The following is a 140897-nucleotide window of genomic DNA, read 5'->3' as shown; positions in this document are numbered from 1 at the left end:
GAGGCCAGGAGGGAAGGCGTGGGCTGCCACAAGCTGGGAGAGGCAGGAAGGGTCATCCCCGCAGCCTTTGCAGGAAGCCTGGTCTTGCCAACACCTTGATTTCATATTTGTGGCCTCAGAACTTCGAGACAATAGCTTTCTGTGCTTTGAAGTCCCCTGTCCTGTGGTGCTTTGTCGGTGGTGGCCCCAGGAGCCTGCCGTACCTCCTTCCCCCCAGTGTGTCCTGCATACAGGAGGTTCTGTGGCCTTCGGAGGAACCCTCAAGGTGACTGAATTCTTCCCGGAGAGGGGCCGCGTTCTCCCAGGTGGCTGATGGGGCGTGTGCTGGGCCGTCTCCATGGTAACAGGGCACATCCACCAATCAGGGCTGGAGGAGGTTGCCCCCAGACGATGCTGCCCCCTGCTCTAAGGGGAGGAGGACATGGGACCTGCAGGGACCTTCCCACAGGACCCCCCTCGGCCTCCCTGAGCCTCGGGAACCCTGGTCCACACAGTCCAGCCCCGCAGTCTCGTCCCCCTCGCCTCCCTCCCTGTCTCACCTCCGAATACTGAAGTGGGTAGCCTATCCCTTCTCCAGCGGATCTTCCCAACCCAGGAATTAAACCAGGGTCCTCTGCATTGCAGGTGGATTCTTTACCAACTGAACTATCAGAGAAGCCTGTAAATCAACTATACTTCAATAAAGAATAATTTTTTTAAAAAAAAACTAACCATATACTGAAAAATATACGGTAAAATAAAATAGAATATGGTTACAAGCTCAAAAAGACTCACCACCTGGCAAGGAGAAACAGCAAGACGGCCTCCCGCTTAGGCAGCGTGCTGTGTGGGCTTCCGGGCGTGGTCCAGGCAGCACCTCTGATGGCGCCCAAGGTGGACATGCAGCTGGTGGGGCCGTCAGGCTCCCTGGCCTGGGAGGGGTGCAGGGGAAGCTGGTCGTGATGGGACTGGCCAGGGGGTGCAGGGCGGGGCCGCTGACGGACCAGGGCGTGGGCCCCCCGCCAGGAGCACAGCCCGCGTCGGAATGCACCCCCTCCATCTGCCCTCCCTCTCCAGGCCCCCTGCCTCCTCCTCCCTCTGGCCCGTCCCCCTCCTCTCCGGGGCCTGCCGCCCCCACCTCCAGCCTGTCTCTGGGCTTCTGACCACTAGGTTTGGACAGCTGTGGACGGCCCTCGCGGTTGGAGATTCCACGTGGCTCCCAGCACCACAGTCCAAGGCAGCTGACCGCCCCAGGGACTTCACGCCCTGGAGACTGAAGCCCGCCCCCCACGTCACAAGCCCTCCGGGGACAGGCTGTGGCCCCGGGCACAGGCCACCTGGTCCCTGTCCTGTCCTGTGGGGTGAGCTGCCTGTCTCCCCCAGACCTTGAGCTCTCTCCCCGCCTATCTGCCCGGGATTTCTGCTGTGACCTGGAGATACAGAGCTCGGTCTTGCTGTCGAGGGCGCGTCCCTGCTGCGCCCTCTGCCTGGACAGTCCCACAAATACCCCAGGGCCCAGGCCGGGCCGTCAGGGAGGCCTCCTCCCAGCGTCAGCCCCCAGTCCCCACCAGGAGCTGAGTCGTCGCACGACAGGGCTGAGCCGTGGGGCACCCACGGGTGGGGGCCCTGGGTTGGCTCGGGAAGGGTCGCCCTGGCCTCCCCGGGACGGCCTGTGCACACCTGCTGTCCTCTGTGTGTGTGAGTGTGTGTGTGTGTGTGTGTGCTCAGTCGTGTCGTGATCACAAACGTGCTCTGGTCAGTGGGGAAGGGTGAGGGTCCCGAGACCGGGCAGCTGGGATGTGACTTGAAACCTGATGGCCCATGAGGACCTGCTGAGAGGCCGGCGGTAGGCCCGGCCACACCCTCCTGCACACCCTCCCTGCCTCCCCTCGAGCCCAGAGTCAGAAACCCCACCACCCCAAGCCAAGCTCTGATTTCTCCGAGGGGCCCGCCGGCTCCATGCGGGCAGCAGAGGGTCTGGCTGTCCCCCGGCCAAGCTCTGTCCGTAGAGTGTCTGCCAGGGGCCACGTACCTTGTGCTCCAAGAAGCAAGAGATTTTCTGAAGAGGCAGGATGCCCAGCTTTCTTTAGTCTCAAGTGGCAAGTGGTGAAGAATGTGATTACAGGCATGTTTACTGAGATTTATCTTTGTGCTTTATTAAGTCAACATCATCGAGTCAACCGAGAATTTTATTTTCCAGGCTGAGGTAGAAGCTTGTTTATATAATAATAGCGACAAAGGTGAACCCGTTATTCACATATTATCATTCACTTAATTTCGGTTAATAGATTAAAGACTCAACTACGGCCCAGTTGGGCTTCCCTGGTGGGCTTCCCTGGTGGCTCAGACGGTAAAGAAACCACCTGCAATGCCGGAGACCTGGGTCCAATCCCTGGGTTGGGAAGATGCCCTGGAGGAGGCCCTGCTATCCATTCCTGTATTCTTGCCTGGAGAATCCCCATGGACAGAGGAGCCTGGTGGGCTACAGTCCATGGGATCACAGAGTCAGACATGACTGAGCGACTTAGCACATGCACATGATCTGACTATGCTTCGGTTGCTGGCGTGGTTTCTGGTGGTAGCTCCTTTAATTAAATAAAAATAAAGAGCTAGTCGCTCAGTCATGCCAGGTGGGGGAATCCGGACACCATTTCAGAACCAGTAGGGGCCAGTTATTGCTCTTCAAAGTTAGTATGAAGGTAGATTGTCAATGGGATTATTCTAGGGAAGGACCTTTGTTCTATCACAAGTTCAACTAAAGGGATGTTCTCTGTGCACTGAAATCATACACGGTGACCCATCTCTAGGAACCCTTCCCCCAGGCAAGGAGCTTTAAGCTAAAATACCTTTGTTCAGCTCACAGGGAACATCCTGACCAGGCCCACCTGTGAACCTCTGCAGGAAGGAAGAAATCAACACAGGAAATGTTTGGCTTTACTTCCTCTTCTTTTATTAATAGTATAAAAGAAGCCTGGATTCTAACTCTGGCAAAACGGGTCTTTGGGATACAAGTCCTCCACCCTTTCAGTCTGCTGGCTTTCTGAATAAAGTCAGTATTCTTTGCCCCAACAACTCGTCTCCTGACTTATTAGCCTGTCTTGAGGCAAGCAGTGTGAGCTTGGCCTCAGTAACAAAATTGGGCCAGAAAGCTGACTTCCTTGGGTTATGGAATCTCCAAAGAGGGAGCCCCCCACCCACCCGTGGAGTCCGGCTGGCCCAGGTGGCCGAGGATCTCCCACCGCTGTTCTGTCCCGGCCACATTCTTGCAGTGGTCAGGTTAGGCAGAGCCCTCGGCTTCGAAGTACCTCCCCGCTCATCCGAACCTTAGGGTTTTATGTTGTTTAGTTGCTAGGTCGTTTCCAACCCTTTGTGACTCTTTTGGTGACTGTAGCTCACCAGGCTTCTCTGTCCACAGGATTTCCCAGGCAAGAATACTGGAGTGGGCTGCCATTTCCTTCTCCAGGGGATCTTCGCGATTCTGGGATCGAACCCAGGTCTCCTGCGTTAGCAAATGAATTCTTTACCACTGAGCCACGGGGGAAGCCCAAACCATAGGGAAATGAGCTAATTAGACCCTGGCTGCTGAATGTTCTGCTCTTCCCTGCCCCCACCCTGGGACAGGGCTCTGCCGTTTGCCTGAGTGAGGCATCCATCCTGCCGTGGGGTGCTTAGGCTCACAGAGCTTCCCGGAACCACAGTCACACCGTGGTCTTCTGTCTGGGGCTCTCTGCTCCCCTCACCACCCGCCCCGCCCAACAGGCTTCGCTTAAAGGACAACTGCCATCAACCAAACAGGCCTGCCGCAGAGAGATGCCCCTGCGCGAGGCTCCAGCGTTTCCATGCGTTCCTCCGGGCCCCTATGTGGAAAGAGAACAGGCTTTCTTCCTGATCTGGAGCTTATCTTCCACACACATGTTTATCCACGGGCGAGCCAAATGCAAACGAGCCTCTGCCAAGAGGGAAAGAATGCGTGGCAAATGGGAGAGGTAGGGGATCGAGACGATTCCAGTGCTTATTTTTCAAGCATTCTTAAACAACAAGGAGGTTTCAGGAACCAAACCAAGAATCTTCTAGTCTTTTGTTTCTTCTTAAAAGCTGCCTTCTTGGAATATTTAGAAGACCCATTGCAAATGTTTCCTTGCTCTATTTCGTTTGTGTCCCCCCCACCAAAAATGGAAATACTGTTATTATTCAGTGATGATAAATATAATACATGTTTGACTGAAAATGGTTGAATTTTGCAGAAGTGTATAACATAAGAAACTGCAAATCCTCCACAATTCCACCATTATCTAGTCAACTATAATGAACAACTGTTGATACATTCTTTTGAGTAAGTGGGTGGCACCAGTGGTAAAGAATCCCCAGGAGACACAGGAGACCAGGGTTCGATCCTTGGGTCGGAAGATCCTCTGGAGTAGGAAATGGCAACCCACTCCAGTTCTCTTGCCTAGAGGCTCCCCATGGACAGTGGAGCCTAGTGGGCTATGGTCCACTGGGTCACAAAGAGTCGGACACGGCTGAGCACACGTGTGCGCATGCACGGTTCATATTATATAACTGAAATCCTCTCCATATTTGCTCTGCAAAGTGCTTTGCTTACTTGCTGTATCTTGGACATCTTTCTACATGCGGGGACAGCATTTTAAGGTTATATTTGGGCATTAGCCAACTTAGAGTTGAAATAAAAATTAGGGAGGTGGATGTTTACCTGATTTGGGGAATTTTTTCTTTAGATTTTATTACCTCTTGCTAATATTCAGAGAAACAGAGAATACAGTTTGACTCAAAAATGCATCACAAATAAGCCAGAAGAATTTTCCGGTTTGTATAAATTTTTCTGCCTAATAAAAACAAAAACAGGAGCTGGAAATGATAAATAGGCCCACTTTCCACTTTCCCCTCACTTCCCTCATTTCTGATCTGACATTTTCAGGGGAGTGGGAGGGAGGGAGGGCTGATGGGTGGGCTCAGCTCCCTGGCTGAAGAGGCAGCCCCAGAGCTCAGGGTGCGGGCATGCGGTGGGGCTGCTGCAGGTGGAGACAGGTCTGAGCTGCTGGCAGGATGGCTGGAGGCCTCCTGGGGTGGGGGCCTGGGAGACCCACGAGAGAGACCCAGGACGTGCTGTTTAAATAGAGGCTCCTTGAGACGGACCAAGCAGAGCGGAAGGCGGTATGAGTAACTGTGTTCCATCTTTTTAACAGTTGAGTAATGTCCCACTAGGGCTTCCCAGTTGGCACTGGTGGCGAAGAGCCTGCCTGCCAATGCAGGAGGCATAAGAGACATGGGTTCAGTCCCTGGGTTGGGAAGATACCCTGGAGAACCCTGGAGAAGGGCATGGCAACCCACTCCAGTGTTCTTGTCTGGAGAATCCCATGGACAGAGGAGGCTGGCAGGCTACAGCCACAGGGTCACAAAGAGTCAGGCAGACTATAGTGACTTGGCACGCAACGTACCAGTGTGCAAACATTTCTTTAGGGAACCCGACCAAGGAGCATTTAGTTGGTCATTTTGCTCATTGATGCAACATGTGTACTGAGTGTCTCAAAAGTGACCATGTGTGTTCCAACTTTTGAGAACACAGCAGGGAACAAGACGGATAAAAGTGCTTGTCCTTCTGGAAGGCGTATGTAACGGTGTGTGGGAGCGTGACAGGAAGTGAGGAGCGTAGAATATTAGCGGGTGCCATGCATGGGAAAGCAGAGCAGGACTGTGTGTGTGTGTGTGCGTGCGCGCGTGTGCACACAAGGTGGCAGGTGTTGATTTTAAGTAGGATGGCCAAGGAAAGCCTGTGAGTGGTCACATTTGAACCAAGACCTACAGAGCCTGTGGTGGTGAGACTGAGACAGCTTGTTTCAGGAGAAAAGCGTCCAGACATAGGGAAGAGCATGTGCAAAGCCCTGAGGTGAGAGGGTGGCCAAAGAGCAGCAAAGCGTCCTCTGTGGTCAGGGGGACAGAGCAAAAGATGGAGGGGTGGGAGGTAAGGTCAGGGGAAGGTGGGCAGATCACAAAGACAGGCTCTTTGTTTAAATTGACATATTGTTGGTTTACAGTGTTCTGCCAACCCCTGCTGTACAGAAACTGGCTCAGTTACACTCTGTCTTGAAAATTCTTTCCAGTATAGTTATCCCAAGAGACTGGATGCATTAGGTTAGTGAGAAATGATTGTCGCTTTGGACCATGAATTTTAAATCACTATAACTAGGCTCAGACACACCATTATTAATCAAAATAGGAACCATTTCAATCAACACATTTTTGCCAACAAGATAAAAGTTTGTTTATTCCTGTAGCATAAAAACCCACGCTTCAGGATTCTGCGAACTCTTGGAAAACGTTTTCTGCATCCCGCTGCCTGTGGAAGCACGTTCCCTCTGAAAAGTTGTCAAGATGCTGAAAGAAGTGGTAGTGGGTTGGCGAGAGGTCAGGTGAATATGGCGAAGGAGGCGAAACTTCCTAGCCCATTTCATTCAACTTCTGAAGCACTGGTTGTGCGACATGTGGTCAGGTGTTGCCATGGAGAAGAACTGCGCCCTTTCTGTTGACCAATGCTGTCTGCAGACATTGCAGTTTTTGGTGCATCTCGTCGATTTGCTGAGCATACTTCTCAGATGTAATGGTTTCACTGGGATTCACAAAACTGTGGCGGATCAGACCAGCAGCAGACCACCAAACAGCAGCAATGACCTGTTTTTTTGGCACAAGTTTGGCTTTGGGAAGTTGGAGCTTCTTTTCAGTCCAACCACTGAACTCGTCATCGTCAGTTGTCTTATAAAATCCACTTTTCATCACACATCAAAATCCAATTGAGAAATGATTTGTTGTTATTGAGCAGATTAAGAGAAGATGACACTTCAAAACGATGATATTTTTGATTTGTGGTCAGCTCATGAGGCATCCACTTATCGAGCTTTTTCACCTTTCCAATTTGCTTCAAATGCTGAACGACCATAGAATGGTTGACACTGAGATCTTTGGCAAATTCTTGTGTAGCTATAAGAGAATCAGCTTCAGTGAGAACTCTCAGTTGGTCGTCGTCAACTTCCCACGGCCGACTACTGGGCTCCTCATCTTCAAGGCTCTCATCTCTTTTGCAAAACTCCTCGAGCCCTGTACGTGCGTTAGCAGGCCCTGGGCCAAATGTGCTCTTGATGTTGTGAGCTGTCTCTGCTGCTTTACCACCCATTTTGAACTCAAATACAAAAATTGCTTGAATTTGCTTTTAGCCTAACATCATTTCCCAGTCTGAAATAAATATAAAATAAACAGCAAGTGATACATTGTTAGCAAAAAATACATAAAGCTAGAAATGCACGTTAAAATTATATATAACACAGCCATATTTAAGAATGTATTCCAGCATCAAACAGCAAAGCTCAACAGTACAAAACCGCAATCACTTTAGCACCAGAGCGTGCAGAAGCTGGTGCTACAGGCAGTGGTTCCCTGTGCTACGTAGGAGCACCTTGTCCTGTGTTCTGAGCCTAGCAATCCGCCTCTGCTAATCCCAGACCCCCGTCCGCCGCTCTCCTCCGACCCCAGCCTGGCGATCGCAAGTCTGTCCTCTGTGTCTGAGTAGCGTCTGCACTGTGCGTGAGTCCATTTGAGCCGTAGTTTAGATTACACATATAAGTGACCATAGGACGCTTGTCTTTCCGGCGTACTTCACTTGGTACGAAAATTTCTAGTTGCGTCCATGTTGCTGCACATGGCATTATTTCACTCTTTTTATGGCCAAGCAGGATTCTGTTCTACATGTGCACCACGTCTTCTTCATCCGTCCATCTGACGGTGGGTATTTAGGCTGTTCCCAGGTTTCGTTTTGGCTATTGTAAACAGTGCCATATGAGCATAGGGGCACATGTATCTGTTTGAATTGTAGTTTTGTCTGGATATATGCCCTGGGGTGGGATGGCTGGATCATGTGGTAATTCTATTTTTTATTTTCTGAGGAACCTCCACACAGTCTTCCATACATTCTCATCAACAGTGTAGGAGGGTTCCTTTTTCTCCACACCCTCTCCTACCTTTGTTATAGACTTTTTAATAATGTCCATTCTGACCTGTGTGAGGTGACACCTAATTGTGGTTCTGATTTGCATTTCTCTAATAATTAGTGAGGGCTTCCCTTGTGGCCCAGTGGTAAAGAATCTGCCTGCAATGCAAGGGATCCTAGAAACGCGGGTTCAATCCCCAGGTTGGGAAGATCCCCTGGAGGAGGAAATGGCAACCCACTCCAGTGTTCTTGCCTGGGAAATCCCATGGACGGAGGAGCCTGGCAGGTTACAGTCCCTGGGGTGGCAGAGCTGGACACGACTGAGTAGACGGAACGACTGAGTGTGAACACAATAGTGATGATGTGGGGCTCCTCTCCATGTGCCTCCTGGCCACCTGGGCATTGTCTTTGGAGAAATTTCTGTTCACTTCTTCTGCCCATTTTCCCATTGTCACATAGGGTCTTAAGGGCAACTTTTAACATAAAATAAGCTTCTGGCAAATAGATGGGGAAACAATGGAAACAGTGACAGATTTATTTCCTTGGGGCTCCAAAATCACTGCAGGTGGTGACTGCAGCCATGAAATTAAAAGATACTTGCTCCTTGGAAGGAAAGCTACGACCAACTTAGCATATTAAAAACCAGAGACATTGCTGACAAAGCTCCATCTAGTCAAAGCTATGGTTTTTCCAGCAGTCATGTATGGATGTGAGAGTAGGACTATAAAGAAAGCTGAGCGCCGGAGAATTGATGCTTTTGAACTGTGGTGTTGGAGAAGACTCTTGACAGTCCCTTCGACTGCAAGGAGATCCAACCAGTCCATCCTAAAGGAGATCAGTCCTGAGTATTCATTGGAAGGACTGATGCTAAAGCTGAAGCTCTAATACTTTGGCCACCTGATGTGAAGAACTGACTCATTAAAAAAGACCCTGAAGCTGGGAAAGATTGAAGGTGGGAGCAGAAGGGGACAACAGAGGATGAGATGGTTGGATGGCATCACTGACTCAATGGACATGAGTTTGAGGAAGCTCCGGGAGTTGGTGATGGACAGGGAAGCCTGGCGTGCTGTGGTCCATGGGGTCGCAAATTCGGACACAACTGAGTGACTTTCACTTTCAAACACATATTAAAAGAGTATACCTTGACAATTTTTTACATGTATAAATTGTAAAAATCATCACCACAATCAAGACAGGGACATGCCCACCCACCCCCACTAAAAATTTCCTGTGCCCCGAGTGACTCTGCAGCCCTCCCTTCCCCCCTCCCCGCCTGATAGAGATATTTCTTTTCAAATGGGCATCCGATTATTCCAGGATCATTTGTGAAAACTTCCCTTTCACCATTGAATGACCTGCGGAGCTGGGCTGAAAGCCAGTTGCCCACATGTATGTGGGTCTGCTTCCAGAAGCCCTGTCCTGGAGCACTGACCTATCTGTCTTTGTGCCCACATCACCCCGTCTCGGTTACAGCAGCTTTATAAGGCTTGAAACCAGGCGGTGTGAGTCCTCTCCCTTTGTTTTGGCTCTTCTAATTCCTCTGCAATTCCATACAAATCTTAGACTTGGCATTTTTTTCAGAAGATCCTGCCGGGATTCCCGACGGGAATTGCACTGATGATATGGATCAGAAGGAAGAGACGTGGGATCTTGACCTCACTGACTCCCCTGGCCCAGGAACATGAAACCTGACCCCGTTTCTCAGTTCTTTTCTCTCAGCAGTGTTCTGGGTTTTCAGAGAGCAGGTTTTGCACAGTGTCAGATCTGTCCCTAAACACTTCACATTTTGTGATGCTATTATAAATGGTTTTCTTTAAATTTCAGCTTCCAGCTGGCTGTTTCCAGGAGATGGAAAGTCGGCTCACCTGTGTTGACTTGCAGCCTCCTGGGAGGAGGGACGGGGCTGGGCGGGCCCTGAGCCCAGTGGGTTCCAGTCACAGCCTCAGCCAAGTGGCCCTCCTGGGGCAGGCGCTGTCCTCCAGGACACAGACGCTTTGCTTTTCGCAACCAGGGGCATCTCCAGAAGCAGCATGTGGTCTTCACGGGGTGGTGTTTCCAGTGGACTCGCAGTGGGTGTGGACAAGAGCTCAAGCACACACTTGAGGGGTCAGGTCTGGGTGACCCTGGGGGCTGGTCCAAGGTCCCGAGGAGGGGATGCAGGGATGCAGCTGCTCAGGGATCCGGGAACTCTGGGGGACAGAGAGCACCACCTGTGCATCCGTGCCCCCTCCCAGTGGGTCATCCAGTCTGGCCTGTCCTACTCTGACCACATCCCAGGGGAGCCCTGAGCTCTTTAGTCATGAGGACAGCAGCAACTTCAGCTCCTGCCAGCCGGGCAGCAGGGGAAGGAGGCATTCTCAGCAAAGGATGGGCAACAGGATTTCTCTCTCTTCCTCGCTCCTCAGGAGCACAGTTTTGCTGGGGACAACTCAGACGTCTTTTCTGGTGACTCAGGAGTCCCGGTGCTGTGACTGGGATGGGTCTGATGGGCTGTGGGAAACAGCACCAGCTGCACCAGGCCATCACCCCTTCCTGTCCAAGCACCTCTGCCGGGGCTGCCCCTGCATCCCTGCCTGCCCCATCCCCATCCTGACCTCCCCAGCATCCTCCAGCCAGGCCAGCCTTTTCTTTTTATGTTTTAAAAGTTTCTCTTGGGGTTTATTTGATGACAACGCTGTGTTGGTTTCGGGTGAACGGCAAAGTGTGAGTCGTACCATACGCTGTGGTTCAGTCGCTCAGCCGTGTCCGACTCTGCAGCCCCGTGGACTGTGGCCCGCCAGGCTCCTCTGTCCATGGGGTTTCCCCGGAAAGAGTACTGGAGTGGGCCGCCATTCCTTCCTCCAGGAGATCTTCCCACCAGGGATCAAATCCCGGTCTCCTGCATTGCAGGCAGATTCTTCGCCACTGAGCCACCTGGGAAGCCCACATATATTAATACATATATCCAGTCCTTTTTAGATTCTTTTCCTTTGTAGATCATTACAGAGTATTGAGTAGGGTTCCCCGTGCCATGCCACAGGTCCTTATCAGTTATCTATTCTTTATATAGTGGGCTTCCCTTGTGGCTCAGCTGGTAAAGAATCCGCCTGCAGTGCAGGAGACCTGCGTTTGACCCCTAGGTTGGAAAGATCCCCTGAAGAAGGGAAAGGCTACCTACTCCAGTATTCTGGTCTGGAGAATTCCATGGACTGTGTAGTCCATGGGGTCACAAAGAGTCTGACTCAACTGAGTGACTTCCATCTCAATTCATATAGTAGTGTGTGTATATGTCCGTCCTTTTCAACGCGCTCCCTCATCTCTTCCTCTATCAGCCTGGCGCGTCCACCCCTCAACCAGCTCTGCTCCCTGGGCTGCTTCTGCCCTGGGCGAGCCAGAGGGTCACCCACCCTCTGCATCCCGCTGCATCCTAAATCTAAACTCTGCCTCAGCCCAGGAGTGAGACCCCTGGCACAGCGCGCTGGGGCTCCAGAGGAGACCCGAGTGGGCAGACGGCAAACCAAGATGATGTTTCCAGTGGGGCAGCTGCCCAGCCTGGGAGTGGTGGGGTGGGGCTCAAGGGAGGGTCAGCAGATCGGCGAGGGCAGGGGCTGGCTGGGGGGCTGTGAAGAGGAAAGGGGCTGGGTCTGAGGACAGGACCTCCAGGCGAGGCATGCGCAGGCTCAGGATGGCAAGCCAAGGCGCGTCTGCACCCAAGCAACTGGCAGCTGCTGGCCCAGTCCCCGTCGCCGGTGTGGCCCCGCCGTTTTCACAGGTTTAATTAAGTCTCCTCGGGAGCTTGGACTTGTCAAGCGCTCTTCAGGACGACCTGGCAGGTTTCCCCAGTGGACGCCTCCTGATTAAAAGGAAAGTTGAAAATCTTCACACCTTCTGCTTCACTGTAATGAGGACTGAGCCCTGGAACCCGTTCAGCCTCTCATCAAACAGCCTTTCCCTGGTGGCAGATTGGGGGCTCGAGGGTGGGGACGATGAGGTCTCTGTGCCAGCAAGATGGGGGGCCGTGTCTGTCTCCCTTGAGGCAGAGGTGTCACTCGGACCCTGGGGTTCACGGTTGGGGAGCAGCAGCTCCATGAGGCTGCTAGGAAGGCTGTTTTGGTGGCCCCTAATAGCTCCACCCCGTTAGCCTTGGGTCATTTCTGCCCTGAGTGATGCGGGCCCGTGAGTTGCTTCTAAATGAGAAAGGACAGTGCAAGGAATGGGATGGCCCTTCCAAGATGAAGCGAGAAGGACTCTGGCTCCTGTCCTGCCTGCAGAGCGCCGATGCTGATTTTCTAGGAAAGCTGCCCGCCCTGCGGTGAGCTATTCAGCGGGGAAAGGATGGACAGACAGTCGGCCAGGGACTGTGTCTGGGCAGTGACCACCTGAGTGAGCCTGAAGGTGGACCATGTCCAGCGGAGCCTTCGGGGAGACCACGGCCATGCCAACAGGGCTCGACTGCAGCCTCAGGAGCCATCCCGAGCCAGAGGCGCCCTCTGAGTGGTGTCTAGGGTCCTGGCCACAGGACAAGCTGGTGGTGCTTAGTGTTAAGTCGCTAGGTTTGGGGCTGTGAGTACTGCAGCAGATAAGCAGGTCCTGTGGCCTTGGGATGGAGGCACGTGTCAAGGAGCCCCTCCCCAGCTCCTGGGTGCTTCTGCCTCTAACAACTGAAGCTGAGTTGCTGCACAGACACCCCGGGGCTATGAGAACATCTAGGAAGCCCAAGGGTAGAGTCCACACCCGGGGAGGGCCGCCCAGGGCAGGAGCTCAGGAGTGGCCATGGGGAGCATAACCAGGACCCCAGGCAGTGATGGGGGTGTCACAGGGGGCCACGCCCTTGCTTCTCCGTACCCACAGTGGCAACCCTGGATGGGTCAGCGTCTTGCTCAGAAGCCTCGTCTGGACCTGGGGTCTGTTTCTGGGAGGCTGGGGGCTGATGGGGCACGTGGGGAGGCAGAGGAGGCAGGCCTGGGGCACACTGGCAGGAGCACCTGCTCTGTGAGCGGACACAGCACCCCCAGATCTCGGGACCCGGATGAAGGTGCGGGGTGCTGGCCATTCCTGTCCCAGGACATAGGGACACCCTCTGGGGCACCAGGCAGCTGCAGCCAGGGGAGACGGTGGTCACAGTGAGGACTCCACGACCCAGGTCCGGCTGGTAGGGCCGCTGCTCCTGGGATGCACTGCTCGCCTGCCTTAGAGCCAGGGGTATAGACACAGCCAGGCCAGGAGGACCCAGTGCCCTGCTTGCTGCTCAGACATCCTGCCGAACACTGCCAGTTCCACCGTGGTGGGGGCAGCCGGGCACCCGTCCACCCTGCACCCTTCTCCCTGGGAACTTTTGCCCAGCCATCAGCAGCAGGGGGAGTGAACCCAAGCAAAGCCCACTCTGAGCCCAGCCCAGCTAGTCCTTCCTGCCCTCCCTCAAGCCCAGAGGGACCACAGGTTGGAGCCGGGAGCAGGGCACCCGGCCCTGGGAGGGGGGTGGGCAAGTGGGAACATCAGAGCCACCTGGCTGGGGGTGGGGCACGCGCTCACAGGGCCCGAAAGGAAGCTTTCTTCTCTCAGTCTGTGGCACAGCACACCTGGTAGCGGGTCTCCTGTACCTTCTGGTTCACCACACAGGGCTGGGAATGAGCAAGGGGTTCTGCTGTGAGGGGACCACGCAGTGGGATGGGGCCTTAGTCTCAGCTGGCCATCCAATCTGACCTCCAAGCTGCCCCTCCCCCAGAATGATCCAGAATCCCAGTAGGATCACGTCCTTCCCCTGCTAACAGCCTCCCAAGGCTGCCCACTGCCCACAGAAGAGTGGCCATCTGCCACATGCCAGGGCTGGACAAATCCCTGCTATGCGTGATGGAGCAAGTGATTCCTAGGAATAACCTTGTGGAGAAATCCTGGGACAGACATGGAAAAGTTCAGAACAACTTCAGTTCAGTTCAGCCGCTCAGTCATGTTCAACTCTTTGTGACCCCATGGACTGCAGCACGCCAGGCCTCCTTGTCCATCACCAACTCCTGGAGTTTGCTCAAACTCATGTCCATTGAGTGGGTGATGCCACCCAACCATCTCATTCTCTGTCATCCCCTTCTCCCCCAACCTTCAATCTTTCCCAGCATCCGGGTCTTTTCAAATGAGACAGCTCTTCCCATCAGGTGGCCAAAGTATTGGAGTTTCAGCTTCAACGTCAGTCCTTCCAGTGAACAATCAGGACTGATTTGCTTTAGGATGGACTGGTTGGATCTCCTTTCAGTCCAAGGGACTCTCAAGAGTCTTCTCCAACATCACAGTTCAAAGGCATCAATTCTTCAGCGCTCAGCTTTCTTTATACGGAACAACTTAGAGACATTAAAAAGTCTTTGATAGACATAGAGACACACTCTGCTCAAGTCTGGAATGACAAAATGAATAGAATCAATTCTATTCTATGAGCACCAATTCTTCCCTAAACTAATTTATAGCTTTTTAATGAAATTCTGTCTGCCCTCTGATGGATGATGATACGAGGCTTGTGCAAGTGTCCTGATGGGAGAGACTGGCTGTGGGGGAAAACTGGGTCTTGCTCCGGTAGGCAGGGCCATGCTCAGTAAATCTTTAATCCAATTTTCTGCTGATGGATGGGGCTGTGTTGCCTCCCTGAGTTTGGCCTGAGGCAGACCAGTCCCGGAGTCTGCAATCTCTATGGCAGGGCTACAGGCTTTCAATTCAGTTCAGTTCAGTTCAGTCACTCAGTCGTGTCTGACTCTTTGCGACCTCATGGACCACAGCACGCCAGGCCTCCCTGTCCATCACCAACTCTTGGAGTTTACCCAAACTCATGTCCATTGAGTCAGTGATGCCATCCAACCATCTCATCCTCTGTTGTCCCTTTCTTCTCCAGCCTTCAATCTTCCCCAGCATCAGGGTCTTTTCTAATGAGTCAGCTCTTCATATCAGGTGGCCAAAGAATTGGAGTTTCAGTTTCAACATCAGTCCTTCCAATGAATATTCAAGACTGATTTCCTTTAGGATGGACTGGTTGGATCTCCTTGCAATCCAAGGGACTCTCAAGCGTCTTCTCCAATACCACAATTTGAAAGCATCAATTCTTTGGCACTCAGCTTTCTTTATAGTCCAACTCTCACATCCATACATGACTACTGGAAAAACCATAGTCTTGACTAGATGGACCTTTGTCGGAAAAATAATGTCTCTGCTTTTTAATATGCTGTCTAGGTTGGTCATAACTTTCCTTCCAAGGAGTAAGCATCTTTTAATTTCATGGCTGCAATCACCATCTGTAGTGATTTTGGAGCCCAAAAAAATAAAGTCTGCCACTGTTTCCACTGTTGCCCCATCTATTTGCCATGAAGTGATGGGACCAGATGCCCTGAAGTTAGTTTTATGAATGTTGAGTTTTAAGCCAACTTTTTCACTCTCCTCTTTCACTTTCATCAAGAGGCTCTTTAGTTCTTCTTCACTTTCTGCCATGAGGATGGTGTCATCTGCCTATGTGAGGTTCTTGATATTTCTCCTGGCAATCTTGATTCCAGCTTGTGCTTCTTCCAGCCCAGCGTTTCTCATGATGTACTCTGCATAGAAGTTAAATAAGCAGAGTGACAATATACAGCCTTGACGTACTCCTTTTCCTATTTGGAACCAGTCTATTTTTCCATGTCAAGTTCTAACTGTTGCTTCCTGACCTGCATACAGGTTTCTCAAGAGGCAAGTCAGGTGGTCTGGTATTCCCATCTCTTTCAGAATTTTCCACAGTTTATTGTGATCCACACAGTCAAAGGCTTTGGCATAGTCAATAAAGCAGAAGAAGATGTTTTTTGGAACTCTCTTGCTTTTTCAATGACCCAGTGGATGTTGGCAATTTGATCTCTGGTTCCTCTGCCTTTTCTAAAACCAGCTTGAACATCTGGAAGTTCACGGTTCATGTATTGCTGAAGCATGGCTTGGAGAATTTTGAGCATTAGTTTACTAGTGTGTGAGATGCATGCAGTTGTACAATAGTTTGAGCATTCTTAGCTTCCCTGGTAGCTCAGACGGTAAAGCATCTGCCCACAATGAAGGAGACCCGGGTTCAATCCCTGGGTCGGGAAGATCCCCTGGAGAAGGAAATGGCAACCCACTCCAGTACTCTTGTCTGGAAAATCCCATGGACTGAGGGACCCCAGTCCATGGGGTCGCAAAGAGTCGGACACGACTGAGCGACTTCTTAGGGACTGGAATGAAAACTGACCTTTCCAGTCCTGTGGCCACTGCTGAGTTTTCCAAATTTGCTGGCATGCTGAGTGTGGCGCTTTCACAGCATCATCTTTTAGGATTTGAAATAGCTCAACCGAAATTCCTTCACCTCCACTAGCTTTGTTCATAGTGATGCTTCCTAAGGCCCATACAGGCTCTATGGCAGGGCTCATAGCAAGTTCCTCCAAGAGGACTTATGCCAACATGCCATGCCTCCCAGCCAGTGCCCCTGACCCCGCAGCAGCCAATGTTTTGGCCACCTGATGGTTAGAGCCGACTCATCAGAAAAGATCCTGATGCTGGGAAAGATTGAGGTCAGGAGAAGGGGACGACAGAGGATGAGATGGTTGGATGGCATCATCTACTCAATGGACATGAGCTTGATCAAGCTCTGGGAGACAGTGAAGGACAGGGAAGCCTAGCGTGCTGCAATCCATGGGTCACAAAGAGTAAGATATGACTGAGCGACTGAACAACAACAGCAAAATTCTACAATTATCTCAGTGAACTTTCACATGGTCTTCAAAGCAAAGCTGTAAATTATAAATAAGCTTATTTATAATTACTATTTTAAAACAATAATTACTTTTTCAGGAAGAGGCATGAGGAGCGACCAGCTCCAGCAGATGTTCAGTTCAGTTCAGTTGCTCAGTCATGTCTGACTCTCTGTGACCCCAGGGACTGCAGCACGCCAGGCCTCCCTGTCCATCGCCAGCTCCCAGAGCTTGCTCAAACTCAGGTCCATCAAGGCAAATGTGAGAGCATTATAATAGTTCAGTAAGGAACCTTGTGTGAAATTGGCATGAAAGTCAAATTCTAGGGCAATGGGACAGAACAGATGATCCAGAAACCAAAACTGGTAGCCAGGAAACTCGATCTCTGATGCAGAAGATCAACAAGGAGGAGAGATTTAGTCAATAAATGATGATATAATAAAGGGTACTGAAATAAACAGTTAGTTACTTGGAACAAAAGTGGAAATTTTATTTTTCACCTCATAGGGTTTCACAGGGAAAAAAGCAGAAGAATGAAATGCAGTAAATCTAGCCACTGAGGGAGCTGAAAGGGAGATCTTGTCGGGGATGCTGCCTCTGAATCGGCCCAGCCTGGGAGGGTGGGGGGTAGGAGGGGGAACTGTGGGACAAGGAGAAAGACAGACCTTTCATACAGCTCCACAGGTCTGTGATAGTCGATCAACTCTAACACAAATGCATTTCCAACTTGCTGGTGTTAAGTGAAGGCCTGAGGGCCATCCCTGGAGAAAATATGACATTGAAAAGAAACACTCCTTTTTAATCTGATTTGGTTTAGTTGCTAAGTGGTGTCTGACTCTTGCAATCCCATGGACTGCAGCCTTCCAGGCTTCTCTGTCCATGGGATTCTCCAGGCAAGAATACTGGAGCGGGTTGTCATTTCTTACTCTAGAGGATCTTCCCAACCCAGGGATTGAATCCGGGTCTCCTGCTTTGCAGGCATTCTTTACCGACTGAGCCATCAGGGAAACCCCCTGCACACATCCATGGAAGTGCTAGTTGCTCAGTCCTGTCTCTTTGTGACACCATAGACTGTAGCCTCTGTCCATGGGATTCTCCAGGCAAGAACACTGCAGTGGGTTGCCATTCCCTTCTCCAGGGGATCTTCCCAACCTAGGGATTGAACCCACATCTCCTGCATTGTCAGCGGATTCTTTACCGCCAAGCCACCTGGGAAGCCCTTTCTAAAGACAAACGCCTGCAGAAACCCGTGGAAACCCGTTTCCCCACCTTCACAGGTGGCCCTGAGCGTGCTCCACCTCTCACTCCTGGGCAGCAGGACCAGCCTCAAGCCGGCCTACCAGGGTGATGGATACAGAGCTGCGCCTTCCTTGTTCTAAAAGCAATGTGTCACACTCCCACTGGTCCTGTTACATTTCCACTGTCCCACTACTTCTCAGAGGTCTTTCTGGAGAGTTAACGTTTTCTGGTGGATCTGAAAGAGCTCTCTTTCCACGATGGCTCCAGAGGAGGCCCCTCGTGTCTGACACCCCGATGTGACCTGTGATGACTGCCGAGGGCGATGCTTTGCGGGAGATGAGGACTCAGGAGCTGGGGCTCTGACTCCCCCCTGGACGCTGCTGCCCAGCCACCTGCGTATGGCTCCATGTCGCGCAGGGGCAGCTGCTAACCTTTAAGACTTGTGTTTTGGTTATTCTATGTGATAGTAGTGAAAACAACAAGATCTATGAAGGTTTTCTGAGAAATGTTAACCAGAGATACTGGGTGAGTCTTTGAAATGGGGCCTAAGAACTTCTGATCCATGGATATAATATAATGTCTAATCAGTCACCCCACCCTCTGCCCTCCTATGAGCCCTCACCCAGCCCCCAAAGTCAGGGTGTTTGGTGGTGGGATGGACGGGGGGCCTGGGACCTCCGCTCTCCTATTTGGGGTCACCAAGTGTTTCTATGATGATGGTGTCCTGGGTGGACACTCACTCATCCAGCTGACAACTGCACACCACTGACTGTCAGGACAGAGTCAGGGGCAAGGCCAGGGATGGTTGTCAGTGGACAGAGGGGACAGAGTGGGGGAGGCCTGGGTGGTTGTTAGTGGACAGAGGGAAGAAAGCAGGGGCAAGGCCAGGGACGGTCGGTAGTAGTTCCCCAGCAGCTGCAGGGGAAAGATGGACATCAGAGCACCGATCAAGTGACCAAGGAGCACTCTTCAAGGAAGCGACCTCCGAGCTGAGAGCTGGAGTCAGGCGAAGGCACAGGATGGCGGGGCTGAGGAAGGGACTTCTGGAGGAGGAGGAGGCCCCTCGCCTGCCTGCCTGTCCGCACTCACGGGGCCACGTCCTCACGGGGGCGGGGTTCTCACGGGGGCGCGTCCACGGGGGTGCGTCCTCACGGGAGGGGCGTGTCCTCACAGGGGGTGGGGTCCTCACGGGGCGGGGGCGGGGGGGGGCGCGTCCTCACAGGGGGTGGGGTCCTCACGGGAGGGGCGCGTCCTCCCGGCGGCGGAGTCCTCACTGGGGGCGTCCTCAGCGGGGCGCGTCCTCACCGTGTCTCCGCAGCCCAGGGAGGGGGGACTCTGACCCCCAGGGACTACAGCCTCTCCCTGCCTCTTTGCCCACCTGCTTCCTGTTTCCTTCTTCTCTGTCTTTTCTCGCAAGGTGAGCATCCGTCTGTGGGCAGCCCCCTGTCAGGGTCACCCAGGGTACTGAGGTCCCCTCTGCCCCACAGCCTTATGTCGGCCGTGTAAATCCCAATCATTCAGTAAGCTGATTGTGGCTGAAGGGGTTTTATTAATATCTAATATTGTTAACTATGGTAAAATACACTCTTGGCCTGCCCTGGCTTCTGTAACAGAACAGCACAGCCTGCAGGCGTATAAACAACATTTGTCACAGCTCTGAGGCTGGGCGTCTAAGATGAAGACAGAAGGCTTCTTGGTCCCTGGATGGGTGGCCGACCCTCCCTCTGGGGTCCTCACATGGGGGGGATGAGGGAGCTGCCTGGGGGTCTGTTATTAGGGCACTAATCCATTCCTGAAGACCCCACGTCCTAACACCATCACACGGAGGACTGACTGAACACAGGAGTTGAGGAGGAGATGAGCGTTTAGCGTATGGTGCGCGTATAACATAAGGTTTACCGCTGTAACCGCCTGTAAGTGCACAGGTCGGTCGTATTAGGCGCCTTCACGCTTGGTGCGGTCATCACCACCACCATCTCCAGATTTCCATCCACCTCCCTAGAACGAAACTCTGTCCCGTTAAACACCAACTCTCCCCACCCCATCTCCATTCTACTCTGTTGCTAAGACTTTGACGATCCTGTGCTGTGCTTAGTCCTCAGCCGTGTCCGACTCTGCGACCCCATGAACTGAAGACCGCCAAGTTCCTCTGTCCATGGAATTCTCCAGGCAAGCACACTGGAGTGGGCTGCCATTTCCTCCTCCAGGATTTGACGACCCCAGGGACCTCATACAAGTGGACTCATGCGTGCTTGTCCCTTCGTGACTGGCTTATGTCACTTAGCACAATGTCTGCAAGGTCCATCCGTGTCATAGCTGGTGTCAGGATTCCCTTCCTTTTAAAGACGGGGTGATACCCCCTCGTGTGGATGGGCCTTGTCTTGTTTACCCGTTTTTCTGTCCACGGACACTTGGGATGCTTCCACGTTTTCGCTGCTGTGGACAAGCAGGTGCAAGTGTCTGCCCCTGTTCTCCCCTCCTCTGGGCACGTGCCCGGCAGTGGGATTGCTGGTCCCATGGTGGATCCGTGTTTAGTTCTGAGGAGCCTCCAGACTGTTTTCCACAGCAGCTGCACCATTTTCCATTCCCACCTGCACTGCACTAGGGCACCCATCTCTCCACGTCCTCGTTCCTGCTTTTGGATCAGAGCCCTCCTAACAGGTATGCTGAAGGTGCACCGTGTGTCTTGGGGCAGGTGTCCCTGAAGCGCAGCCTGGGATGGGTGCTCTTGCGATACTGCAGGAATGGGAAGGGCGGGAAGCAGGAGGGGCAGAAGATGAGCGGTGGTCTCGGCTGCGGGCGGCCCCTCCGAGGACCCGCAGGCACTCCAGGGTGCAGCCTGCACGCAAAGCTGCCCCTCCTGGAGATGGGGCCCGGCCTGTCAGCCGCTCCTCCCTGCTCCAGCCATCCACCCCAGCAGGCCCCAGGGTGAGGTCTTCCGCTTGGCTTCAGGAGTCCTCCAGGCACCTGTGAGTATGGGCCAGGGTGGGCCGCAGCCAGGGGGGCAGCAAGGGGGCCCTGACCTGGGGACCGCAGGCGCAGTTACCAGCCCTCCACGGCAGCAGGGTGGGGCACCTGCCACACCCTCTGCTGGTCACGGGTGGGCCGCAGCCAGGGGGACAGCAAGGGGGCCCTGACCTGGGGACCGCAGGTGCAGTTACCAGCCCTCCATGCCAGCAGGGTGGGGCACCTGCCACACCCTCTGCTGGTCACGGGTGGGCCGCAGCCAGGGGGGCAGCAAGGGGGCCCTGACCTGGGGACCGCAGGCGCAGTTACCAGCCCTCCATGCCAGCAGGGTGGGGCAGTTACCAGCCCTCAATGCCAGCAGGGTGGGGCACCTGCCACACCCTCTGCTGGTCAGGTATTCGGCCCTCTTCCCTTTGGGCCATCTGTATTCACTGTTGGTTTGCTCTTCTGTATTCTTTGCTGTTCCATGCGTTGCAAATACCTTCCACCTGCTTCGGCTTATTATGGGTTTTCAACCCATAGCATGGATCAGCCTTATTATTAAAGACGCCCTCCCTGCTCTTCACTGGAGTCAAGGAAGGCATTGGAAGCGCCCATCTCCTGTCTCCACGTCTGAGCAAACAGAGCCTTTACCCCAGCGCATCCACCCGAACATTATGAAATGTGATCAAAATATGAAGGGCGTAAACAATAGTCACAATGCTTTCAGCTGGAAAATAATATTTAAAGTAACTCAGTGTGGTGCAGATTTAATGAAGATGGTTGCTCAGACTGGAAATGGTATGACTCCTCAGCATTTGGCCTCCTGGAAACCTTCTGAATATGACAGCTAAAGTTTAGTGGCCTCTAAAGGAATTTTTTTGCCAGCTAGGCTTTCATGTGGCTATTAATCTGATAAATTTCACAAGTTATTAGCCAGCCCCTCTGATTTTCCACTGTAACAATGTCTGATGGAGGAAGCGCTGTTGACGGGGGCTTAACCAGAGAGCTGGAGGCCTGGGATAACCCTTTAGCCAGGCCCCTGCCTCCTTGGCCTCTCTCTGCTCTGTGCCCTGAAGCCCTTAGGCCAAGCTCACCGCCCCCCCAGAGCCCCAGCCAGGCATTGACCACAGCTGAGCACAGAGAGGGGATAGAGGGGCCCTCACAAGCTCACCGTCCCCAGGATTCTCACCCCACGGTACGCTGGAAAGGTCTAGGCATGTCCACTCCCCATGGAGCCCCTGTTGCTGGTGGGCAAGCTTTCCTGATCACAGCCTCTGGCCATTCAGGAAACGTGACTGTGAACCAGGATCAGCCGTGGGGGATTCACTGCTCACTTCTAAGCCAGGCAGACTTTGCCGGGCTGCAGAGCAGTATACTCAACCTTTGATGATGTCTAGAGACACTCACCCATTGCAAGTGGGGTGAGTATGCTTAGTCTCTAGCAGACTGGGGCTGGGGTGCACAGGACAGCCCCCACAGCAAAGAGCACTCCACCCAGAAGGCCAATAGTCCAGGTGGGGAAGCCCACTCCACGGCAGCCACAGCCACCCAGATCCCTGGCCATCCCCCTGGCCTCACGGCCACGGGCTTCTGGGAAGTGTTCCCACTAGCGGCAGGGTTTCCTGGGCTCCCCATCTCCACCCCCACCAGACTCTGATCTGACTGATAAGAAGGATCCATACATGGACTGGAAAAGCTGGACAAACGTTGTGGCTTGAATGTGGGGGCTCCTGCACATCCCATGTCTCGAACACGGGACCCGTGTGGGGACAGCCGGGAGCCTGGGGTGCACCCTGAATGGTGGCCACATTCCAGGGACTCTTGCAATCTCCCTGAAAGAAGTAGCCGGCTCTGGCTTCACATTTCTGTGACTAGAGGACCCTGACCTTGACCACAGGGACCTTGAGAGGATCAGGGCCTCCCCCCCATAACCCTCCCCACCTTTCATTGTCAGATCTGCGTGTGACCACTTGAGCCATACCAATAGAATTTAAGGAGCGGCTTTAATTAAGTCCCATTAATTTCCCAAGACCTTGTCTTCAGGGGCACTGGAATTCAATCTGCACGGTAACAGCACAGCGCTTGCTGCTGTCCTCACTAATATAACACGCAATCCACGCCATAGTGACAAAGAGGGCTTCCTTTCCCACTTCCCACAAGAAGTCTCACCCCCAAATGGGGTTTAAAGTGTGTCTGCGCCTTCTCTGAAGTCAGACTCCTCCCTGCTATAGGGCTGCCCCCCAGACTCCATGCCCCACAAACAGTGTCCAGAGAAGGGAAGTCCAGCCACACGGCTCTCTCACCTCTCGTCCTGGGAGGAGCCAGCCGCCACCTCAGAGGACCGCGGGACCACCCTCCCTCCCCACACACCACACTGGGCCTTCCCACCCGACCGGGTCATATCACAAATTGACTCCACACTGGTGCTCACATTGTGACGACTATGGAGATGCTGTTCACCACTGAGCCACAGGCCAGACTGAGGTAGATTGCTCTGTGACACAGGGCTTTAGGGATTTGTTGGCTCAGTTTTCTATGCCTTTCCAGTTCACAAAAGCTCCTCCAACACGGACTGACCCCCGCCTGGGGGACATGTCAGAGACACACTGGTTCCACGCTGCGTTTTTCCTGGGCCGTCTGCCCTCCCATCCAGCTGGCCTGCTGTCTGTCCAGGGCAGCTGCCCCAGGCCAGCTGGATTCCAAGAGTTCCCTCCACGTCTGCCCAGGAGGAGGGGAGCCCTTGTGTCCTGGCGACCGTTCTGTCTTGGCGTGTCCCTCGTGTGGTGACGTTTGCTGTCCCAGGCCCTCCTGAGAAAGGGGCAGAGGAGGCTCTTACCCCACTGACCACATTCGTGCCGCTTGTCCACGTGTCCTGCTGGGTTTTCACTATTGTTCATGGTAAAACGTGTAAGCCTATGTTAGTCTGCATTTTCTATTAGAATCTCTTTCAGATCTTGCTGTGTCTCTTTCAACTTCTTTGTGAGGCTGTTTTGGCTCTGTTGGAATATAATCTTGTTTTCTTGGGAATACTAACTCAATAATACAGTCACTAAAATCCACCTGCAGAGTGCAGGAGACTTGAGTTCGATCCCTGGGTCAGGAGGATTCCCTGGAGAAGGAAATGGCAACCCACTCCAGCATTATTTTCTGGGAAATCCCATGGACAGAGGAGCTTGGCAGGCTGCAGTCCATGGGGTCGCAAAGAGTCAAACACGATTTAGCCACTAAACATCAAACATTTACTTTACTGAACTTTAAAATGCAATCAAATGTGTGCCTTTAAAAAATACTTTCTGGCCTTATTATGCTAAGAAAAGAATTTTCCCTCCTTACCATTAGTACATACCATTACTTTTATGAATTTTTAAGAGTTGTAAATCTTTCATCCATCTGAAATTAGTTTTTCAAACGTTTTTTACTTCTTTAGCCATAAAATATAGCCCATAAACATATGAAAGCATTTTCATCTCATAATAATTTTAAAAACTCAGGCTGAAATGACGAGTAGGCATCTATTGCTTCCCAGACCGGCCTGTGTGACAGAGGTCGGCGTCTGTCATCCGACGCTGACAAGGTGAGAGGCCACACACGCTGTGCACACTGACGGGAACACCACTTGACAACGCCCGTCAAACTCTAATTTATGCATGCTTTTGACCCGGCAATGCCACCTCTGAAAATTTATCTCCGGAAATACCCACCCAAGAATACAAAGATGCTCACTGCTGCATGATGTTTGATTCTAAATAAGTAGAACCACACCAAGTGTCCATCAAAATGACATTGGTTAGTAAACCACTGTGCATCCAGAATCTAACACCGCCCTTGACAGAGATGGGAATATTTGGTATGTGTGTGTTTGCATACATATTATACAGAGTGTGTGTATGCAAAAGCATTGCATACAATACACTTTATATAATTTGTACATTTATATAGTTTATAGATATATATGAGATGCATCTTTATATTTTTCCATAGGTATCAATGTGGAAAATTATTTAAGAATTTCTATGCAAACTTTAATTGATAGAATAGTGCTAATAATATAAACCCACTCTTTAAAAAGTGTGTCTTCATATGCTCAGTGCAGAGTTTGAAAGGAAATATACCAAACTCTTCTCTCTGGCTGATGAGGTGTTTTTTGTTTTTTGTTTTGTTTTGTTTTTTGTTTTCTCTCTCTCTCTTTTTTCTTACACTTTCTGAATTTGTGGCTTTTTGAAAACTACAATGAGCAAGGTTCTTTTTTAAAAAATAAAAGCAGCACATCTTTCTCTAAGGAGCTACTAAATTATAAATCAGAGTAATGAGAGCCATGACAGACACCAAGTAAGAATTTTTTGCTTGTTTTTTTTTTTCTCACCAGAGAGGAGGAGCTCTGGCAGCAGGAGAAACACCATCTGTGGGAGCCATGCTGGTGCCCTGGCCTCTGCAGAGGGAGCTGGCCTTGGCCCACCTCCCCTTGGGACCACTGCTGCGGTCCTGGACACCCAAGAAGAGAAGGCTGGTGTTGAAGGCACCCGTGCTCACTGGCCCACTTGCTTCACACCCACTCCACACAGGCGATGTCCAACTACCACCCCCAGATGCACCCACGGCCCTGTGATCCCCTCTGCCTCACTGGGCCTCGAGCAGAGCTGGGCCTGCCCCTCACTGTTTGCCAGGGGCCAGCACCATGCAGGCAGGGGCCCGCAGCTGCCCTGAGAGGCGTGGGCACCGGGCAGGGAGGGATCAAGGGGCAGACATGGTCACTGAGGTGCAGAAAGGAGACCCAGGAGCTGTGGGGGTGCAGAGCAAGTGTGGACCTGAGTTGGGGTCAAAGAATATCCAGAAAATAAAGACAGGAGAAAAGCAGGTGGGCAAGATCAGAGCAGGGGCTCCTGGAGTTCTGCCTGGGGGCCCCCTGCTCCCCTCGGGGTCTGGTACTCACTAAACCCTCACCCTGGGGACCGTGGAGGGTGAGGGCACAGCCCCCACCCCTGCCCTTTTTAGACCGATTGCTGTGGGCAGAGGAGGGCCATACACCCTGCACCTGGGCTGCTAAAGGTGTGGAATGTCCACCCTGGGAGCAGAGAAGGTCTGGGGCACCTCCACACCTGGCAGATGGCGGCGTGTCCCCTGCCAGGTGCCCAGGGTCCAGGACAGCTGTCCATCTCTGCCTCACATGGGGTCCCTGAGGGTGTGAGGACTGAAAGGAAATCCTGGAGGGAGGGGCGTGGAGAGGAGGTGACAGCCGGGAGAAACGTGCCAGGGACTCTTATTAACCACAGTCGGCACCGCTATTAATTACACAACAATTAAATTGGCAGCAGCTCGGGCAGAAACTCTCATCTGACACCTTTTACGGGTCCCGCCAAGGAGCTGCCTGGTCTTAATTAGCAGGAGATTTTCCTCCATCCTTTGTGTCCCAAGCGTCCTCGGCCTACGTCTCAGCACCCTCAGGCCCCGGGGCTCTCCCGTCTGGAAGAGTGAGGTCGGAAACCTGCCTCTGCCAAGTCCAGCCAAGCTTGGAAATCCCAGAGCATCAAAGGACAGAACCCAAGCTGTGATGCGATGGGACAGACATGTGCCTTGGGGAGCAAACGTGGGGTGGTGCTTGGAGGACGGGGGAGTTCCGAGCATTTGGAGCCGGCCCACCTCAGGGCCAGCCTGGGTCTTGGAAACTGGCTTGCACTGGGGGGCTCTGAAATATTCCGGGCTCAGCCAGCCTGCCCCCTGCCCTGACAGCCACTCACCGTTCTACCCAGAGCCTCCTGGTACCCTGAGGGGAAGAGATAGCAGGGGATTGTTCAGAGGGAGACGAGGTCACTTTAGAATGACCAAGATCACAATCCACTCCAAAGCTATTTTTACTCTCAAACAAAATACAACAAATGGAAGGCATTAAAGCCGTAAAAACAACTGGGAGCTGCGTAAAGAAAAGGCCACAAAAATCTGATAGGAGTGGGAGGCATCTTTCAGTCTTTAAAAGATCAAGTGGATTAAAAAGCGATTGGGAACTTAGAATGTAAGCATAATAAAATTAATGAGAGATAAACGCCTTGTGTCAAGTATGTGTTCTGCATAGAGAAAAAGAAAACACTCATCTAAGTACACAGGAAATATTCACAAAATCGATCATGTGCTGTACCAGCTCGTCTGAACGTCTTAGGTCATGCACTCCATCAATAAAAGTTTTACCTGTGTGTCGCAGTACATGGATGCCTATAATTTATCCCTAAATTATAATTCATAATGTGTGATATAAAAATATAATACATATGCCCACTGTAAAACAGACGAAGGCAGACACGGCACAGAGCTGTGACAGTAGCGGATGCTGAGTGGCAGTTTCCACGTTTCCTGACTACTGTGGATTGACCTGTACACCTGCTGGGATCACACACCTCACCTTGGAGGTTTATACCACAGACAGAGCCTCAGCAGACCCCCAAAACCAGCATCATAAAGCCCGCACGCCTTGATCACCATGTAAAAATAAAACCAAAACAACAACAAGCTGGAAATCACTGACAGAGTTAGAACCAATCAACCCATTAACAAAAATAATATTGAAGTCTAGAAAACAAAAACACTCAGAGAGTTTTAATGCTCTCTCAAACCAACTCTGGGTCAAGAAGAATGACAAATTGCAGAAGAGCTGGAAAGCATGGATTATAATACAACCACCTGAGAAAACCACAGAGATGGAGCTGGCTGGTAGCACAAGGCTAATGTGTCCTGCTAATACACGTCGTGAGAAAAAGAATCATCACAGTAAGCAGCTCACACTTCTAACTCAAGAAATTAAAGAAAGAAGGAAATTAGAAAAACAGCAACAAAATGAGCCGAAATAAAACTGAAAAACTGAAGTTATACAATCAGAAAGTAATGAATTAGAAATATGCATTAGAATTGATAACTAAATCTAGGTTCTAATTCTTTGAAAAAATTTGTAAAATGGATAAACCACTTTTTTTTCTTCAGCTAGCATAACACTCTACTAAAAGCACATTACAGAAAGAGAGAAACTACAGGCCTTTTGATGTCACCATCATAAACAAAATATTAGAAAGCAGAATTTATTAGTACATGGGAAAACGTAGGAACAGTGTTATTCACTCTGAGAGTGCAAGGATGGTTCAATGCTGAGAAATCTGTTCGTTTCTCGTTTAATAGGGAAAAGGAAAAGTTCATGTGCTTGTTGCTCCATTCAGTACAAGAGTGAAAAATGGGACGTGAGCCAAACACCCATCAAAGGTAGAGTGGATAAAAAGTCGTCAGGCCATCCCCACAATGCCCTGCTCTGTAGTCGTCTAAAAGGATGAGAGAAGTCTGTATGTCTTGTGTGGAAAGAGTCGCAGCATAAATTATTAAGTGGAAATAGAAAGCAGAAAAGCAGTATGAGTATATTAATACATGAAGCATAAATATAGACAAAACTCTTTCTGTATTTAAATATAAATATGATGTATAATTTATATATAAATTGTGTGTGTATAGTTCACAACCAATTGATACATAATACAAGATGCAATTTACATGCATAATTTATACGTACATATATATGTTTCTGTTCCAGGCATCAACAACAGCCTGGGAATACAAAAGAAAGCTGCATTTATTATTGTGCCATATTGTACCCGATTATGACCGACTCCAGGGCCCCCTGCGAGCTGTCCCCCGTCCTTCCCCAAGCCATCCGAGGCCACGCGACAAGCGCTATGGATTCAGCTCCCAGGTTCCTGCCCCCTCCCCACGTGGCCTCTGAACAGGACATGACTCTCAGTGGTGGGGGACGGGGCAGGCTCTGCTCTTGCGCCTGGAGGCAGCAGCCAGCACCTCTGCCGAATGCGGTCCAGGCCCCAGGATGCAGCTTCCTCTTACCTGCCTCACATGGGCCCAGCTGTTGGTGACATCAGCAGCCTTCCAGGGAGTCTTCCTGCAGGGCCCCACCCCACACACTCCCCCGGGCCTGGGCCCTCCCCTGGGACACGCGGCCTGGAAGATGGGTCTTGCTCAAGAGGGTGTGGAGGCCACTGATGACCTTCTACATTGTTGAGGATTCCAGGACAGGGCACTTGTGTGGGGTGAGCTGGGCCTGAGTCTGGCAGGCAGAGGAAGGAGAGGCCCACGGAGGGAGGTGCCCATCGGGGTCCCAGAGGATGGAGTGCAGTCGGAGAAGTGGCCATGAACACCTCCCTAGTCAGCATCATGCTTCCTGTCCCCTGTCTACTCTCTCTTCTGAGATGTTGCTAAAGTCCTGCCCGGGAAGGTATTCTGCAGGTGTCTCCCTGACCCTCAGCCCCGCAGCTGCCTGCGCGGGTGAGGCAGCTGTGAGCTCAGCCCCTGCCCATCCAGCTCAGGGGGCCTGCTCGCGTCCTCCAGCAGCACCTCGCTCCCCCGGCTCCCTGGGCTGCACCCCACCTGGGCACGTGCCCAGCTGTTCTTCACCCTGCCCCTGGCCATGTGCCTGGCTCCTGCTGGCTCCTGGTCTGCACCCAACCTGGGCATGTGCCCAACAGGCAGGCAAAGAAGGGAGCTCCACAGCTCCTTCCACCTGGAGACACCAGAGCCCCCAAAAGACTCCCCCACCCTCGCCACCTCCACCCCAAAGTGACAGTAAAAGGGCAACAGAACAGGGCCCTGCCTGCAGAGCTGTGGCCCTAAGCGAAGGGGAGGCCTGAGAAGCCGGGCAGGAGGGCAAGCACCTGCCCAGGGCCAGGGAGGGGCCACCAGGAAGCAGACCCCGTGCGCGGCCAGGGGTGAGAGGTGCCACTGACCTCCTGCATCTCAGTCTGGATACATAAAAGCCCGACATCCACTGCTGGCCCTCGCCCTCCTGGGAGGCAGAGGAGCCACTCAGAACGTTGCAGCTTTTCGTCCAAATCGATCCCTGTTGAGCACAGATGACAAAAGCTTCCAGGAACAAGAGGGATGTTGGACACGCAGCCATCTCTCCCCATCACGTGGGCGGCAGTCCTGGCTCAGACCAGCATCCACCGCACCCTCCGGCCTTCCTTGATCACCCTGCGTGCATCCAGACTGCAGACTCTGAAAAGCGTGAGCAGCGCCTTCTGTTCCACGTAACGCCGACTGCCATGATTCCTGCTTCTATTTCATGCCATCCCAACAGTCACTGGTCCAAGGCAGCGATCAAGGTGACTGTCCCTCGTCCCAAGCCCTGCCTGCCGGGCCTTCAGGGTGGTCAAGGCCTGGGTCAGACGCAGCCTCTTCGCTGCCATCAGCGCTTGGTGCAGCCCACGGACATACCCGAAGGCTGGTCTCCTCACTCTGCAAAATCGCCCTCTCCCCTCCAGGGTCCCTGGTACCCACCCAACCCCCCGACACACTTCCAAGGCCCCATCCTCATGGCGGGGTGCTGGGGCAGCTCCCCTCCCTGCAGGGTGGGCGGGGTCCCAAGGGGGCAGGAGGGTACCCACTCAGCTCAGCCCCTGGGCAGCCTGACCTCTGAGGACTCCAGGCGGCCTCCAACACGTCCCCCCGTGGCCCTTTGGGCAGAGACCCAGGACGACGAAGGAAGAGCAGGCCCCGCCCCGGCCAGGCCTCTGCATGCACAGCTCAGTCTTTCAGCAGAGGAGGCTCTGGGCACCACAGGGGCTGCTGAAGATGCCCCCAAGGGGGACGGACTCCGCCACGCAGGTCTTGGGGTCAGTCTGTCTTTCGCTCATTCCCCGAGTCTGGCTCCTGCACGCCAGTCACGCCAAGCCCAGCTCAGCCCCCAGAAGGGCAGCTCCGGCTCCCCCATGGGAACACTGGCCTTAGCCGCACCCCTGAGCACAGCATCGGGAAGGGTCTGGGCTGCTGTCTTCTGCTCCCTGCCCGCCCCCAGGAGCAGTTTCTCCTTCACCCCACTCACACGCCCGCCCCAGCCTCAGCGTTTAAGTGGACGAAGCCGGGCAGAGGTCAGAACACAGAGCCCAGAGCCGACGCGGGGCGCCGTCTGGGTCTCCAGCCCCCTCACCTGGAACACGGTTGACAGTGATGCCGGCCCAGCAGCCAGGAAGCCAGTGGGTCCTGCGAAGCCCTGCCCCCGACTCCCAGGGATTCGGTCCTGGCTGGTTGGTCTCATCAGGATGGGTGTATGTTTGGCTCAGCGCTGGGCGCTGGGCGTCAGGATTGCCTGGGCGTGGGGGAGGGACTCACAGGCCTGTTAGAGGCGAGGCAGTGAGTCAGGTCTCCAGCAAGGATGCCAGGGGGACAAGACGGGGTCAGGAAGTGCAGCTAGAGCAGCCCCACCCCTCAAGGACCGCCCTCGATTCCAGGCCTGGAGCCGTCTGCCCGGGGCAGCCCCTCAGGCTGCTGACCACCTGGCTGAGCACAGGGCACAGGCCGTGAGCTGGTGGTCTGGCCTGGACTCCCTCCTGGAGGGAGGTGCCCTGCGGGGTCTGCTCCCGAGACCCAGAAACGCTGAGCGGGAGCTGCATGGCCCGCCCGCCCCCGCTAGTCTCAGAACAAGCGGGCCTCCCCGCCACAGGATGGGCTGGCCCACGGCCACCGTCTCTGGCCGGGGCGGTCAGTGCGACTTGACCCGGCCCCCCAGCACATCCAGCAGCCCCGTGGGGACCTGAGGAGGACAGCACAGGCAGAGCCACTGGCCTCGCTTCCGGAACGCACCAGGCGCCTGGGGGGCCTCAGGAGCACCCACACCCCACTGAGGGCTGCAGCCGTGTGCATCTCTGTGAACAACAGGTGAGCGAGCCCCCTCCTAGGGGTATGGCTAGGCATCACTACTGAGCAAGAGGTGAGCGGGCATCCGGCACTGGGGGGCCAGGCCCTGGGGGATGAGTGGGGTGGAGCGGGGGTGCAGGGGCCCCTGGGTGAGGCTGTACGTCCTTAGGGCAAACTGGAGGTTGGCGGCCTAGAGGTCTGGAGAAGTCCCTGCCAACAGAAAGTCAGAGGTGGTGGGCTTGGGATTTGAAGGAGGCCCAGCCGGGCCCCGAGGGGAGCAGGAAGCTGGCCCAGGGCATGTGGGCTGAGATGCAGGCTCCAGGCAGGGGTGCAGGCTCCAAGCAGGGGCCAACCCAGCCCGCCAAGGACCGCCTTCTCAAGGCTCCTCGCCAGCCAAAGGGACAGAGCCTCCTTCTCATAAGAACCCGTGTTCCATCACGGCCCCACCTCCTCCGGCCACAGTCGCCTCCTGAAGCCCACCCGGCGGACACCACTACAATGGGCGCTGGTCCTCAGCATGTGAGCTGGGGGGACACACGCCTTCCATCTACAGCACGCGTTCCCGCCATCTCAGCCTCGGCTCTCGTGGGCATCTCAGGCCGGCAGCTGGGCACTCGGAGTGTCTGCACCCCTAACGGAAAGGAGAGGCGGGTTGCCCCAGCTGGGACCTGCTGCCCCCAGCCTGCACACCGGAGCCGGGCTCCCTGCAGGGCTCTGGGCAGCTGCCCCAGTGACAGCTCTGAAAGATGGGCCGGGCCGGCCCAGCACAGCAGGCGGGGATGGCGGGACACGGTGCAGCCAGGCTCCATCTGGCCGCCCGCCCCGCGGCAGGGGCTCGCGGCTCTTGTCACGGGTCTGAGTTGATGCAGGCTCTGTGGGCGGCTGGAGGCGGCTATTCTTGGATGGCTTCTGGTACCACAGAACCTCGGGAAAGGGGTCAGAATCCCCACAGGGGAGTTACCGCTGCTTGAAGATCCTGCTAGACTTTGAGAACACAGGAAATACTGGGGACAACGTGTGATCCTCGAGATGAAAGTGACTTCAGAGGACAGACGGCCGACAAGCCCCCCTGCTAAGGCCAGCTCCTCCGGGGGGAGAGGCAGGAGGGCGTCCAGGAGACCCCACTGCACCCCCGACCTGCTCACTAGATCAGGTAGCAGGGGGTGGAGGGAGGAACACCTGCCCTGCTGTCCCCACCCCGAGCCGGCCATGCGGGAGGCTCACGCAGACCTTTCCTCCAGCCCCACAGCTGGGGCCACAGGAGGTGGGGGCCGCGCAGAGGGGCCACCCCAGCGAGCCATCCTGGTCTGCAGCGGCCACGCGGGAGCAGGGCTGCCCCCCCACTCGCCCCACCCAGCGGCGGGAGCGGAGGCACCGAGTCTCTCCTGGAAGCGAGGCCGCCCAGTCACCTTTCAGCCTCCAGCCACCCTCAGGGAGCCGTGGGGTGGCGAGGGTCTGCCCAGTGGCAGGGCTGCCCTTCCTGACAGTTTGGATCCCAGGCAATGGGGTGCTGGCCAAGGCCCCACAAAGCTCCCCAAGAGAAAGGGTGCACAGCTTAGGCTGGTCCTGGGCCCAGAACACAGCAGTTGTCATCCTACGCCTGTTCATCAGCCAGGAGTCCGCTGCGTGTGCTGGGCTGAGGCTGCATTCAGACCCAGGGGCAGTAAAAATAAATAAGGAGAAATTTAGGGTCTGGACGGAAGGAAGGAGGTTCAGGTGAGACGGACCCAGCATAACCCTTGGTCGGCACTCGAAATCTCATGAAAGAGCATTGACGACAAACGCCTTGCTGACAACTGAAGAGTCTGACTCTGATGAAGCCATGATCTTCTATTTCCCAACTGGGCTCCGAAGAAAGCTTGAAACGTTCACTCCTGTGCACCTGCTGGACTTGCTGAGGGGGCTGGGGATCTGGACCCTGAGGGAGCACTGCAGTGCCCCCCGTGACTGTTCAGAAAATCCAAGGTCTGCTGAACCACAGGCGGCCCCGGGACCCATTTGCATCTGCCCAGCTGGACCGTCTTTAGGGGACCTCCCCTACTCAGTGTGCCCTCCTGCAGGGCCTCTGACACCCGTGGGCGGGCAGCCCCACACAGACACGGTCAGTCTGCAGGGAGACCCAGGGCTTGTGGCGGAGCAGGTGAGGAGGGAGTCTGCACCTCCAGTGCCTGGACGAGGAGCCGGGGTCTTGTGCAAACCAGCTGCCACAAGGCAGGATTCATCCTGAACCAAGGTTCTCTCGGGCTTCGAGCCGTGACCCTAAACTGGCCCTGGTCACATTGAGGCTCAGCAGGGAGTTCCAGCCAGGGGCGAATGGTGCGGAGGACACGGGGCCCAGGGTGAAAGGCCTCCCGCGATGGGCCATCTGCCACTCCAGCTCTCATATCCCCTCCCAGGGCACGAAGGTGCTCGCGGAAGACGGCTCAGGGGTGGGTCAGTGCCCAGGTTTTCAGTCATCTATCACCAGAGAGGGGTCTGTTTGGGTCAGGGGTTTCTAAGGAGCAAAGACACAGCACTTTGTTCCAAACCAGATGAACCGGCTGACTACTTCATTTGGTCAATAGATAAGCTGAACCTCCCACCTCACCTGATTATTTCCAAAGCACTGACCCCAGATACAAGGACGGTGGCCTCTGAGCCACTGGTCGGGGGGGTGGGGGTACTGCCTTGACAAAACCCAGGTTGCCTGCCTGCCCAGCCCCCGGCCTCTACATGAACCATGGAGTCCCCAGCATTCAAAGGCGCTTCCCCACAGCTCTCACCTGCAGCTCCCCACCCCAGCCTGGGGATCTGGAGGGACCCCAGCACCCCCACATGGAGACCGCGAGGTCATGGGGAGTGGGAAGGCCTTCAGAGGTCACCAGGACCATCCCCTCCTGGAGCGACAGGGCCCCCAAGACCACAGAGAGCTAATGGGGAGAGGAGGGACGCGCTCCCCGCCCAGCCCCTGCTCTCCGCTCCCCGAGGTTCTCCAGGAACACTTCCCAGGGGCCCATGTTCCCCCCGGGGGCCACTTCAAGAGGAGCTTCCCCGTGCAGTCCCGAAGGCCAGCGTGGGCAGCCACACCTGGGCTTCCTGCTTCATCTCTTGGCAGCATGGGGCCCGTTGGTCAGAGGGGCCGTGGGCTCTGCCCTGACCCGAAGACCAGCCCTAGAGCACAAGAGCACCTGGACCCTGCGGGGCTGCGCAGGGCGGCAGGACCCAGCTCTGCCCTCCGCGGCAGCCTGTCCAGAGGGTCTGGGAAGTGCCTGGGTCCCCACGTCCAGCTCGGTCACCACACCGCCCGCCTGCCCACCCAGGGAGGCGGTCCCCACATCCAGCTCGGTCACCACACCGCCCTCCTGCCCACCCAGGGAGGCGGTCCCCACCTCCAGCTCGGTCACCACACCGCCCGCCTGCCCACCCAGGGAGGCGGTCCCCACCTCCAGCTCGGTCACCACACCGCCCTCCTGCCCACCCAGGGAGGCGGTCCCCACCTCCAGCTCGGTCACCACACCGCCCGCCTGCCCACCCAGGGAGGCATAGGTCCAGGTACGTGGGTCCGAGGCGAGCTCAGGGCACCTTACTTCCCGGATGGTCCAGTTTACCAGCTGGGAAAAGTGAGGCTGGACCACTCGGGATGGGAATGCTGTCGGGGGTAGGGGCTTGAGGGGCGGGCGCGGCCAATGGAGGCCGGGGAAGCCCTGCACGCCTCGGGGAGGGGGCCAGCAGACACAGGCAGGCCTCCCCAGGGCGTGGAGCCTGGCGCCGTGAGCTGGGCGGCACGGCTGGTCCCGAGCAGCCGCCTGCCATCTGTGAGTCAGGTGGGAACATAAGCATCTCACGACGGCACCTGGATGGGCGTGGAGTCGGCCGACCATGGAAGCAGCACCCTCTGCGCCCGGGGCCAGGGGCAGCGGGCACCGCAGGCCGCGCATCACTCCCTTGCCCCCACTTGGAGATTCCGGCAGCCGGTGCTGGCCCGGGGGTCCACCTGCTGACTCTGCAGGGTAGCTCCCAGGGCTGCAGGTGAGTGGGGAGGCCACACTGTGGCTCAGGGCCTCGCTCTTCCCCGAAGAAGCTGCAGCCAAGCAGATGCCACCAAGTGGAGCGGGCAGGGGGGGCGGAAGGCCGCGGTGAGCAGGGTGGGGGCTCTGGGGGTGAGCTCAGCCTCGGCATGGGAGACTGAAGCCCCTCAGGGTGAGCTCAGACCACCTGGACCCCACGGATCACAGCACAGATGGCGATGTGAGAGACCCAGAGAAGGTGAGAGACAGGGGAGGCCCTCCAGGAGGGGCGGGGGGCAAGGGGAGACGCCCCCTGAGCCCTGCAGGGAGGACAAGGGGAGGAGGGGGCCGGGGTGGGCTCAGCGGGCCCCCTCTCTGCTCTAAGCAGCACCCGCCTGCCCTTCAGGGCCCCACTGAGAACAGACACAGGAGAGATAAAAGGGAAGCCCTCTGAGGGGTGAGTGGCCTGAGATGGGCTCTCCGGGGGCGGGGTGGACAAGCGATGAGTGCTTCCCCTGATGGGCGTCCGGGGTCCTAGTCCCCAGCCCTCACCCGCCCCACCTCGAGCAGCTTCACATCAGCTCTGTGAGGGGCGGTGGCCTCCGGGGGGCTGTCTGGGTCGCCCAAGGACCCACACGGAGGAGGGTGGGCACCAGGAGCAAGACACGGTGCTTGTTCCGCCTGCCATGAGGGTGCAAAGCGTGTGAATCAGAGCCTCGGGTGCAGGTCCAGACCCACTTCCTGAGCTGTGTCTCCATCTGGGGGCCCCAGTGGCTCCAAGAGCAGACTGGGGCCAGGGCCGCCTCCGCCCCTCAGAGCCCCCCGCGTCGTGCAGGGCAGCGTAGATACAACACCCAGCGTCAGGCTGGGTGGTCGGGCTGCTGGACGGTGGGAGGGGTGGAGTCGCTGCAGGGGCTGCTGCTGCTGGGGGCCCTTCAGGGGCTCCACCCCGGGTACCAGATGGCACTGCCACGGTGGAGTCTCAGGGAGGAGCTGACACCTGTCAAGGGCTCGTCACAGGGCAGAGCTCCGGGGGATGGAGGGGATGCCAGGCAGGGCTAAGGAGCCAACCCTTTCCTGTGTCTCCACTGGGAAGGCCATGGGGACAGATCACTTACAGATATCCAAACTTTTTAAAGGGAGCCCTTTAGTGAAACTTTTTTTTTCCATCACAAAAGTCGTATCTATTCATTACAAAGTAGATACAACACAGAAACTTCTAAAAAGAAATAATCATAGACCATTATTCCATCTCCTAATGCTGATTTCTGTTTCATTTTATTATATTTCTAGGTAGTAGTAATACGTGTGCAAAGAACTGACTCGTTGGAAAAGACCCTGATGCTGGGAGAGATTGAAGGTGGGAGGAGAAGGGGACGACAGAGGATGAGATGGTTGGATGGCATCACCGCCCCGATGGACATGAGTTTGAGCAAGCTCCGGGAGTTGGTGACGGACAGGGAAGCCTGGCATGCTGCAGTCCATGGGGTCGCAGAGAGCCAGACATGACTGAGCAACTGAACAACAATAAACGCTCTCTGACATTGATCTTAACAATAATTTGCTGGATCTGTCTCCTCAGGCAAGGAAAACAAAAGCAAAAGTAAGCAAATGGGACTATATCCTTTTCACACCAGAGGAAACATCAACCAAACCACACCTATAGAACGGGAATATTTGCAGATGTCATGCCTGATGAGGGTTAATATCCAAAACATGCAAAGAACTCCTACAACTCAACATCAAAATAAGTAAACAACCCGATTAAAAAGTGGGCAGAGGATCTGAACAGACATTTTTCCAAAAACGACACACAGACGGCCAACAGGCACGTGAAAAGGAGCTCAGCATCACTCGTCGCTTCCTAGAAGCTGGGCCAGGGCGTCCAAGCAGCTTCTTGGGAGGACTCACTGTGGGAAGGTCTCGGAGCTGTTCCTCCAGCTTTGCTGAGCGAGTCCCACTCTTCGCCCCCAGTCGGCTGGCCTGTCTTGCACACGCCTGGGCCCTGGCAGAGCAGAGTCAGCAGGAGGGGACCCCCGACACCAGCAGGGCCGCGTCCCTCGCTCCTTGGGGATGGCCCCCCTCCCACACGGGGCTGAACTCAGCCCTCCCACCACGGTCCGAGTCAAAGCCAAGGTCCCAGCCCCCAGAGCGGGGCTGGTCTGTGGAGACCTCAAGCCCAGGGTCCAGGCCGAGGCCGGGCACCCCCTCCAGCTCCGATTCCTTTCTTGGGGACCTTCGTGCCCCTGCTTGGTGCTGGGTGTGGGGCTCCTGGTGGCCTCTGAGTCCCGGGATACGTAGGGTAGGGGTGGGGGCAGGCAGAGGGTAGGGAGACCCTGCTTCGTCCTCCAAGGGCCCTGCACAGCAGGGGGCGCTCACGCCCAAGAAAGTGCAGGGTCGTCAGAGTAACAGGTCAGACAGATCTGGCTGGCTGGCCACAGCCCCGAGTGAACTTGTCCCGGGGGTTTGCCCGGCTGACCTGGGCCTGAAGGGCCCCGGGCCTTGCATTCAGCTTGGGGCAGGCCGCAAGAGAACCCTGGGGACAGGGGAGGGATGGCCCCCAGATACCCAAGACAGGAACTCCAGCCTGGGCTGTGGCCACCCTTGCCTTTGCAGGGAAGGCCAGTCCCTCCTCTAGGGTTACCCTGATCACCCTCGACCACGAGGAGCCTGTGGTCCACGCCAGGCCTAAACCGGGAGGGGGCCTTTTGTGGGGTGGCCGTGAACGAAGCAGTCAAGGGCCATGATGAAACAACTTTCAGACGTGAAGCAAACGTAAGGTTCACAGGGCCAAGCGTGACCCGCCGGGCTCTTGTCCCAGCTGCCCACCCGCCCAAGGGCTGAGGACTTGCACAGTCACTCCCAGGCGCCTCTGCCTCCACGGGTCTCCCCTCCGGGCCCCAGCCCCGCAGCCACGCTGGGTCACGCAGACGGGGGCTTGCAGCTCTGTTCTCCCACCTCTGCGATGCCCCCACAGGCTCTGGGCTCTGCAGGCCCTGCGAGAGGAAGCCGAGAACCACGGGGGCTTAGAGACCCGCCCGAGGCCACGCATCCAGTGGAGGCACAGCCCGGACTCAGCCCCAGACTGTCCTGCAGGTGAGAACCCTGTGTTTGCGGGCTCTTCAGAAAGCAGAAAGCGGCTGGGGAAGCAGGGCCTGTGCTCACCTCAGAGGAGAGCGGACACGGGGGGCGGCCTGGGGGACCCTCCTCTGTGAAGCCATGCCAACACCCCCTGTGCTGACCCCCGGGGCTGTGTGTGGCGGAGAGGAGGGCCTGCGACACTTTGCAAAACGTGAGCCGTTGGAACCGAAGTGTGGGTCACCCCCTAAAGCGCCGAGTCGTATGTGATCCCCACCAGCCTCTCTGGGCGGGGTCCCTGAAGGGGCAGGTGCTCGATCATTGCTCCAGCACATCTATCCACACCCCTGAAACGGTCACCAAATCCTCCCCCCGGAACTCCACCCTGGACGCCAAGCCTGAAGTCACAGTGCTTCTGAACTCCCTGACCGACCAGGGGACTCTGTAGCCTGCAAGCCCCCTAAGCGTTTCCCAGCTTAGTCTGTTTTTCCTAGGATGCCTTTGCAGCTGTGAGCCTCGCTGTGGTCCCCGCCAGGCACGGGGCATCGAGATGGAAGAGAGAGGAGGATGCGGGAGAGACGGCGGGGCTGCAGGACCCCAGGCAGGGCGGGGAGCCTCGGGCGCAGACCCCCAAGCCCACACCTGGCCCTCAGCCTGCAGGTTAGGGTAAATTGTGCACCCTGCACCCTGGGGCCCTGGCATGCACCCCATAAGACTGGGCCTGAGAGCTCAGTTCTGGGAGGTCAGGTTGGGGTGCAGGGCTGGTGGGGTCCCAGCCCCAGGGTCACGCAAGCCGACCCCCGCCCTGTCACCTCAGTAGCTGTAGCCCTGCCCTTCCCAAGGGTCCCTTGAAGATGGCACGACCCCTGGCCTCAGCTCCCGCCTGCCTCCAGCAGCGCTGAAAAGGGCCCCTCTGGTGGGCACTGGGCAGGCAGCAGCGGGCGCCGGACCCTGGCTGGGCATGGGCGCAGCCTCCACCCCAGGGGCTCAGCTCTCCCTGGTGATGCAACCTCCGTGACCCAAGGCCTCCTTCCCGTTCTGCGCCCCCGCAGGCAGGGGGACACTCATGGCCCCCCAGAGTCCCGAGCTGAGAGTACAGAATGAACCGTCGGCTCTCTCTCCGCAGCCAGCTGCCTGCTCTCACTGACCTGCCCTGTAGGAGGGCCCATCGCAGCCACTCCGGTGGTGCTGGGCCAGCCCTGCTCTGCGATTCCGGCCGCAGCTGTGACAGACACACACGGGGGCCTCCCTGACCCACCGCCCCTTCCAACACACCCAGGAGAGAAGGCAGCAGCCCCTCCGAGCTGAGGGGTGGGAACCTGTCGCTTCCGCCCCATCTGTTCATCTCCAGCCGTGCACATCCAGGCGAGAAGCCCACCCGAGCGCGCGGTCCCCTGCTGCAGGCCTCCCACCCAGTCCTCCACACTGTGGCCGCAAACCGGTTTTGACAGAGCCACCTGCTGACCAGAGCCCTCGGGGGCCCCCACCACCAGGGCTGGGGACCCCCACCACTGGGGTTGCCACCACCCCCCACCAACAAGGCATTATGTGCTCCAGGTCGCCCTCCAGCCTAGCCCTGGGCCTCCAGCAATTCAGGTCATTACTAGCCGGAGGCGCCCTTCATCCTCCGGACCTTTGACCGTACCCTTCCTAGCCAACCTGTCTTCCAAAAGGCCTCCCCAGTCCCTCCCCCAGGCTCCCCAGGGCACCACTGACATGTGCTCCCACCAGGACGTCCCCTCAATTCCTGAGTCCCCACCCCCACCGCCCACCCCCAGCATCCCAGGCCCATCCCAGATTCACGGGCCCACGGCTGCCCTGCCCAACTGGAGTCAGGAAGGCGTGCTGGCCCCACAGAACCCTGGAACTGCTGGGTTCTGCTCACCTGTCAGAGAAGGAAGGGGGGCCCGTGGGGAGGGGCTGGGCAGGCCCAGAGCTCTGGCAGACCTGGCTGTTCTGGGCGGAAGGGCTGCTGACAAGAGGCAACCGGCCGTCAGTGACAGGCGGTCAGGCGCTGGCACCTGCCAGCATATCTGCCCGCCAGCACACGTCAAGGAAGGGCCTGCAGGTCTGGGGGACGCTGGCCAGGCCCCTCCCCACCCCCCAGGGGGCTGCAGGACTCTGCCCCTCAGACGGGCAGCCAGGCTGGGGGCTCCTGAGTCCTGCTGTCTCACCCAACCAGGCTGGCCCTCATTCCCAGGCCAGGGTGGAGGTCTGCAAACATAGAGGGTGGTCTGCACATGGCACCCAGGAACACAGGATCTGACTCATGCCCCTCAGGACTTGCTGGCTCTGCAGTCTTGGCCTCCTGGTCCTGTTTATACATCCAGGAAACACGGGCGACGTTGATGGGGAGCCCTCAGCACAGAGCTTCCCAGGAAGTAAGGGCCCCCTCCCATCGTGTGCTGCTGTTCAGCCTGTCATGGACTGCAGCACGCCAGGCTTCCCTGTCGATCACCAACTCCCAGAGCTTGCTCAAACTCATGTCCATTGAGTCGGTGATGCCATCCAACCATCTCATCCTCTGTCGTCCCCTTCTCCTCCTGCCCTCAATCTTTCCCACTACACGGTCTTTCTGAATGAGTCGGCTCTTCGCATCAGGTGCCAAAGTATCGGAGCTTCAGCTTCAGCGTCAGTCCTTCCAGTGAACATTCAGGACTGATCTCCTTTAGGATGGACCTGTTGGATCTCCTTGCAGTCCTGTCCGTGTTGGCTGTTCTCTCTCTCCCTGCCCCTACCCGTGACTTCCACTCTCTCTGCTGATGCCAAGTTGCAGGCCCTTGCTTTGCTTCCACTGCTGCCCAACAAGCTCCCCTCCCCATCGCCCTGACCAGGCCAGGGCCAGGTTCTGGGACAGGTGGTGAGGACCAGCCTGAGGGTCTGACCTGCAGGATTCTGGGCGTTGCCCCAGCCTGAGCCAGGCCCCTGGCCAGGGGACACAGGAGGAATGTCCTGGATACCCCCGCGTATCTGCTGTCCCCTGGGTCATTCCACCCGGAGCCCAGAGCCCCGCGGAAGCACCTCAGAGCTAGCGGGGAACCTCCAGCTGGACGCCTGGTGAGCAGAGGCCAGAGGCCTCCCCAAGCTGCTTCTCTCTCAGTGGCAGGCCGCCGCGGGGACCATCCACCTCCTCCTTCTCTGTGCCCTGCCTGGGAGAGGATTCCGACAAATGGGGAGCGGGGGGCGGTGTCTTGTCTCCATCCCTGTTTCCCGTCTGGGAAGAGAGAATTTCCTTAACTACCCTCCTTCTGGTCCTTTCTCATAGAAGAACTTTTTAAAGATTATTTCGGGCACCCGTGCGAACATGGCGCTACGCGAGGTGCGGAGCGTGCGGGCCGCGGTCGGCAGCCTGCACGCCATCTCGGCACCCAGCACGCCCTGCTCGCTGCGGCCCTGGGAACTGCGGGCGGGTGCCCCGGGCGCTGCGCACCGGCCCTGCTCTGCTGTCGGTGCGGAAATTCACAGAAAAACACGAATGGGTAACAACAGAAAATGGTGTTGGAACAGTGGGAACCAGCAATTTTGCACAGGAAGCTTTGGGAGATGTTGTTTAGTCTGCCTGAAGTTGGAACAAAGTTGAATCAACAAGAGTTTGGTGCTTTGGAAAGTGTGAAAGCTGCTAGTGAACTCTATTCTCCTCTATCAGGAGAAGTGACTGAAATTAATAAAGCTCTAGCAGAAAATCCAGGACTTGTCAACAAGTCTTGTTACGAAGATGGTTGGCTGATCAAGATGACATTCAGTAACCCTTCAGAACTAGGTGAACTAAGGAGTGAAGCAGCATATGAGAAATACATAAAATCTACTGAGGAGTGAAAATGGAGCCCCTAAATAAACTGCTTTGAAACAACTTAATCTAGCATAGTTGTCTTCAATTAGTGGTGGATAGATATTTAAAGTGGAGAAGGCAATGGCACCCTACTCCAGTACTCTTGCCTGGAAAGTCCCATGGACGGAGGAGCCTGGGGCTGCCGTCTATAGGGTTGCACAGAGTTGGATCCGACTGAAGGACATAGCAGCAGCAGCAGCAGATATTTAAAGAACAACTTTTAGTAAAAGAAACTACTTGTAACAATGTTTCCTGAAGAAAATACCCCTTAACTTTCTAATGACTTCAGATAACACTGTGCATCTTTTACCACAGCATCCTGCAGATTTTTAGGCTAGGCTCCAATTATAATATTCAGAATTCCTAAAATTATCTCTGATAAAACTGATTACAAAAATTATGTAATTCAAGGATAACATGGTTATCTTAAACCTTATATGACATTGTAACTTGCTTACAGCTATCCTTGGATTTGGGTCAAAATTAGAAATAACTGCCAGTGGAGAAAAGTTTGTTAGTTGCACAGTGTCCAATGCAGAACATTACTGTCTTAATTTTGCAATATGCTGTGTTTGCTGCTGCCATTTTTATACAGTGAAGCAACAGCCTTGCAGGAGAGTAAACAATTAAATATTCAACTTCTTAAAAAAATAAATAAAGACGATTTCATCCTTAGAACACGTCTCACTGAGATGCCACGTGCAGTCACTGCGTTTTCACAGCCGTGTGAAGATCTGCTGCACCAGTGCGACCACGTGGGGTTCCCATCGTTTCTGCGTGTGTCCGAGTTGTCGGGATGGCTTCCTGATCCCTCGCGATCTCATTTACAAAAGCCTGTGTGTGGCTGTGGAAGGGGAGCACCCACCCCAGGGGTCCCTCCCCAGGCTTGCCTCTGGTCCTGCCTCTCCTGCTTCCCACCCACCCCCACTGCCGCAGTTCTGAGCAGGCTGGGGTTTGCCCCTCCAGCGGTCCTTTTGGAAAATATCAATACAAGAAGCACACAGATGTCTACTTACCAACTCTCTCTCCAGCCTTCTCTGGACACTGCCCAGCACCTCACTTTGTTCTCCTAACATTGTCAGGATGCCACTGTGAGCGTCCCTACACCTTCCCGGGGGCGCACGCCATCTCCCTGGACCAGGACTCGGGAGTTTTCAGTCTTTGCTGTCACCACGAGTAACCACCGTGGACGCCTTGCCTGCCTGTCGTACATTTCCCAGCTTGTCCTGGGCGCAGCCTTAGGGGTGGGGCCAGTGCCTCTCAGGTCAATTGCAATAGCTTGACTAGATGTTCTTAATTCCAGTCCCAATTCTTAATGGCCAGCACCATTTTGCTTCCCACCTTGTAATCAATATGAATACCAACACAGCCAGTGGTCAGGCCTTTGGACTGTGATCCATCTGACAAGAGAGAAATGAAACCTCAGTGTTATTTCAGTTCACTTTTCTTTCACAAGACCATGCTCGGACACCTTTATATACGTTTAAAGAGACATTTGCATTTTTTTCTTCTAGGAACTGTTTATTGATATCTTTGCCCATTTTCCTGTAGGTGACTGAACTTCTCGTGCATCAGTGATTTTAGCCCTGCGTCCGTGATATTAGGTGTGAGCACTCTGTGCATCTTCTGACGTTGCTTACGCTGTGTTGTGCCGTTTGTTTTTTGTTCAGTTGCTCAGTTGTGTCCGACTCTTTGCAACCTCATAGACTGTAGCCACCAGGCTCCTCTGTCCGTGGGACTTCCCAGGCACAAATACTGAAGTGGGTTTCCATTTTCTCCTCCAGGGGATCTTCCCAATCCAGGAAATCAAACCCGTACCTTCTGCGTTGGCAGACGGGTTCTTTACCATTGAGCCACCAAGGAAGCCCTGTGTTTCGCCGTGCAAATGTTTAAATTTTACGCAGGCAGATTGTTCACCGTTGGCTCATTGCTCTTGGACTTTGCGTCATGGTTGTCAGCGTTCTCTATTCTGGGTTGTAAGGGAGGTCATCCTACTTTTTTCTAGCACTTGTACGGTTTCACCTCTGACCCACTTGACGTCTGTTGTGAAGAGTGGATCCAATCTTACCCTTGTCCACATGGCTCTCCAGCTGCCTCAAAGCCGTGGATTAAGCCGTTCATCTTCTCCCCACTCGCTGAGAAGCCACCTTGACCTTCATCCACGTGCCCTGAGCCCAGTGTTGGAGGCCCTTCACAACACGTGTTAGATCTGGTAGACCCACCGATGGGTGGGTGAGTGGATGTATGGGCGGAGGGATGGACCCTAGCCCTTTCCCTGCCCTCCCTCACCCTGATTCTTTTCTAGGGATTTCCTGGCTATACCCGCTTGTTTATTCTTTCCTATGAAAGAAAAGCATTTACCGTGCCTGGTCCTACCAGGCAAACCCCAAGCCCTTCTATCTCCAGGGCTGCCCAGCAAACTCTCACTCTTCGAGAACCAGCACGAATGTTCCTGTCCCTCCAGGCACAGGGACCTTTGCTCTGTCCCTCAAACAAGTCAAGCTCATTCCTGCCTTTGACGCCCCTGCCTGGAGTGCCCTCTGCCCTAGACCGCCCCTTGGACGGCTCCTTTTCCTGGAGAGCCATCCCTGGCTTCCTCCTTCCTCTGCTCTGCTTTCCTTTCCTCAGAGTGCTTTCCTGCATCTACAACCGCTTTACGTGTTTATTTTATGTTATGTACACTAGAAGGGAAGATCTATGAGAGCAGTGACTTCGTGTGCCTTATTTTGTGGTGGATCCCCAGCATCAAGAAGAGTGTGGTGAGAGAAGCTCCATAAACTGTGTGGATGGATGGGTGGATGGATGGGTGGATGGATGGGTGTGTGGATGGATGGAAGGATGGGTGGGTGGATGAATGGACAGATATATGAATGAATGAGTAAGTGGATGGATGAGTAGATGGATGAGTACAAGGGCAGATGGGTGAATAGGTGACTGACAGGTGGGTGGACAGATGGGTGGTTATGTATTTATGTATAGGTATGTGTGTATGGATGGATGGGTAGGTGGGTGGGTGAATGGATGGATGATGGGCGGATGGATGGAAGCATGAGTATACGGGAAGATGAATAGATGACTTGGCTGATGAGTGAATAAGTGACTGGACAGGGAGGTGGGTGGACGGACGGATGGATACGTATGTAGGTATAGGTGAGTGTGTATGTAGGTATGTATGTACGTATGGGTGGATGGGTGGGTGGGTAGATGGATAGATGGACAGATGGATGGATGCATGGATGGATGAGTGAATGAGTGGACAGATGGGTGAGTAGGTTGGTAGACAGAGCCAGCTCTGACTCCCCAAGCAGTTAGTCCCCTCTTCCTCTGCACTCCCAGAGCACTCCGGACACCCCTCTATTATAGCCTGTGAAGGCATTTTTCACCTGTCCCCAGCCTGTCTGTCTGTGAGCTCAGTGAGGACAGCAGCTGGGTCTTGTCTCCATCTGGGCCCAGAGAAGGTGATCAGTAATGAATGCAGGAGAAAGGGTGACAAGGTCAAATGCCATAGTACAAGGCAGCATCTGGGGTTCAAGGCTCTGGGGGACTTGCACAGTGCCCAGGAAACTCCTGCTGTATGGACCCCAGGGCCAAAGGCCTGACACGGTCCAGCCTGTGGAGCCTGCAGTCCCAGCCTGAACTGGAGCGCTGAGATTTTCCCTCAGTGACTGGCCGGGGGAGCTTGTCTCCTAAGCCTGGGTCCTGGCGTTCCCTTCCCAGTCTGGACACCAGGCAGCTACTGACACAGAAAAAAAGGGGAAGCAGCTGAGTGGCCAAATGAATCTGGGCTTCTTAGGCTCAGCCACTGTGGGTTCTGAGACAAAACCTCTCTGGGCACGAAGGTGAGAATGAAAGTGACTTCAATCACCTCCCCGAAAGGTGTGAGAACGGGAGTGACCCCAAGTCAACCCCAGCCCTTCTCTGGGGCACAGAAGTGGCTCAACAACAGAGGCTGCCTTCCCTCCCCTCCCTTCCCGCTCTCGCTATGCTCTTACTTCACTTTTCTTTATTTTTAACAGTTTATTTTCTGTATTTTCTATACATATTTATAAAAATATATTTTCTGTATTTTTAACAGCTTATGGATTAATTCACATCCTATCCATTTTACCCATGTCGTGGATAAAATTCAGTGGTTTAGCACATAGTCACAGAGCGGTGTAACCGTCCCACCATCCAATTTTAGAACTTTCATCACCCAAGAAACCACATCCTATTAACAATCTTTCCATCCCCTCCCTCTCTCCTCCAGCCCTGAGTTTCTGTCTCTATGGATTTGCCTATTTTGGACTTTACATACAAACGAAATCATGCAGTAACTGGGTTTTTGTGGGCTCGTCCATGTTGGATCAGTCCTTCACTTCTTATTGCCAAATAATAGTACATCGTGTGATATTACATTTTATTCATGCATTCATCAGTTCATGGACAACTAAGTTGCAAAGAAAAAGTATTTCTCCAAAGAGGTGGAGTTACTGCACTACATATTATGAAATATTACGTTTCTTGAAATAAGACTATCAAAGTAGTTCTAACACACCTTACTACAACAATGGATAAACTTTTAAAATTAAAGCTCCACTAATCACATTTTCTTTAATTTGACTTTATGACTATTTTATGATAGCTTTCTATATGCTTAGAAATAAGTTATAGTTCCTTATTATAAACTGTTTTTCAATATCCACTTTTTCATTTGTATCTTACAGCAGTACCAATTGTTATTCATTGTTATATTTGTCTGAAGTTACACGTAACACTTTTCCTAATCTGATTTTTGCTTTTGGTTATATTGCTATTCACCCTTAAGAAATACTTGGCTTGTATACAGTTATATCTATCGGGTTTTTGTTTTTAAAATAGAAAAGCTTTCCCCTCAAAAGATTTAATGTTTATATCTGCACATTTCAAGATTTTTATCACTTGGGTTTTTTTTATTGTCGATTTCATTTCACATGTCTATAGAGCAAAGCGATTCCGTTTTATGTATATACACGTAAGCACGCCTCTTTCCCATGATAGGTTATTATAAGGTATTGAAGATAGTTCCTGTGCTGCACAGCAGGCCCTTGTTGCTCATCTGTTTTGCATAGCGCAGCGTGCATCTGCTAATCCCCCGCTCCTAATTTACCCCTCCCCCCTTACGGCTTTGGTTACAAGTCTCTTGTCTGTGAGTCTGTTTTGTAAATAAGTTCATTTGCGTAATATTTTAGATTCCACACATAAGCAGTGTCGTTTGACGTTTGTCTCTAACTTCACTTAGTGCGATAATCTCTAGGTCACTTCATTTCATTACACTTGACTCTTTCATCCTGCAATTCACTTTGGTGTGTTTTCATCATTTTACTTCCTCCTCCAAAAACGTCTCACATGATTATTCATCAAATAATCGTTCTCTTTCCCACTGGCTGGCCATTTTCAGCTTCGTTTTATTTGTAAATACTTGTGTGCGGTGAAGTCTGTTCTCTCGGTCCATCTGTCTGTCTTTACACTAGCACCAAACTGCGCCATTTATATGTAAAACACACAGACCTTGCTAGTGTGCCTGCTTGTTAAAGATGCTCACGTTTTGAACAGGTATTGTAGACAAAGGCACAGAACTCAATAGATAAGTGCCCTTGAGCGATGGGCCAGTCACCCGGCTCGTTCCCAGTCCTTCACCTTCTAAACACGCTTTCTGCTGCGTCTCCAGTAAGTGGATCACACAGAACAGTGGCGGGCGCCTTCCTTGGCCCTGAGGTGACTCTGCCCGTTTCCTGTTCCCTGCCCCACACTCATGGCCTCACAGAGGGAAGGATGCCACCTCGATTCCTCCTCCAGCTGCCCCGTGACTCTCTCCTAAGCACGACGATGTTTGCGTGGTGAGGTCGTTATTGTTTGGGGCTAAAACAGTGGACCCGATGGGCTTTTTACTGGACTGGAGATGCCAAACCTCCCTACAGGCTCCCAGCTGTGAACTCACGGCCCACGGACCGAAGGACCTGGTGAAGTTTCTTCTGAACCGGGAGCAGCTCTAACCGTCACAGGAGCATCCTGCCCCAATCCACCTCTCCCAGGGCCTTCCATCCTGCCACTCCAGGCGTCCGTGACACCCTGTCCTTCAAAGTCCTGTTCTGAACAGGACTTTATGTTCAAAGGAGCGTAAACGGGCCACTGATGGTGCGAGCACATCGGGAGGCCTCCTGGGGCTCAGCCTGTGGTCCCCCAGACGGAGGACAGGAAGCTGCAGCTGCCGGTGCGGGGGGCCGTGTGCACTGAGGGCTGTGGGTCTGCGGTGACCACGGGGACCCAGGCGTGCAGAGCACTGTTTGGAAACCAGCTGCCCTGCTTGGTAGCTCGGAGGGTCTGTGAGCCTGACTGGTGCCCTGTCCCCACCCATCAAGAAGTAGCCCTAGCTCCTGAGCAGATGGTGTCCTGGGGGCTCCTCTGTTCTGAGAGGCTGACCCTGGACTCCCCAGATCCACCAGCTCAGCGCCTGGCACTGCGTGAGCATCACACAAGCTTTGCCCGTGGGGCCTTGGGTGCCCTGCCCATCAGGAGCAGGCTCCTGCGCTGCCCGCATGGACGTGCTGGTCACAGTCACCGACCTTCACGGAGTGCTCGGTCCTCGTGGGCTGAGGGTGATTCCACTTTGCCCCTAACGCAGTCTCTCCCGCAAGGGCCCCCAGGCTGTGCCCACAGCCAGGGGTGAGCAAGGCCCCTCCCCCTCCCATACAGAGACCCCGTGAGTGTGTGTATCCCAAACAATACAGAGCTGGAGACGACGGGGCTGTGGGGGCAGCATGAGTGGGCAGCACAGAAAAGAGAAGGAAACCCTGGAGAGCTGCCCAGAAGAGGAGGCATGGAAACTGGGCTTGGTGAGCTGGCTAGATGTCAATAGCAGGTGGTGGAAGAAAGAGCATTTCTGGGTTCCGGGGACCTCCCCTCTGGAGCCCCTCGCCAGGCCCGAGCCCCCTGCCGCCATCCCCTGACCGCTGGAGGGTGCCTGGGCCCAGCTTTGTGCCTGCTGCACTCCTGGGCTGAGCTCGTCCACTTTCATCATGAGCAGGAGCTTCTAGAAGCTTCAAACCATCCCATGTGGTTCCACTTACTTGCTGGCACCAAAGGCAGCCGTGTGTTTACAGATTCCAGAGGAGACCCAGCCCAGAGCACACGAGGGACCCCACCTGGGAGCGCAGCCGCTGTCCTGGGGAAGCTACAAACAGGGGCGGAGGCGGGGTGCTGGGCGCCCAGACAGTCAGGGGAGGGCGTGGAGCCACTGCGGCTCCGGTGGGTCAGGCTCCGGCTGCCCCCACCGCCATCTGCACAGGGGCGGCGTGGGGCTCCTGCGGCCTCTGCTGGGACCTGCGGGCACCATCCCTCCCGAAGCTGCAGACCCTCGGTCTGTCCTTGTGCAAGAACAGAGATGCTGATTTTTGGCACACTGCCCGGGGCGTGCCTCTTCGGGTGTTTTAGAAGCTGGACGGTCCCCCAAGGGGGAGCCTGGGCTCAGTGCCCACGGGGCGGGCCCATTCCCTGTAAATGCTCCTCGTGTGCTGGGCAGTCCCTCAGGACCACTGTTGGGGGTGGGGGTCGTGCTGGCGACTGGGCTCCAGTCTGCCGCTGCCTGGAAACAGGCCACAGCTGCCAAGAGAGGCGACAAGCTTCTGGAGCGGCCTGCCTCCACCACCCACGGTCCCTGTCCTCCCGCTGGGGGCAGCCCGCTCTGTCCAGCCACCCAGGGGCCAGAAGCGGCGCGGGGGAGCCGCTGAGCACAGGGCCCAGGCCAGGCCTCCGCCTGTGTTCGGGGGTCTGTCCGTCCAGACCCACTGGGGCTCCCCACGAGCTGCAGGAGCCGACCTTGGAGGCGCTGCCCCGGGGCAGCTGACAGCTCGGCTCCTGGTCCGTGCCCCCTACCAGGCCCCCGGGGCTCTGTGTCACGCTCCGTGGCCGCTCCAATCCCAGCTGCCCCCTGCACCAGAGCAAGGCGTGAGCTCCTGGGTGTTCACGGCCCCTCGGACCCCAGAGCCACCCCGTCCCCAGGAGCAGACGGGGCTGGGGGGCCGCCAGGGCCGGGTCCCTCCTGGAGTCTGCCCTGCCGCTCCTGTAAGGGTGGTCTGCCACTCGTCCCCACTGAGGCTGCCTCTCCCTCCCCATCCCGCCCCACACTGGGCACTGGGCTGTGTGCTGGGGAGGCCGCTGGGGAGGGACAGGCGGCAGCGTGCCAGCCAGTGGCCGCCACCCTCAGTGGTTTGTCTTCCCATGGGAACCCCGGACCCCAGGGCCAGTCACCTCACACCTCGGAGACCCCACCAGGTGGGGAAGGGGTGGGCTGGCCCCTTTCCTCAACAGCATGGCGGTGACGACAGAGATCCCTCCCCCTCCCGGGCACCCAGGCCTGAGCAGCCCCTGCATAGCCCCTATCCCCAGCACCAGCTCAGGGTATGAGTCAGTGCCACCTGCTCCAGGTGACAGGTGAGAGGCTGGTAGAGGCTGCCCGCTCACCTGGCCAGCAAGGGCAGAGCCAGGCTCTGAAGCTTGTCTGTGTGAGTGCGTGCTCAGTCGACCAGTCCTGTCTAACTCTGTGCAACCCCATGGACTGCAGCCCACTAGGCTCCTCTGTCCATGGGATCCTCCAGGAAAGAATACTGGAGTGGGTTGCCATGCCCTCCTCCAGGGGATCTTCCCAACCCAGGGATTGAACCCGTGTCTCCTGTGTCTCCTACTGGAAGGCGGGTTCTTTACCACTGAGACATGTGGGAAGCCCCTGACGCTTGTCTGCCAGCACGCCCCACATGTGCCAGGGGTCTACGCCACAGAACAAAGCACCACAGGCTACTGCCTTCCCGTGATAGACACGGACGACCTCACGGCACCCGGAGACCGGCTGGGCTGTGTTCTCACCTGGAGGCCGAACTGGGGGAGCACCCCGGGGTCTCCAGCTCCCTCGGGTTGCTGCAGGATTCATGTCCTGTGGCCGCAGGACACCTTCTGGCCTTTGCTGGAGGCCTCAGATTCGGGGGGAGCCCACCCGACCCCCAGAAGACCTCTGCCCCGGCATCTCGTGGTAACCCATCACCTATGCAGGCTCTCCTGCCTGGAACCAGGTCCACTTTCTCCCCAACCAAGGGGAAGGGAGGCCCCGGAGGGTGGACGCCAAGGGGCGTTCCGGGGCCACCCTGGGGTCTGCCAGTCCCACGGTGACTGGGTCCACCTCCTCTAGGGCAGACTCCCTTTTCCAGACCCGGCTGATCTCGGACTGTTGTAGGACCTTGGCGCCTGTCCTGAGCCTGACTGTGGGTCTGCAGAGAGGACCCCCAGGCAGCACGCCCTCTGAGCCCTCAGGGACCCACCAGGCAGGCATTCTGGGCGCCCCTCCCCCCGCCAGAGGAAGGCTCCCTGCGCCCCGCCTTGCCCTGGCTCAGCTGACCTGGTCCCCAGGATCTCCTGCTGGCTTCACCTGTGGGTTCCCAGGAGCCCCTGCCCCTCTCCTCACCCCTCCTGACCTCCGAGGGGGCTGGGCTACCTCTTCGGCACTGAATGCACTACTGTCTTGCATTTGCTCCGCGAGCCGGGACAGAGCCAAGCGCGGCCGGCCGGGAGGAAAAGGGGGTTCTTGTTTCCACCAGCCCATCACCAGCTGCCCAGGCCCCCCTTGCGGGCCCCCCGCACCATCTGTGAACCGGCGGTGGGAGCAGGCTTTCTCCGGAGGCGTGTCCAGATCCAGCCTCCAGTGACTCCAGCAAGAGCGTGGAGCGTGCGGCTGGTAGCCTGGCAGCCCCCTAAGGCTGACCTCCAGGTGGTCCGGGGCCTTCCCTGGACAGTGAAGTTTGCTGCGCAGCAGTCTCTGCCCTGCGCCCCTCACCACCCACCCTCCCGGACCTTGGGAGGCTGCCTGTCACTCATGCTGCCCCGCCCGCCCCCCTCCCATTGCTGACCAATCAGGTGGCGCCGCCTCCCTGCAGGGGTGGAGTCCACCCTCCTCTCCGCCCCCTGGGGGTGGAGTCAGTGCGGGGGCGGGGCTTCGCTGGAGGGACGTAACGCAGAGGAGCCCGCCTCTCCCGGCTGCCTGGAGACCCCTCGCCGAGGGCCTGGGCCCTTCCTTCCCGGCCAGAAGGAGCTTTCCCGGGAAGAGAACGGGGAAGGAGCAAGGCCAGGAAGGGAAGGAGACCACCCTGCAGGTGGGAGGGGGCTGGAGTGCTCACCTCGGTGCCTGGCCACGCGGCCTTTCCACAATGAGGCTGGGGCAGGGGTCTTAACCTCCAGCCTCTCTGGAGTGTCGGTGGGCCACATGGTGGAGGGACAGTCAGTGGGGGAGGCTGGAGGGAGCACAGGACAAGAAGCGGCCGCTGAAGGACCCTGGCTGTAAGGGCCTGGAGGACAGTGGGACCTGGAGGGCACAGTGGTACCCAGTCTGGTCCTCAGGTGTGTGCTGTCCCAGATGCCCCCAGCAAGGGGCAGGCATGGGGCCCTGGAGTCAGGCAGCACGTCTCGGGGGCACTTGCTGACTCTGACTTCAGCCGGAGTCCGACCAGATGCACACCAGCCATGCACAGACCTCCCCGCTCCCCTCTGCCTTTCTGGGGAGAAGGTGGGCACAAACCACCCACCCTGTGCCCACAGAGGGCTTAGAAAGAGCTTCCCGCCCTAGAGGCCAAAAGGCTTAGGGAGAAAAGGCTGCAGGAGGCCCAGCTGTCCCCAGATCATCCCAGGCCCTACAGAGCAGAGGGCCGTGGCACCAGGTCCAGCCTGAGATGGCCAGGAACAGCGGGAGGGTCAGCCAGCTCGTGACCACGTCTCACAGCTGGGCTGTCTCTGGGGCTACTGGAAAATCCGAGTCCCAGGCCAGGGTCAGCAGCACCACTGTGGAGTTCCTGGTGGCCCTGTCCCCCACGGAGCAGCCCCGGAGGGCACCCTTGCCACCCCTCACCCCTCACAGAAGGAAACTGAGGCCTCAGCGGGGCTCAGCTTGTCCTCTCCATGTCCCAGATCCCAGAATAGCCGGCCCTTCTGCCTCCCTCCCACCCGCATCTGCGTCCAGGGCAGAGTGGGCGGCCGGCCCAGCAGGCCGGGTCTACGCTCCTGCTGGCCCTGCTTCACCACCCAGTGCGAGCAAGCCCCCGCCCCCAGCCAGGCTGTGCATCCCTGAGCTGGGTGGGGCCGGCCCCGGCCTGGGCTGGGAGGGGCCTTGGCAACCCTGAGGAAGAGCACCTGCACACATTGAAGCCCTGGGCTTCATCGCGGACAGCGGTGCTGCTGACCATTCAGGGGGGCTGAGACCAGGCCCACAGGGCCAGACGTGAGCGGCACTGCCACCCCCCCGCCCTGCCTGCCCACAGCCCCTCCCACCCCCGAATCTCCTGCTGGTTTAAACACAGAAGCTGCTGAGCTGACGGAATTAACTCAAGCACAGGAGGCAGCCGCTCTGTCCTCTCCCCCCAGCCTGGATCCAACGCCCCCCACCCCCACCCCAGGATGGTGGGATAGCTCTGGAGCAGTGAGCAGTGGGTGACCAGAAATTCTAGGTCAGCTGGATCCTGACTGCCTACTCAGCCGGGGCTTGCCCCGGAACTGGGCGTGAGCTCCGCAGAACTGTCCGGGACAACTGCAGAGTTAGATGCCCTCCACTCCATTAATCAGCATTATTTTAATTAAGAAGGTAAGAAATACAGCTCATCAAAGATGTGATTATAATTAGCAGCTAACAGCACTTGGGTGAGTCAGTGACCCGAGTGGTGTGAGTTCACACTTCTGTTGAGGATGCATAAATGAAAGCGTCCCAAGAAGGTGGGCAGGGTGGCGGGGGGGTGCTGCCGGGATGCGGGCTGGGAGGGAGGCCCCCGAGTTGGGCCCCAGTGTGAGGCAGAAGGCCCCCCTGCAACTGAGCATCCACGGCTCGCCTCCTGTGTGGTCACTTGACCACCCCTGGAAGGACCTATCGGTGGACGTGCTGCCATCACCGTCTGGGCATTCTCAGTGGTCTTGACCGAGGCCCCACAGTTTCTTCTGACCCCAGGCCCACACCGTGCCCAGACATGCCCTGTGGCGGTGCCTCATTCCCACGCCCCAGAACTGGGCTTGGGTCCACAAGGGACCTACGGAAGTGCATGAGTCTGGCCCCGCCCATGGTGGCCTGGATGGGAGACACTGCGAGGGGCAGGCTGGATGAGCCCTGAATGAGATGGACACTGGGAGGAAGCGAGAACTGGGGCCGTGCTGCAGAGCCTCGAGGTGGGGACCCACTCGGGTCTGATGCTGATGGACAGAGGTGACCTGAGGTCACAGGGAGACTGGGTTCAGCAGGAGCAGAGGCAGGAGTCGCGGGGGCAGCCACGGCCAAGGATCAGGTGTGAGTGGGCCCAGCGCCGAGCTCCCTGCACTTTCACTTCTCCAGCAACAGAATTTGGTTCCAGGAGGGGCCCCTGTACACAGGTGAGCAGCCATCGGGGGTGGGGTGGGGCGTCGAAGGACCCACGCAGGAGCCACCTGACAGGTTGGAGGTGTCCGTCAGGGAGCAGCACACACCTGCCAACCTTACCCTCTCGCCTGGGACAGCCATCGGTGCCTGCGGAAGTTCCTACTATTGGCAGCGCCTGTCAGGAGCCCTGAGACTGGCTGTCTCCATCGAAACAAGTCTATGGTCACAGGGCCTACATCCGTGACCTGGGGCTGCCATAACAAATGACCACAAGCTGGGGGGATTAAATGACAGTTCTGGAGGCTGGAGTTGGAGTCAAGATGTCAGCAGGCCATACTGTCTCTGGAGGCTCTAGGGGAGGGTCCTTCCTGCCTCTCCAGCGTCTGGCAGCTCCTGGTTTCCTTGGCACATGGCTGCATCCCTCCAGTCTCCCATGGCCCCTCCCCTGTGGGCCCTTGTCTCAAATCTCCCTCTCCTTTCTCCTAAGGACACCAGCCACGGGATTCAGGGCCCCGCCTAATCCAGGCTAGTTATATCTTGAGATCCTTGAATCAGCTGCATCTGCAAATACCAAATAAGGTCACTTGCACGGGTCCCAGGGGTTCCACCCCTAAGCTATGTTACTCACCTCAAGTCGCTGTCCTTCTCTGGGCTTCTGCTTCCTTACGCTCCCTCAGAGGATGCTGGACAGACCAGACGGGTCACCTGTCTGTTAGTGGGCATCCACTAAGAGGCAGAATTCACACGAAGAGTTTGGATCAGCTGGGTGGGAGCAGACGCTGCCCATGCAACCAGGGCCTGGAAGGCATGCAAGGGTCCAGGCCTCCCTGGGCAGAGGTGACAGGTCCTTCCCAGTGAAGCCGCACCTCCCCCCCCCCAACACACACACACACTAAGGAGGGAGGTGGGACAAGGGTGCTTCCAAGGACATGTCCAGGTCACGAACTAAGACGGCCTCTCTTTCCTGCACCTCCATCCAGGCTGAAAGAGATCGCAAAACAAATTAGCCGAAGACTTAACAGGAATTGATTTTAATTTAAAGCCCTTTGAGTGCTTTCCCCTCCGTGATGAAAGGCAAGGAGAATGAAATCTGTGTTCTGATCGCCCCATAACTGTATCTGATCTAATTTTCTGCCCCACACCAGCTCCTCCTGATGAGGTCAGCTTTTCTCATTGTCTCTTGGTGATTACCGAGCTTACCCTCCAAACTGCAAAGGAAATCTAATTTCTCCTTTTATTCCAACCTGTGTTTCTCCCACACGCTAGTAAATGTTCCCCTGAATTCAGACTCCTAAGTCCAGAGTGATTAACAGCACATTCTGAAAGAGGGGCCCGGGGCAGTCATGTACCCTCTAGAAGGAGTGAGGAGGTTGCTTCCAACTCTGTCACCTCCTGGAGAGTGAGCCGCCCTGTTGTGGGAAGACTGCAGCATTCCCACTGTGAGGATGACTTGGAAACTGAAGTATGGGGGCTTTGTTTTGTTTTTTTAAGGTCTTAATTGAATTTGCTACAATATTACCACTGTTGTTAATGTTCTCGTTTTCTGGCCCCCAGGCATGTGGGATCTCAGCTCCCCGACCGGGAGTGGAACCCATACCCCCTGCATAGGAAGGCGAGGTCTTAGCCCCTGGACGTCAGGCAGACCCCCAGAGGCATGTTTGGGGAGCACCTGGAGGGAGCATGCTCAGCTTCAGAGGGCCTGTGTGGTCCTCGACCCCAACTCCCAGCGGCCAGTCTCCACCTGCCAGGGGCACGCCAGCCCCTCCCAGGCCCAGGCCCCATAAGTGGCAGGTCTGCTTCCTCACCCCGTCTCCATGCCCTGCATGTCCTGGAACCGGCAGACCCGCTGTCCCTCCAGGGCCGGGCCCTCAGCTGTGCTGAGAAACCCACCATGCCTCCCCTTCTCACGCACATCTCAATTCCCACTTGCCGAGACAATCAAGGCCCAGCTGCGCCTGCATTACCCTCCTCACCTCAGGCAGCAGAAGAGGGTCTGTGCTCCCCGACAAGGCCACCCCCACCATCAGTCACAGCCTCATCCCATGCCCTCACCCCAGTCTCTCCCGGCTCCCCGGCCCTTGGCGTTTCCACTGCCCCAGGGGTACCGTTCTCAGTGCTGCCCCCCAACCTGCATTCCCCACGAATGTCTTCGCCCCTCCCTCAGTCCTCAAGGTCAGGAGCCTTAAAGGAAGGAACTGTGTTTGCTGCCCCTTCTCTCTTCCCACCTGGTAACCACTCGCCAAAGTGAAAGTGAAAGTCACTCAGTCGTGTCTGACACTTTGCGAGCTCATAGACCATAGCCCACCAGGTTCCTCTGTCCATGGAGTCCAGGCAAGAATACTGGAGTGGGTAGCCATGCTCTCCTCCAGGGGAATCTTCCCAACCCACGGATCAAACCCAAGTCTCCCATACTGCAGGCGGATTCTTTACCGTCTAAGGCACCAGGAAAGCCTGCTGAGGTCACTCAAGACCCAGCAACCCACCTGCCATCCTCACTGGGGCTCATGCCTGTTTTTTTCCCTGTTCAAGAAGCATCCTTTTCTTTGCTCCCATACCAGAATCTGGAATCTGGACAGCTGGCTTTTAGAAATGATTTTAAAGTGTGAATTCTGTCTCATCTGACTGATCATCTTGCTCCTGGAACTTAGATCCATAAAATATTGATCTGGAAAGGATCTGCCAAGACCATCTGGCCCAGAATGCCATGGCATGTGATGTGACTGTGCAGTAGGAGAGAGTGAGGGCAGTTATTATTATAAAAGCTCAAACTGGGGCCCAGAGAGGGGCAGCAGCTTGCAAAGACACACGGCACCTGTGGTCCTGATGCCCTAGGGTCAGCACCATCCTCATAGTATTCTTGTATCCAAAGACCCCAGCCTGGCTCCATGACAGCCTCCACTTCTCGTCCTTACGACGTCCAGGTGAGCAAGACAGGAGCATGTTTTGTTGCTCATTTCTAACAGAAAAAGAAAAATGTTTTTAAGGCTATTTTAAGTCTCTTTAGACGGCGACTCCTGCAGCCTGGATGAAAGAGCCTTGGTTCCTCCCAGAGCGGGTGTCTGCGCATACCTGGAACCGTCCATTTTCCTTTTGATCATGCTTCTTAGCAAGTCCCCTTCTGAGATCAAAGCCAGTGAGGTGGACAGGCCCCTTTGAAGTTTCCTGGGGTTTTCTGAGACGCAGGTCCTGGCAGCCACAGTGTTTTGCTCCAAAGGAAGAGGCTGGCAGGTGGAGCCCCAAGGCCTCTGAGCAGGCTTTTACCCTTGTAAATACTTCTACATGGGAGCCCTCACTGGCCACCCCTGGAATGATCACATGTAGGAGGCATGTGTGGGGTCTGCAGGACCACCGTTTGTTCCCCAGATTTCCTCTGAAAATGATCCTCTCCCCAGTCCAGTGATTCTGATGGGAGTGTAAGTGTGACACTGCACACATGACCCAGCCCAGCCAATCAGCATCACCCAGCCTCTGAGACCCTGACTAGCTAGGGATGGGCACATGACCCAGGCCAACCAATCAGCATCACCCAGCCCCTGAGACCCTGACTAGCTAGGGATGGTCACATGACCTAGGCCAGCCAATCTGCATCACCCAACCTCTGAGACCCTGACTAGCTAGGGATAAGCACATGACCCAGGCTAGCCAATCAGCATCACCCAGTCTCTGAGACCCTGACTAGCTAGGGATGGTCACATGACCCAGGTCAGCCAATCAGCGTCACCCAGCCTCTGAGACCCTGAGTAGACAGCGATGGTCACATGATCCAGGCCACCAACCTGAGTCCTGTAGGGGGGTTAGAATTTTATTGAAAAAAGTTATTTTATGCCTGGCGTTATAATGGCCATCTTTGTTCAGCTGGAGAAACAGTCTACCTGAGAATAATGCCTCACAAGGAAAACAGAGCAGGGAGGGAGAGTGGGGTGGTTCCAGTAGCCTTGTCCAACATCCTGGATCCAGCCATGCCTGAAGTCAGCCACCCCTCATGCATCCCAATTCTGTACTCCAGTCAGGCATCCTATTTCTTTCTCTTTTTTTCTTTAAAAATATTAGTATTTTAATCTCTATGTTTAGAAGTTAGGTTTCTTTGCATTTTAAATTTATCTATTTTTAATTGAAGGATAATTGCTTTACAGTGTTGGTTTCTGTCAAGCATCAACATGAATCAGCCAGAGGTACACATATGCCCCCTCCCTCTTGGACCTCCCTCCCATCTCCCTCCCCATCCCACCCTGTTTCTTTGAGCAGGCTTGCATACAAGGGGGGCCTGACCACCAGGCCACCAGCCTCTCACATAAGCCAGACTCGGAGCAGGTAGCTGGCTCTCTGGCCACCTAGTGGTGGACAGCACAGTGAAGGGAAGTCCCCCGGCCTCGATGCCCCCTCTGCCAGGGCACTGGTGCTTGGGAGGGCTGCACCATGCCCTGCAGTGTCCGCTTGGGGTCCCGGGGCTACAGGGAGCAGGTCGTGGCCGGAGACCACAACAGGTGGACACACCTTCCAGAAGGAAGATTCATCTGCCTGAACGTGATTCCCCACGAGGCACTGCCACGGTGCTCGGGCCTGACCACTGCCCCGGATGACTCCACGGGGCAGCGTGGTTTAAGTCGGTCTGCGTGGACTGAGCCTGGGAACAGGCCACAGCCTCCACTGGACATTCTCTTCAGGAGGCCCTCAGGTCCAGGGAACTGCTGCATGTGTGCAAGGGTCAGCCCAGCTACCTTGGCACAGGGGGTCAGGCCTAAGATGCTGAGCAGACCCTGCCTGGCCATCTCCATCCACACCAGGGCAGCCTTTCAGGGCAGCGCCCGCCCTGCTGCCTGATGTGCCAACACTGGTCCCAGGCTGACTGGGTTCCCGCATCCATCCAGCTCTGTCTCACGCTTCTCGCCCCACCACACACACACACCCAACCACAAATACCACTCGACCACGCAGCCCTCAGATCTGAAAGCCAGCCTGGGAATAGCGTGTGGGCTGAGGGGCAGTGGCTGTCCTGGGGGTTGGTGACGTGGCCAGCCCCCGTGGACACCCAAGGCTCATGCTGACCTATTTTAGAAGCCAAAGCACATTAAACTCACCCCTCCCCTCCTGTTTCTCCACTCCCCTGTGAAATCTATTTTAAAAGATCAGAGTTTTCTTTACATCCACCTCTGAAATGTGCTGCAGGAAATAAATGGGCCGTAAACAGACTAAGGTGGGGGAGGGGCAGTGGGCAAAACCAGGAGGATGTGCTCACTGGGGTGGGGCTGGGGTGCTTCTGATCAGTCAGAGCCCCTGTGTTCACTGGAACCTACATTCATTTCCAGGCCCGGGATGACGGAGAAGCAGCATTCTGGGGGCCCCGGCCCCCATGCCTGTCTCTGCATCAGGCTCCTCTGGGAGATTCAGCGGTGGGTGGGATAGCCCCCTCACCAGCTGACAGAGCCCAGCACCTGTGTGTCCCTGTCCTGCACCAGGGCCCCTGCCAGCCTCACCCCAGACCCCGGCCAAGCGAGCCTGTCCAGGTGACTGTTGGGGTGACCAGGCTTCCACCTGGGACTAGAGTCTGAAATCCAGACCAGCCTGCCCGCAAACCCCAGTCCAGCCATCGCCCCACTGGCTGCCGCACAGGGCTGAAGCCCCATTCCCTTCGGCCCAGGGGACTGGATGGCCGCAGAGTGGTGGCCCTGGGAGGGAGCTGGTCTGTCTCCTCGTCCCTCCACCAGAGAGTCCAGCTGGCTCCTCCTGACCACCCCTTGGCCAGGAAGCCTAGTGTACTCCCTCTCCACCTTCCATCCCACCCAACAGAGGCCCGCCTAGAACCCAGGAACCCCTTAAACTCCAGCTGCCCTCCTGGAAGGAGGCCCTGGGGAAGCCAGGAGGGAGCCCACTGCCTCCTCCCAGAAACACTCCTCCAAGCTGACCACCTGCCGCTGACCATCCCCACAGACTGTCCAGGGTGAGGAGCACAGAGCAGCCCCGCCTGTGGGTGGGGGACAGTGCTGAGACACAGAGCCTCCTGTTTCACTGGTATTTTGAACTTCTGGGGTCCCAGAGCTCCCCTGGACCCAGCCCCTGGCACGTGGCTCAGTCCATCCATCTGTTCCTCTGTTTCCTGCTGGGAAAGGATCCCCACCTCAGCCCACCAGTGTCCCCCAGCCCCTAACTCTGCTGGGGTCCTGAGTCTTGGGGGATGCATCACGACACCTCCACCTTGGTTGAATCCCCATCTCGGCTCCTCCCTGCCTGGGCCGCCTCTTCCGGGAAGCCTTCCAGAAGAACTCCCCCGCACTGGAATGTCTCCCTTTGAACTCAGGAACTAGGGCTGCTCACACCAACTGAGACTGTTTGTCCCTTACACGCTCACACATGCACACACACGCACCACTTACACGTCTCTTAGTGAAGCACTCCTGCTATGGCCGGTCCCAGAAGGAAGCCTCCAGCAGCTCCCAGCTAAGCTCCCCGGGCCTTCAACCGGCTCCCCTCACAGACCGTGAGCACCCTGCTTTCAGGCCCTGCACCCACACTCCCTCTCCTTTCCTTCCATGGGGGAGGAGCCTCAGAACCCCCGGGTGCCCCTCCAAGGCCTGGTGGTGGCCCATGGCCTGGAGAGAGTGGTGCCCCGAGCTGGGCGCTCTGGGCACTGAACCGGGGCCCTCACCAGCCAATGTCAGGCGGCCTCTCGGGTGTCCTCCATGGACACTTCCAGGTCCAGCCCCGAGCACCCAGCTGCGGTCACGGCCTAGGAGAAACTCCCATTGCCTCCTGGCTTTGGGGACCAGACGGAGCTGGAGGGCCAGATGTGGCCCGCGTGGCTCGCTCCCATCCTTGGCCGGTACTCACAGGCCGAGCCAGACAGGCCTGGGCAGCAGCAAGAGATGCGGGTCGTCCTGTGTCCTGAGCTCAGTGGGAGATTCTGGGTCAGTCGGGGACAGCGTGAGCCTGCGGTGTGTGTGCGGCGGCCTGGAGGTTGGGGGCGGGGAAGGCCACCGGCCGGGAGACTGAATAACTCAGACAGCCTGGGCAAGAAGGGATGGGGCAGAGGCCAGCCCAGCGGAGTCCGGGCTGCTCCTGCGATTGGACACCTGCCCTGTTGCAGGAGCCAAGCCTTTGCCACTGCCCCCGGCTGGTGCCCAAAGTCACCTCCAGGGCCGGCTGAGTGCTGGCCGGCATCGGCCCAGGTCAGCCTGAGCCTGAGCCTGCAGCCCTGGACCCTCAGTCCCAGGGCCCCACTGCCCAGCACCCGTGGGGGGCCTGCTCTGCAAAGTCCCCACAGCTCTCACAGCCTGAGACCCCAGGAGGACCAGCGGGGGGCGTGGGGCCCAGCAACCACTTGCCGGGCCAGCCTTTTCTCTCCTGATGAAACAGAGTCTCAGGCGGCAGAGGTAGGGGGCTGGCCGGCTCGCGCTCTGAGCCACACGGTCAGCATCGGCCGTCTCCAAGCCAAGGGCAGGCAGCAACCTGGCCCAGGCCCGTGCAGGGCCCTGCTGGGACGCAGAGCCTGCGGTCTATTTTTGCTCTCTGACGACACAACACAGGCAGCCGCTGTGACTTATCTCTGCCGCCCACGGGCACGGCCACAGAGGCAGCTTTGTACCCTCGGCTCCACGCCCTCCCCCCAGGGGAGCCCCTTCCCCCACCCTGGGAGCCCAGGCGCCTGAGTCAACAGCCCCTAGAAAGTCCCCAGGACCCCTGCCAGCCAGCCTCTTGACCTGAGATGTTTTTCATGTGGGGCCCATGTAGGGTCCTTGCTTCCTCAGGCACTGTCACCCAGTATTATTTGGGGGGCCTCCCAAGGCCACCCCAGCTGTTCCCAGCCCTGGGCAGGTGACAAACGTCAGCGCAGAAATGAGAACCTGGAGGACGCCCTCCTGGGCCCACCTCTTGCTCTGCGGCCTTCTGCGACCAGCAGGAGCCCTCTGCAGGCGCTGGGAGAGCCTGCTGGAAGCCAAACAGCCCCAGGCGCCAGCCAGCCGCCCTCCTCAGATGACATGGCCCTGTCCCCATGGCCCACCGGGACACCAGGCAGGGTGGAGGACGCCACCCGGTGGCCCTCCATGACCCCAGGTGACCAGATGACCCCACTGAGGTCTCTGAGGGCTGCTGGCCCTTGGCTGCCACCTCCTGCCTGGACTGTCCTGGCCGGTCCCAAGGCTGCAGCTGAGAATGCCCCCTGGAGACCCATGGGGGTGGCCGTGGTCCTACAGAGGGCTCTGCAGCAAGGGTTCTGTCTGCTCATCTGACAAAGCCCGACCCGGGGCTTGGCTGCAGGCCCCTCCTGCGCGGGTCCACGGGGAGGGGTGACCCTCAGTGGTCCGCAACTTCCACCTTCTGAATCAGGTCGCAGACAGGAAAAGGGCACTTCACATCAGGTGCCCATTCGAGACTTCCATAAATAGAAAGCCGGCCGTGCAGTCTGGGCTATCTTCCGCCCCCATGAACGTGACCCTGGGAAAGGCAGCTCACATGCCAGGCCCCAAAGCCGTCCTGGGGCTGGCGACATGCAGTGTGCCAAACACAGACGTGGGCGCGCTCGCCAGCCTCTGAAGCTGGCGCCCAGGAGGAAGCTGACGGGCCAGGTCCTGGCACGGCAAGCACCCTCCATACACCGTGGAGAGACCGGTTGACGTTGCAGGACACCAGAGATACACGGTGACCTCATCTTCCTCACTTTTCTGGAAGTAACTTCTACACAGGGCATAATGCACGCATGTTCAGAGCACAATCTGATGAGCCAGTAACTGGACATACCCCATGACCACCACCACATTCAAGACAAGGCTCCAGAAAGTTCCCTCAGGCCCCACCCCCACAGACAGCCCCTGTGGATTTCTGTAACCACTCATTAGTTTTGCCTTTTCTTGAACCTAACGTACATCGCATTACGCAGAAGGCAATATTTTGTATCCTTCTTCTTTCTCTTACCACTTCATGGGAAATAGATGGGGAAACAGTGGAAACAGTGTCAGACTTTATTTTTCTGGTCTCCAAAATCACTACAGATGGTGACTGCAGCCATGAAATTAAAAGATGCTTACTCCTTGGAAGGAAAGTTATGACCAACCTGGATAGCATATTCAAAAGCAGAGACATTACTTTGCCAACAAAGGTTCGTCCAGTCAAGGCTATGGTTTTTCCTGTGGTCATGTATGGATGTGAGAGTTGGACTGTGAAGAAGGCTGAGCACTGAACAATTGATGCTTTTGAACTGTGGTGTTGGAGAAGACTCTTGAGAGTCCCTTGGACAGCAAGGAGATTCAACCAGTCCATTCTGAAGGAGATCAGTCCTGGAATTTCTTTGGAAGGAATGATGCTAAAGCTGAAACTCCAGTACTTTGGCCACCTCATGCGAAGAGTTGACTCATTGGAAAAGATTCTGATGCTGGGAGGGATTGGAGGCAGGAGGAGAAGGGGACGACAGAGGATGAGATGGCTGGATGGCATCACTGACTCGATGGACGTTGAGTCTCAGTGAACTCTGGGAGTTGGTGATGGACAGGAAGGCCTGGTGTGCTGCGATTCATGGGGTCGAAAAGAGTCAGACACGACTGAGCGACTGATCTGATCTGATCTTTCTCTTAAGTTTTGAACACATACTCCATGTTCATTGCCAAGTAATATTCCTCTGTGTGACTATAGCACTGACTTTCTGTCCAATTTTCTGTTGAAGGGTATTCGAGGTTTTGTTTTTCTTTGCAGTTTTTAGCTATTATCAACAAAGCCACTATGAATGTTCTTTTATAGTCTTTTTTATGGACATGTGTTTTCATTCCTCTTGAGTAAATGGAATTTCTGGGTCATAAACCAGATGTATGTTTAATTTGATAAGAAATGGCCAAGCAGTTTTCTAGAGTGACTGTGCAGTTCTGCAGTCCCCCCAGCAGTACTGGAGAGGTCCAGCTGCTCCCATCCCCACCTGGTAGGTGGTGTCTGTGGTCTGTAACTCCAGCCACCCGGTGCAAGGGAACTGCCATCTCCTTGTGGTTTTCATTACCTGTCCCTACTGACTAATGATGTCTACTGGTGCCGATTTTTATTACTGACTAGTAGGACCCATTCGATGTTTAAGACGAAAGTCCTTTGCTGGGTGTATGGAGTGAATCTTTTCTTCCAGTCTGTAGAATGCATCTCCAGCAGTGTCTTTTTATGAGCAGATGCTTATCATTTTAATGAAGACTAATTGGTCAGTTCTTCCTTTGGCTTTATTGCCTTTTGTGTCCTCCCTAAGAAATTCATCTCCTCTGTTTCCTTTTACTAGTTTTCCAGGTTAAGTTTTATATGCAGTGCATGGGTCTGTGGTGCAGCTCAGAGCTTTTTGTGCAGTGGGAGGGGTGGGTTGGCATTGATTTTTTTCTCCATCTGTTTATCTACTTGTTTCAATCATTTGTGGAGAAACGTCTCCTTTCCTGATTGAAGCGCCTCAGCACCTCCTAGAAAATCAATTAACCGCAGTAGTTTCCCGACATTATAAAGCGCTGCTGCTGCTGCTAAGTCGCTTCAGTCGTAAATGTCATTTAACTGTAGGAAAATGGCCTCTCTTATGTTATGTGGATTTCATCTCAATTTAAAAAATTAATTTCATATATGATTGCTCTGTTCTGTTGATGTAAATGTCTGTACTTACACCAAATTCTCACCCTCCCAATTCCTGCCCCTGTACTCTTAGTCTAGAAAGTAAGTAGTGTGAATCCTGGAACTTTGTTATCTTTCCAGAGTACATGGCTGTGTGGGATTCTTTGCATTTTCATGTTCCTTTCAGAATTGAGTCAGCTTCTATAAATGACTCCTGGTTTTGATTGGGAAGGGATCAATTTGGAGAGAATTAACATTTTAACAATTGCATGTCTTACAATCCCTAAACAGGGTGTGTGTCTAAACTTATTTACATCCTCAATTTCTCTCAGCTGTGTTTTATAGTCTTTAACAGACAGATTTTAATGTACTTAAATTTATTCCTCTGTGTTTTATATTGACACTACTATCGTAGTGAGAGTTTTAAATTTTATTTTTCTAAGAATGTGTTGCTAGTATATGAAAATACAATGGATTATTCATGTTGGCTTTGTATCCTATGAACTTCCCAAATTTATTTATATCTAGATTAGGGTTTTTTTGTGGTTAATTTTTTTAGGATTTCCCACATAAACAATGGTGATGTTTGTGAATAGAGACAGTTTTACTTCCTTCGTGCCAATATTCATGACTGTTATGTCCTTGACTGCCCTCCAGTGCTGTCCAGGACCCACAGGACAATGCTACAGAAGTGGTGAAACATACATTTTTTAACTATTCCTGATGTCAGGGTGAACCACTCACTATTTCACTATTAGTACGGAAGTTACTAACAGAGTTAGAATTTGTAGTGGAGTTGCAAGTTTCCGTAGATGGCTTTTATCAGATTGAAGACTTTCCCTCCCACTACTAGATTCTGAAAATTTTTATCATACGAGGATTTGAGTGTTCTCAAATGCTTTTTCTGCATCTATTAAGATAAATATATTTTTTCCTTTTATCTGTTAATGTGCTGAGTTGCACTGATTGGTTGCGAATGGTGAATTGACCTTGCATTCCTGTGATAAACCTCTTTCGTCCTAACACATTGTTCTCTTTATATGTCCCTGCACTTGATGTTGTAATTTTTAAAAAGTAACTGTGCATTTGTGTTCTGGAGGATATGGGTCTGTAAACGTCGCTTCTTGTAAGATCATTCTCATGTTTGGTGTTAGGATCTTCCTGGCCTCATAAGATAATTTTAAATGTGTTCCATCCTTCTCAATTTTCTGAGTTTGTGTAAAATTGATATTATTTTTTCTTTAATATTAGGTAAAATTTAACAATAAAGTCATCTGGGCCTGTAGATGTTTCTTTGTTTGTTTCTACAAACATTTCTTTGTAGAAATGTTTTTAATGATAAATTCAATTTCTTTGATACATATCAGTTCAGTTCAGTTCAGTCACTCACTCGTGTCTGACTCTTTGCGATCCCATGAACATGCCAGGCCTCCCTGTCCATCACCAACTCTTGGAGTTTACACAAACTCATGTCCATTGAGTCAGTGATGACATCCAACCGTCTCATCCTCTGTCATCCCCTTCTCCTCAGGCCCTCAATCTTTCCCAGCATCGGGATCTTTTCAAATGAGTCAGCTCTTCGCATCAGGTGACCAAAGTATTGGAGTTTCAGCTGTCCTTCCAATGAACACCCAGGACTGATCTCCTTTAGGATGGACTGGGTGGTACTCTTTGCAGTCCAAGAGACTCTCAAGAGTCTTCTCAAACACCACAGTTCAAAAGCATCAATTCTTCAGTGGTCAGCTTTCTTCTTAGTCCAACTCTCACATCCATACATGACCACTGGAAAAACCATAGCCTTGACTAGACGGACCTTTGTTGGCCAAGTAATGTCTCTGCTTTTGAATAGGCTGTCTAGGTTGGTCATAACTTTCCTTCCAAGGAGTAAGCGTCTTTTAATTTCATGGCTGCAGTTACCATCTGCAGTGACTTTGGAGCCCCCCAAAATAAAGTCTGACACTGTTTTCCCTGTTTCCCCATCTATTTCCCATGAAGTGATGGGACTGGATGCTCTGAAGTTAGTTTTATGAATGTTGAGCTTTACACCAACTTTTTCACTCTCCTCTTTCACTTTCATCAAGAGGCTTTTTAGTTCTTCTTCACTTTCTGCCATAAGGGTGGTATCATCTGCATATCCGAGGTTACTGATATTTCTCCTGGCAATCTTGATTCCAGCTTGTGCTTCTTCCAGCCCAGCGTTTCTCATGATGCACTCTGCATATAAGTTAAATAAGCAGGTTTCAATATACAGCCTTTACATACTCCTTTTCCTATTTGGAACTGGTCTGTTGTTCCATGTCCAGTTCTAACTGTTGCTTCCTGACCTGCATACAGGTTTCTCAAGAAGCAGATCAGGTGGTCTGGTATTCCCATCTCTTTCAGGAATTTTCCATAATTTATTGTGATCCACCCAGTTAAAGTATTCGGCATAGTCAATAAAGCAGAAAGAGATGTTTTTCTGGAACTCTCTTGCTCTTTCAATGAGCCAGTGGATGTTGGCAATTTGATCTCTGGTTCCTCTGCCTTTTCTAAAACCAGCTTGAACATCTGGAAGTTCACGGTTCACGTATTGCTAAAGCCTGGCTTGGAGAATTTTGAGCATTTCTTTACTAGTGTGTGAGATGAATGCAATTGTGTGGTAGTTTGAGCATTCTTTGGCATGGCCTTTCTTTGGGATTGGAATGAAAATTGACCTTTTCCAGTCCTGTGGCCACTGCTGAGTTTTCCAAATTTGCTGGCATATTGAATGCAGCACTTTCACAGCATCATCTTTCAGGATTTGGAAGAGCTCAACTGGAATTCCATCACCTCCACTAGCTTTGTTCGTAGTGATGCTTTCTAAGGCCCACTTGACTTCACGTTCCAGGATGTCGGCCCTAGGTGAGTGATCACACCATCGTGATTATCTGGATCATGAAAATCTTTTTTGTACAGTTATTCTGTGTATTCTTGCCACCTCTTCTTAATATCTTCTGCTTCTGTTAGGTCCATACCATTTCTGTCCTTTATTGAGCCCATCTTTGCATGAAGTGTTCCCTTGGTATCTCTAATTTTCTTGAAGAGATCTCTAGTCTTTCCCATTCTGTTGTTTTCCTCTATTTCTTTGCATTGATCACTGAGGAAGGCTTTCTTATCTGTCCTTGCTATTCTTTGGAACTCTGTATTCAAATGGGAATATCTTTCCTTTTCTCCTTTGCTTTTTGCTTCTCTTCTTTTCACAGCTATTTGTAAGGCCTCCCCAGACAGCCATTTTGCTTTTTTGTATTTCTTTTCCATGGGGATGCTCTTGATCCCTGTCTCCTGTACAATGTCACAAACCTCCATCCATAGTTCATCAGGCACTCTGTCTATCAGATCTAGTCCCTTAAATCTATTTCTCACTTCCACTGTATAATCATAAGGGATTTGATTTAGGTTGTACCTGAATGGTCTAGTGGTTTTCCCCACTTTCTTCAATATCAGTCTGAATTTGGCAATAAGGAGCTCATGATCTGAGCCACAGTCAGCTCCCAGTCTTGTTTTTGTTGACTGTATAGAGCTTTTCCATCTTTGGCTGCAAAGAATATGATCAATCTGATTTCAGTGTTGACCATCTGGTGATGTCCATGTGTAAGTCTTCTCTTGTGTTGTTGGAAGAGGGTGTTTGCTATGACCAGTGCATTCTCTTGGCAAAACTCTATTAGCCTTTGCCCTGCTCATTCTGTATTCCAAGGCCAAATGTGCCTGTTACTCCAGGTGTTTCTTGACTTCCTACTTTTGCATTCCAGTCCCCTATAATGAAAAGGACATCTTTTGGGGGTGTTAGTTCTAAAAGTTGTAAGTCCTCATAGAACCGTCAGCTTCAGCTTCTTCAGCATTACTGGTTGGGGCATAGACTTGGATTACTGTGATACTGAATGGTTTGCCTTGGAAACAAACAGAGATCATTCTGTTGTTTTTGAGATTGCATCCAAGTGCTGCATTTCAGGCTCATTTGTTGACCATGATGGCTACTCCATTTCTTCTAAGGGATTCTAAGTAGATATAATGGTCATCTGAGTTAAATTCACCCATTCCAGTCCATTTTAGTTCGCTGATTCCTAGAACGTCGACATTCACTCTTGCCGTCTCTCGTTTGACCACTTCCAATTTGCCTTGATTCATGGACCTGACATTCCAGGTTCCTAAGCAATATTGCTCTTTACAGCATCAAACTTTACTTCCATCACCAGTCACATCCACAGTTGGGTATTGTTTTTGCTTTGGCTCCATCCCTTCATTCTTTCTGGCGTTATTTCTCCACTGATCTCTAGTAGCATATTGGGCACCTACTGACCTGGGGAGTTCCTCTTTCAGTATCCTATCATTTTGCCTTTTCATACTGTTCATGAGGTTCTCAAGACAAGAATACTGAAGTGGTTTGCCATTCCCTTCTCCAGTGGACCACATTCTGTCACTTGATATATGTAGGGCTATTCATATATATATATATATATATTTGTCATCTAAGTGTCAGAGTGGGTAAATTAGGTCTTTGAAGGAATTGTTCTTGTCTCTTAATTTGATGGGTAGGGAATTTGGGGTTGACGGTTTTTCATTCAATAGTTCATATATTTGGTTCCATTGTCTTCTGGCATCCATTGTTTCTGATAAGAAGTCAGGCATTGTTTGTGTCTCTCCTGACTGCGTGAACTTTTTGCTCTGACTGCATTCAGGAGTCTCTCCTTATCATTAGCTTTCAGCAATTTGACTGTGCTGTGCCTAGGGGTTGTTTTCTTTGCATTTATCCAGTTTAAACCTCACTGATTTTGAATCTGTACATCTGTGTTTTTTACCAAATTTGTTGGGTTTTGTTTTTTTTTTCATATATTTTGTCCATCCCATTCCCTATTTTCTTTGCTTTTGTAACTCCCACTACAAGTCTTTTAGACTGCTTGATGACATCCCACAGGTCTCTGAAGCACTATTATTTTATTTTTCTCTCTCTTTCTATAAATTTGGTCATTTAAGTAGCTGCCTTCAGGTTTGCATAGCTTTCTTCTTACAACTCCAATCCTTTGTTAAGCCTATCCAGTAACTTTTTCATCTTAGACATTACATCTTAGTATTAAAATATCTATTTGGTTGTTTTTATAGTCTCCTTTTTCTGTTGAACTTTCTTCCATCTATTCATTCATTTTGACCAATTTTCACATAATGCCTTGAACAATAACACATTATTGACTGGGGAATTTTTGCAGAAACTAACAGCTATGGTGTTAATATAATATAATCAACAATGTGTTAATGACAATATTAAGTGCTTTTCTGCTAATTTCAAGATTTAGTGCAAATTGGGTATACTTATATTAATTGCTTGCCTTTTGTTCGTAGCTCGTACTTTCTTGTTTCTTCGCATGTCTAGTAGCTTTTGTTGTTTAGTGGATAATATTGACGATGTGTTGTTCAGACTCTGGGATCTATTATCTTTCTCTGAAGATTATTTTAATTCTAATAAAAATGTAATTTACTAGATAGTCACCTTGAACTTGGGGAGACTTCATTTAAATTCTTAGGATAAATGTATTTTGGCGTTAGTTTTAGGGAAAATTCTTAGTCCTGGGACATAGTCTTTGCTCCTTGGTTGTGACCGTTCTGGGATTCCAGTGGAAAGTGTAAGGTTTTTCCCAGGCCCCTGTAACTGGGCAGGCTTTCTGCTCTAAATTCCGACTCTTGTGGAGTGGGCAGCAGTGAAATTTTCTGCTCTACTCTCCCATCTGTGACTTCCCACCAAACTCCTTCACGTATCCTCCATGTATCATCAAGGATCAAGGGAGGTTCATATAAGATTTGGGGCCACCCCATCTGTGGCTCCCTATATTCTTAGACTTCCCTCCTTCGTTTCCAACAGCTCTCGGGGCCCAAACGCCACCTTCTGACTCTCCAAGCCGAGTACACAGCATTTGCTCGAGTTGCACGTGTCCTGCATGGTGGAGACTGGAGGGCGCCCTCAGCCTGAGTATCTGCAGTTTCTATCTACTTGAGGTTGTGCTTCAATGCTTGAAACACATGGGTGTTCTGTGTGCTTATTCGTTCAAAGTTTATCATCACTTTCTTAAGGAAAGTGAGTCTAATACAAGCTATTTCACCATTACCAGACTTCATCACTTTTCTCATAAGTATGTAGAATGGGATATCCTGGCTGGGTTTATGGACTCATCAGGTAACACTCATTGTAAGAGGACCATTTGTGATTGAGGCTCCTCTTCTTTAACTGCCCCTCCCCCTCTCCTGACTCTAATACTCTGAGGTCATTTCTTTGCGTGCTTCTTGGGGACAGCTTCATCAGACAGTCACAGGTTACTACACAGGACTCCTACCACAGCCTCTAATTTATGGGGCTGGAACCATCACAAGAGCAAGGTCACTCTGTCCACAATCAGGATTCTGAGCTGCAGAGATGTTTCTAATGGCCTCGAGAGCTGTACGGGAGCCAGATCTCAGCAGCGGATAAAGGGGCCCTGGACAGCCTTGTGGGGAGGGAGCCGTGATTCTGGCCTTGACCAGTGAACCAGAACCACCCTCACCCCAACCCCAGCCTGTGCCCACAGCCCTGAGCAGGAGGAGGCAGGAAAGGACAGAGAACACGGCTCAGGAGACCCAAGTGGTTCATCTCTCTACTTCCCAGAGACCTGGTAGGAGAAGAGAAAGGAGAGCCTCATGGGGGCAGAGAAGTTTGGCAAGGACCACAGGCTGAGGAGGGAAAGGGGAGAGGAAGACACACACCCGGGGCCCAGCACTGGACAACACGCAACGTCAGCAGAGACGGCAGGTGGCCGCTGGCCCCTGACTGGCACCAGGGCTGGCCGAGGTGCAGGGAAGGCAGCCTTGAAGAGCTCACAGTCCAGGAATTGCGAAGAAGGTTGGGGTACCCTCCGTGGCTACCCACATGGCAGGAAGAGTCCGCATCTCAGCTCTCACCCAGGGCTCCAAATGCAACTAGGCAGCCAGACGGCAACTTGGTCTTTAGAGGAGTGACCCCGGAGTTCTCTGCTCTCTCGGGCCAGTGAGGTGACTCAGAGAGAGGTGCACAGACGCCAGGATTTGGAAAGCATCCTGGAAAACGCTGCTCAGGTGAGACGAACAAGAAATGGATGAAAATGAGGATTACAGGTAAGAGAAGATATGGTACAAAAAGCAAGACAGCAGGGACCCAAACCAGAAATCACACATGAATGTCTAGATCATGAACATGCTCATGGAGTAGAATGAAAACGTCAAAATAATTACTGCAAAACACATAACGAATAAAATACATTCACAAAGTAAAGATCGAGAGGATCACATTATTCAAACATAATGTGAGAGTTGGAAGTAGAAGAAAATTAAACAGGCTAACATCTCAGTTGTTGATATAGTATTAATGCTGGCAGAAAAATAGGGCATAAATATGTGGGTTAAACCTTAAGGTAGCCACTCGTAGAAAAACAAGTCTCAAAATTCAAATAAAGAAAAGAGTGAGCAAGAAAAACCTGAGCAATGTAACCAAAGAAATTAGTAATAATAACAATGTACTAAGTTGTTTCAAAGACACCTGTTACTTGTTCTTACTTCCACTGCAGCCGGTCCCCAGTAAAGCCTTGTCTGAACTTCGTGCCTGCCCTCTGATCAGTTTCTGTTGACTGGGGAGGGCAGAGGACTCTGGTCCGGAACCAACACTGCTGTCTGGACCTGGGCGCTATTACGCGAACGCGTCACTGGTGAGCCTGCGGTAAGGTGAAGCCTCTGCTCTGTGTGCCTCTGTGTGTACAATCCACTTCAGAAACTTAAAATGAAAAGCTTACCAACAACTGGGGGAAACTGATTTACAACAACTGGGGGAAACTGATTTATGCTCACGCCCGGGGAGGACTCTGTTGAATTCCCGTGTGAAAACATTGGCTAATCCTCCTGAATCTGAAGCAGCAGCCGCAGCAGACCCCACCATTCCGCTTGCAGAACGCAACATCTGCCTGCAGCCTGGACTAACACCGTGCACCCAGCGTTTATTCAACCACAGGGCAGAGCCATGCCGCAGACAGGGAGTGACCGAGGACCCTCGGCTCCTCAAGGCCCCCGTGGGGCTGGCCTGCATCTGGGGTGGGGATGGGGGCTGTTCAGTGTGACGATGCCCACGAGAAGGGGGTGAGAAAGCAAAGAGCAGCAGTGAGCCACTGAAGGACCCGACAGGCCTTCGGAGTCACCACTTAGAGGCTGCAGCTTGTACATGGGCGCGTTCCCCGAGCCCACCGGCTGCCCCTGTCTCATGCCCGGCTCTGCGCCTCCAGGCCTGCTGGCCACCCCTTACTCTGCAGGGCTCCTGCTGCCTGGCTCGTGGGGGCGGGTTGGCAGGATGGCAGTGCCATTATCGAACAGCTCGGTGAGATATGAGTTGAGCTTGGCTGCCCTGCAGTGATTGAAAGTCCGACTTGACAGGCCATTTGGAAGGAATCTAACCTGAGCCAAAGGACTTCAGGCTGGCAATGGCGAGTTTTCTGGTTAGGTGTCCCCGCCTCCACCCTGGAGGGTTCCAGTCCCTCTGCTCTGAGGGGTGCATTTGTTTGGAAAAGGGTCTGCTGCTCAGGTTAACACAGGGCAGGGTGACGGCCAGATGGGAGGGACAACAACCTTGAGCCCCCAGATCCGGGGCTGGTCCAGTGACTGCCCCCACCAGCCTGCATCACCAGAGCCTGACCCAGCCAGGTATTCAGGGAAGGCTCCCCTCCCAGACCAAGACCATGGGGGCCACAAAGTGATATGAGCCAGAGGCGATATGCGTCCCCAGGCCCGGGTGAGCGGCAGGGAGAACTCTCAGGAGCCCCACTGGAGTGGGGGAGGCCAGACTGCAACAGCAGTGCCCAGAAACCCCTGGGGCGGGTGCAGAAAGGGGGGCGGGCTGGAGGAGAGAAGCCAAGGCAACGGGGGACCTGCACTTGGTTCTCTGCACTTCCCGGTGGCCGTGAGTAACGCCACAGCAAACGTGAGATGGCTGGATGGATGAGGAAAACACAGCGTGTGGAGGTAGACTTAAAAGAGAAGGGCGCCCTGCTGTCTGTGACAACGTGGATGAACCTGGAGGACATCACGGCCAGTGAAATAAGTCACATGAGACCCAGAGGGGCAAACAGCATGATCTCACGTATCTGGAATCTGAAACAAAACTCAGAGAATGGTGGCTGCCAGGGCCTGGGGGAGGGGAGATGGGGGGAGGTCTGGCAAAAGGGTGGAGAGTTTTGCTTCATCTGTGTGTTTGCACGTGAGTGCGTGTGCACGTCTGTGTGTACATGTGTGTGCATGCATGCGCGTGCGGGTGCCTATGCGTGCACACACACGTTTGTGTACATGTGCGCACTAAGTCGTGTCCGACTCTCTGTGATCCCACGGACTGTAGCCCACCAGGCTCCTCTGTCCATGGGATTCCCCAGGCAAAAATACTGGAGTGGACTGCCATTTCCTCCTCCGGGGATCTTCCTGACGCAAGGATCGAACCCGCATCTCCTGCACTGCGGGCGGATTCTTTACCTCTGAGCCAGCAGGGAAGCCCTAAAGGGTCAGTAACTCCTCTGAACACTGGGAAAGGCATGTAACACCTCCCCTCGCTGGCTGGTCAGTATTACTCACACCGGCACACAAGAAAAGTATGTGCTCTGATCACACTTGCACAATGTAGCCAACTCGTGATCTGCCAGTGAAGAGCATTCTCTTCGTGAGATGAATCACCTTGGCTTTGGTGTTCCAGTGTTTTTATTCTTCTGTAAAAGTCCTTCTGAACTCTGTGAATGGTTCCACGGCAAGTGTCCATCTCAGGGAGCTGCCCCGAGGCGGGTGGGATGCGCTGAGAGCCCCCCGTCCGGGGGTTGAGGAGAAAGGGGACAGCCCAGCCTGGGTGACCAGAGGAGGGCATCTCCCCGGTGGTCAGGGTGTGGGGAGTCGGAGGTGCTGAGTGGAGCAGGGGCTGACCGCAGGGCCAGGAGGGCACGTGTGCAGCCCGCGGGTTGGGCTCCCAGGCCAGTGCTCCAGCGTGACCCACAGGCCCTCCCCACTCCTTCACGCCCTGTCCTCCCATCTGACCCTTTGCTTCCTGAAGGCATCAGGCTGGGGGCGGGGGTTGCTTCCCCCGGGACCCTCTGTCAGCACCCCAACCCAAGGTGACCGTGCTCCGTCACTGGCTCCTCCCAAGTCAGACAACAAACCCAGGGCCCTCAAGTGCTCAGAGACTGCCCGGGGGTGGGCACTTGATCCTCCACACGCAGACTGTGTGCCAGGCCCAGGGCTGGAGTGGGAGACGCCTGGTTTCATGGTACAAGGACCTGGAGTAAGAACTGTGGCTGCGATAGCTCTTCGCCATGTGGTGTGACTTGGACTGCGGGGTGACCCCATGAATGAATGAATCAACGAGTCAATCAGTGAATGCCGTGGGCTGCAGGCCACCCTTCCCTCTGCAGGGTTGCACCTGGGGGCTCCTGAGTCTGTCCAGAGGCTGGGTCAGAGCTCACAGGGAGCCAGCAGAGAAGCCATAAGGGCGCACAGGCTCTACAACCAGAAGGAGAGGGGAGGACAGGGATGCTCGGGGCCAAGCCCAGGACGCACGCCGCGGGCACGGTCGACCTCTCAGAAAATGCCCGTGACCCCGGGTGCGGGTGACCCATGCCACGTGCTGAGGGGCCCAGAGACTCTGACCAGCTTCAGCCTCTTGAATATTAACAACTTTAGGGCTGAGAAATATCCACAGGTGGCTATTTCGGGTGAAGAGGTGGGTGGCAGAGCAGGCGGAAATATCTGTGAGGATTAAACAGAAGGTCAGCGTCCAGGAGACACAGACACCCTCCTGTCAGTTAGAAAAATCCTCAAAGAAAGAGTGAGGAACCCAGATGCGGGGGGCTGTGGGGGGAGCTTGACGGGGAGGAAGGCCAGGGCCCGGGGACACCGGCAGGAGGTGACTCTCCCAGGGCCCCCGGACAGTGTGGACGACGCAGCTGGAGCCGCCATCCTGGCCAGCCACGGGGCTGACCGACGTGTAGACAGCCGACGGCACAGGTGAGGGCCAGACCTCTAAGACGTCCCTACGTGAAGACGGCCCCCACACACGCAGGTGTGTAGTATGACCATCGATGTGAACTGAGACCTTGCTTGTGTGCCCACGTCCTTCAGCGGGCGTAGAGGCGCCGGCGTAAGGAAGCCCTCAGGGAAAGACGCTGCCTGCGGGGAGAGAGTGAGCCCGGGGGGGCCAGGGGCCATCGTGGGTTTCGTCCTTCTGTCCCCGTCCATGTGGATCCTGTTTGCAGCGAGCGGGGTCCCTCTGTGCGGGTGGCTCCGAGCCCACTGGCCTGGCACTGGGAGTCTTGCCAGACAGTGGGTCTCCGCCTAGGCTGCAGGGTCCTTGCCGCCCTCCCCAAGGCAGACTCCAGGCCCCCCTGCCTTCTGATCACACACCTTGAAGCCTCAGAGGTGTCCCCATTCGGCCTGGGGGGACAACTCCAGGCCGAAGGCTCCTGCCCCGACCTGCCCTGGTGGCTGGTCACTGTTCTAGGACATGAAACACCTTCCAGCTCAGAAGGGGGAGCGCCCCCTTTCAGTCCCGCTGACCCTGCACGCGCGCCCTCCACCTCTCGCTGACCTTTCCTGAGCCGTGACTTCAGCCGGTTGTCATCATGCCCACAGCAGCCCCTTGCCGGGACCAGGAACAGCGGCCGCACCCCAGGGGCCCCCACTCACAGGGTCTCCCGACAGAAGGAGGTGGCTCTGAGCTGAGGTTTTACTGTCCCTCGGAGTAAAAACCTGCCACTGAACATTTGCAGCAACAGCAGAATTCTCCATCAGAGTGACTGCTCATTAAAAGCCTTTTTACTTAAAGAAAGTCAGGGGAGGACTACATGCCCCCCAGGACATATTTCCATGTTTCCACGCCCCCCCACCCTCTCAGTGACCACAGGGGCAGGCCAGCTCCACCCTGCAGCCTTCGTCCCGCCCCAGCTCTTGGTCATCATTTGTGGACGAAGAAACGGGTCTGGGTCCCAGGGGGCCTTTCCTCCCAGAGGAGGCTGGGTGCTGGCACCCAGCACCGGCCAGGCCCAGTCCCCAGCCAGTCTGAGGGCTCACACTCTCTCTCTCTCCCTTGTCTCATTTTCTGGGTGCCTCCAGGGGCTGGCCTATTGAGGACCCCAAGATGAATGGACCCAGCCAGGCCTCAAAAAGAACCCCCAGTCCCATGTAGACAGGGACTGCCCAGGGAGACATAAGGCTTCTCCTCAGTGTCCAGGACCAGAGAGTCCACGGGGGACCTCCACGTGGGGTGGGGTGGGGTGGGATGGGGGTCCAGGACGAGGCGGGTCAGCGCTGGGGCTGGGGGCCCGGGGCTGGAGCTGCAGGTCTGTGGCAAGTCCTCTTGCAAAACCCTTTAAAAAAAAACTACCTTGGGTTGTTGTCGTTTGATTAGCACAGAAGGTAATCATTATGGTGAGAACTGTTTCTAACAGGAGTAATCTAACTCTTAGTGGAGAGTGATATTTTCTGCTGCTGCTGCTGCTAAGTCTCTTCAGTTGTGTCCGACTCTGCGACCCCATAGACGGCAGCCCACCAGGCTCCCCTGTCCCTGGGATTCTCCAGGCAAGAACACTGGAGTGGGTCAAAATTCAAAGCCCCTTGGACTCGTGGCCACGATTAATGGAACAGAAAGCTCCAGGGGCCCCCACAGCCTCTCAGCTGAAGGTGGGCCTCCGCCGTCCTAACCAAGCACGCTTACGTTTCGCTGGGTTCCCATGACCCCGAGGGCTTCCAGAAACCACACTTCTTTCCAGTATCTTCCATCCACATAAACGTCCCTCCTTTGGATCTGTTTCTGACTTCTGCACTGCCTGATTTCACGCCAGGAGCATCACACAAAAGCAATCAGTGCAATTACGGCTAATCCCTGTCTAGACCCGTAAACCTCTCACCACGGCAGAGCAGCCACGGTCTGGGAGGGCACCTCAGCTGGCTGGCCTCAGCCTGCAGGGCTCTGGATGGCCGGCTCTGCAGGGCTGTGGTGTGTGCCCGGGGCCCAGGTGAGGACACCCTGTCCCACAGCCTGTGCTCCTAGCCTTCCTGGCGGGCCATGCTGGGGACAGCTGTGGTCTCAAGGGCTACAGGGCCCAGGGCCAGCTGTGGGGGACCCCTTCCAACCGCATCTCAGCATCTAGCTGCCCAGGAAGGCAGGGGCCACACTCGGGGCATGGCTCCTCCTAAATAAACTGAGTCACGGGTACTGCTGACCCATGGGGTTGTGCTCACATGGGCCTGGTCAGCTGCGCTCTCCAGTGACCTGAGCTCTGGACCTGGAGCCAGGCTGTCCTGAGCAGATCTGGCCGTGAGGTCCGGCGGTCTATTCTGGGACCCAGGCATGGAGGCGAGTCCTGGGGAAGGAGCCACCATGCCCTCAGGGAGGGTCCTGTGTCTGGCCGTGAGGGCCTTGGCTGGGAGCGTGTTCCACACACAAGGCAGGTGCACAGCAGCAACTTTGGGACATGAGGCTGCGTTTGCATTCTTCCATGGGGCCACCGCAGGGCTGGCTGCGGCTTCTGTCCGGGGCTCTGGTCTGTGAGTCTGGGTGGCAACAAGGCCCGCTGCTCGGGAGCCCGCCCTGTCTCCAAGGCTCTAGTTGGAAACCAGAGACTGCAGCAGGTTCCCTGCGCCCTGGCCAGGCAGCAGCGTCTCCAAGAACCCAGCCAGGAAACAGCATCTCCAAGGACCAGCGCAGATCCCCAGGCCCCCAGCCCCACCCCTATCACCCCCAACGACCCTCTCCAGGGTCTTCAGGAACTTTCTGGAAAGACTAGGGAGTCACAGTGCCCGCCGGGCTTTGAGAGGCTGTCCCGTCACACACTCTCACTTTCAAAGCCTGGGGGACACCGACAGCCGTGGGCAGGTCAGGTTTCCTCCTAAGTGGAGCTCGCTGGGCCGCCAGGCCTGATAAGGAAGTGCTGCTGCGGGCTGCTGGCCTGGCCGGGTCCGGTTTCTCCCTGGAGATAGAGGCCCTTTGTCGGCCGGCTCTCCCACGGCGCTTCCCAGGGAGCAAGGGCCTCTGGGGGCCACAGCACCTCTACCCAGGCTGAGCAAGCCTCGGGGGCTTCAGAAAGATGAGCCAAGTGGGACAGATCTGGTTTAACTGGGAGCTGCGGAGGCAGTAAAGTGACCCTTGCTGGCTTCTGGAAGCAGCGAGGAGGAGGGGCCGAGGGCAAGGGTGCCACTGGGCAGCAGCCCTGCTCCCGGCTGCCCAGGCCAGAGGTCCACGGTGAGCTCAGCCGGGAAGGCCGAGGGGTCTTCACTTCCTCCTCCTAACCTCCCACCTGCACAGCCAGGCATGGGCCTGGACAAGGGGAGTCTCAGCAAACACTGACTAGGGAAGTTTTTTTTAAAAATGATTGCATTCCTAAGTGTGCAGTTCAGTGGCACCAAATGCATTTGCAATGTTGAGCAAACACCACATCTTGTTGTTGTTGTTGAGTCACTAACTTGTGTCTCTTTACAATCCCATGGATTGCAGCACACCAGGCTTCTCTGTCCTTCACTATCTCCTGGAGTTTGCCCAAGTTCATGTCCATTGAGTCGATGATGCCATTCAACTATCTCATCCTCTGTCATCCCCTATTCTTCCTGCCCTCAGTCTTCCCCAGCATCAGGGTCTTTTCCAATGAGTTGGCTTCTCGAATCAGGTAGACAAAGTATTGGAGCTTCAGCATCAGTCCTTCCAATCAATATTCAGGACTGATTTCCTTTAGGATGGACTGGTTGGATCTCCTTGCAGTCCAAGGGACTCTCAAGAGTCTTCTCCAGCATCACAGTTCAAAAACATCAATTCTTTGGGGTTCAACCTTCTTTATGGTCCAACTCTCACATCCATACATGATTAATGGAAAAGTTGTAGCTTTGACTAGACGGACCTTTGTTGGCCAGGTGATATCTCTGCTTTTTAATATGCTGTCTAGGTTTCTCATAGCTTATCCTCCAAGAAGCAAGCATTTTTTAATTTCATGGCTGCAGTCACCATCTGCAGTGATTTTGGAACCCAAGAAGAGAAAATCTGTCACTGCTTCCACTTTTTCCCCATCTTCTTGCCATGATGTGTTGGGACTGGATGTCATGATCTTAGTTTTTTGAATGTTGAGTTTTAAGCCAGCTTTTTCACCCTCCTCTTTCACTTTCAACAAGAGGCTCTTTAGTTCCTCCTGGTTTTCTGCCATTAGAGTGGTGTCATCTGCATATCTGAGGTTACTGATATTTCTCCCAGAAGTCTTGATTCCAGCTTGTAAGTCATCCAGCCCAGCGTTTCTCATGATGTGCTCTGCATATAAGTTAAATAAGCAGGGTAACAGTGTACAGCCTTGACATACTCCTTTCCCAATTTGGAACCAGTCTGTTGTTCCATGTCCGGTTCTAACTGCTGCTTCTTGACCTGCATACAGATTTCTCAAAAGACAAATAAGATGATCTGGTAATTTCATCTCCTTCAGAATTTTCAACTGTTTGTTGTGTAAAATGAAAGGCTTTAGCATAGTCAATGAAGCAGAAGTAGATGTTTCTCTGGAATTCCTTTGCATTCTCTATGATCTAATAGATGTTGTCAATTTGATCTCTGGTTCCTCTGCCTTTTCTAAACCCAGTTTGTACATCTGGAAGTTCCTGATTCAAGTACTGGTGAAGCCCATCTTGAAGGATTTTGAGCATTACCTTGTTAGCATGTGAAATGAGTGCATTGTCCAGTAGTTTGAACATTCTTTAGCATTGCCCTTCTTTGCGATTGCAATGAAAACTGACCTTTTCCAGTCCTATATCGAGTGCAGCACTTTAACAGCATCATCCTTTAGGATTTGAAACAGCTCAGCTGGAATTCTATCATCTCCACTAGCTTTGTTTGTAGTAACGCTTCCTAAGGCCCACTTGACTTCACAGTCCAGGATGTCTGGCTCTAGATGGGTGACTACACCATGATGGTTATCCAAGTCATAAAGCCCTTTTTTGTACAGTTTTTCTGTGCATTCTTGCCACCTCTTCTTAATGTCCTCTGCTTCTGTTAGGTCATTACCATTTCTGTCCTTTGTCATGCCCATCCTTGCATGAAATGTTCCCTTGGTATTTCCAATTTTCTTGAAGAGATCTCTAGTCTTTCCCATTCTATTGTTTTCCTCTATTTGTTTGCATTGATCACTGAGGAAAGCTTTCTTATCTCTCCTTGCTGTTCTCTGGAACTCTGCATTCATTTGGGTATATCTTTCCCTTCCTTCCTTGCTTTTTGCTTTTCTTCTTTTCTCATCTATTTATTAGGCCTTCTCAGACAACCACGTTGCCTTCTTGCATTTCTTTTTCTTGGGGATGGTTTTGGTCACTGCCTCCTGTACAGTGTTATGAACCCCTGTCCACAGCTCTTCAGGCACTCTGTCTATCAGATCTAATCCCTTGAATCTATTTGTCACCTCCACTGTATAATCGTAAGGGATTTGGTTTAGGTCATCCCTGAGTGGCCTAGTGGTCATTATCTGCACGCAAATAATGCACACTCAGCAGAAACCGTTAGACAGGGACACACCTGCTCCAGGCCCTGGTACCTTCTAGTCTACCTTCTGCCGTGATGAACTTGACCATCCCGGCCTCATGTAGATGGAATCGTGTGGTACTTGCCCTTCTGTGTGTGGCTTATCTCACTTAGCATAACGTCCTCGGAGTTCATCCTGGCTGGAGCCGGCAGAACTTCCTCACCTGTGATGTCTGAGTACCGGTCCACCGTGTGGACGGACCATATCTTCTCTGCTCTTCTGTCTCTCAGTGGACACCAGCCTTGCTTCCGCCTGTTGGCCATTGTGAAGAAGGCTGCTCTGAACAGGGCTGTGCAGACGTCTCTTTGAGATCCTGCTTTGAGTCCTCTCGGGTGTCTGTGCCCACAGCAGAATGGCTGGATCCTATGGGGATTCTATCTTTCACCTCTTAAGAAACTGCCCAACTCTTTTCAGCACTGGCTGCACCATCTTAGCACCCCGCTGGCCACGTGGGAGTCTGGCAGTGTCTCCTTATCTCTTCCAACACTTGTTATCACTGGGCTTTGTGATGGTAGTAGTCCCAGTGGGTGTGAGGCAGCCTCTCAGCCCGCCGTGGCTTTGATTAGTCCCCCTCGTGACTAATGATGCCAAGCATCTGTCCGCCCCTGGCCATTTGTATGCCTTCCTTGGAGAAAGGTTGATTCCAGTCCTTTGAAGTGGCAGATTTTTTGCTCAAATGTTTTGACTGACCAGGAGCCAGTATGGACATCGCCCCCCCGACAGTTCCCACCCGCCCCTCAGGACCATTTTCAGGAACTTGGCTGAGGACCAGTGGGGTGAGGGAGGGGGACGGGCCCCAGGTTCCCTGGCTTCTCAGTGGTGGTGGCGGCGGCGAGAACCTTCAGGCGGCTCTTTCTCACGGTTTGGGTTACAGCCTGAGCGGCCGGCGCTCGGATTAATTGGACGGATCAGAAATTACCCAGCTCTGTTTCTGCTTTTCACCTTGCTCTCTGGCGGGCACCTACTTCAGAGCCGCGAAGGACCCCCTCCGCCCCTCCTGGGACGGCGCCTTCTCACAGCTACTGAGCACCAATTAATTTGTCTCATTTACATGAAAAAGTGCAGAAGATGTCTTTCTACATAATTAACTATATTTTGCAAGTCATTAAAATTCTGAAGCCCTGCCCACAATAGCACCCTATTCACCAGCAGAGATAAGTGCCATTTCTGGTGGGGGGAGCTGGTGAGAACTGGGGGGGGGCTGGCCAGACCCAACGAGCCACCTCGCTGATGCATATTCATGAGAAGGGGCCGGGCTACCATCCTTCAGGGATCCTCTGTTTCCCACTGTTTGAAAAGGTTTGCTCAGGGCTGCCCTGCCCTGCCAGGGGGACAGGGAGGGCTTGGGTGGGCCATGCCCCTTAAGAGCCCTGGCCAGGGTCTCACTGCTGGGGCAGCCGCTCCCTCCCAGATCAGTGAAAAAGACACCACTTGCCTTCTAGAAGCATCCACGAGTGCCCAATGCAGAGGACAGAGCCCGGGGCTCACAGTGAAGAGGGGGCTGGATGCGTGTCCCCCCGCTCCTGTCCCAAACGCACCCCCGACCCTGAGGAGCCGCCTCTGGTGATTCCAAGGAGAGGGGCTTTGGCCCACGGGGAAAGCCCCCTCTTGCCAGGACCCAGTCTGCGGTGGGGCACATCCCAGCACCCCTCCCTGCCAGGCTGTGACAGCACCCTCTGTGCCAGAGCCCCGTTTCGAAGCCCCATTTGCAGTCCAGAGGCCTCCTCCTCCATCTTGGCCTCTGTTTCCTCCTCCGCAGGATGAAGCTGGCATCACCTCCTCTGCCATCTTTCAAGGAGTTCACACAGGAGGTGGACACCCCTCCCTGGGGATGGGGGCACGAGAGGAGCCCGGGAGGCAGGCAGCCACTGCCTGGCAGTAGCCATCCAGTGACTCAAGCTCCCGTCATGACAGCCCTCATCGCGGGAGGCACAGCACTCTGGATTCTCTTGGGTTGTTTCTGTCCACGTGGAATAAAGCAGCTGCCACGAGAGCGGGGGTCTGGCTGACCCAGTGGCGGGCACCGGGTCAGGCTGCCTGGCACATCCCACCCGTGCAGAGGGCCACGAGGAGCTGCGAGAACTCACGGAAACCTGCAGGAAGGCAGGGCCCTGGGGGCTTGAGGGCCGTCTGCAGCATGGCCCACCAGGGACCCAGGAGGGCGTCTGCCACAGGGTCAGGGCCCGTAGGCTGGCCTGTGACCCCAAGGACCTTCACTCCGCATGAGCGGATCGATGGCTGAGCCTCACTCAGGAAATTTCAGGAGTACAGTGGGGCTGGGGCAGGCGGCCTCACATGAACACGCCCCTCAGCTCTGGATCCCAGAAAGCTGTGTCTTCAGGCACTCCAATTAGCTTAATTAAATTGTCCTGCCCTGGAGGGAGGCTGTCTCAGTCTAGAAAACAAAAATGGGAACTGAAATTCAGCCCAGCAGTGAACATGGAAAACCCCTCAGCTTTACCCAGAACCACAGAGACCCCGTCAGGGTGACAACGCACATCAGAGCTCCAGGCAAAGTGGACCAGTCGCTGGGCACCCCGATGCCAAGGAGCGCCTGTGAACACAGCCTCAGGGAGGCACGTCCAACAATGTGGCCACTACCCAGGGCCGCGGGGCCTCTGCCCTTTGACCCGGAAACGCAGCTGCCGAAACCTCTTAGGAGAAGAAGGCTGAAAGACGCAGCCCAAGGATGCAGCATTCTCTCTCATTATCTCCGTGTTTTTGTCACAAAAACTCCATGCTGGAATTGTCCTCCACGGGTTTAGAGCAGTTCGTGCTGCTGGGAAACCTGCCCAGAGGCAGAACAGGCGTAGGGAGGCCCCGAAGATCAAAAAGCTCTACATGTTCATACGTATCAATAGATCAACACGCGAGTGTGCTCGCTGCAAACCACCTCGTGCTCCGAGGGGCTACAGACAGGCACGGCCTCCAGGGAGGTCGCAGGTCGGAGGTCGGAGGTCGGGACTGAGAGGGGTCCGAGCCGGGTGTGCTTGCATGCTTCCTGGTTTTAACGCCTCCCTCCCTCCTTTCTTACCTTCTGCCATGTCCATGTACTGCCTTCTTCTGGTCAAGGAGGTGGGCGGAGTCCACCAGGAGACGGCTCGCGACTCCCAGGAGGCCCCTTCTGACGGGTTCAAGGAGCCCCGGCCCCGGACCTGGGCAGCCTGCTCCGGCCAGCCCTCCGGCCGCCAAGCTCCTAACTTATTCAAGAGTCACTTACCTGTTTGTTCATCCCTCTTTTCGACAGACTGATGTGGTCCCCAGGCGGGGCGGGGGAACAAGACCCCAGGACTCCCTGTGCTCAGGTGACCAGGACTCCAGCCGGGATGGGAGCAGGCTTGGAGGAAGGCTGCCTGCCTCTCGGGCTCCTCTCGCTCCCCCGCCCCCAGGGAGGGGTGTCCCCCTCCTCGGCACAGACACCCTGGGCACTATGCCCTCCCGCCTCACCTGCCACCCTGACCACCGTCAGTCACCCTTGAATCTCCAGAGACCACTGCTCACTCAGCAATGCTGATGGCCTGCCAGTTATCAGGGCTCTGAGGCCAGGTTAGGAGCTTTCTCTCCAAGCAAGGAGCAAGAATTTCACCTGTGACACTGTCCACTTGCAGCTGAGAATACTCAACCCCTAGCACATTTTGCCCTTTCTTCCCTAGGCTGTCCTATCTCATTAGGTAGTCAACGCAATAGCCGAGGGCTCCTGAAAATGACCAGCTGCCCCCACTGCCCTTGCGCCGTCAGAGTGCAGCATCCCACAGACCAGCTCACTGCCCTGACTTCCCATGCTGTTAGAATGGGGCAGGGCTGGGGAATTCCAGAAGAACATCTGCTTCTGCTTCACTAACTACACTAAAGCCTTCGTGTGGATCACAACCAACAGTGGAAAATTCTGAAAGAGATGAGAATACCAGACCACCTCACCTGCCTCCTGAGAAAGCTGTATGCAGGTCAAGAAGCAACAGTTAGAACCTGACATGGAACAAGACTGGTTCCAAATTGGGAAGCAGTGCGTCAAGGCTGTATACTGTCACCCTGCTTATTTACCTTATATGCAGAGTACATCGTGCGAAATGCTCGGATGGATGAAGCACAAGCTGGAATCAAGACTGCTGGGAGAAACATAAATAATCTCAGATATGCAGATGACACCAACCTAATGGCAGGAAGCAAAGAAGAATTAAAGAGCCTCTTGATAAAGGTGAAAGAGAAGAGTGAATAAGCTGGCTTAAAACTCAACATTCAAAAAACTAAGATCATGGCATCTGGTCCCATCACTGCATGGCAAATAGATGGGGAAACAATGGAAACAGTGACAGACTTTATTTTCTTGGGTTCCAAAATCACTTCAGATGGTGATTAGAGCCATGAAATTAAGGTGCTTGCTTCTTGGAAGTAAAGCTATGATCAACCTAGACAGCATGTTAAAAAGCAGAGACTTTACTTTGCCACAAAAGGTCTGTCTAGTCAGAGCTATGGTTTTTCCAGTAGTCATGTATGGATGTGAGAGTTGGACCATAAAGAAGGCTGAGCCCCAAAGAATTGGTGTTTACAAAGTATGGTGTTGGAGAAGACTCTTGAGAGTCCCTTGGACTCTGGAGACCAAACCAATCCATCCTAAAGGAAACCAACCCTGAATATTCATTGGAAGGACTGATGCTGAAGCTGAAGCTCCAATACTTTGGCCACCTGATGCAGTCTTTTCTTTGGAAAGCCCTGGGTATTTTCATTGGAAAAAACCCTGATGTTGGGAAAGATTGAAGATGGGAGAAGGGGACAACAGAGGATCAGATGCTTGGATGGCAGCACTGATTCAATGGACATGAGTTTGAGCAAACTCTGGGAGATAGCGAAGGACAGGGAGGCCTGGCGTGCTGCAGTCTGTGGGGTAGCAAAGAGTCAGACACGACTGAGCAACTGAGCAACAACAACAAGAGGTGAGATGCTCCAAGGGCCGTCAGAATCCAGGTCACAGCTAATTTCAAGAAGCTCCTGCTTGTCAAGTTAGACCAGTATCAAAGGACAATATCTATAGTGCAAGTTGCTTCAGTCATGTCTGACTGTGACCCCATGGACTGTAGCCCGCCAGGCTCCTCTGTCCATGGGATTTTCCAGGCAAGAGTACTGGAGTGAGTTGCCATTTCCTTCTCCAGGGGATCTTCCCAACCCAGGGATCGAACCCATATGTCTTATGTCTCCATCATTGACAGCGGGTTCTTTACCACTAGCGCCACCAGGGAAGCCTGAAAAATGCTAATAAAATGCTCCTCTCTTTTCCAATTCCATATCTATGTGAGGGCAGCTTTTCTTCACATACTTTAACCCAGGTAATATACAGCAAGAGATTGAATGCAGAAGCTGGAAAATCCAACCATCTTCTATTAAAGTCATAGGCTAAAGAGATCTGGAAAAAAAAAAAAAATTTAAGCCTCGTTTCTCCCTTGCTTTGTTTTGGGAAATATAGACACTTTTTCATCAAGAGTATTATTTGTGGTAACATATAGTAGATTTGTTCTGGTTAATTTTTAATGAATTGACAAGTAAAGATTTTAATGTTTTTTTTCTACTCTAATTTCTAGTGGGATAAATACGGTAGATAGAGCCCAAACACATGCTGAGGTGATCTGGAGATCAGCTGAGAACATTTTTGAGAACTGCTGATCTAAAACCATGAATCACTGGTTTCCAAACCAGCACATAATTGCATCCTGCCCACAGGCTGCTCAGTCATGTCTGGCAACGGACAGGAAGTCATCCCCCATACGGGAGGGCTGCCAGGCCATTGTCCCGTTCCTGTAATTGTGGGTATTGTGACCTGCGAGTCAGTGTTCGTTCCCATAGGCCAAGACCCTTTACAAAGATTTTTTTTTTTCATTTTCAAAGAGACACGTCATCATTATAGAAAATTTAGAAAATACAGAAGAGAAATAGAGAACCGAGTTCTCCCTGGAGTAGAACAGTGGAGTGGGGTAGTAGGCACAGCGCTTCGGCGTTTCCCCGCAGCCTTCAGTTCGGGCAGCGTTAGTCTGCTTGCTTCGGGCTGCTGCTGTCTCACACCCTCAGGGAGGGCCCGGCCCCGACCACCGCAGGAAGGCCTTGGGGTCCCGGAACCACAGGGTGCAGCTTCACACGCCCCCTTCTCTCCCTGCCTTTCACTGCGCAAGAGACGGGACCCCGGCGTTTCAAAGCAGTGTTCCCTTGTCTCTGGGCCTTACGAGGGAGACCTCATCCAGGACATCTCTGGAGCTCAGGGGTACTCTCATCTGCGAGCCGGCCGTCCAGCGGGTGGTCAGCCCAGGCCGCCCTTCAGCACACAGAGGCCGAGCGTCTCCTTGGGGGTCTCTGAACTTGTCCCGGCATTCTGCCCTCACCGATCCCCGAGAAGCCCAAGTCCCCGCTCCCCTCGCTGACCTCAGGAGCTCAGGTGACCTGCAGGCAGTCCTGACCCTCTTCCAGGTGCAGACGGGGCAGTGAGGGTCAGTGGGGGCTGTAACTGTTTCCAAGAGTGGCCGTAACAAACTACCGTGATTGGGGGAACCAACAGAACTCACCCTCTCACGTTCAGAAGCCGGCAGTCTGAGATCCCGGCGTCGGCAGGGTCGGCTCCTTCTGCGGCCGCCCAAGAGCATTGTCCTGGGCCTCTCTCCTGGTTCCGGAGGCTGCAGGCAGTCCGTGCGGTTCCTTGGCGGATAGACTCCCCCGCTCCAGCTCTGCTCCATCCTCACGTGGCTTCTCCACCGTGTGTGTCTGTCTCTGCTTCTCTTCTTATGAAGACACCAGGTCCTGTACTGCCCCCCAAGCCAGCACGACCTCACCCTAAACTGTGATTACCTCTGCCAAGACCCTATTTCCAAATAGGCTTCCATCCTGAGGCTCTGCATGGATGTGAATGAGGATGCTGGTCCACCCGCGGTGAGGAGGAGCTGCCTCCGGCCGTCCCAGCTGCCTCCTTTGTGTCCAGTCGCTGGATCTACGCAGCATCAGGATGGGGCCTCTGTCCCTTGCATGCCTTCCCGGGCCCCTCCCCGCCCCACACGCCCCTTGGTCTCCCCAGGACCAGAGCAGGGCCTCCTCACCGCTGCTCCTTCTCATGCCCCAAGTCTCCAGGGCCTTTGTGGGGGGTGGGGGAAGGGAGGGGGGTGGGTTCCTGGAGGCCTGGTTCTGGCTGCAGGTTTGGGCCACGCTCTCCAGGCCAGCAGCAAGAACAAACTGGCCATGTTGGCCACTGCCTGCCCCCCACCTGTGTGTCACCCCCGTTCACACCATGTGAGCTGGGCCAGGAGTCCACGCCACGGGAACTCCAGCCGTCACAGTCACAGCGGCTCTCACGCAGGAGGCGGGGAGGCTGGACTGGCTGTTGGCGCTCTTGGCCGGAAAGTGGAGACGACGTGGGGCCCCCAACATGCCTCGAGGAGGCCGCCCCCCGCAGAACTGCCAGCTTCCGACGCTGCCCCTCAGCGCCGCCGTCCTCAGCCTGTCCTGGCTGCTGTCTGGGACTGTGGGGCCCACCTGGTCCTCGGGGAGGAGGAAGGGTGCAGGGAGGGCCCTATCCAAGCTCACAGGCCCCGTTTGAACACGGGGACTCCCTCTGGGTGCTCGGCTCAGGCCCACACCTGGCTGTCTTTCAGCCCCTGTCCCCTCCCTGGGCCTGGGGGTCACCCCCCGTTGCAGCAGCTGACATGCCCCAGAGCCTGGGCTGGGTTGGAACAGACTCTGTGTTCTGAGAACCCACCTGCTTGGTCCAGCCCTGCCTACAGCAGCCCCGTTTCGGACCAGTGCTCACAGCACCCTGGGCTCCTCCCCATCCCTCGTCCCAGGATTTAACAAAAGCAGCCAGGTCCTGGGCCGGACACCTTCCAGCCAGACAGGTGAGTGGCAAGAATGACAAGCGCTCTATATGGTCCATCAAAAGGCCAGGAAGGAAAAACGCCTCGATCCAGGGAGGACTGTAGACGTGAATTAGTATTTTTAAAACAAAAGGCTAAGAAACATCGGGGCCTCGCGACAGCTGAAGGCAGTGACACGGCTCCTGTCCTCAGTCTTCATGCTTCTGAACCCTCCCAGTTCCCCCCCAGAGCCACACTGAAGAGCAAGTGTAGATAATTAAACACAAAAGAAAAAGCTCAAGGTACTTTGGGAAGGAACAGGGGAGGACATTTTTACGGCTTGGGGGCAGCAACAGCGTCCCTGGAAAACCGCAGCAACGCCATAAAGCACCGTCCAGGAAGGAGGCGGTGCTGACGCTGGCCGCTCACTAAAGTGAGGCCGCTTTTCCACTTTCAGGTGGCTGCGCTATTTCTTCGACTAACCACTCTGCTGAAAACAGCTTCGAAAGTCTAGATAATAAGCAGAAGATCAGTTGTCTGGAGGCACTGGGAGACATGCTAACTCAGCAAGGAGAAGAGATTCTAGAGAAAAGGCAGATTCAGAAACACGGTCCCAACTTCAGCACCTCTGGAGTCTGGGAACCCAGGCAGAGGTCCCAATGCTGGAGCAGGACTGGAGAGACTGAGCTGCTCCGTGTCCCTGTGAGGAGCTTCAGGGGGCAGACAGAGGACCCAGCACAGGCTCCCCGGAGGACTGTCTAGAAGCCCCAGTGCCCAGAAGGAAACAGACCAGGCCTCTCAAAGACAGAAGTCGACTGCAACCCACAGTCCACACAGCATCAGGATACTTCACCAGAAGAAACCCAGGTACCTGCCTAAGCAGAAGTAAGTCCCGTCTGCACAAAGTTAAAACCAGCCAGAACTTCAATTAAACTCAGTAATTTAAAAAATGCAGGGCCTCTCTCGTCTTCTGAGATGGCCCACACTCAGTCTGTGGAGTGTGTTTCTCTCTAAATAAATCCACTTCTTAAAAAAAAAAAAACCACAGTATCTGGCATCTAATTAACAATCACCAGGGATATCAGAAGACAAGATCATTTGAACAGCAACCAACAGAAAAATACAAACATTACGAAGAGAAATTCAGATGGCCTGGATATTATATTTGTCAGATAGGTGAAACTTTAAATAACTGATACGTTCAAGAAAATAGATGATGAGAGGCTGGAATGTATTTTAAAAGAATCAGATGGAGCTAAATTGTTTCTAGAACGGAAATGTTCAGTAACTGAAATTAAGAAATAAACAGGCGATTTAGCAGCCAATTAGACGGCCAGAGTTTATGGAGGCGTCCTCTGCTGGTTCACACAAGGACAGGACTGGCCCTGGAGTCAAGGGCCTTCCTGGACTCTGCGCGGCCCGGCCTCGCCCTCGTCCTCCTCCCTGACCAGATCATGAGCCCAAGAACCAGGAGAGCAGGCTGGTCCTCGCCTCGCCCCGTGCCCAGAGCACAGCCACACACGGAACAAGCATCAGACGAGTGCTTGCTGAAGCAGACAGACGGGTCTCCAGCACCCCAGAGCCCCGCACTCGGTGAGTGTCCCTGAAGACGCACTGAAGGAGACGAGGCTGTCGAAAACGTTCCTCAGCCTCTCGGCCGTCCGCATCTCCTTGCGCTATTTCTGGCAGCCCAACCCACACTGGCCTGTGCCCTCCTGGCTGGGGGTGGGGCCCAGCTGTTAGCAATGGCCCCGGGGAGGGGCAGCCGGATGCTGTGGTCAGGCTTCAGGAATGTTCAGCTGCCTCTGCTGGGCCCAGAACACAGAGGAGCTGCTGTCTGCGTGTTTTAGGCAGCTCTGGACACGTCCCCATCACACGGACCGAGTGCCCCCCTGCATCCCTCAGAAGGCCCTGAGCCGGTTCACCGTGGGCAGAGCACTCCCCGGGGAGGACTCACGCCACCCAGGAGGACTCTGTCTACTTGGGAGGACTTGCTATCTCTACCTGGGAGGACTCGCTCTATCCGGGAGGACTCGCTCTACCTGGGAAGACTCGCTATCTCTACCTGGGAGGACTCACTCTATCTGGGAGGACTCTCTCTCCACCCAGGAGGACTCTGTCTACCTAGGATGATTCACTCTACCTGGGAGGACTCACTCTATCTAGGACTTGCTCTACCTAGGAGGACTCTCTCTGTCTGGAAGGACTCTCTCTAAGAAGACGCTCTCTCTCTGTACCTGGGAGGACTCACTCTATCTGGGAGGACTCTCTCTCCACCCAGGAGGACTCTGTCTACCTAGGATGACTCACTCTACCTGGGAGCACTCACTCTATCTGGGAGGACTCTCTCTCTACCTGGGAGGACTGGCTCTACCTAGGAGAACTCACTCTACCTGGGAGAACTCGCTGTACCTGGGAGGACTCACTCTACCTGGGAGGACTCACTGTCTCTACCTGGGAGGACTCTGTCTACTTGGGAGGAGTCTCTCTCTACCTGGGAGGACTCACTCTACCTGGGAAGACTCCCTGTCTCTGCCTGGGAGGACTCTCTCTACTGTGGCCCTGGGTGGCATCCTCCCTCGGCCGCTCCATGCTGGGGCTGTGTCTTGGGGAGCCCATTCTCTCTGCCTCCTTCCAGTATCCAGGAAAGGGCAGGGGCCATTGATGAGGAGAGTGCAGGGATGGGCTTGGGGCCGTTCACCCACCAAGTCAAAGACTGGCCCAGGGGGAAGGGAGGGAAGAGTCCATGGCAGGAGTCACGGGGAAGGTCTGGAGAGGGGAGACAGGAGGGGGCCCCGCAGAAACTGAGGCACAGAAGGAATTAGGGAGTGGGCACCACGGAGCTGCCAGGTCACCTTGGGAGGTGGAAAAACCCGTTTTTTGGGCTCAAGAAAACCGTGTCAACATGCAAAGACAATTACTTCCCCACAGGAGTTTTCATTCCCTCTGGGCTGTCTGGATCTTGGGAAAGTGACCATCCTCCCCTGCTCCCCAGCTGCTGTCACCCAGTCCGGCCAGCCCCCCTCTTTGCAGAGCCCACCCTGCCCCCACCCCCGGTCCCTGAAGCTCATCGTCAAGGTCCTCCTTCACAGGTCTCCAACTAAGAAGAGTCCGGCGCCTGGGGGTGGGCTTCTGGGGGCTGGGCTGCTCCCTATTGGAAGCACTGTCTCCGGGGTGTAGTCCCTTAACACAGGAGAAGACCCTACAAAGTTCCCCTCAGTGGAGCCCTTTCCGTGGGACAGGCTGTCTCTGAGCCCCAGTGACCATTCTCTATCTCAGCCACTGCCCGACCCTGGGGTGCACCATCAGAGCCCCTGGTCGTGGGGGAACCCCATGCTGGCATCAGACAGGACTGTGGCCCCAGTCCCTACTCAGCTCTTCACGTTGCCCTTCAGTTGGCAGATTTGGTGTTTGCAGTCAGGGCTCACGTAGGAAGTGGGGAGGGGGTGAAGTCTGTGGGGGTGTCCCAGAAATCCCACAACTAAGCATCTCTCCAGGGAGGGACTCTCCCACACACTGAAGGAAGCATGTCACTGATTGTGAAAAACGGCCGCAGCACAAATGCCCACTGACAAGGAAGTGTGAGACGGGAAGACTCCCAGCAACAGCTGAGCGAGAAAAGCAAGTTGCGGGTGAGCACTTAGAGGTGACTGTTCATGGGAACTAAAGCCTCATCCATCAACACACACACACACCCCATCTGTACAGGCACAGACACGCCGTGTGGGAGCCCGCCGGGAAGGACAGCCAAGGGGTAAGGGCCCTGGGGAGGACGGCGAGGCGAGGGAGGGGTGCTCTGTTCAGATTCCCACCAGGAGGAGGTGTGTGCCTGCTTCATGGGACGTGGGGTCGGGGGGAGTGGGGAGGAGGTGCTGGGCGGGGGGCGTTCTCACCCAGCCCAGCCAGAGATGGCCAGCTGGAGGTGTGTCCCCGCTCCCAACACCGCGTGGAGGGGGCACGAAGACACCAGTGCTTCTTGCTTCTTTGAAATCTGCTAAAAGTAGGTGTCGGGAAAGCAGCTGCGAGGAGCCTTCCCCGACACTGCGGTAACTCACTGCCCTGGGGCCCCGAGTCCATGTGATCCCTCACACCCAGCAGACAACAGGCACCTGTTCCAAGGCCTGGGAGACCCAGGGCAGAAAAAAGGCCCGGCACCAGCCCAGACCCCTGCCTGCAGCCAGCGAGGGTGACAAGCCGGGTGCCCCGTGCCGCCCAGGACGCCACGCGCTCCTGAGGTCCTGCCAATCCAGAGGACCTCTGCTCACAGTGCAGCAGGGCTGGGAATGTGGGGGTGCTTCTTTTTTAAGTCAGGCTGCCTCTGAAAATGGCACGCCCTTGACCTAGGAGAACGGCCGGCAGGGCCTCAGACCAGCAGGGCCGGATCGCAGCCTCGCCCTTTTGACAGGAGACCGTGAGCCTGCCGTGTGATCACCGGGAACAGGAGTGAGCCCAGGTCCTCAATTTGCCTCCCACCCCAGCCGGGTGGGGAGCCTGCGTGCGGGGTGGGTTTTCCTGACTTCCCATCAGAGACGGCCCAGCGTCAGTTAGCTCCTCTGGGTCCAGAGACGAGCTGAAATGATGGAGTGAATTTTTAAACCAGACGGACCTCTTCACAAAGGAAGGAGTGGAGGGACCTTCTTGGACACAAGATCTCAGCAGGTTCGGTGTGAATGCCAACGGGGAGACTGGCGGGGCACCCACTGCCCAGGGCAGCAAGGACGAATTCTACCCATGCCCAGCCTCCCACCCCCAGGCCCAGGGCTGCGGGAGCCAGCAGGTGACACGGTCAGACAGAGCTCAGGCCATGTGCGAAGAGTGGACCCACGAGGGGTAACCCAAACCCTGGGTGAGGCAGCAGAGGGGCAAGTGGGGTGCTGTGGGGCTCACATCCATGGAGTGTGCAGGTCCCTACACACCCCCACTGTCTTCCACACTCTTTCCACACCCAGGCTGGACCCAGACTGGTGGGGACCCGATGTGCCTGGGAGACAGGCCACCTGAGCCAAGAGGAGACAGAATCAGAAAGGTGAAAAGGATTTCTGCAAGGCCAGTGTGCACCAGGGTGGCACCGTGTCTGTCTGTGCACACAAGTGGGGATTGATCAACTCCCACAAGGCCTCCCAGCACCCCCTCACCCTGTGGAGTCGGGCAGTGATCCCCCCACCCATGATCCCCCTCCCCTATTCCAACAGCAGCAGCTACAGCAGCCACGTCAGGCCACACTCTTTGAACGTGGCCTGTGTCCACGCCTCTGAAGTCACCTGACATCCCCGCAGAAATCTCTGCTCACTTTCAGAGTGTTTCAGTGAAAGCTGGTGTGGAAGGAAAGCCCCCTCAGGTCTGTGGTTCGGCACCGTGGAGCCCCCCGGCAGACACCATGGCAGGAGCAGGGTGAGGCTGTGTACTGGGGTGGCCGGAGGGCGGAGGCCCCTCGCAGGAGAGAATCCACGTCCCTGGAGGACTCTGCGACACTGAGGCATCTTCATTCTCTGATGTTGATCTTAAGGATACGACATTTCTGTGTCTAGTTCATGAAATGAAAGCGACAGGTCGGGTATAAATGAAACACTTGAAAATCTAGTAACGTGAATGCAGGTGGGAAAGGGGCAGGGAGAGGGCAGATATTCAACAGAATAATTAGCTGAGAGTTTGAGTGACGGGAAAGACCACTTAGTCCCCCTGTCGTGGAACTTTCATCAGCCTGACAGTAAAAGCAGAGGAAATCAAGCGGGTAGGCAGTGTTAAATTTTGCTTTTTTCATTTGAAAGTAACAGGGATTGGCTTTTTCTTTTTTTATTATTTGAAAAGATCTTGTGCTCTTTATCAAAGAAAATCAAAAAACCCTCCAGCAAGCCCACCTGTCCCTGCAATTGTTAGAGGGGCGTCCCCACGGGGAGGAGGGGGCGAGGCAGGTAATAATCACCCCCCACTGTCTGCAAAGCTCTGCAGCAGAGCTGCTATCAAAGTAGCAATTTTAAGGAAAATGATGACTTTCCTCATTTTAACATTTTCTTGCTGTTTTTCTAACACCTTCCCTGTCTTCAGAACAGAGCTGATGCTGACTCTGGGAGGACTCATCTCCCGGGGTCGCCACAGCAAATGGCCACAAGGTGGGTGGCTGACCACATCAGAAATGTGTCCTGTTGCAGTCTAGAGCTTCCCTCCAGAGACAGGCCACCCCAGCTGGGGTCCCTGCAGGAGCCCCCCCAGGCTGCCCGGAGCCTTCCCAAGGCCACTCTTCACAGCCTCCTTGCATCCTGAATCCGCTCAATGGGTTTCTTGGTTCCACCCAAATCACTTGGCCCTCCCTGTCCTGGGAAGCCTCTGCTCGTGACGTCATGGCTCTGCTAGTTAGTTGTCTGGTTCTGTGGTGAGAGTAAGCAGACAGGACAAACCCCTGGTCTGTGGCTGATGGACCCAGGAGCTGGAAACCCAGGCTTGGCCCAGCGCTGGTACCTGAGATGCCAGTTTTCCGGGAGTGGCTGTTGGAGCAGTATTGTTCCCGGGGACTTGGTCCACCCTGGGGAGGTGGGAGGATCCACCCAGCTAAACCGGGCTCCCTAAACCTCTGCAAGTGGTCCTGCCAGGCCCTGGCGGGCTCTGTGTCTTCTTCCTGTGTCGCTCTAGTCACCTGCCCCCTTCACCTGCAGAAGAGAACATGAGAGATGAATACAGAGGGAAAGCCCCGCTGTCCTTCCGGCTTCACGGCCTCCACTAGCTCTTTCCTCTGGACTCAACCTGGGGGCAGTTCTGCCAGACCAGGACCAGGGGACAGCGGGGCCCACCTCAAAAGACAGTGAGGGGCCAGGCGGCATGGACAGGCAGCCCCGCAGGCACGGCACCTTGCCCATCGTCATGGCAACCCTGGGAGGTTGAGCATCACTGTCCACGGGTCCCAGAGTAATAGGTGAACATCCACAACAGCAAGGGAAGGAAACTTCTGGAAACTCTCACAGGCAGTAGGTCACTTAACAAGAACAAAGATCAGCCTGCAGCAAAGAGCTCATCCACATCCTGATTTGGGAAGACTCCGGAGTAACCCCTGCCTCGGGCTGAGGAAGGTCTTTCTGAACCCACCACAGGACAGACGTCTCACAGGCAGCATCGACAAGCGGTCCTGAAGGTCAGCTGTTTCACCTGGGAATGCCACTTGGCACAGGTTTCCACTATTTTAAAAGAGGCAATTATATGTATTACACACCAACCCTAAATCCCCACTCAGCATCGAATGAAACGCAAGAGACCCTGTGTGGTGACAAGTTCTGTTTGTGAAGGAAATGTTAGCGCCACATCCTGCTGGGAAACAGCCTGGCTCTGAGGCACGATTGCCAGGAAAACGGGGAAGCATCCGCGAGGCGGCGACACCCAAGCCTTGCACCCCTTTGCTGACATTTGACACCCAGCTGTTTGACAGCCACCTGCATTTGACAATTACCTGCATGGAGGGTAATTGAAGGCGTAGTTTTGCTTAAAATATTGTATTGCATTTTGAGGCTAGTAATGCAGATTTTCCTCTATATAATCAAACACCAACTTTGTATTGAGAGATACATACTTTCTACCAATTGTTATTAAAATCCAAGAGGCATTTACCAGGAAAACACTAACCAGGGAGAGTCTGGGAGGTTGCCTTTATATAGCGCAATCAATCAAGCAGTAGACTTGAATGGAGAATAAAGACGTGTACATGAGTTCTCAGAGACTGTTCTCAGATCCTTTTTTAAAAGGAAATCACACAAAGATGTGGGCTTGTTTAATTGGTATTGATATACAATTTACATTTTATAAAATCCTGTTTCAACATGTACTATTCAATGGCTATTAGTACTTTCATGCAACCATGTTCATACACCAGCTGAGCCACCAGGGAAGCCCAAGAACACTGGAGTGGGTAGCCTATCCCCTCTCCAAGGGATCTTCCCGACCTAGGAATCAAACTGGGGTCTCCTGCATTGCAGGCGGACTCTTTACCACTAATCTAATTTCTGTTTCTAAAAATTGTCCTATTCTGGACATTTCCAATAAAATGGAAATATACATACAATATGTAGCCTTTTTATATATCTTTTTTTCAGTTCGCATAGTGTTTTTAGGCTTCATCCGTGTTGTAGGGCGTACACGGGGATAGCGGTGAATGTAACCTGTGGGGACTGGAGTCAAAGAACTGAGCACAGCTGGGACTTCCCTGCCGGCCCAGCGGTTGGGACTCGGCGCCTTCACTGCTGGGACCCGGGGTTCAATCCCTGGTTGGGAAACTAGGATTCCCACAAGCCTCGCAGTGCAGCCAAAGAAGAAACCTGAGCCCCCAGATTCTCCGCCAGCAGCGGCGGGAAGACAGCGGGCCCGGCCGAAAGGCAGAGCGTGCGGGCATCACACAGGGTGAGCGCCTCGTTTCCAGACGCAGCATACCAGAATGCAGACGTCATCGGCAGACAGACAAAAGCCAGGCGTTCAGAGTGAAAAGCCGTCCTCGTGGGAGCAAGGCGAGGGCACTTGTAAGCCAGAGCCTGCTTCAAAGTGCCCGTCAACACATCTTAACCGTGTGAACATCCTGATGTCAGAGCGAAGCAGATGCTTTTTGCAACTCTAGGACTTTAATAGAAAACATGGGCAAACAAGAGAGAAAACAATAAAAGAAACATGAGAGGCAGTTCTAAAATCCATTTAAAATCAATGCTAATCAATGGAATACAAACAAAAGAGCACATTTTGTCTCTCAACATTGCCAAGACTTTGAGCAACGGTGGTGTTGGTGAGCTTGGGGTGAAAGATCAACTAATATTTGCCAACTAAAGGCAGAATCAACACAGTATTTCTAGAAAGCTAGTTGGCAAATGTGTAGAAAGAAACTCAAGTTGTTTACATACCTTGTCCCAGAAATTCCGTTTCCAGAAATTAAGTTAAACAAAATAACAAGAAATTCAAGTACATATATACAAAGATAATCTCCACATCATTGTGCAAAACAACACAGACTCTATTGCGATCTTTGCATCCATAAGCAGGGCAGGTTGGACAACACAGGGCATATCTGAGCGCTCGAGTGTCCTCAGGCCACTAAAAATGGTTCAAGAACTTGGGCAACACGGGAAAGGTTCTGAACTCAGTTAACTGGAAAAAAGCACAATTCTGAACAGCCTACAGTGTATGCCGTCAAGTCTACACACACACACACACACTCGCAGAAGTATCTCACACAGTGGACTACTCACACCAGCGTTGAGAGGCTGGGTTAGATCTGGGCAGCCCCCAACACCCAGACCCCAGCGGCTTGCTCAGCCAAGAGCCCCTGTCCTTTCATCAAGGCCCACCGGGGTCGGTGGAGAGGCTGCTCTGCATCACCCTCCTTGGCAGCCGCCCGGGAAGCTGCCTCCATGGGAAACACGGCCGGTCATGGCAGAGGAGAGGTCAGGGGTCCCGCTGGCCCTTGGACACCTCAGAAGTGACCACGCTCCTCCTGCTCATGTTTGTTGGCCAAAGACGCCACAGCAGCCTCAGAGGGGACAGCCCGGGATGTGCAGTCCTTCCACATGAGAGTCTGTCTTGAAGACAAACGGACAGTAAGACGGTCACTTCCTCAGTCTTCACGTTGCCTCCTCTGACTGGGGAAGGGCAGGCCGAGTGTGGCTGAGACCACTGGCTGTGCCCGACACGTTCCTCCTCGCCTCACCCCAGTGAGCAGCATCCATCATGGGCACGTGGCTGCCCAGAAGAAACACTGGCTTTCCCGGCACCCCTACCACTGCTGGGGTGGACGTGTGACTCTGTTCTGTCCCGAGGGTGTGAGCAGAAGTGCACGTGGATGGTCCAGAGCATGCCCTCTGAGAGCAGGGCCCTGCCCACCAGGGCCATCCAGCCGGAGCCAACCCAGGGTGTACAGGGCGGGCGTGAGCAGCCTCAGACCACGCAGGCAGAGGCAGCGCCCAGGACGCAGGAGCAGAATGGGACCAGCTGCCCCTGTCCCCAGGGAGCCGCAGCATCCCAGGGCTCCCATGAGACAGGCCAGCGTGCTGTCCGAACCCCTGAGATTCCGTGACGTTGTTAAGGCTGCCACGCTTAACCTGGAGCATCTTACAGGTGGTGCGTAAGAGGTGAACGTGATCCCGGGCGTCTCACCTGCGGCTCTGGACGCACCGAGGACTCTGCTGACCCCACGGAGGCTTGGGGTCACCCCGGGGAGAGCCTTTAGGGCCACCCTGGTTATTTTAGAACAAGCAGACTGATTGTGGGTGTGAGGAGGGCTGACCGAGAGGCCCTGAGGTGGAAGAAGCCCGCCCATCCGGCTGCAGCCGCCCACACCTGGACCAGTGCTGAAGGGCAGGGATCACGCCCTCGGGGCTGACGTGCCTCGTGCACCGTGTTCCGAGTCACCGAGATTACAGGGTGTAGATAGCTACACACTTTCTCCTGTTGTTTCCTCAGTCCCGAATGTGGTGCTGGTTTCCTGAGGTTTCCAGGCCTGCTCCCGCCTCCTGCCTCCCGGTGGCCGCCTGCTAGGGCCACCCCCACTTCCCGTGGTCTCTCCCCGTGTGGGACCCACCCAGAGGGCAGTTCCCAGGCGCTCCCGGATGCCCCGTGTCCTCCAGACCTGCCATGGACACCTGGCACCGTCTCTAAGCTCTGGCTACATCCACATCTGCAGGATGGGGGTGGGAGGGGCTTACAGCAGAGGGGTCAGAGGGGGTCCCCAGCCCCCAACCCCACTCAGTTTACACCTGGGGATACACTGCCCGGGGGGCAGGCTGCTCGGGCCTTGCCTTCTGCTTCAGTGGGTGGTGATTGAAGTCAGTTGAACTGTGGGTCCTCGGCACTAGAAACGGGGAGTGTGACCGTACAGACATTGTTAACATAAGGCTCCTGAGCCAAGATCATCCTGGATTAGGTGGGACCTGAATCCAAGCACCGAAAAGAGAGGGACCGTAAGAAGGCAGGTCACTGCAGAATTGATGCTTCCAGACTTGGTGCTGGGGAAGGCTTCTGAGAGCCCCTTGGACTGAAAGGGGATCAAACCAGTCCATCCTAAAGGAGTTCAGTCCTGGGTGTTCATTGGAAGGACGGATGCTGAAGCTGAAGCTCCAATAATTTGACCACCTGATGCGAAGAACTGACTCATTTGAAAAGACCCTGATGCTGGGAAAGATTGAAGGCAGGAGGAGAAGGGGACGGCAGAGGATGAGATGATTGGATGGCATCACCGACTCAATGGACATGAGTCTGGGTGGACTCCGGGAGCTGGACACCTGGCACGCTGCGGTCCATGGGGCTGCAGAGAGTCAGACATGACTTGGCAACTGAACAACAGCAACACCCGAAGCAGGGGTGTCGTTACCTGAGAAGAAAGAGGAAATTCAGGGCTCCAGTACCTGGAGGGAAGGAGCCACTTGGAGGCAGAGGCAGAGACTGGTGTGTGGTCACGTCCCTCCAGTCCTGGCTCCCACAACCAACTTTGTGCTTCCTGTCAGGGCCCCGGGGAGCAGGCCAGGCATGCAGGGCAGCCAGCACACAGCAGCACAGGGGGGGCCTTCCCTAAGAGTTCGCCCTCTCGCAGCCCTGGGGGCTGGAAAAGCCAGGCTGGCCCAGGCTCAAGCTCCCTCTGGAGGCGCCTTTCTGCTCCTGGGGAGCCCCCTGAGCCAGGACTCAGCCTGCTGAGGAGACCTGAAACCACCTGGCCTTCACATGGGCTCGTGATGCAGTCGGCTGGTCCCCATGGGGGTCCCTGTCCAGTGGAGGCTCCAGGCCCCTCCCTGCAGGTGGCCTGGAGGTCCTTCAGGGACTACAGTGGGGGGGTGTGAGGGTGGAGGTCACAGGAGGAAGGGTGTGCAGGACCCCCTCTAGTCTAACACACGTGGGTGCTGCCGGATCAGGGCTGTTCTGGCCCGAGAGCTGATTCTAAAGTCAGATGAGGAGGTTTATTGGCTGATAAAAAGGAAGCTTCAGATGATGCCTGGGAGAAGCTCAAAGGTCTTCCCATCACAGGCAAGCCCAGCTCCAGCCAGGGCCACTCAGACTCGGGGTGGGGGTGGGGGTGGGGGCTGCTCTCCAGACCAGGGCTCGCCTCTGCCTCATTTCTCAGGCCGTCTTGGCCCCCCTTCCCTCCCCTGACATGCTGGGACCCGGGCCCACACAGCAAACACCAGCATCCATTTAAGACAGTTAATTCTTAGACAGGTTGATAAGGAGTCCAGGGTCCTCAAGGAGGAGACAGGGACAAAATTTTTTTCTACATTCTTTCATCTTAGTCACATGTTTTCTCTTTAAGCCCAGAGCTAATGATTACACAACAAAACAACTCCTCTTGCTCAAGGCTATGTTCTTCCTTGGAGAAAGCAATGGCAACCCACTCCAGTATTCTTGCCTGGAGAATCCTATGGGATTCTCCGTCTATGGACGGAGGAGCCTGGTGGGCTGCAGTCCACGGGGTCGCAAAGAGTCGGACATGACTGAGCGACTTCACTTTCTCTTATGTTCTTCCTTAAGCTCTGTACTAATGAGGGCCTGTTTCTCCTTCTTAACAGGAAGCTTCTGACTAATCCTGTTATCTTAAGATGTGTGGGAGTGGGTCTGCTAAGACCTTTCTATTGTTAGTAACCAACTGAGAAAGTGCATAAGGCCTTGGTAAGAGCAGAGGTCAGAAGCTTTCTCTGACCTTTTTCACTATAATGAAACTCCTGGAAGCTCTGAGGGCCTGAAGCCGTGTCTCTGGTCCCAAAGTGAAGTTCTCTCCTTGGGAGATCACAAATCTGACTCTGTTCACCAGAAGCTGTCACATTCAGTGCTGACCATGGTCTCAGACACTGAGTCTGGCAAGGCAGTGCCTGGCCTCAACACCTCCAGCTCCTGGCCTGGGAGCCCCAGTCTTGGATGGGGGGTGCTGTCCAGGTGCCACCTCCCTTGAACCAAGTGCCAGCCCCTGCCAGGGGCCTGAGCAGGGCTCAGACACTCGGCCTTCCCAGGGGTGGTCAGTACTGCTTCTGGGCAGGGCCGTCAGACACGGTGAGGGGCTGGGCGCGGGCCATCCCCACAGGGCTTCTTCCCTGTGGCCCACGCAGCAGCAGATTCCAGAGGCGGGGCCTCTGCGGGTGCCGGGTAGGGTCACACGCTGGTCCCCGGCAGCACCTGCCCAGCCGTGTCTTCTTAAAGGGACCTTGTGGTCGCTGCCCCCGGGAGCGAGGCTGGCTGGTGTGGTCAGATGGCCCTCCCGGGGCGGGTGCGCACGATGAATGGGACTCTGTGTGAACAGGGAGGGGACACGGAGCGGCCCTGTGGCTGCAGCCTCCTCCCAACACGCTTTCCACACTCCAAGGCGAATGTGACCTTTCAGGGCTCTCTGACCCCAGGAGGCAGGAGACATTCCCACAGGGTGAGGCCAGCCCCAGGGCCACACTGGGCCAGTGTCTGCAGCTGTCTCCACCCCAGGCCTCCCAGCGACACGCAGGTGGGGACCTGGGACCAGGGACCTGGCCTGGGAGGCCCCCGGCTGCCACCCCTCCCACCCACTGTGGGGTCTGGTTTGTGAGGGTGAGTGAGAAGCCCTTGGCATGCCAGCCCCAGGAGGAGGGAGCTGCCTGCCTGGCGGGACGGGTAGGGGGGGAGGGTCCCCACCCCAGGTCCGCACCCAGCCCCTCTCAGGGTCCAAGCACTGGGCATTTTGGGCAGGGCATGTCCGGATGCCCACTAAGGCAAGGGGTCCCCACCCTTCACCAGAGAGAAGGTGAGCCCAGCGGGCACCAGAACAGGAGCCTGGCTGGAGAGAGGCGGGTGGGTCCAGGGAGGCCTGTCCTCTGTGCCCTGGCTTCCAACTCCCTGAAAACCCTTTGCTCCACCCCAGGAAGGGGGCAGGCCCTCAGTCCTGACACTGCACCCCTCCAGGGGCCATGAGCCCTGAGATCCACACTGGGCCCCTGAGCCATCACTGCCCGTGTGACAGGGACACAGAGCAGGACACAGTAGGAGCCCCCACCACGGCCAGGGCCCACCCACCCACCCCACAACTACCCCCCCCTCCAGTCATGGCTCAAATGTCCAATTACTACAACGACTCTGAGCCCCAGTTTTAAACTTCGCCTCCCCAACACCCCTCCAGCACGGGCATCTCCAGGAGCCAGGCTGGTGGTGCCCCCTCGGGAGCCGGGTCCCTGTCCCGGTTCCTACTGAGAACTGGACGCGAGTCCAGCTTGGGTGTCCCAGGAGGCGGGAGAGGACAGTGATGGGGGGCAGACACAGCCCCTCCGCCTCCCTGGCAGCTCCTATTTCCACCCCTTCCAGGCCGCCCGCCTCCCCAGACCCACCTTCCAGCGCCACCAGGAGGCTGGGTGACAGGAGCCCCGCGGCCCGGCTGCCCAGGCTGGAGGTGCTCTGACGCCAGCGCCCCCCTGGACCCTCGCTCTGCAAACACTCGTCAGGGCTTGGCTTTGCTGCTGGCCCCCAGGCGTGCGGGGCTTGGAGACCTGGGAGCAGTGCCCAGCGCCACAGTGGTGGTCGTTCTCCTCCCGGGCCCAGGAGGTCAGGGTCCCGGGAGGCTGGGGGCGGGCCTGGGGGGATGAGCGAACCAGGAGGCAAGCGGGGGGCGCCCTGGGCACCACAAGGAGGGCTCTGTGTAGCCAGAGGAGGCTGCTGGTCACCTTTGCCTGCAAGCCAGCCCCACGGATGCAAGGGGCACGCAGAGGGTCAGCACCCCCGGTGGGTAAGCCCCTCCTCCAGCCAGAAAAGAGGCTGAAGACTCCTAGCCAGGTTAGGGTTTGGGCCAACGAGCCCCGGCCCGCCAGTGAGGACGCCAGTCTGGTGGGGATGGAGGAGATGGGGGTGGCAGCAAGTCCTCTGGGGGCTCCCCACCTCAGGAGAGGGCCAGGGAGGCCAGAAGCCACCTTCTACCCAAAACCCAGGCAGCCAGAGGCTACCACAGGCCAGCGCTGAGCCCAAGGCAGGGCTCGGTTTCAGGGGCCCCTGAAGTGACCCTGATGTGAAAGTTGGACCATAAAGAATGCTGAGCACTGAAGAACTGATGCCTTTGAACTGTGGTGTTGAGAGTCCCTCAGACTGCAAGGAGATCCAACCAGTCCATCCTAAAGGAGATCAGTCTTGAATATTCATTGGAAGGACTGATGCTGAAGCTGAAGCTCCAGTACTATGGCCACCTGATGCGAAGAGATGACTCATCGGAAAAGACCCTGATGCTGGGAAACATTGAAGGCAGGAGGAGAAGGGGACGACAGAGGATGAGATGGCTGGATGGCATCACCGACTCAGTGGACATGGATTTGAGTGGACTCCCGGAGTTGGTGATGGACACGGAGGCCTGGCATGCTACAGTCCATGGGGTCACAAAGAGTCGGACATTACTGAGAGACTGAACTGAACTGAAGTGTCCAGTCCAGCGGAAGCTGGGCCTCCCATCCTGGGGTGTGGCTTCGCACTCTCCCTTCCTCCTGGACCGACTCTGTCCCCCCTCACGTCACCCCCCGTGCGCCGATGATACTGAGAGGCCAGCCATAAAGAGCTTCTAGGGTTAGGGCGCGGGCGAGGGTTAGGGTTGAGAAGGAATCCTGGCAGAGCGACTTGAGCATCTCCCGGGTCTGCCTGGAGACGCAGGGCCAGAGACCAGAGTGCTGTGCGTGGGTATCACAGCTCCAGCCTCAGGGCCTCATTTGCAGAGAGTTCTCACAAAGCCCCTCACCTGATCTGTACTTGTAGTCTTTCTTTCCTCTGAAAGAAGTGGGGCCCCCTAAATTCGCCTGAGGCCCCCCAAAAGCCAGCAGAACCCCCATCAAAGGGGTGACCCTCTCAGCCAGTGAGCCTGGTTGACAGCTGGGCCTCTGGGTGTGGCACTGAAAACACAACTCCAGTGGGCTGAAGCAACGAGGAAGGGACTGACTTGTGTTGCTGCAAAGTCCAGACTCAGAGTGGCCTTCAGGTCAGGGTCGCACAGGGCTGTGCTCGGGTCCTCTGCCGGCCTTTCTGTTCTGCTCGTGGTAATGTTTCCGGGGCCGTGAGGTCAGCCTCAGCTTTCCCCCTTGCCCTGGAAGCGGCACCGTCCACCACAGCAGCCGCTGGCCCCACTGGTTGCTGCAATGAGGCTTGTCAACTGAACTTGAGATGTGTGGGAAATAAAGTCCACGCCTGATTTTGAAGATGTAGTAAAAAGATGCAAAGTATCTTAGTCACAATTTTCAAATTGTCTTGAAATAATAATTTTTAGGGTTTAATTCAGTCGCTCAGTCATGCCCAACTCTTTGCAACCCCATAAACCGCAGCACGCCAGGCCTCCCTGTCCATCACCAACTCGCGGAGTTCACACAAACTCATGTCCTTTGAGTCAATGATGCCATCCAACCATCTCATCCTCTGTAGTCCCCTTCTCCTCCTGCCTTCAATATTTCCCAGCATCAGGGTCTTTTCCAAGGAGTCAGTTCTTCACATCAGGTGGCCAAAGTACTGGAGCTTCAGCTTCAGCATCAGTCCTTCCAATGAATATTCAAGACAGATTTCCTTGAGGATGGACTGGTTGGATCTCCATGCAGTCCAAGGGACTCTCAAGAGTCTTCTCCAACACCACAATTTAAATAAAACATTAAGATTATTTTCGTCCGTTCCTTTTTCCATATTTTAATGTGATGACTAGAAAGCTGTCAGTCACTCCTGTGGCTCTCAATCTGTTTCCTGGGCTGCCCTGGCCTGAGGCAAGAGGAAGAGCGTGTCACCTGTCCGGGCATAAACACAAGCAGGCCACGCCCTCCACTCTCTAACCTCAACCACTTATCAGGGCGGGAGGAACTGTCCGTTCCCCTAGTCACTGTAACGGGGCGAAGCCTGTGCCCAGCACACGTCCAGAGCTGGAGGTGGGACCCCACCCGACCTGTGTGAGCGCTGCAGGGCGGGGCGTCGGCTGGACCCTGATGTGGGCTGGGGGGCGGAGCGGATTCCGGCGAACCACGCCTTCTCTGAGGCTGTCGGGTGGAATCGGAGCCGCCCTCATGACCTGCGTGCCTGAGAGCAGGCGCCAGGAGAGACGTCCTGGGACGTGCAGGCTTACAGCTTCCACCGGGACTCTTGCAGCCCACTCACCCGGAAGGGTGGGGGGACCCTGCGTGCGTGCTTCGTCAGTAGACTCCGGGGAGCCCAGCCTTCCGATCCAGACAAGGCGCCAGGCGAGCAGTTGATAATCTTGGACGTATGGGCCCGGCTGAGCCTGCAGCCGCCTCCAGCTCCAGCCACTGGGAACACAACCGCAAGAGAAGACCCCATGCGGACACCGAACCGCACAAATCCACAGAACCACATGAAATAATAACCCAGGGTTGTTTTAAGCCACCAAATTTTCTTTCCTACTTTTTTTTATTGTGGTAAAATACATATGATGCAATTCAGCATCTTAGTCCTTTTAGGGCCTCCCTGGAGGCTCAGACAGTAAAGAATCTGCCCCTGATGCGAGGGACTGGGGTTTGATCCCTGGGTCCGGAAGATCCCCTGGAGAAGGGAATGGCAACCCACTCCATTATTCTTGCCTAGAGAATTCCATGGACAGAGGAGCCCGGTGGGTTCCATGGAGCTGCAAAGCGTCAGACACAACTGAGCAGGTAACACTTCCACTTTTTAAGTGCACAGTTCTGTGGCTTATCAGGGCTTCCCTGGTGGCTCAGCTGGTAAAGAATCCGCCTGCAATGCGGGAGACCTGGGTTCGATCCCTGGGTTGGGAAGATCCCCTGGAGAAGGGAACGGCTACCCACTACAGTGTTCTGGCTGGAGAAGTCCATGGACTAAGTCCATTGGGCCACAGAGAGTCGGACACGACTGAACGGCTCTCACTTTCTGTAGCATCAGTGCAGTCACACTGTCGTACAGCCGTCACCACCGTCATCTCCAGAGCTCTTTCCATCTTGTAAAACTGAAGCTTCGTGCCCGTTAAATAAGAACTCCCTGCCCAGCAGCCCCCAGCAGCCACCCTCCCACCCTCCCTTTATGGTTTGGTCTCAGCGCCTCATGTATGGGATCAGACCGCACTGGTCTCTGGGATGGCTGAGTTCACTCAGGTCCGCCGTGCGGAAGCCTGTTTCCTCACTCCTAAGGCTGAATAATGCTCCACTGTGTTTAGACCACGTTTTGCTTCTGCGTCCACTTGTCAGTGGACACTTGGGTGGCTTCCATGTTTTAGCTATTGTGAATAATGCTATTATGACCATGGGTGTACAAACATCTCTTTGAGTCCCTGCTTTCAATTCTTTTGGCCCCTTCCAAGAAGCGGAATGGCTGCATCATATGTTAATTCTATTTTTAATTTTTTGAGGACCCACCATGCCATTTTCATACCAGATGCACCGTTTCATGCCCCCACCAACAGCGCACACGTGCTCCACCTTCTCCCTACCCTGTCTTAGTGGCAGAGGCCATCTGAGTGGGTATGAGGTGGTGTCTAACTGCAGTTTCCACTTGAACCCCCAGTGGTCACTGAGGCTGAGCATCCTCTCATGTGCTTACTGGCCACTTGTGTATCTTCTTTGGAGAAATGACTGTTGAATTCCTTGGTCCACTTTTTAGATTGGGTTGTTTGTTTTGTTGCTGTTGTTGAGTTTTAGGGGTTCTACATATTAACCCTTTATCACATATAGGATTTGCAAATGTTTTCTCCCATTCTGTGGGTTACCTTTTTGCTCTGTTGATATTATATTTTGCTGCACAATGTTTTAAAACTTTCATGAAATCCAACTTGTCTATTAATATTTTTTTGGTTTATTGCCCTTGCTCTTCATGTCACGTCTCATCACCAAATCCTGTGTCATCAAGCTTCTGCACTTCGATTTCTTCACAGGGTTTTTATAGTTTTAGGTCTTACATTTAGGTCTCTGACCCATTTTGAGTTACTTTTTGTGTACAGTGTTAGGCAAGAGTCCAGTGTCATTCTTTTGTGAATATTCAGTATTCCTCACATCATCTGTTGAAAACGTCATCTATTCCCCATTAAATGACCTTGACATTCTTATCAAAATGTATTTGACCGTGTATACGGATGTAAAAGTTGGACCATAAATATGACTGAGGGACAAAGAATTGATGCTTTTGAATTGTGGTGTTGGAGAAGACTCTTGAGAGTCCCTTGGACTGCAAAGAGATCCAACCAGTCCATCCCAAAGGAAATCAACCCTGACTATTCACTGGAAGGACTGATGCTGAAGCTGAAGCTCCAATACTTTGGCTACCTGATGTGAAGAGCCAACTCATTGGAAAAGACCCTGATGCTGGGAAAAATTGAGGGCAGGAAGAGAAGGGGATGACAGAGGATGAGATGGTTGGATGGCATCACCGACTCAATGAACATGAGTCTGAACAAACTCTGGGAGACAGGGAAGGACAGGGAAGCCTGGCATGCTGCAGTCCATGGGGTCGCAAAGAGTTGGACATTACTTAGTGACTGAATGGGGCTTCCCTGCTGGCTTGGATGCTAAAGAGCATGCCTGCAATGCAAGATACCTGGGTTTGATCCCTGGGTTGGGAAGATCCCCTGGAGAAAGGACTGGCAACCCTCTCTAGTATTCTTGCCTGGAGAATCCCATGGATAGAGGAGCCTGCCGGGCTACAGTTCATGGGGCTGCAAAGAGCCTGACACGACTGAGCCATTAACGCTTTCACTTTCAGGGACTGAGCAACATGACGGCTGGTTCCTGGGCTCTCTGTCCTGCTGCATGGTCTGTAAGTTGTCTTTGTGCTAATGTTGCACTATTTTGATCCCTGTAGCTTTATAGTAAGTTTTGAAAACAGGCATTGTTTAAGTCCCTTCAGTTCAGTTCAGTTGCTCAGTCATGTCCGACTCTTTGCCACCCCATGGACTGCAGCCCGCCAGGCTCCTCTGTCCATGGGATTCTCCTGGCAAGAACACTGGAGTGGGTTGCCATTTCCTTCTCCAGGGGATCTTCCCAACCCAGGGATTGAACCCAGGGCTCCCACACTGCAGGTGGATTCTTGACCATCGAGCTCCAGGGAAGCCCTTCTGCAGTCTTGGTGACTTTCGAGCATACACTGTGGCAGTGTTAAGTACAATCCCTGTGCAGCGCCCGACAAGTCCAGAGCTTATTTGTCCTGTACCTGGAAGTGTGTGCTTTTCGGCCACTCTCATCACGTTCTCCAGCTCCCACCTCAGACCTGTGCAACCACCAGTCCGCTCCTTGTGTCTAGGAGTCCAGATGTTTTAGATTCCATGCATAAATGAGGTCAGACAGTGCTCATCTCTCTCCGTCTGATGCATTTCAGTTAGCATAACTCGTCAAACTCCATCCATATCGTTGCATATGACAGCGTCTCCTTCTCTTATGGCTAAATAATATTTACTATGTACACATTTTTATCCATTCATCCACTGGACAGACACGTAGGTTGCTCCCATGTCTTGGCTATTGCAACTAATGCTGCAATAAACATGGGGGGCACAGATATCGTCAGTGTAGCAACTGTTTCCTTTGGATATATAGCAGAAGTGGAACTGCTGGATCACATGGTAGCCCTGTTTTTAATATGGGGGGGAACCTCCACACCATTTTCCATAGTGGCTACACCAATCTGTGTTCCCACCAACAATGTGTAAGGATTCCCTTTTCTCTACATCCTTGCCAGCACTTACCTCCTCTCTTGCTTGTGATAACCATTTTAAGTGTGAGGTGATAGCTCATTATGTTTGATTTGCATTTGTCTGATGATTGGTGACGCTGAGATCTGTCTTTTAATGCAAGCATTTATGGCTATAAATTTCCCCTTTAGCACAGCGCTCGCTGCATCCTGTAAGTTTTTGCATGCCAAGCTTTCATTTTCTCTCATCTTTGAGTATTTTCTCATTTCACTTGTGATTTCTTGTTTTTAATCTACTGGTTGTTTAACTGTATGGTGTTTAATTCCCACAATTCATGAATGTTCCAGTTGACCTTCTGTTATTGATTTCTAACTTCATCCTATCGTGGTCAGAGACGATGGTTTGTATAATGTCTATCTTTTAAAACCTATTGATTCTTAATTTGTGGCCTGACAGATGGTTTATCCTGGAAAACGTCCCATGAGCACTTGAGAAGAACGCGTATACTGTTGTTGGGTGGAGTGTTCTGTATATGTCTGTTGCAACTGGTTAGTTTATTGTTAAGTCCTCTATTTCCTTATGAATCTTCTGTCCAGCTGTTCTATCCGTTATTGAGAGTGAGATAGTGAAGTCTCCAGCTGCTATTGTATAACTGTCTATTTCTTCCTTCAGGTCTGATAGTTTTTGCATCTGACGTTTTATAGTCAGTCAGGAGCATAAGTGTTGATAATTGTTGAATCTTCCTTCCTTATTGAGCTTTTATTAACGTATAATGTCCTTCTTCGGAGAAGGCAATGGCACCCCACTCCAGTGCTCTTGCCTGGAAAATCCCATGGGTGGAGGAGCCTGATAGGCTGCAGTCCATGGCGTTGCAAAGAGTCAGACACGACTGAGCAACTTCCCTTTCACTTTTCACTTTCATGCATTGGAGAAGGAAATGGCAACCCACTCCAGTGTTCTTGCCTGGAGAATCCCAGGGACGGGGGAGCCTGGTGGGCTGCCGTCTATGGGGTCGCACAGAGTCGGACACGACTGAAGCGACTTAGCAGCAGCAGCAATGTCCTTCTTTGTCTCTTGCAGTGTTTGTGGTTTAGGGTTTAGGGACTGACTCTGGCACAGCGACCCCTGCCCTCTTTCGGTTGCTGCTTGCACAGGACACCTTTCTCCATCCTTTTCCATTCTATTAACATTTGTGTCCTTAGGCCTCAAGTGAGTCTCGCATAGACAGCATATAGTCAAATCGTGACTTTCTGTGCATTCTGCCGGTCTCTGTTTTGATTGGAGAGAGTACCATTTACGTGTAAAGCGATTACTGATAAACAGGGACTCGCTTCTGTCATTTTGTTTTCCACCTGACTTGGTGCTTTTTTTTCCACCCATTTCCTGCATCACGGTGTGTGGTTGTTCTTTGTACTGAAACACTTCCATGGCTCCCTCATTTCTGAATGTTGCATTCTCATCTCTGGCTTTGGCAGAACGTCATCCTTGAAGGGATCTCAGTGGGCCGGCTCACGCAGGTCACAGAGAGCAGACTGTGTGCTCTCTGAGTAACACCCAGGGTCTAGGACACTCCACAGAGGGCTCTGCATCCATGGTGGCTTAATGGCCGAATGGACGCGTTGTGTGATCAGGGAGTCTCATAGCACCTAAGTGCACACACCAGCCCCAAAGCTGCAGAGAGTCCAGTGAGCGCACTGCCCCTTCCTATAACAACTGGCAGAATAATGCCTCCCACCAAGGTGTGCACGCCAGTCCCCAGAACCCGTGACTGTGTGACCGTCCGCATCAAAAGCCTTGGCAGATGTGATCTAAGGGAAGGATCAGGAGATCTGGATTATGAGGGTGGGCCCAGTGTTTTCTCCAGGATCTTTCCAAGGGAAAGTGGGAAGTGGGGGGTCGGAGTCAGAAACGGAAGCCGGGGTGAGAAGGGGAGATGACAAAGCCCTGCCAGGGGCTTTGAAGACGACGGACGCGGCCACAAGCCAAGGAACACAGGCGCCTCCAGAAGCCGGAAAAGGCAAAGGAGCGGCTTCTCCCTCGGCGCCTGCAGGAGGAAGGCAGCACTGAAGACACCTTGCTTTGAGGACTTCTGACTGTAAGGTGACACACTTGCGTTGTTCAGGTCACTGCACTTGTGACCACCTGTCACAGCAGCCACGGGAAACCTCTGCGTGAGGAGCACCCTGCAGGTCACCTGACAGGGACGGCGCCGAAGGAAAACCGGAGCCCTGAGGGCCTCGAACACTCTGGGGCGGTGGAGCCGCGGTGTCTCTCGGCTGCATTTCACGTGAGCGCACGGTAACCAGAACTAGGCAGCACTGGGAGCTTCCGCATCCGCTGAGCCTCCGAGCGTGCAAGCTTCCTGCCCCTGGTACGGCCACATCTGTGCTGAATTACTTTTGTGAAAAAAAAAAAAAAAAAAGGCATGTGGGGACTGTGGCATGTTAATAGTAGCTTACAATTGAGATCGTTTCAGTCCATGCGCCACTCTGGAAAAAATGAACTTCAGCAGCACAGGGCCGGCTCTGGGGGATCGTCCATGCACACGGGCTCCCCCAAGCCATCTGCACACGGGCTCCCCCGGGCCATCTGCAGGCGGGCTCCCCCGAGCCGGCCTCGCGAGCTGCTGTTGTCATGTCAAGCGCCTCCCACCGATGGTCGTGTGCAAACTGTTTGCATCTTGTTAGAATCCGATCCGGCTTGGGTTTCTTTCTGCAAAGCCCTTGATGAAGACAAACCGCGTCTGTTTCGTGTCAGCTGCTGTCTCTCTGCTGAAATCTGCTCCTCTGGCTGTGTGTCTCTCCCCATGACGTGGCTGCTCCTATGTGGCTGAGCGCACGCGGATGGCTGCGCCCCGGACTGGGAGGCCAGAGACAGGTGGGGGGCCATGCCCAGTGGGCGAGTGAGGCTTAGGTGCTGAGCAGGAGCTCTGGGGGCGCAGGATGAACAGAGCAGAGAGGATTCACACTGGAATGAGACTCAAGCGGTGTTGCTCCCCTGCCTGCGGTCAAGGCGTGCTTCCCAAGGGCCAAATTCTAAATACCCTACCACCAGTAAAAGGCCTGCTTTGGGGATTAGTAATCAGAAGCTCCCGGCTCTTTAGAATAGGCTTTTTTCATTTCCCAAGGCTTCCCCCTTCCCCCACCCCGCTGGTGCACCCTTAAGAAGAGCATGGGAAGCCTGCTGGCAGCTGGCGTCCAGATGACTCTGCTGGGCTCGCCAGTAGCCCTGAGGGGCGACTATGGGAGGCTCCTACATAAGCACATTCTTTGTGAAGTAGTGAGCCTACCGTCAAGGGAGGCATGCAAAGGTGGGACACCCACACAGAACAGGCAGAGGAAGCACAGGGTTGGTGGGCTGGAGACTCTGGCCACGTTTGGGTGACGTACACGGCCCGGTCCTGGCCTCTTGCCGGCAGGCAGCCTTCTCCATCTGAGCGCCGTCACCCGGCTTCGTGTTGCAAGTGGCTGGTGCAAGCGTGTAACCAGGTCGCCGCAAGCTCAGCATCTTAATTCAGTGTGACTTGAAGCCAGACTCCCCTTCCTGACAAGACTCAGAAAGCACCCAGAGAGCAGTTAACGTTTGTCTTCTCAGCCCAATTCATGCCCTTGTTTTACGACGGCTTGGATAATTTGTGACTGCTCCTTCTGCTCTAAGACAGGAAGGTGTGTGCTCCTCGCGTTGATCACAGGACCCGCACCACGTCTCTAAGCATCACCTCTGAAACCACGTGGTTCTCCACATGAGTCAGGGCCCACGGTTACAAGTTCCAGCTAACTTGATAGCAGATCCCAGAGCCCGGCCACCAGGGTCCTGAGCCCCGGGCTCACACACACGTACAGGAGCCTCCCAGAGTCCAGAAGAGGAAGAGACCGAGGGTCAGAGAGGCCCCGGGGTTTGCTGTGCCCCGTGTAAGGCTGTACGCGGATGGTCTCCGGCTCTCGGTCCGGGTGTACCGGCCTCCTGGGGGGCGTCCCAGAGGCCTCAGCACAGACGGTGGTGCTGCAAGGACCAGCCACAGACGGGACAGGGTCCAGGTGCCCTGGCGGAGCATCCCTGGGACAGACGGGGCTGCCAGCATCCCCTGCAGGCGGTGCCTGCTCTCTGCATCCCGCTGACCTGGTGAGCACGGGATAACCAAGCACACTCTGAGAGGGGGTGGGAGGCGCGGAGCCCAGCTCTGACCTCGGGCCGCCCACTTGGTGGGATACTAGCTAGGAGGCTTTGGGGAGTCCCTGGTGGTCCCCAAGCTCAGTTTCCCCAGGTGTCGCCCACTCTCCAAGGATGCAAAGCTCCCTGGCGGATGTGAGCCGTCAGTGGCGAAGCCAGCACCGTCCCTGCCTTATGCCCGGCAGGTGTAACCACTATCCAGGGGCCGGAGGGGCAGTGGGCTAGGCCTTCGGTGGCCAGCCTCAGCCAGCACGGGCATAAGGCTGCCCAGGTTACAGCCGCCTGGCAGACTCTCTGAATGAAGCGGGGGGACCCCAGGGGATGGAAAGGAGGCTCCCCATCCCCCTCCCCTCCCCATCCTCTCCTTCCTCCCCCTCCTCCCCGGCCTCCCAGCCCTGGGCCCTGGCGGCCTTGCTGGAGCCTTAGGCACAGACCCTGACTTTCTCAAGCCCAGACCAACAGCACAGCCCTCTGCCTAAGCCCAGACCCCCGTCACGTGTGGAGCCACGATGCTGCTGCGCCCAGTCCAGGTCAGCACTGCCCAGAGGCCCAGCCCTCCCAGACACCTCCTCCTCCACACCGGTCCTCATGCACAGCCCCGGGCCGCGATCAGCCTCCGCTGTGGCCTGCTTGGTGCTGTGAGCGATCCCTTGCTCCAGGAAAACTGGGGTCCCCTGAGAGCAAGTCCAGAGCACCCCCACCTTCCTTCCTCCCAGGGGTCCCGCAAGGCCTCTGCACAGGTCAGAGGTCACTGGGATCTCCGCGTGGTCCTGTGGGAACCTTCCCATCCCTGAGCTCTGTGGCTAGTCAGAGCCTCTCTCCCGAGACATTTGGGAATTGGGGCATGGTGTGAATCCCCCAGGACCGCTGGAGTCCTGATCTGAGGCCAACCTGTGACTCAGCACCCAACCCCATGACCCAGGCCACACTTGGGGGAACCTTGGGTTAGATACAAACAGGGAACTTTCCACGCTGACTCAGAGGTCAAAGGGGAGAGGCTCTGCAAGGCCTCGGAGGGAGAGGGCAGCCCAGCTAGCGCTGAGGACTGAGGAGAGATGCCCCGAATCGCCAGGACTGCGTGTGAGCCCTGCAGACCCCTCCTGAGGCTCCCCTCCCTGGAGGTGAGGTGGCTTTTGGAGGCGGTCACAGGTGCCAGCAGGCTGAGTGCCCAGAAGTGGCCGCCGCAGGCTGGTCCTCCAGCCCTGGCCAGTGTCTCTGGGCAGCCCTTCGGCTGCAGACGCCCCATCCCCTGCCGTCCACCTCCGGGGCCTCAGCCCGCCGGCAGCGGCAGGGGCGTGCGGCTCTGACTGTGACCTGAGGTGCGGGCCATAGGAGCCGGATGGGCAGATTCTGGGGAGCCACCAGCACCCTCCCCGGTGTGAACACTGCAACCTGAGCGGAAGTCCTGTGTCCAAGGGCGGGAGGGGCTGAGCAGGAGCGGGGGCCCACATCCCAGGAGTGGGGAGCCCTCGCAGCTGAGGGAGACGAAGGCAGAGCCACAGCCTGAGTCCAGGGCACAGGGCACCCAGGTGGGCGAGGGGCCAGGGAGCAGCCAGCAGCTCAGCCCCTCTCACCTCCCTCCACACCCCCGTCCCCGCCCCCACAAGGCTCCACCCCAGGCCACCCCCGGGAATATAAACGCACCAGGGAAATGATGCAACAAGGGAGCACCCCCTCGCCGGGCAACCAGAACCAGCAGGCGGCTTCGGGAACACCATCCACGAGCCGGGAGGGCCCCGGGCACCCGGAGCAGGAATCTGACCGGAGGGAGGCCTCGGCCAGGAGCTCAGGGAACACACTCCTGAGACGGGAGGCCAGGTCGAGATAGGCAGCAAAGACACCAGGAAAGGCCAGAGTAGAGTGGAAACCGGAGGGGGGAAGGCTCAGAGACAGGAACGAGACACACAGGGGTCAGGGTGGAGAACTGGGCCAGAGCCAGAGGCGGGATGCCCCGAATCGCCAGGGACGCAAAGGGGAGCGCGTTTCAAGAGTCAGAGAAGGAGAATGCCTTCATCGCGCGGGAAGAGGAACGGCCTCGGGTTGGAAGGGTAAACAGGCACACATGCACATCACCAGGAGATCGGGGGCATCAGAGAGAAAGATAAAACTCTACACGGTTGCAGCAAAGCTGTTAACCTCTGAGACAGCTGCTGTCAGATGATCCAGTGGCCCGGCGAAACTCTGCGAACCAGTGTTTTCAGAGATCTGAAAGAAAGTAAATCAACCTAAAATTTCAAACCGGCAACCAAATGTGAGGTGGGGAGCCTGCGGGTGACCCCAATGTCTCCTTGAAAACAGCGTCCCAGAAACGCTGAAGAAGAGGGGGAGGAACGCAGGTGGACTGCAGGCCCCCAGGTGTGCACACGGGCCCTGAAGCCAGAGGCCCACTGAGACGGGTGCGGCCGCGAGCCTGGGCAGAGCTGAGGAGGCCACAGTGGGCAGGCTGGGGGCGTCCAGGCGGAGGGGCCTGAAGGGAAACTGCTGCGACAGAGGCAGTGAGGGACGTCAGAAACTTCCAGAAGGATGTTTCCCTTGCTAGGACTCCTACAAATTGAATCAAAGCCACACGAAACGTCCTCTGAGTCCTGCCAGCGGGAAAATGGGACGGCAAGGATGGCCACGGCCTTGGTGGGGGCGGGGGGTCCGGGGACCCTGCACATGGGGCCTGAGGTTTGATCCTGCTCTGGGGGAGCAGGGGGCGGGGCTTGGCAGAAAATGTTAAAGGTCTTTGTAGGTTGAATTCCCTTTGCCCCATAAATTCCAGTTTTAGGAATTTCTTGTAAGCAAACCACGCGAGAATTGGGCAGAGATCGTGTCTAAGAGTGTCCTCCGTCTCCAGCTCCTGGTGGGCAGCTATCAGAAACGGGCTCTGCAGCGGGTGGCCAGCGGCAGATGCCACTCGGGCACCAACAGGGCAGTGTTGTGGGCACCGTGGCACAGAAGGGCCCCCGGGCACCACGCTGGGGAAATGGCGCATGCAATCCGATCACGCTTTCATGTGTGTTCATCTGGATGTAGGGAGCACAGCAAGGCCAGGAGGGCAATGTGCCAGGGGCCACGGCAGCAGGACTGGGAGGTGCCAAGATCAGGGCAGCATCAGCTCACGTGTCTCTGTATCCTCTGCCTTGTTTAAAACAAGCAAACGTTGCTTTTGTAAGATGGAAAGAAGTTCTTCCTATTAAAAATCAAAACCACTATGAGGTACCATTTCACACCAGTCAGAATGGCTGTGATCCAAAAGTCTACAAGCAATAAATGCTGGAGAGGGTGTGGAGAAAAGGGAACCCTCTTACACTGTTGGTGGGAATGCAAACTAGTACAGCCACTATGGAGAACAGTGTGGAGATTCCTTAAAAAACTGGAAATAGAACTGCCTTATGATCCAGCAATCCCACTGCTGGGCATACACACTGAGGAAACCAGAAGGGAAAGAGACACGTGTACCCCAGTGTTCATCGCAGCACTGTTTATAATAGCCAGGACATGGAAGCAACCTAGATGTCCATCATCAGATGAATGGATAAGAAAGCTGTGGTACATATACACAATGGAGTATTACTCAGCCATTAAAAGAATACATTTGAATCAGTTCTAATGAGGTGGATGAAACTGGAGCCTATTATACAGAGTGAAGTAAGACAGAAAGAAAAACACCAATACAGTATACTAACGCATATATATGGAATTTAGAAAGATGATAATGATAACCCTGTGTACGAGACAGCAAAAGAGACAGTGATGTATAGAACAGTCTTATGGACTCTGTGGGAGAGGGAGAGGGTGGGATGATTTGGGAGAATGGCATTGAAACATGTAAAATATCATGTATGAAACAAGTCGCCAGTCCAGGTTCGATGCATGATACTGGATGCTTGGGGCTGGTGCACTGGGACGACCCAGAGGGATGGTATGGAGAGGGAGGTGGGAGAGGAGGGAGGAGGGTTCAGGATGGGGAACACATGTATACCTGTGGCGGATTCATTTTGATATATGGCAAAACCAATACAATATTGTAAAGTTGAAAAATAAATTAAATTTTTAAAAAAATAAAAACTTCTTTAGCAGCCTGGAGGGCGTCCTTGGCAATTTTGGCAGAGGCCTTGGCCAGATCATACTCCAAATCACTCAAGTCTGGACTCCTGGCCAGAAATTAACCCCTACACGGGTCCAGAAGTGACCCTGAGCCGTCATCACCATCACCCAAGAGCGGGGAACTGGAGTCAGGAGAACAAGACCCTCCCAACAGCCACATAAACTCAAGGACAAAGCTAAGTGTCAGCGTCCTCACTCCCAGGGAGACAAAGCCATATTATTAGGCAAAGGAGTTTGGGGGTGACCCTCTAGCTCTCCTCAGTCGTGTCCAACTCTTTGTGACCCCATGGACTGCAGCACGCCAGGCCTCTCTGTCCATCACCAACTCCCGGAGTTTACTCAACCTCATGTCCATAGAGTCAGTGATGCCATCCAACCATCTCATCCTCTGTCTTCAATCCATCCTGCCTTCAGTTTTTCCCAGCATCAGGATCTTTTCCAATGAGTCAGCTCTTCACATTAGATGGCCAAAGTATTGGAGCTTCAGCTTCAGCATCGGTCCTTCCAATCAATATTCAGGACTGATTTCCTTTAGGATTGACTGGTTTAATCTCCTTGCAGTCCGAAGGACTCTGAAAAGCATCAATTCTTCGGCTGTCAGCTTTCTTTATAGTCCCAACTCTCACATCCATACATGACTACTGGAAAAATAATAGCTCTGACTCTCCGAACCTTTGTCGGCAAAGTGAAGTCTCTGTGAATTCAGAGACTTGCATCCAAAAACTCAACCCCAAGCATCTGTTGAGCCTCCGGGCCCGGTGCGGGGAAGTCGGCTGGAGGGAGGGCAGAGACAGGAGAGCATCTTTGGGTCCTGCCCCTCCCCTAGAAGCCGGATCACAGAGGCTGGACCAGTCAGGTGGCTCCACGGGAGTCAGGCTCCTCTCGCTGGACCATCTTCAAAGAACCAGCTTTCCTATGCAGCAGTGAGGCCTTCAGAGACTGCTTACCCCACACCCCCTTTTCTGGTGGGGGAGATGAGGGCTGAGTGTACACCTGCTTCCCCGGCCCATGGGGCCCTTCTGTGCCATCAGCAAGAGCTGAAACGCTGCCCCGGGGGACCAGAACCAAGTCTCTTCAGCTACCCAGCAGTAGGGCCTCACTGGAGGACAGCCAGGGCCCCCATGAATAAGGAGAACTCAGGAGTCAGGCGGGTCTGGAGAACATCTCCCCAGGATCCGACGGGGTTAGGGTGGGGTCCTATCTGTCCATCCTCCTGCAGGGGCTAGGGCTCCGGCTCAGGCCTGTGGCTCTGGGTTAATTGCCTAAGAGAGCGATGCCACCCTGCCTGGCCCCACAAAGGGTCAGAGAGGCCTGGGAAGTCATGGGGACGAAAGCCCGCCTGCCCAGCTCCGCCAGCATGCTTGTGTGTCCCAGCCGCAGTGGGGCCACAGCCCCGCTATCCTGGCACTGTCCTCAAGGGCTGTGCTCTCCCCTCGGGGCAGGAGCCTCAGCCAGGCTCCCTCCCGACAGACAAGGACGTGAGCCTGAGGGGCACGCAGGCCCCTGGGTAGCACAGCGCCAGCTGGGGGATCTCAGGGTGAAGCCCTGCCAGAACTGTGCAAGCCCCATTCCCTCGGGCTGTCCCTGCAGCTGGGGGCGCCCTGGGGACCCCGACACCCCAGGGTCCCCAAGGAGAGCCCAGGATCTGCCGCTGGATGCGCCCCTCCAAGGGCAGCTTGGAAGGTGGTCCTGGCATCCGTCCTGGGGAGCAGGCTGTCTGCAGGGGCTTCCAACCACACTTAAGGAATCGCAGGTGAAATAACTCATGATTTTTAGATGCCAACTAGCAAGTGCGTGAAGACCCCCTGGAGGAGCTGCTAGGAAGTGTGCGGGGGGGGGGGCAGACTGTGACCTTACAGGCCCCTCCCACTGTCCCGGGGGCGCCCTGCTCCGGGTGTGCATGTGGGAGGGTGGGCTTCGTCATTGAAAGGCTGCCTGAGCCCCAGACACTTGTGTGTCTTGTGGACGCTTCTGGAAAATAAGCATTACGCTGCCCCCTCCTCAGGGGCACCCTGGGGGGCCCCTTCGAGGCCCCTGTCTCGTGCCCATTCACCCGGGGTCCATCCTGGTACACCCAGGCCCCCCAGCTATGGCGGTGGGATCACCTATGTCTGCAGAGCGGCCACTGAAGAAAATAGGCTGCTTCCTCCAACGTGTGTGTTTGAGGCGGGGGCCTGGGGGTCTTCCCTGGGTTCCCTCACCCCTCCATTCATTTATTTGCTCATTCACTCCCTCGCGCTTCCTGAGGCCCGTCTGCAGCTGGCCCGGGGCCGAATGCGCTTCTGCAGAATGCGGCAGGTGGCAGGTGCCCCAGCAGTGCCCAGAGACGACAGACTGAGCACGGGGGCTCATTTAAACAACACTGGCGCGTGGCTGCATGAGGAGTAGGTGGTGCCTGGTCAGATAGGGAGACATGACCGAGGGGCCCGCACCTGCCTGGGACTCCGGGCGCAACTCAGCGCCCAGCAAGGGGGCTCCTCGGAGGAAAGAGGAGCACCAAGGCTCTTGGCTGCATGGGAGGCTGGCCTGGCAGAGAGGACTTGAAGGGCCTCAAGCACTGGCCGCCCAACAAATGTGGCTGATTTCCGAGGCCGACAAAACGCTGTTTTCCCCAAAACCAAGCCCATTTGGAGCTCAGATGTACCCGGAAATCACGCTGCTGTCCCTGCCAGTAGCGAGGCCCTGCTGAGCCTGACTGCCCACCACAGGGGCTGGGTTTGAGGGCAGCAGAGGCCACGAGCCACTCCGAGGTCCTCCCCGCCACCAAGGCTGGACGTCCATCACACGCTAAATGAAGCATCGGAGAACGGGACCGCAGCGACCAGCTGTCGTCCAGCCCCAACGTCTGGTGGACAGGAGGGGAGGCCCGCGACCACGGTCCCCGGGGTGGGACGCAGGGCTGAGCCCGGGAGAAGCTGCCTCCATCTCTCCTGTGAGGCCACTCCCCGAGCTGGTCTGTCTGTGTGAGCTTGGAGCTTCAGCGTAATTGGAAATTGATTTTCTTTTACTCTGTGGCCCTTAGATTTCAAAAGTTCTCTTTTCAGAGGCTGGCTGGAGCACCCCACGTCCTGCCAGTCCCCACGCCCAGCTGGCACACAGGGTGTCCTTGCCAGCACTGAGCTAATTGGGTTCCCGGACCCCAAGTCCACCGTGAACCCTCATCATGGAAGATCTCCCCGCCTGGCCCCTCTGCTTTCCGAAGAGAGACAGTGCCTCCTGTACAGCAGGGGTGGCCTGGACCAGGGGGAGTCTGGGGGAGAACAGATGCGTGTCCACGTGTGGCTGAGCTGCTCTGCAGTGCCCCTGCCACGACGTTGGTGGTCGGCTGTACTCCAGTACAAAATAAAAAGATGGCTTTTATAAAAAAGAGAAGAGATGGTGATCACTCGGCAGGAATCTGCAGGGCAGCCCCACCCAGTCCACACCCGCGTGTCCAGCTTAAGAGCTCTGGCCGGCGCCCAGCGCGGTGGTGGGCAGGGAGCTGGCGGCCTCCGCGGCCACGGCCCCGTGAGTGGCTGGGTGCTGCGTCTCGGTCCACCCTCCCTCCCTGCACCCCAGCCACATGCTCAGTGCTCTCCGGACGGCCTCGCACCTGCCACCTGCCACCTCCACCAGACCCGACTCTGAGCCCTCTCCCCCAACCTGGTGAGGTCCCTCTGTCCTCCCAGCCTGGCTGACACCAGCCGCAGGGGGACAGATCACAGAGACACTGCCCCATCCCCGGAGGCAGGGACACCCCTGTTTTCAAGGGGGAAGTGGGCTCAGAGAGGCTGAGTGACTCTGGCAGGTTTGCCCAGCTGGTGGGCAGGGAGAGCTTCCAGAGGCTTTGCTGATCACCTCAACGGGACGTGCGTGTCCAGCCACAGCCCAGCTCTGAACCCCCAAACTGCCCAGCACCCCAAGAGCACGTGCCCCGCCTCCCGTGCTCCGGGCTCACTGGGGCCAGGCTGCAGGGGTGTGCCTCTGGGGACACGGGCTACGGGTTGACCTCCCCTCCCGAGCTGCCCTGCGCCAGCCCTGCCACCCCGCGGTCCCCTCCCACCAGCTCACAGCAAAGCCAGGCTCCCCGGCGAGCCGGCCTGCGGTCGGAACAGGATGGCTGGAGCCGCTCCCAAGGCTCCGGGTCTCGTCAGGCGGTAACCAGAGCAGACGCGGCTCGCCCGCGGGGCTGAGTGCAAGTCCTGGGCCGGGGAGCCAGAGACGGGGGCGGCCGTGCTGCCGGGGGCCCTGGTGGGCCGCGCTGAGGGCTCTGCCACCCCTCTGTCAGAACCAGCAAGAACACCAGGCCCCCTTTGCACCCCTGCCCCCTAAGGTCCCCAAGGCCGCCGGCTTGGGCCTCCCGCCTCCTGGGAAGCAGGGAGAGAGGGGCCCGGCCCTCCTGCTGGTGGCCTCTGTCATGCAGCGACGGGGCAGAGGGGCGGCAGCTGGGGTCCCCCGGGTTCTGCCTGTGTGCCTGGTCGGGGGTCCCCGCCTCGAGGGAACCTCAGTGCCCTGCCATATTCCCCGTCTACCCTACGCCTCCACACGGCTGTCAGGACACCCTGGGGCAGGCGGGCAGCCCCCTCCTCACCTTCCCGACCACACACAGATGTCTGGGGGGCTGGGAGCTTTTGGGGAGCCGGGTAGGCGGCCCCCTGAGCCGCAGCATCTGGGCCGCGCCTGCAGGACCTGGGTGCAGCCCACAGCCTGGCTTCGCTATTTCGCGTCTGCGGGCTCGGCTTGGCCGGAGCACAAAGGAGACTTTCTCACTGTGCCCTGGCTCCTGCTCTGTTCTTCCCTCCACCCTGCGGCTTGGATGGCCCAAGACACGCGTGGCTCCAGGGCGGCCGTCACCCGGCTCCCCTGCCCGGCCGAGCCATGGAGGGTGTGGGGACCGGGGTAGCTCGGGCCCCCCCAGGGTTTGGAGAAAAGGCCCTGCCAGCAGCTCCTCTCACCCCAGCCCCTGCCCTCCTTCCCTGAGCACTGAGTGCTGCTGGAAACCGGCTCCATCTGAGGCTCCTAAGGGCTTATTCCCCAACCAGGACCCCCACAGGCACTGGGACCCTCTCCTCCAAGACACACCACCCTTTGCAAGAGCCAGCAGCGCTGACCCCAGGCCTGCAGACATGCCCACAGGCACTGACCACTGCTGGCAGCCCAGACCTCGGACCAGCCTGACCCCCTCTGAGCTCCTGCAGCCCCTCTCGCGGCTGCCCGAATCCAGAGCCCTCCCCACCCTGAGCCAGACACACTCTGGATCCTGCACCCCAGCCCCACAGGGAGGTCAGCCGCTGCCAGGTCAGCCAGGCTCCCCCCACCCGCATGCCCCGGCACGTCCCGCTGGGCAGACACGGCCCTCCTGGCTGCCACGGCCCTTGGAGGATCTCCAGGCCCTTCTGCCCGAACTCGGGCCTCCCGCAGCTGAAAACAAGCATCTCCAAAAACCGTACCCCACATGGCTGACAGCCCCCTCTGCCCTCCCCTGGGCCTGCAGAGAAGAGCAAACTCAGACACGTCCGGTCCTCAGTGGGGAAGGCCCGGGGGAGACCTCGGCCTGAGGGGACGTGGGTCTGCGTGAAAGATGCTCCTCCTGTCTGGGGGGTGAAGCTGCTTCCTCCCTTGGCTTCCCCAAGGCCACAGGGTGCTGGGGGCCCTAGGCGTCCCTCATGGACGCTGGACCTCCTACCGGTAGCTTCTGCCCACCAGACCAGCCAGGAGTGCAGGGCAGAGCCCTGGGGGTCAGCCGTCTCTTCCCTGGGTGGCCCACAGAGCCCCCAGGGGCTGCAGGAGGCGGACTGGGCGGACCGGACTCCCAGGGCAGAGGGCAGGCCTGGGAAGGAAGGAAAGGGAGGTGGTGACTCTGCTCCTACCAAGGCGTCCTAATTGGCAGGGGGTCTGGGGAGAACAGGGGGCCACAGCTGCCCGCTTGCCCAGCATGGCCCGACCCCAGGGGCCCTGAGAAGGGGAGGAGGAGGGGCGTCACAGGGCCAGAAACCCTCCCCAAGCCCCACACACATTCGCACACATGCACACCCAGGCGTGCACAGGCATATACACACACACACGCCACACAAGCGTGCTTCAAGCCGCAGGGACCCAGCTCAGAGTGGCCAGAGGACAGGAAGTGATAGAGACTGTGGAGAGCTGAAAATAAAGCGTTAAAGTCACCTGGAGGCCGAGTCACCAGCAAGACCCCAGAGCTCTGGCCCCTGCCCACGCCATCTAGCAGGCAGGACGGGGGCTCCAAAGGCATGGGGTAGGGGGTAGAGGGGACCCTCTGGCTCTCAGCCCTGAGTCTGGCCCCTGGGGGCCGACAGCGGACCCCGCAGACTCCAAATGACACGACAGGCCCTGAACCACAGGCTGTCCCTGGGCTCCCCCGACCAGCTCCTCTCTGCTCTCGGGCTCTAGGGTCCCCTCCTGCGGGTGCTGGGTACTCATCTGGCAGAAGACCCCCAGAGGACCCCCACTGCTTCCCCAGGGACCCCTCCATCAACTCCCAGAGCCCTCCCCCAGCTGGGCCTGGGGGCGGCTTCCTCAGTGGGAACCCAGGGCAGCCAGCTATGCCCGGGACACCTGTGGGCATGGGGCAGGGGGCGGAGGGCAGGCTCCAGGGCTCATCCCCGGTGTCCTGGGCTCCTCTCCAGGGCCCCACCCCCAGGGCCCGGGCCCGCCGGCTCCCCCCTGGCCCTGGACCGGGGCCCAGCCACTGTATAGGCTGAGCCACCCGGCTTTGGGCATTGTCTCTGGCTGCAAGGCCAGGGCAGTGAGCCAAGGCTCCTCGCGCCTGTGCTGGTAAGGGCCTGGACACAGGGCTGGAGAGGACACAGCTCCTCTCAGCAGAGTGAAGGGGACACAGCCGCCTTTTCCGAGCTGCGAGCCTTGCTGACCTGGCCGCTCCCCTCGGGACAGACTGAGGCCTCTGCAGAAGCCCCCGGGGTCGTCTCCACCAGCGGGGACAGGCTCCGGAGGCCCTGAGCCGCAGCTGGCCAGGGACATGGCTCGTGGCAGCCCCACCCCCACCAGGGGCCCAGCGCAGCTCACCCTGACCCCAGCCGGACCAGCTGTGTCCCGCAGGGGCTCTGGGGATGTGACAGAGGAGGGAGTGTCCCCTCCCTCGACCAGACTCCCTGGAGTTTGGGGGGTGGGAGCAGCGAGGCCAGGGTCTGAGCTCGAGCTCCCAGAATAGCCGGGGCGCGGCCGTCAGCAGAGACCAAGCAGCTGACTTCACGCCACAGGCATCCCGGGAAGGGCCAGCTGTCTGCGGCCGCACCTGCAGGGCTGGAGCCGGAACACGGCCCTCAGCGTCGGCCCTCACAGCAGGGGCAGCGGCCACGCAGAGACCAGCCCTGCTCCAGGTCCCAGGAAGGGCCTCTGGTGCCTGTGGGGCTGACTCAGACCAGGGAGGGCCCTGGAGGAAGTGCTGCTCCGGCAGAAAGCAGGAGGCGACAGGGTGAACACGTGCCGGGGACGGCGCCCCGACAGCAGGGTGGTGGTGCAAAGGCCCTGCGGCCACCTCCTGCTGGACGGCAGATGGGTCTGCATGGACACCGCTGAGGAGCGGGCAAGGCAGGGCCCAGAGCACGTGGGGGATTTTTTGCACCATTTTTTTTAATGGTAAACCTTCTGGGGCAGTTGCCGAGGGTCTGTCATGGCCAGGACGCGCCTCTAAGACAAAGCAGGCATGCGTGCTGAGGGCCTGGCCTGGGTAGAGCAGGAGGGCTGAGCCCAGACACAGACGCAGAGCTTTCTGGGACGGAGCAGGTGACGTGAGCCCGGAGTCCTGTCTGACCAGGGAGCTGGCCGGGGTCCCCCAGGGCTGCCAAGGGCCCTGCTGGCCTGGACCTCTGGGGCTGGCCTCTGCCAGTCTGTGCTGGTTTCCTGCTGAGGCTGTCCATACTTCTCTGGGCTTTCACCGAGTGCTGGCCACAGAACCTTCTGGAACATGGTACAGCAGACCCCACTGCAGGAATAAAAGGGTCTTCTCTGCTTCTTGCCACCAGGGACACTGACCTAGGGGCAGCCCCAGGGTTCTGGGCAGGCCAGGCTCCCAGGACCGGGTGAGGACAGGGACTGGAACTGAGGGGTCCCCTGGCTGGTAACCCCGATGATTTCCTGCAGACTGCTGTGTGCAGAGGGGCAGGGAGGGCCTGGGGCAGGAGACAGGGGGGCTCTGTGCTCCACACCCAGGCAGTGGGTGGGCCCTCTTCAGGCCTTTGAAGTCCTGGGCTCATCCACCCTGAGGCCTGAGGTGGCACAGGTCCCAAGCAGAACTCCTGCCCCTGGGGAGAGCAGCGGGGGCGGGAGATGAAAGAATCAGGAAGAGGGGGGTTCAGGTGGTGGGGCTGGGGGAAGGGGGGAGGGCTGTAGAGTCCCCAGTGCTGGCCCCAGCTCACAAACCCCAGGGCACCGGACTCTGAGGCTTCCTCGTGGAAGGACCCTTGCTCTCTTGACCCAGGGGGCTGGGCCCAGGGTCCTGGGAACTAGAATCGAACGGGCCATAACCCGGTCTGGGAAGCCTGCTCCAGGAAGCCTCTAGGGCTGGCTCCAGGCCGGAGTCACACACCATAGCCCTGCTCCCACACCGGCTCTGATCAGACCAAGGCCAGGCCTCTGGCTGCAGACACTGTGGCCCCTGGAGCAGGCTTGGGGCCGCCACTCGGAGGCCCCGCTGCACCCTGGATGCTGGGGGCCCGCTGGCCCAGCCTGCCCTGCCCTGCCCTGTCCTCCTCATGGTCAGGACCTCCTCTGGGCCTGAGGCTCCTGGCCGACCGTGAAGCTTCAGCCGGCATCCAGAGGTGACCAGGCCCCAGAAACAAGACGTGGAAGACGCACACACAGCCCAGCAAGCCCGGGCTTGGCCATCTGTGCGGAGCAGCCATGTGCCCCCGCCCAGGACCAGGCCCAGAGGAGGAGGAGGAGATGAGGCCCGGCTCCGGGGGTCCTGATGCCCGCTGGGCAGTGGGGTCTGGACACCGAGGCCCGGCTGCATTCCTGAGGGATGACGCAGCCACCTGGTTGTCACAGGCGGGCCCTGGGGAAGCCCACCGTGGGCCTCTTGGCCATGACAAGGGCATTCACGAGGCACACCTGCCCTCGGACACTCACAGGCCCTGCACGGGCCCCGGCAGGCCTAGAGTGGGGAGTCGGAGCCCCAGGGGAGGAGGTCCTGGGCGCCTAGACGGTGGGCAGTGAGGAGGGTCTGGTGGTGGCTGTCAGGGTCAGGAGCGTCCAGCCCCAGGCCTGGCTCGGTGGCCTCAGGCTATGACTGTATCTCCCCCCAGGGACCCCAAGACCCCTGAGATTCCCTGCTTTCTAGGCATATCCTTGTCGATTTTCAGCCCTGCCCCTGAGAGGAAGCCTCTGTCACTTTAAAGGGAGACGCAATTCCTACTGCTTCCCAGGCTGATTTAAATCAGGTTTATTGTACTATTCAAACTCATTTAAATGTAAAATGATATTTGCAAACCAAACGTGAACGACCGCAGGGGTGATGCTGCTGGGCTGAGCTCGCTTTCCTGGACCTTGGGAATCCTGTGCTCTCTCTGCCTTGGAAGGAAGACTCGGTTTCCCCACTCTTCGTGAGCCCGGAGAAGCCGCAGAGCACCCCCCAGCCCAGGACAGGGGGGCAGACGGAGGGGCCCGCGCCTGCCTCCTGGGCACCTGGGCCGCGGCTGTGGACACAGCCCGTCTCCTCCGTGCGGCAACGCCTGGGCCCCGCATTTCTGATTCCACCCTAACGGCCATCTGGTGCTTCCCAGTCCCCGGCGCTCTGGAGCAAGGCCAGCATGACCACTAATGCCGCGTGTCCTGGTGCCACTACCTACGCCTCGACGGCTCGGGGGTGCACGGGGGTGGGGGCGGACTCCACGCTGTTAGAACGCCTCCCAGAGCGGCTCCCCCAAGTTTGCACTCAGGGTCTGCAGGTTCCCCTCCTCCCACCGCCGGCCTCGTCTGTGGGGCCTCTTTGCCCACCCGCCACTGCGTCTGGGTTCACTGTGGCTCACACACACCTCCCTGTTTGCTATGAGACCAGGCACGTTTCTGTGAGGCTCATGGCCGTTTGGCGTCCTCTCTGTGAACTGCCGGCCAGGGCTCTGCCTGCTTTTCTGGCCTGTCGCCTGCTGTTTTGTGATTGCTTGGAGAGCGCTCTTTACATATTCTGGACCCAAAGCCTCCTCCGTTCTATATGCTACTAACGCCTTCTTCCATCCGGTGCCTTGTCTTCTTCAGGATCTGGGGACACTTCCTTCCCTTTTCACTCAATCAGTGCTGCTCAGACGTTTGAGGTCTGGTGCCAAGTGGGAGGGCACGGTGCTGCCCCCCAGGACACCGCCAAGCGGAGGTGATGCCGGACAGAGCTGAGCCTGGTGCAGCGGGGAGGGGTCGCCTGCAGGGGTGGGCCTTGAGGAGGGAGAGCATCACATAGACAAGGGGGCCAGATTTTTACCCGCGAGCGGCTGGCGAGCGGTGTGCCCTCTGGAGGGCCTTGGAGCTGCAGCTCCCATGTGGCCTGGCTTCTGCGCAAGAGTGAGAAGACATGGCTGGCTGTCTGTGTGACTTGTCCACAGGGTACGGCCAGGGCTCAGAAGCGAACATCCTTTGGGGAAGCACCCTCTGGATGCCAGGTCCTCGGCTTCCCCCCGCCCCAGCTCCAGGAAGCTGACCCAGCTTGCAGCCAACCCGGGGGGGACAGCGAAGCCAGGAGAGGTAGGGGGCCAGTTTCAGGTGCAGAGGGGTGATGCTGGGCACCCGAGAGCTCAACCAGCCACTCACACAGCAGGCGAATGGAGTCCTCTCTGCATCCGGGGCAGGGGTCCTGGACACACACGGTCCAGCCCACTCTGCTCACAGGAGTGCAGACGGCCTCATGCCTCACGATTGCAGTGTCTCAATTACCACGCCAGGCACCAGAGCTGCAGGGTACAAGGCCACCTCCTTGCCACCTCTCCCGGGGTGCTCAGCCCTCCTCAAAGGCCAGAGCACAGGCTCTCCACCATGACAGCCTTGCACCACGTCAGCTCACCCCAAAATCCCGAGCGCCACCCAGTCCCGCCTCCCAGCCCTGGCCCCTGACAACCACGGCTCTTCCTACTCTCTCCACAGTTGTGCCTTTTCAGAATGCCATCGAGATGGAAAAAGCCCACAGGGAGCCTTTCCAAACTGGCTTCTCCTCTCACTCAGGCACATGCATTCAGGCCTCCTCCGTGTCTTTTCACAGCTTGAAGGCTCATTTCTTTTTAGTGCTGAGTAATATTCCACTGTCTGGATGTGTCATGGTTCATTTATCCAGCACTGAAGGACATCTTGGTTGCTTCCAGTCTTGGCAATTATGAATAAAGCTGCTATAAACATCTATGTGCAGAGACAGCTCATTTTTTAAACGGGCAAAAGACTCAAAAAGGCACTCAGAGAACAGCAAATAAACACGTGGAGAAAAGTGCTCCATATCCTTAGTCATCATGGAAATGCAAATTTAAACCCCGATGATCGCCAGAATGGCTCAGACGAAAAGGTTCTCATGAATGCTGAGCAAGGGGAGTGCTCATATGCTTTCCCTGAAGTGTGAATTGGTACTGTAGTTTAGAAAGCCGGTAGATGGTATTTTCCAAAGTTGGAAATGCTGCGTCCCTGTGATTCCTTTCCCAGAAATGCTTGCATATGTTAACAAAAGGACACTGGCACGGAGGCACAGCAAGGGCATTCATCATGGCCCTGAACTCTCAACATAATCGTCCACTGACAACACTGCAGAGAAACACTTTCAAACAATTCTATAGTCATCCAGGGGGACAGCAGTGAAGAAAGGATAGACCTCTGCCTGTCGTAACCTGGAGGAACTTCACAAATACAATTGGAGCAAAAGAACCACACACGAAAGAGCTGGCACTGTATGAATTCGTTTAGGTAAAACACAAACCCAGACAAAACCCACTGATGGTGACGGAAGTCAGAGAGTGGTAGCCTTTGGCGGGGGAGGATAAGGGAGGGGCACCGAGGGCTGGTGGGAGTCTGTTCGGTGCCTTCGTCTGGGCGTGGTTCCGTGGGTGTGCTCGCTTCTCAAATGCGTCAGGCTGCAAGTTGATAATCTGTGACCTTGTCTGCATACATGTTATTCTTCAGGGAAAAGCTCACTAAAATACCCTGCCCATGAAAACGTATGCGCAGCGTCTGAAGTTCAGGGATAATTTGCTCGCCCCAGACGCCGCTGCAGTCCACAGCAAAGACGGCAACTGCTGAGCCCACAAACCAGCAGCCAGCAGAGACGGCGGCTCCAGGCCCGCCGGAGCAGCCCGCCCGCCCAGGAGCTGCGAGTCTGCGTGCTGCACTCAGGCGTGTCTTCACCAGTCCTCGGAGACAAGGGAGAGGAAGGGCTTGGGAGGCTTCTCACGTGCCGTTCTTGCTTCGCCACTCAGTCGCTCCCTGCCAGGAGGTCAGCTCTGCAACGCAAACCTTGCCGTCCAAGGGTGAAGCTGTCTTTCGGCTCCACGCTCTGATGAACCTGAGCGGGGAATCACTGCTCAAGATCAGAGCGTCCTCCGTGCAGCCCACAGCCAATTCTAGGAGACCCGGTGCTGGACGGGCCCAGGGGCCAGCCCCAAATGGGGTGAGTGGGGGCCTGAGGGCACCTGAGCCAAAGCAGAGCGGCCGGCCGAGGGGGCAGAGGTGCGGGTAGGGGCATAGACGGGCACAGCGCGGCCAGGCTGCCCTGGGGGCCACGTCCTTCACGCCTCTCACCCCCACCACTGGCCAGGCAGCCAAGAGGCCACCAGCAGCCTGCCGGTCACCGCGCGGCCCTCCTCACGGCCAGCCCCTACCTGCACCAGGAAAGGGAGGCCCCCTGGCTGCGCCTGGCTTCCTCCCGGTCTCTCAGCTCAGACTCAAGCCCCGGTGCTGCCCAGCCCCGCCTCCAGAAAGCGCATGCTCACTGCCAGCCCAGGACGTGGGGCTGCAGGGTCAGTGGCGGGACGCCAGGTACCGGGACTCGTCAGAGGGAGTCATCAAGGAGCCCTGAAGGCCGCCAGGAGCACCCACCGCCCCGGGAGGAGCCGCTGCGTCCCAGCCGGGACACTCGGCCCCAGCAGGCTACCCTGGACGTGCTGTCTCACCGTCCCTTCCCTTCTCTTTGCCGTCCTGGTCTCTCGGCTGGCCGTGGGTCCCTGAGGGTGGAGCCCGTCTGGCACCCTAGGCCTGCCGTCAGAGCGCGACACTCACCCGGGTCTCCAGGGGAGTGAGCAAGGGGCTGAAGGGCAGGCCCAGCTCCCGGGTCGGGCCAGCCGGCCGTGAGGTCCTTGCAGGCCGCCCCTGTGAGGAGCAGCGTGCAGGGCCCCGCTGGACACGGCCAACACCTGCGTGTGGCGGCCTCCCCCACCCCCACTGTGCCCCCGCAGGCTGCCTGCCGGGCGGTCCCGGGTGGGCCTTGGGGTCTCCTGGGCCTGGGAGGCCGCTGCTCCCTGTGCTCCGGCCCCAGCATGGGGCCCTCAGTGGGTGCGGGAACAGGTCTGGCGGGGACGCCCTGTCCTCAGGGCTCAGGACACAGCTTGCAGCAGGCCCAGGGTCAGGCCCACCCAGGGGCGCTCCCAGGGCCCACGGGGGAGGGAGCCACGTGAGGACTGGGGCGGGCATTGTTCTAGGGGAAACACCGAGTGAACCAATTCTCAGTACATCAGCTGCGAACACGCCCCTCACAGCAGGCCCAGAGGTGGAAGGAGACGCTGGGTGCTCACTTAAGGACAGGAAATGGGGGTTCCCACAGGACCCCACAGCCTGCCTCACACCCACCGCCAGCCTCAGCCCCACCCCCAGGCCCCTCCACACCGGTCCTGGGCTCCCTTGGGGGCAGGCCCTCAGCTGCACAGCCCGGCCAGGCTCCACGTGGGTTCCGCGATGGCCCGGCTCCAACACACACAGCATGTCCTGCTGTAGGAGCAGGGCTGGGCCGGCCTGTGAACACTGCCCGGCTGGGAAGGCTCACGGCGCCAGGCCAGCCCAGAGGAAGCCTGTCAGCCCTCCCCCAGCCCTCGGGCCGCCGCAGGCCTGGAGAAGCAGGTGGCAACGGGGGTGAAGAGGACTGGGGTTGGGGGGCCTCGGGGCGCCCGAGGGGGTCGCCCACCAACAGGGCACCACCACAGGGGTCTGTGGCCCTCCCGGGGGGAGGCACAGGAGTGCGATGACCCCGGGTAGCCCCCCAAGGGCTGTGGGGGACCACTCCAGCCTGGAGACAAGGGGGCAGGAAGGAGACTCCAGTCCTGAAGGGACTGGCAATGGAGGAGCTCTTGGAAGGTCTTTGGAAACTCAGGGGAAGCGGGCAGCCCCAAGGCCAGGTCAACACAAAACGTCCAGGACAGCACGCGTGCAGAGACGGACAGCGGAGGGGTGGTGGCTGGGCCGGGAGGGGCGGCAGGGAGGGACCGCCCCAGTCGCGGGGGCTCCTTCCGGGGTGATGGAGGTGCTCAGGGACTGGATGGTGGCAAACGCTGCACCACTGGGTGTGCACACGTAAAAGCCCCTGAGCTGCACGCTGTATGTGGGTGAGCTACGTGGCGAGTGAATCATTTCTCAAGGAAGCTGCTATTAAAACAACAGGGCGAACGCTTTCCCTGCTCCAGACCTGGATGCGGCCACTTCACCAAAAATCCCTGGGAGTGCCCGTCCGCACAGTGCTGTCCAGACCCACGCGTGGGCACGTGTGCTCAGGCCGTCAGCTACCTCCGATTCCTGCCTTTTCTGGGCCGTAAGCTGGGAAACACACGTGTTTGAGAAGAAAAAAAGATGAATTCGTCCTGACACAACTCAAGCCTGACAGTCAGGATTTTAACAAACTTCTCTCCTACTGTGTCTCGTCTTTTTCACTAAAACCCTTGGCTCCTCATCACTGAAGCACTCCTCTTGCATTCTTCTACAACAGATATAAACCCTGGAGGAGGAAATGGCAATCCACCCCAGTGTTCTTGCCTGAGAATCCCATAGACAGAGGAGCCTGGCGGGGCTACAGTCCATGGGATCGCAAGAGTTGGACGTGACTGAAGTGACTGAACACACACACACACCAGATATAAAAACGTGCACACACGTGGTAAGCATTCACATAGGGCTTCTAACAATTAAACTAAGATTTCTTTGCAGCTCTGTTATCCTAGAACAGTCAGATAACTTGAAATCACAGATAAACATAATCTTGGCATTTCAATCAGAACATTCATGTTTCAATCGTATCTGAACACTGTGAATAAAAAAGCCTTAATGTCTACCAACACATTTCAAGACTGATGAATCACCGAGCTTTAAAACAGTCGAGTCATGCCATCACAGACGGCTGGATTATAAACCTGACGACTCCTGAGTCATCTTCAACTCCCAAGTCACCACGTCCCCACCCGCAGACCCTCAGGGCTGGAAAGGGCCCCAGAAGTCGTCCCCACGGGAGAAAGCCTGTCTGGAGGCCTCTGGCCAAGGCAGCCCCCACGCTCCCACTGGCCGTGGCCCCACAGGGGGAAGGCAGCAGGAGAGGGGGAGAGGGGGCGGCCCAGAGCAAGAGCCCTGAGAAGCAGCTCCTGACACGCCGCCACTGGGACCCTCTGCAGCCACTGGGGGCCCAGGCCCTGTGCCCACTCTGAACACACAAGAGGAGACTTGCTCAGGCTCAGGGAAAGAGGGGGCGGGTGTAGGCCCTGCCAGGTCAGGAGCACCTGTTCCTCCCATGGAAGTTGGGCCCCACCTGGCAAGGCATGCAGGCCCACCTCCCCTCTCACCGAGCCCGCAGGAGGGTCCTCTCAGACAGAAGACACGCCAAAGGTGGCCAGAGCTGCAGGCCTTCCACAGACCAAACCCGGCACGGCCAGCGCCGTCCACCCCAGACAGCGTCACACAAAACAGGGTTCCAGCCTCCTGGCCGCACATACAGGGAAACGAGGCGGGCAGGGGGGCCAATGCCCCCAGCCGTCCCGCATGGATGTCAGAGCTGTGACTTGCAGTTCAGCCCCGAGCAAGCCGTCCAGAGGGAGGTCCCGCCGCCAGGCCCCAACAAGGACCGTGGGGGCTCACCAGGCCCACGCAGCAGGAAGGCAGGACCCTCGGGGCCCTGAGTGGCCTCCAAAGCCTCCAGCTGGGGTGGGGGATGGCCAGGACATCAGGTGGCCCTGGCCCGGAATACAAAGGGTCAACGCTGGGCTCCATCCCGAGGGTGACCCAAGCCCTGCCGCTCCTGGGGAGGACCTGTCAGGCTGCTGCATGGAGAGGGCCTGTGGCAGGGCCATCCGGGGGCTGAGCAGGGAGCAGAGATGACCAGGCCTACAGAAGGCAGGAGCTGGAGCTGGAGGAGAGGGGATGCTCCTCTGGAGTCCCAGGGAGCCTGGCTCCCCTGAGGGCGTCTGGGGAGAAATCCCGGCAGTCACCACGGAGAGGTGTTGATGGCCAGGGTTCCCCAGCATCAGGCTGTCCTAGAGGCTGTGGAGAAGGGTGGGCCCGGGAGCTGTGGTTGTCCAGTCGTACAGCCGTGTCTGACCTTTTGCGACCCCATGGACTGCAGCACGCCAGGCTTCCCTGTCCATCACCATCTCCCAGAGCTTGCTCAAACTTATGTCCATTGAGTCAGCGATGCCATCCAACCATCTCATCCTCTGTTGTCCCCTTCTGCTCCTGCCTCAATCTTTTCCAGCACCAGGGTCTTTTCCAATCAGGGTGGCCCAAGAGAGGGGTCCCCAAGTGTGTCCCAGAGGTCAGGCCTGGCTGCCTGATGGCTGTGGACAGCAGGACTACAGAGGCCTCCGTGTGGCCGGGCAAAGGCTTAGGAACAAGCATCCCGCACTTGAGGGACACAGAGCCCCCTGCTTCCTTGGGGGTGCCCATCGGAGCCTCCCAGTCCCCCAGTTGCATTCATGCAAAGGCAGGAGCATGGAGAGCAGACAGTCTCATCTTATAAGATCAAGGCCCAAAGAGCTGGGTGCGGGAGACCCGCCCGGAGCTGCCCAACTTTGTCGGGGTCCAAGAGACGTCCCTCACGCTACGGATTCGGTCTGACTTCGGTGAGCTGCGTGAGGGCTTTGGGTGCGGGCCTGGGGCGGGGCTGTTCCAGCTTGTCTCTGGGGAATGACCTCATCTTCAGGGGTGCTGAGCGGGGTGAGCCAGCCCCCCATCATCCTACCCCGCCAGTCCGCCAGGGCTGGGGACACAGGAGGAAGCAGCCACAGCACGGGAACAGCGCCAGCAGCGAGACCCGCCTCTTAAGTGTCCAGGACAAGCCTGGGCATCCGGGGGCTTCCCGAAGCTTCTGTCTGACTGCGATCACCCCAGGGAGGGCCGCGGGGTCTCCAGGTCCTTGGCCATGGTCCTCCCCTGATCAGAGGCCAAGTCGCCACAGTGAGAAATCACCACAAAAAAAGTCCAAGATGTACAGCGTTTGGTCCCAGATCTCTGAAGCTACTGTCCAGTAGATGGAATGTACTTTATCTAGACATTTATTCTCAAGCAGCTTAGTGGGTTGGAAACTTAGATGGCAGAGCCCAAGATGCCAACCAAGAAAGCACCATCTCCCCTCCAGTTTAGGGAACAAACCAAGCTCACAGGAGACCCAGGCCAGCGGTGTGATAGGAAGGGGGCTCCCCAGGGCAAGGCGAGTCCTTCAAGGGGAGAGGGCCCCCGACACCCTCCCGCACCTCATCTGAGGGCCAGTGGGGTCTGTGCTGGACGTGGGATGAGTGCTGGGACTGTGGACTTTCCGGTTTATTTTAGAATCCATGCTGAGCAACCACAGATGCGCTGATGCCTGGGGTCTCGCGTCTCCCCACCAACACTGCCTTCTGCAGCTTCGGTGATGGGGGGTGATGTGCTAGGGGCCCCAGCGCGGGTCCTGGGTCTCCTGACCTTCGGCACCACCATGGGGACACGCAGAGTGACCTGGGCAGTTCACTAATGGAATCACGTCCCCCACCCACAAAGGTGACACAGGGTGTGTGCAGAGCCCAGGGAGCCCCGCACCCCAGGGACCCGGGGGCACGCAGCCAGCTGTGTCCCGAGATGGTGGCCCTGCAGCGGGCCGGTGAGGCCTCTGTAGTGGACGCTGCATTCGCTGCCCAGACACCCCTGCAGGACCGGGGGTGCGTGAGAGGGAAAGGACGCATCCTGCACCTCAACCAGGCCCCGGGGCTCCCACCCAAGGCCACTGGGGGCTCAGCAGGCAGTCCCTCCCAGCGGGTGGTCTCCTTGAAGGAGGCTCCTCCCCAGCCCGGGCTGTGAGCTACCCACTGTCCACCTCCACCTGACAGGCTTGGCCGCCGTGGCCGGGGCAGGAGAACGCCGGAGAATGGCTGCATCTCACCCAAGGGTCTGAGGTGCAGGTGCGGAGCTGTGTCTGTGGAAAGGACACAAAAGCTCCCAGCTGCCTCCTGACCTCAGCCTCATCGCTCGCACCCCAGAGGCGGACCTCTGACCCTGGTTGCACTAGAGAGCCTTGGAGGGGAATCCTGGACTCAGATGTCCAGGGAAGGCGAGGTCTGGCTTCCCTCTGACCCCAGTGAGTTAGGGCTCTCCCAGCTGCCTTGGTTCCGCCCCAAACTGCCCTGCGGCCACACGCCCTCCAGGGCTGAGTGCGGGCTCATGGCTCACCCAGCAGGCCACGGGCTCACGGTTAGGTCTCCATCCCTGAGCTGCTCTGAGACCTCGTCTTCCAGCAAGATGGCTGGTCCAGCCAACATGGGGGCCAGGCCCATACAGACAGGGGCTCAGACACAGGATGTTGGGACAGGGGCCCAGCCAGGCCGGCCCCGTGGGCAGGCAGGGCTCTGTGGAACCAGCTTCCAGATGTGTAAGGCTGGGGTGGGTGCCATGACCCCGCAGAGGGGTCTTGCTTGCAAAGGTAGGGGTGGGTACAACCTGAAGCAACACAGGGCATGCAGGGCTCCCAAACAGGGTCCAACCACCATGTGCGGGGCAGAAACGTGATCAGAAACTCCACACTGCCCCCACCCCCGGACATCAGCTCCAAGCAGGCCAGCCAAGGCCTGGGGTCCTCAGACCTGCCCCCTCGGTCCCGGGGATCGAGGGCGCTCACGCTTGAGCACACCCTGGGGAGCCAGTGAGGAACACCGAGCCCTTCTGCGCGAGAGCAGGGCTCACGGGCCCTCAGGGGAGAGGGGAGTGATTCCCGGCACCCCAGGACACGCCGCCCGGCCCAGGCGGGCAGCACCGCTCTGCGGCTCTGCCCTCGCTCCTTCTGGAAGCAGGGCTGGCAGAGTGCGGAGGCTCAGGGCCGGCCCCAGGAGGCCGTGCTGAGGTCTAGGCCCACCGCCCCTGCCCCAACCACCCCCACTTCCAGAACCAGCCCCACCCTGGGCAGTCCTCCTGAGGTGCCCCCGCACCAGCCAGCAGTCCCCCCGACTTCCTGCAGGCAGGCGGGGGCTGGGGCACCGGCTGGTGGACAGATGTCGTTAGATCGACTTTTCCTCTTCCCTCTGCTCCCAGTTCGACTTCTGCCCCTGACCCAGCCCCAGCCAGAGACCAAGGGGAGAGGCCGCACGCCCTGAGGACCTCGCCCTCCCGAGGAGCTGTGATGCGGTCTTCCCACCTTCACCGGGAGAGGCTGTAGAGAGAGGGTGAGGGCGAGAGGGGCCAGGGTCGTCCCCTCCCCGCCCCGAGTGAGGACATGCCCACCCCTGTGGGGCTCAGAGCCCACCCCCCAGGGCTGTCCTCCACCTACCTGGCCACAGCACTGTCTCTTTCAATGGCACCTTCCTGCCGAGTGAGCGCACGGGCCAGGGTCCCACGGGGAGGAACCCCACCTGAGTGACAGCAACAGCTCAGAGAAGACGGGGCCACACGTGTGATGCAAAAGTGCCTGGCACGAGGCGGGTTTGGGGAACTGGGCAGCGTGAGGGCAGCTGCTGCAAGGACTTCCCAGGGCCCCTCTCCTGGCAGCCCCTCCCCGCCCCGTGCAGCTGGGAAAGTGGCCCATCAGGCGCTGTGGAGGGTTCAGCACATGACCTGGGGTCAGCGCCCTCCGGGGAAGGTGGGGCAGGCGGAGGGGAGCCGCAGTAACTGACAGGCTCCAGGGGAGACCTGAGCACAGTCGGCAGGTCCGGGAAGCCAACCTCCAACCCACAGCCCCAGGAGGGCGCCCCAGGGCGGTCATCACTGCAGCAGGGCCCTCGGCCTGCCAGGAGGGAGCGGGGTCCTGTCTGGACCCACAGGCCCCGCAGACTGGCATTCCCCGCTGCAGGCCCCCAGCCTTGCCCATCCAGGCTCAGAGGCCAGACAGGCCTGGGCCCCTCCACCCACGCCCACGATCCCGCCTTTGTTCCCACATCTTCAAAGCGAGCACAGGAAATGCCGCCGGTGTCCCTCCCTAAGCCTCCTGACATCTTGAACCACTTGGCGGATTCCAGCCCCGCTGTCCACATTCACTCCCTGAAGCCCCAGCTCCCTGGGAGCGGCTGAAACAGGGTGTGACCCGCTGGCCCCGCGTGGGTCCTGGGCCCTGTCCACCGAGGCTGAGGGAGGGGCCTGTGCTGGTCCCCGGTCACCCGCAGGGCAGAGGAAAGGACTCCGGGCGGGGCAGAGGAGCGGCAGTGAGCACCCAACACGGCAGGCCTGCCCCCGCTGAGCTCCTGGGTTTCCTCTCTGCCTTCTGTCTGGAGCCGCGTCTGAGTCTCTTTCACAACAGGCAGGACTGCAGAAATTCACACAGAGCCGCAGCCTTGAAGGGGCACCGCGGGTGGAAGGCTGGCATCGCCTGGGGCCCAGGGGAGGCAGGTCGGGGAGGCTCAGGACGCAGGGCCAGTGCTCCCGTGGGGCATCGAGGAGCTGGGGCAAGATGATGGTTCCCTGAGGGCCAGGCCAGGCCAGCCCCGTCACAGAGCCCCCAGGGGCTGCTCCACGGGCCCCGTGAGGCCTTAGGCAGGAGGGCCAGGGGGGCGGCCCCTCCACTTACGTATGGAGGGTCTCCCGCCAGGCCCTCTAGCTCAGGCCACTTACTTCAATTCAGTTCAGTCGCGTCCAACTCTTTGCGACCCCATGGACTGCAGCACGCCAGGCCTCCCTGTCCACCACCAACTCCCGGAGTCCACCCAACCCATGTCCATTGAGTCAGTGATGCCATCCAACCATCTCATCCTCTGTCGTCCCCTTCTTCTCCTGCCCTCAATCTTTCCCAGCATCAGGGTCTTTTCAAATGAGTCAGCTCTTCACATCAGGTGGCCAAAGTATTGGAGTTTCAGCTTCAGCATCAGTTCCTCCAATGAACACTCAGGACTGATCTCCTTTAGGATGGACTGGTTGGATCTCCTTGCAGTCCAAGGGACTCTCAAGAGTCTTCTCCAACACCACAGTTCAACAGATCAATTCTTCGGCGCTCAGCCTTCTTTATAGTCCAACTCTCACATTCACTCAGGCCACTCAGGCCTCCACAGACCCCAAGAAACCCAGGAGCTGCTATGTGCCCACCTCCACTCAGCCCCCGGGAGCCTGGAGCTCCAGCACGGTCCTGCTCCCATGGAGGGTCATCCCCCCGACCTAGGAGAGGGGACAACAGTGAGTGGGATCCCGAGTGCACCCTCCCCTGACGCCCACTCCCAGGGGCAGGGCTGGGGCATGCCCCACCAGGGTCCCCTCCAAGCCTACGGAGGGCAGGCGCAGCCAGGCGGGGAGGCCGCGGGCATGGTCCCCTAGGGGCAGGGTAAGACCCAGAAGCGGTGTCAAGCCCACTGGGGTGACACCAGCCCATCACTTACCGAGCGGGTCACTCAGGCCGGCAGCTGGACCTCTGAATCTGGTCTGCAGGGTGATGCCCGCTGGCCCGCGGGATCTGGAGAAGACTCAAGGAGCAGCTGTGCAAAAGCTCCGCTTCCCCAGCCGCCACCACCATGACCACTGGCCCCGCAGACCAGGCATCCTGTCCCCCAGATGAAGCCAGGAGTCGGAGGAGGTCCCTGCCCAGGCCCTCTGCCCCCCACCCCCCCCACCCCCATAAGAGGCTCGCCTTCTCTAAGGACAGAGGGCAGTGGGCGGAGGGACCTGAGATCCCAGGAGAGCAGGGTCTGAACTGGGAGGGGGAGGCCCAGCCTGGTACCTGCCGCTGCTGCAGCCCCAGCCCGAAGGCGGGGCCAGCATGCCTGCCCAGGCAGGGCCCGGCCGGGCGGGACCTGGGACACAGACATCAAAGGCGCCAGGCTGCGCCTCGCAGAGCAAGACAGGCTGGAGCATGGAGGGCCACGACGAGCTGGTCCCTGAGAGCCGGGGCGCCCAGCACCCCAGCCCCACCCCGGGTCAAGGCCGCCTGCCAGTGGGGCCTGCCCAGAGACCCTCTCCCTGGGAGGTGCCACCTCGGGGCGCTGAGCTGCTACGGGGGGTGCCCG

The 140897-nt window shown here is 56.0% G+C and overlaps 4 long non-coding RNA genes and 1 pseudogene across 28 annotated transcripts; 2 read left to right on the top strand and 3 right to left on the bottom strand.

The window, feature by feature from the left end:
* The first annotated feature begins 41866 nt into the window (after window positions 1–41866).
* Window positions 41867–42737, top strand: LOC147374810 (glycine cleavage system H protein, mitochondrial pseudogene; annotated as a pseudogene).
* Window positions 42738–54030: 11293 nt separating this feature from the next.
* LOC147374809 (uncharacterized) lies at window positions 54031–58277 on the bottom strand. Its single transcript, XR_015161465.1, has 4 exons — window positions 57890–58277; window positions 57633–57776; window positions 55449–55801; window positions 54031–54888 (listed from the first exon to the last, which is right to left on the bottom strand). It is a non-coding gene; the product is annotated as an uncharacterized LOC147374809 (long non-coding RNA).
* A 24735-nt stretch (window positions 58278–83012) lies between these two features.
* Window positions 83013–90307, bottom strand: LOC147374808 (uncharacterized). Its single transcript, XR_015161464.1, has 2 exons — window positions 85981–90307; window positions 83013–84334 (listed from the first exon to the last, which is right to left on the bottom strand). It is a non-coding gene; the product is annotated as an uncharacterized LOC147374808 (long non-coding RNA).
* A 656-nt stretch (window positions 90308–90963) lies between these two features.
* On the top strand, window positions 90964–97459 carry LOC147374807 (uncharacterized). Of its 24 annotated transcripts, none has more exons than XR_015161462.1 (6): window positions 91115–91352; window positions 93257–93391; window positions 93468–93513; window positions 94104–94212; window positions 94360–94589; window positions 94709–97459. It is a non-coding gene; the product is annotated as an uncharacterized LOC147374807 (long non-coding RNA). The 24 variants fall into 24 exon arrangements; XR_015161458.1 differs by having other exon boundaries at window positions 91135–91352; window positions 94360–94605; XR_015161460.1 differs by having other exon boundaries at window positions 91017–91352; window positions 94165–94212; window positions 94360–97459.
* Window positions 97460–130431: 32972 nt separating this feature from the next.
* LOC147374806 (uncharacterized) lies at window positions 130432–140581 on the bottom strand. Of its 2 annotated transcripts, none has more exons than XR_015154590.1 (4): window positions 140274–140581; window positions 138245–140055; window positions 131370–138127; window positions 130432–131053 (listed from the first exon to the last, which is right to left on the bottom strand). It is a non-coding gene; the product is annotated as an uncharacterized LOC147374806 (long non-coding RNA). The 2 variants fall into 2 exon arrangements; XR_015154593.1 differs by having other exon boundaries at window positions 138245–138326; window positions 140274–140579.
* Between the last annotated feature and the right edge of the window lie 316 nt (window positions 140582–140897).

The sequence above is a fragment of the Bos grunniens genome, chromosome 3 (genome assembly GCF_055505025.1).
Source record: "Bos grunniens cultivar Pamir isolate PY7600 chromosome 3, Bosgru_T2T1.0, whole genome shotgun sequence".
In the NCBI taxonomy this organism is placed as follows: Eukaryota; Metazoa; Chordata; class Mammalia; order Artiodactyla; family Bovidae; genus Bos; species Bos grunniens.
Note: the sequence above shows the minus strand (reverse complement) of the source record. Positions and strands in the feature narration are given on the sequence as shown.